We start from the raw sequence: 137,182 nt of genomic DNA, 5'->3' as shown, positions 1-137,182 counted from the left end.
CATTAATGCTTCAGTGGGTGGAATAAAAATATGGCAGGACTTTTACTTTCTGACCCCTGGACTTTCCACCTCTGGGAATGGAGATGTGAGGATTTGTGGAGATTTGAAGGTAACAGTGAATCCGGGCCTTTGTGTTGAACGTTACCCGATTCCACGAATAGAGGATTTATTCACATCATTAGCAGAGGGCCAACGCTTCACCAAACTGAACCTCTCCAGTGCATACTTACAAGTGCCCTTGACAGAAGATTCACACAAATGCCTCACTATCTCCACGTCAAAGAGGCTTTTCTGTTACAATCGATTATTTTTTGGTATTGCTTCTGACAACAATCTTCAGTCCAACAAAAGCCTTTCCATCCATGGCTGTGGCTCGGATGCAGAGAAAGACAAATACATAATTCACCTGTTAAAGTCACCATGAAATCAAAATTGACAATTCTTGTTTTTTGTTTTTTCTTCTCTTTTTTTTTTATGGAATATTGCAGTATTTATTATAGAAGGTTTATCAGTGTACATCATTATTTTTTTAATATTCAGCTAAGTCTTTAAAGTTCACACTTATATTTGATGTTGTGATTGACAGGATGAGATGAACGAGCTCCTCCTGAACCTTCATTTAGAGCCTCATTTAAATACAGAATGAGTTCATTTGCATATTGATCAGATGCTTCAGTGCTCTGAGAGTGTTTATAGTGCTGTGAGTTTAACACTTCATCACTGACACACACAACAATCTTCATCAACATGACCTTCATCATCATCTTCATCTGGACTCTCACAGCGTTTGCTCAAGGTTTGTGAAGCACAAGTTTGATATCAATTCATTTCTTCAAGTATATTGTCAAAGTTTTGAGTTGATTTTCTTCTTGTTGTGTGTTTCAGAGTGTAGAGGACAGATCACCGTCACTCAGAGTCCCTCAATGACAGCAGCTCAACCAGGACAAACTGTGAACATCAACTGTAAAACCAGCAGTAATGTGTACATTTCTACAGTATCAGGGTGGTTGGGGGGTGCTATAAGTAAAACTTACTATTTCAGCTGGTACTTACAGAAACCTGGAGAAGCTCTTCAACTGCTCATATCTCGAGCAACAGACCGCAATAATGGAACTGATTCTAGAGTCAGAGGCAGTAGTTCATCTGCAAGTGATTTCACTCTGACCATCAGTGGAGTCCAGACTGAAGATGCTGGACATTATTACTGTCAGAGTTATCACTACATCAACAGCGAAAATGTGTTCACACAGTGATAAAGAGTCGTACAAAAACCTCCGTCAGTCAGAGTCACAGTGACTGAACTGATACTGCAGCTGCTCACAGGAGGATCTGAAACAACATCGTCACACAAACATCTGAAATAAAATCATCTAAATTAATCTGCCACTCTTAATAATTATAGAGGTCAGAAAGAGATTTTGTGCTCTTATAGATCAGTCACACGTTTGAGATCTGAGTGATTTCAGTTGCCGCCTTTTATTAATAATAGATATTAATTTTCATAATTCTCCATGGTTATTTGATTTGAGTATCTCATCCTAACATGTCATTTGTACACTATACACTGTATTCATACTATATACTGCAGACAGTAAGAGTTTTATATCAGCTGCTGTTTTAATTGTAGTCCTGATCAACAGTTCAGTTCAGACACGCCTCTCCCTCCTCTGCACCAATCACAGCCTCCGATAAGAAAGAGCAAGATAAGAATATTAATTTGTGCTTTTAACTGAATTTTTATTGAACACTTGTTCACTAAACTATGAGAAGATACAAACTGGTATCTGATGATAACATGATCTGATAAACCTCAGCGTAACTGATGAATATGAACAAACCTCTGATCCAATGGAGAGAAACTGGAACAGGAGAAACTTCTTCAGCTGGTACTTACAGAAACCTGGAGAAGCTCCTGAACTCCTGATTTATTCCACAAACTGCCTCAACAGTGTCATTTACTGAAGTCAAACAGTGAATCTGAGCGAGTTAAACTCATATTTCATCATCAGGTGGAGTGATTGTGTTTCTCTCAGAATAGAGCAGATGTTCATCGTCCTCAGAGGAGATTGATGATCCTGTGACTCCAGAATCAAAATAACTATTGAGCAGAAAAACATGTAGAAAAGGGTTTTTTGCATTTTGAAATGTAGAATCTATAAAAACTCAATAATAGATTCTTGTTCATGAAACTGTTGTATAAAAGCAATATCACACTTGTAATCGTGATGTTGGTCTGATATTGGGATTAAACAGCGTTCCTGTTCATCTGATGTTGCTTCATCAATAAAGGATTATATTAACATGTGAAATGTTTTGTGAAATCTCAATGAAACCACATTAAACCATCTTAAACCTGTCACTGCTGAAGCGTTTGCATAGAGAGAGTGTTTTACATGAGCGACACACGCTTCAGTGCTCTGCATGTGTTTATAACTCTGTCAAACATCAAACATGATCAACAACTGTTTTTCACTAGAACTGAACCTACAACCAACAAAAATGACTTTCAGCACCATATTGATCTGGACGCTGGCAGTATTATGTCGAGGTTTGTGTCAGTAAAGATTACAGACATTATTTACTTGTTATTTTTATGTGTTGTGAAGATATATGGTTGTGAAAGTGTTTGTGATTTCTAATCTTTCTCTCTTGTCAGAATCTGTTGGTCAGGTGACAGTGACTCAAACTCCCTCAGAGCTGCTCTCTCAAACTGGACAATCAGTCACTGTGACCTGTAAAACTAGCAGTGATCCAGAATCCTGGTGTAGTGGACAGTGTCTTGCCTGGTACTTACAGAAACCTGGAGAAGCTCCTAAACTCCTGATTTATGGAACAAGCAGCCTCCAGTCAGGAACTTCATCTAGATTCAGTGGCAGTGGATCTAACAGTGATTTCACTCTGACCATCAGTGGAGTCCAGACTGAAGATGCTGGACATTATTACTGTCAGAGTTATCACTGGATCAACAGTAAACATGTGTTCACACAGTGATAAAGAGTCGTACAAAAACCTCCGTCAGTCAGAGTCACAGTGACTGAACTGATACTGCAGCTGCTCACACACTTTCACACACACTCAACAGTGAAGATTTTCATAAATATTAAATGAAATATAAAGCATTCATTAAGTTTTTTCACATGGTAAATACTTAATCTATAAAACTCTTTATCTTATTAAATGAATCTAACACTATATCTGTGAGGTTCATAATTTGGCCGCATGTTCTCGTTTCATCATGTATCTGCAGGTGTTTTCATGCTCCATTGAGTGAAGTTTATTTATAAAATATGAGCACTCCATCCACTCCTGCTGCTGCTCCAGCTGTACAGACCGTCCTTCTCCAGGAGCCCAGCGCTGCTCTCCTGAGACCTGCTGCTCCCGTCCACCTTCAGCTCAGGCTCCAGTCTGACGGGAAGCCCTTGTTGGCCACACACACCAGTGTCACTGTGTTCAGAGAGGAGATCTCTGCGCTGACACTCACAGAGAAATCACACTGACCAGTGGCTTTCCTTTAGGATTCAAGAGAAAACTGGGAGAAATTCTCCAACAGCAAGAGAAACAACATGAAGAAGAAAATCACATCATTATTAGATAAACAGATTAATGATCACAAACTCCTGTATAAATGAAAAGAGAAAACGTTCAGAATATGGTTCACATTCTGGTAAATTTGCTGATTGATTATGAAATAACTTAAAAAGGAAAATATCATTGAGTTTCAAACTGATACGTTTTTAAACTGTTCCTAAAATATGATACCATAATCACGTTTAAAGCAATAAAGTGTATTTAAGATGAATAAACCTTCATTTAACACAATTCTGCCACCATATTTTATTTTCACCTTGTGATATCTATATTTAATATACTTCACCCAGCTAATACATTTTTGTTCTGAGAACGTTTTCCTCCAACGTTATGAGAACATTTAAAACTCTTCTGCAAACAATGTATAAATAATGTTTTTGTGATAACCTTTTGAGAATTTTATTAAATACCAGATAACGTTGAACAAACACTCTATTAATGTTACAGGAAGAACGTTTGTTCGTAACTTTGAGAGAACATTGCCAGAACGTTAGCCAAAGTTACGAGAGCGTTGCCTGTTAGCTGTAGGAGCTTGTTCGAGTTCACTGAGAGAGCTCCACTGATCGGAGAAAGAGGTTTACCAAATCACCAAACAAATAACTAATCTAAGCACATATATGCAGTATAAAGCAGTAGTGCAGTTATAGTCCACAATAATCACAAGACTGGAATACTGTGTTTCACACTCACACACCCTTCTGATGAAACTGACCATCCTTTCCTCACTTTCTCCTCAACTGAAACTTTGTGCACAATGGTGCAAATACCAGTAAATTGACTAGCGCAAACCTTAGTAAATCACCTTGATTTAAATATTCTCCTCCCATAAATTTTGTGTCTGAAAGGGAAACTCCTACAAATACATGTGCAATAATGTCAGGTGCAGAAATAACTGCTCACGCTTTTCAGCGCTAATTTTCCTCTGCGTGTCTTTAGTAAATCCTGACAGTAGTGTTTAAACACCAAAAGAGGGTTTGCGCTTGCGCTGTTAGTAAATCTGACCCTTAGACTGTGATCTAATCTGTGACAGATGGGTTTGACTCAACTAGAATCAGAGAAAACTGAGAGAGTAAACTGATATCAGATCAAACAAACAATAATGGTGCCATACAGTAGATAGTTTTGTTTTTGTACATCAAACTCTGGACTGGTCTGAACCTTCTCTGTGACCTCTGTCATGGAAATTCTCAATACAAATCTGACTTCACCACTGACAATTTAAACAAATCCTAGTTGTTAATAAAATTCTACAGTATCTCGTGGTAATTCCCTGAATTCCTGAATACTTATACAATCCAATACTTCCCTGAAGTATGGTGATGGCGTCCCGTCAAGAAGCTATCACTACCTCAATCACACTTGGCTGTTACATTTGTTGTCTTTTGAGCTTATAGGATCTTCTATTTAGCTGCGCAGCATATACCTGACACGACTTCCAAGTTGCTCTTTGTAGAAATGAAGTTTTATTTACGGCCGGGAGATCACTGGTCACAACAACCAAGTGAGTCTCAATGAATAGAAAGATACATGCACATTTAAGTCTTACAGTTGAGTAAAAATCAATGTCTTCATCACTGTGATTTGTTCTGGTGATTGGTTTGTAATGATCTAAGCTAATCATGTGACTGGTCTTTGACCTGAGCATCCTTAATCTGCATTTTCTGTACATTTCATGTTGACATAAAATATTTCCATCACACCTCTGACCCCTCCAGCATCCAGCTCACCTGCGCCCCCTGCATGTAAGGGAATATGTGTGTGTTTTGGTTCAATGTTGTGATCACGTTATCTGACATGACACAGTTCAGAAAGTCTCAGAGAAGGTCTGATGATGTTCTTTCTGCAGAATAAACTCCACCTGTGTTCAACCCCTGATGTGTTTTATACACGTTTGTTTCTCACAGCTGTAGAAAGTGTTTCTGGATTGATGTTTCTGAGCTGTAAAGGATCCCAAAGACAATTCAAGCTACATGCTAAACCTATTATGTTAGGTGTTGTATACGTGCATTAAAGCTATCCAAAGACCAAGCGTTTGTCTTATGTTGGACATATAACCTGTTAAAGGTGCCCTAGAATGTTTTTTTCACAAGATGTAATATAAGTCTAAGGTGTCCCCTGAATGTGTCTGTGAAGTTTCAGCTCAAAATACCCCATAGATTTTTTTAATACATTTTTTTAACTGCCTATTTTGGGGCATCATTAGAAATGCGCCGATTCAGGCTGCGGCCCCTTTAAATCCTCGCGCTCCCTACCCCCCGAGCTCTCGACTCTATAATACATTGCATAAACAAAGTTCACAAAGCTAATATAAACCTCAAAATGGGTCTTTACAAAGTGTTTGTCATGCATGCATCGGATCATGTGAGTATAGTATTTATTTGGGTGTTTACATTATACAGACTGCAAGTGTTTAAAAATGAAAATAGCGACATCTCTCGTCTCTGTGAATACAGTAAGAAACGATGGTAACTTTAACCACATTTAACAGTACATTAGCAACATGCTAACGAAACATTTAGAAAGACAATTTACAAATATCACTAAAAATATCATGTTATCATGGATCATGTCAGTTATTATCGCTCCATCTGCCATTTTTCACTATTGTTCTTGCTTGCTTACCTAGTCTAATGATTCAGCTGTGCACAGATCCAGACGTTAATACTGGCTGCCCTTGTCTAATGCCTTGAACATGGGCTGGCATATGCAAATATTGAGGGCGTACATATTAATGATCCCGACTGTTACGTAACAGTCGGTGTTATGTTGAGATTCGCCTGTTCTTCAGAGGTCTTTTAAACAAATGAGATTTATATAAGAAGGAGGAAACAATGGAGTTTGAGACTCACTGTATGTCATTTCCATGTACTGAACTCTTGTTATTCAACTATGCCAAGATAAATTCAATTTTCCATTCTATGGCACCTTTAAAGGTCCCGTTTTTCGTGTTTTTTTGAAGCTTTGATTGTGTTTATAGTGTGCAATATAACATGTGTTCATGATTCGCGTGTAAAAAAAAAACAGTATTTTTCACGTAATTTACTTATCTGTATACCGCTGTTTCCACTGTCATAAAAACGGGCTGATGACTTCCTTGTTCTATGAAGTCCCTCCTTCAGAAATACGTAACGAGTTCTGATTGTGCCAGCGGTTCCTGTGTTGTGATTCGACAGCAGCTTAGCGAACCTTGCCCGGAAAGGTCACGCCTCTTACCATAACGTGGAGATGCACGCGCTCAGTGTTATTGTAAACATGTCTTTAATTTTACCCTATCAATTTGAGCCGGAATCAGACCCAGTGATTGGACTGCGGGATGAAAATAACAGCATTTCGACGACATGGCGACAAACACACTCTACAAACGCAACTCTTGTGTATTCCTGTGGGCGGAGGTTAGTCAAAAAACTGTTTTAGTGACGTCATTAAAGAAGGAAGTAGAGGGATGTAGTCCAAACTGGCCATTCGATGTAGGCGACTTCTGTTAAATAAAATATCTCGCTTGGCATTGAACTTTGAGCTTTAAAATTTTACAGATTTTTTTTATACTCTAACAACAACATTACACACTAACTAAAGTTTGAAACATGGGATCACAAAGAACGGGACCTTTAAGTAAACTTTGCAGGGCTTGTACCCTTTGGCTCAAACAATGACTTTAGGTCAGATTTCAGGCTGTGTGGCTTTAAGTCAGTTGTAGTTGTGTTTCATTTTCTGAGAGTGAAAACATTGATTCAATGCCATTACCATTAAGTTTTTGTTGAAATTTCAGCATTTTTTCAACATTAATTAAGGGTGCAAAAGTGATATTGATTCAATGAGGTTAACATTGACACATTAACATTTAACATTATTTCGATCATTGCTTGCTATCTGGGTGTGATCCTCTCAGAATAGAGCAGCTCCATCTCCAGTGACCATGTTCAAACCCCAAGAGCTTCATTTGACATTTCCTGCTAAATGCAGCTGTTCTCAACTATTACAATCAATCAAAATCATTTTCAGTGTCTAAGTCTTGGAGAAATAAGGCATTATTGTTTTTCAGCTGGGCTCAAAATAATGCAACAAGTCATCAGTGCCTTTTGCCTTCTAGCAAAGCTTTCACAAACAAAATGAAAAAACAGTGTTTCTGCTGTCTTCAGGTAAATGATCTGGAGTGTGTTTGCATATTGATCAGATGCTTCAGTGCTCTGAGAGTGTTTATAGTGCTGTGAGTTTAACACTTCATCACTGACACACACAACAATCTTCATCAACATGACCTTCATCATCATCTGGACGCTCTTATACTGCTTTATACTACAAGGTGAACAGTATTTATCTAATATAAATCATTTAAATTGTATAATTCTTACATATCTTAAAAATATATTAAATAATATATACTTTATGTATACATGATACTGTTTTTCAGGCTGTAGAGCTCAGATCACAGTGACTCAGACTCCTGTGAAAACTGCTGCACCAGGAGAAACTGTTGAGATGAGCTGTAAACTCAGTACTGCTACAACACACAGTGGTGGTAGATGCAGCCCACCCTGTGTGAGCTGGTATTTACAGAAACCTGGAGAAGCTCCTAAACTCCTGATTTATTTTACAAACCGCCTCCAGTCAGGAACTCCATCTAGATTCAGTGGCAGTGGATCTAACAGTGATTTCACTCTGACCATCAGTGGAGTCCAGACTGAAGATGCTGGACATTATTACTGTCAGAGTTTACACTACATCAACAGTAAAAATGTGTTCACACAGTGATAAAGAGTCGTACAAAAACCTCCGTCAGTCAGAGTCACAGTGACTGAACTGATACTGCAGCTGCTCACACACTTTCACACACACTCAACAGTGCAGAAACACAAATATGATCTTAATATCAGCTTTGTTGAGCTTCATCAGTATTTCTTCAGATAATTAGAAATTCTTTTGATGTTATCATCATTTTTAGATCATTTATGGTTTATTTATCCTCATTTCCACTCACTCAATATTTTAAAGTCATTGATATTTTTGATCATGAACTTTTATTATTTTTTTCTTCCTAATCTTAGTTATACAGTAAAGATCTGAGGAACTGAAGCTGTCGATCACACAGCGAGAGTTTATCTGGACACTTCCCAAAACTCCTGTTATAATCAGTGACGCTCTTACACTACACAATCAATCTCTGACTGGATTTACATCGTGTTTGCATTGTTAGTTATGGTGAAAGCATTTCTGGAGTGCAGAAATTTAGTTGTAATGACGAGATCACTGCATTCACACCATCAACAGACTGTCTGTCATCTGCTCAGTTTCTCATCACTGCAACCTTCCCTGTGATGAACAGATCGAAATATAAGACAATAATCAACACTTTTCACCATTCGTTCATTTAGACAGCTGTAATAGTAAAAATGTAGTGATAGTATTCGAGAAGGTTTCACATGTAAACTATCAGAGCGCTAAAATCAGAGTGGAAATAGCCATTTATTTCTAAATTATGACAATTATTTGATGTAAAAATCATATTAACATTATAAGTGCACCTCAGGAAACATTATAAATAATCATAAATCAGTTGGTGAAGCGACTCAGACGCCTGCAGTGAAATCTGTTCATCTAGGAAACACATTCACCATGTCCTGTAAAAGCAGTCCTGACGTCTATCAGAGTTGGGATCATCAACCTCTATCCTGGTTCAGTGATAAAGAGTCAAAAACCTCCGTCAGTCAGAGTCACAGTGATTTGTGCTAGAAACACTGAATAAGTTCATTCACAAATATGAGGGCTGCAGCAGATGAGAAGATTTGAAGTCAATAACACATTGGCGTCGGAAGCAAAAAAAATGTGGGTGGGTCCTCCCTCCAAATTTTTTTTAATGCAATTAGATAGATAGATAGATAGATAGATAGATAGATAGATAGATAGATAGATAGGGTGGATAGATAGATAGATAGATAGATAGATAGATAGATAGATAGATAGATAGATAGATAGATAGATAGATAGATAGAATGTCAAGATCAATTATTGATTTTTTTTTAATAGAACAACGAGACACAAACCTTTACATTCAATCGCGTTTTTGCTCCCATTTATTTTCACACATTGATCACACACAGTCAGAGCCGGATTAACGCAAAGGCAAACTAGGCACGTGCCTAGGGCCCGATTGGCGGGATGGGGCCCAGACAAAGGGACAAAAATAATAATAATAATAATAAATAATAATAAAATAAAAATAAAATAAAATGTACAAATGTCCTATCTACAATTTATTTCAATATTTATTAATTAACTAAAAATAGTGACGATGTTTATCTTAACCATAGACTGTTACATTACGTCACATTAACGCCAGCCCATGACTATTTATATAGAGGCGGCGGCGCCAGCCAGTTAAGTCCGAGGAGACGTCAGCGGCGGTCAGGTCAGAGCGGGACAACAAAGCTAGCAGGCAGGTGTGTTTTGAGTAGGCTAACATTCAAGATGCTTTTGGGTGCGGCAAAACGTAAAAAGAAAAAAAATGAAGAGGAACAAAAGAAGAGACAGCGGGGGGCTTTACAGAAGTTTCTGTCGGGCAGCCGTCCGACAGCTGTGAACCTGCTCGAGTCAGCAAAGCCAAAGGCCGAGCCAGGCCCGGAGACACGGCCCGAAGACGCGGTGGAAGATGCGGCGGGAAATGCGGCGGAAGACACTGTGGCGCCCGCGCCGTCAACATCAGCGCCGTCACAGAACGACAAACTGATGGAAGAACAGCAGCCAGCCAGAAGTGAGCCCAATATCGTTTTGCAGCAGGAGCCTCTAGACCCAGAAAGGGTATTAACAAGCTACCCATCTGATCCTGCAAAGTGGGACCAAATTGATGACAGGATGCGTGAGTACTTTGCACTAAACCATCCCTGTCAAAATATTGGAGATTTCTCTGCATCACAGAGGAAATATGGAGACATTAACCCATGGGCGTCGGAAGCAAAAAAAATGTGGGTGGGTCCTCCCTCCAATTGTTTTTTCATGCAATTATATATATATATATATATATATATATATATATATATATATATATATATATATATAGATAGATAGATAGATAGATAGATAGATAGATAGATAGATAAAAGGTCGTTATTGATTTTTTTGAATAGAACAACGAGACACAAACTAGAGGCTGACATTTTTTCGGGAATCCCACGGGTCACGGGATTCCCGTGGGATTCCTGCAGGATAGGAGTCATCTTTGCTATTAATCACGGGATTTGGACGGTACAGGATAAATGGTTAACGGGAGCAGACGGGAGCGGGAATCAACCAATAGCAAAGACGACAAAAAAAGAAAAAAGTAAATGCACCATTTTGTAGTTTCCTTTTAATACGCCTACAATGTAACGCAATTAAAAAATAACTACACGTCCCAGAAGCCATCAGTGCTTTTTGTCACGGCTTCCCGCCGGAATTCAAAGAGCAGTGATGGAGGGAGCTAACAGCCGCGGAGAAGTCGATGTGGCAAAAAATGATTTACAGCGCAAAGTCAGAAGTAATGACGTCTATTAGTTTCACAGAACTGGTCGGAAAGTCTGAAATATTAATTAAGTTTATGAGAGTAGAATGTGACGGTGATAGCACGATGTACGCTGCTTGTAAGACATGCTTAGTCTTAGTCAAGTACGCAACAATAAATGAGTAAAATCCAGCTTTATGTGCTGTTTGGGTTTATTAAACTATTGTAGACATGGTGTGAACTATGTACTGTTTTTCTTTTATTTGCTGTCTTCCATTTTCTGGAGAAAATCTAGAAACAGGGGCTCAGCAGCTGGTCTAAAACAGGATGGAGAGCAGATTAAATCAAATTCTATGTATTAACTAAACACTAATTGAAGAAAAAAATATATGGGAGTGGTACAGGAGCGGGAGTCAGTTTAAACAGGAGCGGGATGGGAGTGGGAGTCAATTTACCAGGAGCGGGATGGGATGGGATTATTTTTTAAACTTTGGTCTGGGAGTGGGACAGGACAAGATTTCTTTCTATGGGAGTGGGATGGGACAGGAGTGAAAATCCACTCCCGTGTCATCCTCTAACACAAACCTTTACATTCAATCGCGTTTTTGCTCCCATTTATTTTTCACACATCACACAGTGCATACAAAGTTTAGTCCCAAAGTGCGCACAACTGGAGAAATACACGATTATCTTTGATTTCGTTAGACAGAAAAGAAGCAGGACCGTACGCAGGGTTTTATATTTACCGAGGTCACAAAATGTATTATGCTAGGGGGGTTCGGGGGCATGCTCCCCCGAGAAAATTTTGATTTTCTTGGTGTACATATATGCATTTTAAGACGTTTTAAGGCCAACAAATTGGATAACAATAACTTTAAACCATGTCAACAAATACATACATGCATGCACAGTTTTGAGGCAGCTTTAATCGCACGTAATTCCATGACTTAATTTACCTCAGAATAATGATGGCGCATGCCCGTAGTTTCTTTAGCGCTTTAGTTAAAAAGTAATATGCAGCTCGCACCAGCGCATTTGCGCGAGCAATTCTTGAGTTCACGCTTCGAGCACAGTAGGCTATAGCCTAACGGCGGATTGGAGCTTTACTGATCTAGTCTGACAACATCTCATCTGACCGCAGTTCACTGTTGTTCAGCTGAAGCTACCTTTTCCGCGCTCGTTTGACCTGCGCCTGGCGCTGAGGCGAAGGTGGAATGCGCGTCTGAAAAGTGTCCCGTTTGCTGTGGTCGTAAAGAGACATTTCTTTATAAACGCAGCGTTTTACTTGGCGATGTTTTAAAAAATATTTTTATTTTTGGTATTTTTTATGCTCTGTTGGTGGTTTGTGGACTAGCATCACCTGGGGAAGTGAGTGGGTCCAATATCATTGGTCTTAAAAAGTGGGTGGGTCTTGTCCCACCCACATACAATGGTTCCGACGCCCATGCATTAACCGAAGCTTAACCAAGGAACATTTCTTTAGAAAAAAGCTAAATGGAGAAACCCTGTCAAGAAAATGGTTAGTGTACTCACCGTCTACTGGCACTGTATTCTGTTACTGCTGCAAGTTGTTCAGTATAAGAGACAATCAATTTGTCACTGGATTTAATGACTGGAAAAACTCTGCTAATCGCTTGCATGAACATGAGAGCCTTTCCAGTCCAATGCACTCTGAAAGTTCTTTTATCCATTGTTTTATAGAAGGTGCTTCCATGCTCTTCCAGTTCATAGCAATGGCTCTTCTGGCATGTAACAATCCAAAGTCCAATAGTCTAGTGTGTTTCTTTGTTTGTGAGAAACCTGTAGGATATATTCCCAGTACACAAAGTTTGGCACAATGTGGTATTTTAAGATTAAACCGTTCTGACAAACAGTTTATGACATCCTTCCAGAACGTCTGTATATCAGAACATTCCCATAGACAGTGAATTAGAGTTCCTTTATAATTTTGGCATTTTGTACATATATCAGGAATATTGCTAGACATATGATTGAGTTTTTCAGGTGTTATATAAACCCTTGTCAACCATTTATACTGTAATAATTTAAGCCGTGTGTTTATGATTTGTTTTTGCGCCTTTAAACATGCTTCAGTCCATTCAAATTCCTCTATTTCTTCTTGAATGTCTTTCCTCCATGCGTTTAATTTGTCTACAGCAGACTCTTTAGAGTTAGACATTATTAAATTATAATATTTTGACAATTGGCCCTTTTCACCTCTTTTTTCAATTATTTCCTCAATTAATGACAGTTTGGGAATGTACATAATATCTGTAGACCTGGAAGACATAAAACTTTTAAGCTGTGAATATTAAAAAAAAATGTTTTGAGGGAATCTGGTGTTTATCACACAATTCTTGAAATGTAAGAAGTATTCCATCCATATACAAGTCTTTAATAGTCTGAATACCTTTAGTTTTCCATAGTTTAAATCCTCCATCCTTATATTTATTATTATTTATTGTTAGACAGTTTCTAAATGGTCTTGATGAATGTGAAGGGGTCATGTTTGCCTTCTTGTTCTTAATTACAACATTTATAAATGTTGTAAGCTATTGCATTTTGCAGAAAATCTTAATTACAACATTTATAAATGTTGTAAGCTATTGCATTTTGCAGAAAATCTTAATTAAATGTGTTGATTAAACAGACATGGGGACTTGTGACTTGGTGACTTGGACTCAAGTCGACTCGAGTCGTTATTTTTATGACTTGTGACTTGACTTGACAAAAAATAAAATACTTGAGACTTGACTCGGACTTGGAAGTTAAAGACTCGGGACTTGACTTGACTTGAGACACGATGACTTGAATGACTTGAGTGTTAAATCACATCATGTTTTCAGTTTGAATATAAAATATATAAATTATTTTAAAAAAAATAAAGTATATACTGCATACAGGCATCCATACACTGGCAAGCGCTTTCTCTCTCTTCTCTCCAACAGCGAGTTCACACAGACACGCCTCCTGTCACTCACTCAGAGCAGCGGTCCGGTTGAAGGGTTTTTGTTATGATATGAAATGTTAATATCAATATTATAATACGCAGTGACGCAGCGACATCTCTGCATCGGGACCCCTCTCTCGTTACGCTGTTTATGCTTTTGCCGCCGCATTCAAACTGGCGCAGCGCTTACTTACATTAAAATGCCTAATTCAATTTATTAAACATGAAGAGGACATATACGTCTGGCAGGCAAAAGCGAAAAAGAAAGCATGAAGAAGCATAAAGATTAAACAAAGAGCGCCGTTTTTCTCCAAATATTATCATGGTTACACAAGTGATATTGATTTTATTCAGCGTACAGTTTAATGAACAAGAACTTAATCAAGTGACTTACATTTTAGACACCAAATCGTCTGTTTCGCTGTATTTCACCAACGAAAATAGTTCCAAAGTCCACAGAATTGTTTTGCGTCTCTGAGCAACACTTCCTGAGTGAATCAGCCGCTTGAATGAATCGGTTGAATCTCAATGATTCACTCATTAACAGTGATTCGCTGCCACCTACTGGCGGGTTTAATTTCACATTTGAAGTGTCTTAATTTTTTTTTTTAATAATTTCAAATAACAGTAGGCTATTTAACGTTTTATATTTTCAACATTAAAACATTTTTATGCATCTGTAACTGCTCTTGACCGATTAACTTTAATAAATCTTAATCTATTCTATAATTCTATAGTTATACATTAGATTACAATTTCTGTACCTGAAAATCTCCTGTTTAAACCTACATGAAAACTTGAAAAGCACCATTTATTTAATTTATATGTTTGTTCTGTTGTATTTATTTGTGCTATTACTCGTAATTTGATTATTTGTTACTCTTTTATTACTTACTGTTTATTTGTCTAACAATATTTATAATATAAATTAATCTAGTAGCTTTTGGTGCCATAACCCTATTTATTTAGGTTAAATGTAACAAAGACAACGGAAACAATAAATATGCTTATTTTATAGGCCCATTTTCTTGTCTTTTACTTTTATTAATTTTTTTGTTGTGGGGCCAGTAAAAAATTGAGCCCTGCCTAGTTTATCCAGCTCGCATTAATATAAATAAATATCAATACATTTATTTAGTTGACATTATTTAATTAGTAAGATTTGTTGACACATTTTGTAAATTAAAAACAATTTGTTCTGTTATGTGTTTTGACTGTGTTATATGTTGTATAATTACGTCACTAGGTAACAAAGATATTTTAACTATAAAATCTTTTAGAAGGGCCTCATTTATGAATTTTGCCTGGGGCCCCCACTTAGTGTCGGTGCGCCTCTGCAGCTGATATTACAACTTTAGCACATTTGTCAGCTAAGCATTCATTCAGTGTTTCCCAATGACCCTGTGCCGCCGCCACCGTTTCATCATAAACCGAAAATTTAAAACATAGGCCTACAAAGCTTAAATGGTCTCTAAGTTGTATTTTAACAACGAACTAAAATCGAAACCGTGATATGCCAAATACAGTGCCAAATAATGTACATTTTCTGAACAACACTACAACAAAAGCTCCTTTCATGTCAGTAAAGCTGTTGTGAGAGAGAGAGAGGAGAAATGTAACAAAGTTTAATGTTGTATGTAAACTGTGTTTGAGAGAGAGAAAGGGAGGTGTTCAGAGAGGAGTCTGTTGGATGTTAAGCCGTTATTTGTTTTATGGACTCAATGTTGACAATTTAAAACATTTCAAACACTGTTGGCAGAAGTGAAAAATAAATAATTTTATGAAGTTACAATTTTGTTTGATTCCATGATGTATTTTACTGAACATGAGTATTTACAATGCAAATCCAAATTATTGTAATTTACTGACAGTTAGGCTACTTATATCTTGTCTTTTCACTTTATTAAGATCAGATTCTGCAGGTAAAATTACAATAATAAGGTGACTTGACTTGGACTTGACTTGACCTACTACAGGACTTGACTTGACTTGACTTGACTTGACATAGCCTGTGACTTGACTTGACTTGACTTGCCCAAGAAAAAAATACTTGGGACTTACTTTAGACTTGAAGGTTAAGACTTGAGACTTACTTGAGACTTGCACATGTGTGACTTGGTCCCATCTCTGTGATTAAATGATAATATAGATAAACTTATTTGCTCTGTTTACATAGTTTACTGACACCTATTGGTTATTTACTGGTACTACTGCCTTAACAATGACACTCCCAATGGATGAGGATAATTTAATAGCATTTAATAGAGCCGTGTAATGACGTATATATAATGAATATAAAAAAATTGTCTGATAGACTGTTTAATATACAACACAACCAATTTGTAACCAAAGACTAGGCTATGTAAAATGTGAATTAACTTTTATTAGTAACTTTGGTAAGTTTCAGATTTCAATTCATAAATAACATCGATGGAGGGGGGCCCAAAAAATGCAGCCTGCCTAGTGTAGTCCATTTATTTAATCCGGCTCTGCACACAGTGCATATAAAGTTTAGTCCCAAAGTGCGCACAACTGGAAAAAACACGATTACCTTTGATTTCGTTAAGGCCCTTTCACACAGGACGCGGTATGCGCTGCGCTATGAAACCCATTTGTTTCAATGGCTTGTGCCGCGCGAGGACTGCGTCGACCAAAGCGCAGACGCTGCGGAGCGCAGCTTGCGCGCACGCCGCGGTCAAAGTTCAAAATAGTTCAACTTTTGCCGCTGCGCTCTGTGACGATTACCCGCGCGACCAATAGCAACGGGGCATCCAAACAATCGGAAAGCAAAATGGATGAACAGCTATTTACTGTGTTGTAATTTCCAGAGCTATACAAGTTTGCTGGTCGTATAGTGACATCGGGAGAAAAGCTGTGTCATGGAGACATGACAGACACTGTCAAGAGCTGCTCTCTTTCTTCTTATAAGCAGGGCTATTGTTATTGCTCACTTCTTAGCACGGCCCGGGACATATACTTTACTGCTGACCGAAAGGTGGAACAACAATCAAATGACTATGTATAAAACTCCTGCTACATGTTTGGAAAAATCCGCCTACTGTGTTCTGGCCAGTGCAGCGCAAATCGCTTTGTATCTGAAGGGCTGCGCTGAACCCAGCGGCGAGCGCAGCGCATGCCGCGTCCTGTGTGAAAGGGCCTTTAGACAGAAAAGAAGCAGGGTCGTACGCAGGGTTTTATATTTACCAAGGTGACAAAAAGTATTATGCTAGGCGGGTTCGGGGGCATGCTCCCCCGAGAAAATTTTGTTTTCCCTGGTGTACATATATGCATTTTAAGACGTTTTAAGGCCAACAAATTGGATAACAATAGCTTTAAAACCATGTTAACAAATACATACATGCACAGTTTTGAGGCAGCTTTAATCGCATGTTTGGTAATTTCATGATTTCATTTACAACAGAATAACGACGGTGCATGCCCGTAGTTTCTTTAGCGCTTTAGTTAAGCTATAATAAAGTAATATGCAGCGCGCGCCGGCGCATTTGCGCGAGCAATTCTTGAGTTCACGCTTCGAGCACAGTAGGCTATAGCCTAACGGATGACTGGAGTTTTACTGACATAGCCTGACAACATCTCATCTGACCGCAGTTCACTGTTGTTCAACTGAAGCTACCTTTTCCGCGCTCGTTTGACTTGCGCCTGGCGCTGAGGCGAAGGTGGAATGCGCGTCTGAAAAGTGTCCCGTTTGTTGTGGTCGTAAAGAGACAGTTCTATATAAACGCAGCGTTTTACTTTGCGATGTTTAAAAAATATATTTTTATTTTTGGTATTTTATATGCTCTGTTGGTGGTTTGTGGAGTAGATCACCTGAGGGGGATTAGACAAATGCTGAATTAGAGACGGTAAAAGTGAGTGGGTCCAATATCATTGGTCTTAAAAAGTGGGTGGGTCTTGGGTCTTGTGGGTGGTTCCAACGCCCATGCAATAACATCATTTTAGAGCTTCAGACGACTGAGAATATCGAGCACAGGTGAGATTATCAGAGATCCAAACACTGAAGGGTTCATCCTAGACCATTTGTCTATTTAACCCCAAATTTATCTGTGTATCATCTAGATACCCTGAAGACATCAAACAAGTGATCAACAGAATTTGGATTCATCAGATTGTTGAGAAGATATAGTTTTATAAGTGTATTGAGCCATGGCTAAATGAACTATCTTCTAAACGCTTTGACTAATTCAAATCCTTTTGATAACTTTTGTCATTAGTGTCTATAGATGACATGCAAAATTTCGTGTGAATCAGTCAAGTGGTTTAGGAGATCAAAAAAAAAGATTTAGCAACTCAAAATGGCCGACGGACTACAACATGTTGTACTAATGTTGTCCACTAGAGGGAACCACAGGATAAGAAATCTATTTTTCTATCAGTTTCCATCAGTTTGAATGTTTGAATCCAAAATTGACAGAACTTCATACACATGGACAACAAGACTTTCTGAGTAAACATGCCGAGTTTCAGGAACTTTTTTTTAAATCAGTCATTTATATGAATGGGATTCAGAGATGAAGGTCATAATACTAATGCTGTCCACCAGAGGGAGCCACAGGACAACAAATCCTTTCAGATCTCTTTATGAAAGTCTGTAAATGGTTCAATAGATTGACTTGTAGTATAAAAAATGCATATAGGTCTAAATTCATTATAGTTTCATAAAGTTTAATAAAGCCCAATATAATTAGATTGCAAAAAAAAAAAAAAAAAATCTCCAAAATACTTACAGATCATTCATTTATATAATAATATTAATTTTATACTATACTGTTGAAAACATATTTGTCAAGTTGCCAGACGTGACTGAATGTATTGCCGTTCAACTGAAGGAAAGAGACAATATTATCTGTCTATTTTAATATAGTACATAGAATAATACTTCCATAAAGAGATACTTAAAGACTCATTTTATTTGAAAAGACACATGGCCATTGCTGTACCGTCTACTACACGATTCAAAGTGTTTCTGGATTGAAGTTTCTGAGCTGTAAAAGATCCCAATAACAATTCAAGCTACAAGTTAATCCTATTATGCTAGAGGATGTTCATGTGCATTAAAGCTGTCTAAAGACCAAGAGTTTGTCTTACATTGGCCATATAACCTGTTACGGCCAATTTGTAGGTCACTATATTAGGCAGCTTGTATGTATCCTTTGGCTCAACCAATGACTTTAGGCCAGGACTACAGTACCTGTTTGTTACTTTGGGTGGCGCAATTGCATATAGTGCTATAATATATAAATATATAGACCCCTTAAAAGTTTGTAAACATTGCAACGTTTCCTGGTGGGCGGGGCTTAGCTGGAGGCAAAAAGAGACGCTGGACTCAATGTTGACAAGCGTAAGCTAGCATGTTTTAGGAGGGATTTATTAAACATAGATGCAGAAGAAGGTTCAGAACTGTCCGAATATGTACAGTCACTGACTCTGCGGGACCGTGACAGCTATTTTTGTAAATTAACTTAAGTTTTGGATATTTCCTAGACAACATATGAATTACTTTCGGGTGGTTCGGGGAATTTTTTCAAGGCTTATTGTTTAATGTAACCTAACGCTGGGCTAACTATGATTATGGCTAGCGGTGTGGATTATTTTAAGAGACCATTCAAAGGATGGCACACACATCTATCGCTGTATGTTTGTTTAACATTTAAGCTAGCTAGTGCGCTAAAAGTTGGCGACTTTTCACCTATAAAACAGAAACTTGCTGATTTGTACTAGATAAAAATCAACACACCATTATATATGCATCGATTATTTTACCTGATATGAAGTGTGCACTGCAAACACGAGTATTATTTATGATCGTCTCCGTCCAGTCTGTACGCCGTATATATACAACCACAATTATCTTTTTGATTTCTGTGAAGGAATGTCTGCCGGGATCTGGTAAAACTTTAGTTTTGAACCAAACGTCCTGTTCCTTCTATTCTGGCAGCCAAAAACACAACAAGACGACATTTTAAAGTCAAAACCTCAAACTTTTAGCGCGCCCGCTATGAGTTCTTATTTATGTTTTGCCTCCAGCTAGAGCGGTGACGTCACAGTGACGTAGGCGATTAAGGGGTCTATATAAGTCATAGAAGAAACTTCCTGTTCATCAGTGGTGTGTCTGTCTGTTCACACCGCCCTCTAGTGGCACAGTGATGTAGTGCAAGATAACATGAATTTAGAGCCTCATTTAAATACAGAATGAGTTCATTTGCATATTGATCAGATGCTTCAGTGCTCTGAGAGTGTTTATAGTGCTGTGAGTTTAACACTTCATCACTGACACACACAACAATCTTCATCAACATGACCTTCATCACCATCTTCATCTGGACTCTCACAGCGTTTGCTCAAGGTTTGTGGAGCACAAGTTTGAGATCAATTCATTTCTTCAAGTATATTGTCAAAGTTTTGAGTTGATTTTCTTCTTGTTGTGTGTTTCAGAGTGTAGAGGACAGATCACCGTCACTCAGAGTCCCTCAATGACAGCAGCTCAACCAGGACAAACTGTGAACATCAACTGTAAAACTAGCACAGATGTGCACAGATGGAATGATGGAGATGAAGGTTTATTCTGGTACTTACAGAAACCTGGAGAAGCTCCTAAACTCCTGATTTATTGGGCCAACACCCTCCAGTCAGGAACTCCATCTAGATTCAGTGGCAGTGGATCTAACAGTGATTTCACTCTGACCATCAGTGGAGTCCAGACTGAAGATGCTGGACATTATTACTGTCTGAGTCTTCATTGCAGAAAAGGTTCTGATGGTAATTGTGTGGGTGATGTAACATTCACACAGTGATAAAGAGTCGTACAAAAACCTCAGTCAGTCAGAGTCACAGTGACTGAACTGATACTGCAGCTGCACTGTAAAAAAACAAACGTTAAAAAGCAGTGAAATGTATGGCAGCACAGGGTGCCCAGCCTGATCTCATTGTAGGTATTAATACGTAACTTTCAAAGACACAAAACATACATTTTTGTATGTTTAGAAAGGTGCTGAAACGTACTATATTGACATATTTATAACACTAAAATGTAAAAATTTGTTTTTATATCAAAAAAACATTTTTGAATCTTTTATGTCATATATGTATAATTTTCCTTTTAACATTTTGCAGATACAGTATCTCACAGAAATGAGTACACCCCTCACATTTTTGTAAATATTTTATTATATCTTTTCATCTGACAACACTGAAGAAATGACACTTTGCTACAATGTAAAGTAGTGAGTGTTCAGCTTAACAGTGTAAATTTGCTGTCCTCTCAAAATAACTCAACAGCCATTAATGTTGAGTGATAACATTGTTAGAACATTATCTTCTAACGTTCTTATAAAGTGTTTAGAGGGAAGTTTCCCATCAGGCACTGGATGTGGTCTCCAACGTCACCCATAGACGTCAAATTTTGATTGAAAATAAAAATAACTATTATTTTTAATAAAACATCAACATCTAAACCTCTTTTCATTCTCTTTTGTAAACTACAGAAATAAAGTCAATCTGGTTTAAGTGAAGCTGGTAATGCAGTTTTTTGAGATGCTTAATAATGTTGAGCTTGATGTCAAACAAACGTTGGGTTTTCACTTTCAACCAAAATTTGAAGTCTAAGCAACATTTGAGTCCACATCCAGCAGCCAATGGAAAGCTTCTCACTAAACACTTCATAATAATGTTTAGGGGATAATGTTCTATCAATGTTATCACTAAACAATTTCAGAATGTTTTTAGAGAATGTTTTCCTACCTTTTAGCAGAAAGTTCTGGGAACAAAAATAAAACTTGCTGCTGAAAACATTCCCAGAACATTACAAATTTCTAGGTTCTTATTTGATTTGAGTATCTCATCCTAACATGTCATTTGTACACTATACACTGTATTCATACTATATACTGCAGACAGTAAGAGTTTTATATTAGCTGCTGTTTTAATTGCCGCATGTTCTTGTTTCATCATGTATCTGCAGGTGTTTTCATGCTCCATTGAGTGAAGTTTATTTATAAAATATGAGCTAAAACCCTGATCCAATGAAAGACCTGATACAGAAATGACACAAAAAAGGACACATTGACATAAAGCTACATTTGTTTTTTATTTATTTACTGAATTTTAATATAACAGTGACTGAATGATAAAGCACTGACAAATGCGAATGGACCACAACTATCAATCAGTTGTTAAAGGAATGGAGATGTGAGGATTTGTGGAGATTTGAAGGTAACAGTGACTCCGGGCCTTTGTGTTGAACGTTACCCGATTCCACGAATAGAGGATTTATTCACATCATTGGCAGAGGGTCAACGCTTCACCAAACTGAACCTCTCCAGTGCATACTTACAAGTGCCCTTGACAGAAGATTCACACAAATGCCTCACTATCACCACGTCAAAGAGGCTCTTTTGTTACAATCGATTACCATTTCACGAGTTCACACTTACAAATAATCAGATAGTAAATAGTATGCGTATTTGGCATGCTGTCCGAGGAGAGGGCTCTGAGCTCTGTATTTTGGCCCGAACCCAGAGTACTCCCCCCTATTCTGGTTAGGAAATCAGGCAGATGTGAGGAGACGGGGTGGTGGAGGGATGCTGTCAAACTGTCAAGGGATATGGGTGAGTCGACCGTGTCTTATATATATGCTTTCACTCATGCTGATTGGGTAGATATGTTGATTACTGTTTGCTGACAGCTGGATGAAATGACGTAATGATTAGTCAGATTATTTGAATGTTGCTCCTCCCGAATTTTGTTAACAAAACATCATGTGGTATTGCTTCGGCTCCTGCAATTTTTCCCAATGTTCATTGCTATCTAAACGATATATTAATGGATCAAATGACGAGCAACATCTCAAGAGTGTAGACACAGTCCTCAGTCGTCTGGATGAGTTTGGGCTGTGTGTCCAACACGAGAAATGTGAATTCTTTAAAGATTTGCTGCAGTATTTGGGCACATCATTCATGATCAGGGTCTTCATAAGACACCAGAAAAGGTCAGGATGATCGTGGATGCGAATAACGTCAGTCAACTTCGTTCATTTCTTGGACTATTACAGTCGATTTATCCCTAACCTTGCATCAGTGTTAGCAAGAAATTACACAAGAAAGTACTGAATTTCTACCAATATCTGAACAGGCGAAAGTTTACAACGCTTACAGACCACCGTCTGCTGACAACAATCTTTAGTCCAACAAAAGCCTTTCCATCCATGGCTGCAGCTCGGATGCAGAGAAAGAGGTCCTCCTGAACCTTCATTTAGAGCCTCATTTAAATACAGAATGAGTTCGTCAGAGGCGTCACCCGCCTCTGACGTCACGTTTCCTCATTGATTGGATACAGAGGTGCTTCACAAACACAAAATGCAGAGGTTTCCCATCACGTCATTCGACGTAGCGTCTCGTTCCCTTACTCAGGGAACAGGGGTTACATCTGTAACCCGAGACGTTCTTTGTTGTTCCTCTGTCCTTCAGTGATTCTGCTCGTTATCACCTAATTATCTCATTAACTCCTGCATGTTTCTGTGTTACATTTAACAGCCTGTAGTGTGCACACTGAGCAGTGTTCAGTTCATCTGGACTAACCCATGTGGGGCCTCCATGGAAACTGTGGACAAAATCGGCTGGGCCCCAGTTAGGCAGCCCAGGTGACACCCATCTGGACCCCACATATCTGTACTGGCTGGGAGAAACACTCAAAATAACTATAAATGTGTTTGTCATGCATGTGCACCTCAAAAAAAAATACATTCTTTTATCTATGAGGTTCATAATTTGGCCACATGTTCTTGTTTTTTCATCATGTATCTGCAGGTGTTTTCATGCTCCTGTAAGACTGATGCCAGAGTACCTGGACCAAGAAAGGGCCACTCTTTGAGAAAACAAAGGAAATTAACATTTGAACTCTCTCTTGCAAAATTAGCATCTCATTCGAGACGCAATCACACTGAGTCGATCACACCTCAGCAATGCCTTAATCTACATTTCCCTTCCTTCACCCCCTCTTCCCCCATCTCTTCTCTCTACATACGGAGATGACCTGAAATTCACCCAAAATCTATATGGTTCAATGTGAACAATACAATACTATACATGTTTGGTATCATTTGAAATGTCTCAGTGCGACTGGTACAAGGGTCTCATTCCCATAGAAGTAAACCAGAAGATAATAAAGGTTTAAAGATTTTAGAGATATTTTGCTCTCTGTAATGGGTGTGTCCCTAAAAGGTGTAAACTACTCAGTCTGGGACGTTGATTAATGCAAATTACCATTGTAAACTCATGTTTCCATTTGAAAGAAGTTTCTGTCTTGGTCTGAGTATTTAAAGAGATGTTGCAGGAGGCTTCAGACATTTTTCTAATGTCAGGTATTCATCTTTTACTCTGTTTCTGAGCATTTGATGTTTGTATTGATCATCTTTGAGATGATTATGTAATTGGCATGATACATTTACCTGACTAATAAATTGTTACATTTGACTTTATTCTGACTTACTCTGAAATTATTGACTCTAGTAGATTATAAATCCATAATCCCACAAATCTACGCTCAGGTTAGTAACGGACTAAAGTACAGTTTAGGTGGAGCAGTGGGGCACACCAGCTGATGTTTTAGAGCTCTGACTAGCACATTGGCATTAGTTAAGTATACTTAGACTGTGTAGGCTAATAATGGGTTTTTTCCTTTTAGAGCAACAGAGTGTTGCTAGATCAATCTAAACAGGATGGGCCTCAACCTCTGGTTATGGTGAGATTATTCTAAGTGTCTGTGGGTAAACCACTGCGTGATTATGTAAAGTTACCACTAGAGGAAGCTGATTTTATGGTAATGGTCATGGCCCCTAGTTAAAAGTAATCTTACCTTAATTCGGTGTGTTCAGATCTATGGGGACTAAATAAACGTATTCTAGAATGAGCAAAGTGGGTACGGCCTCTAGAATATTAGTCATCGCCTCTGTCTAATGACCAAGACTGACGAGATTGTGCGTATGAGATCGTATGCCCGGCCGGTGCGAGACTCAAAGCGTTATAGGAATCTGAGTACAAAAAAGAGTAAAGAGTTAAATAGAGTAATCAAATGTATAGCTAAATTGTTATACAAATGACCAATAATCAATTGACATTCTAAACTAAATTCAAGGTCATAATAAAATGGAGTCAGATAAAAGTTTACTTGGAATTAAACTACTTTGCCACACTGAAAAGACCGAATGCACAAGAAACCTTCCCCGCCCGGTGGAAAACGATTGGGCGGGCCTTACACTACATTTGAATTTAAACTTATTTTGCGATCATTAAAAAAGTATGTTTTATATGTGTAGTATGAATTGAATCCAGAAGTACTACATTCACCATGTTGTCATTATCATGTGACCTACCAGCGTCAGTTGCGTCATTTCACCTCCATTCATAAATCCTCTCCCGTGGCCTCATGGGATAGTAAAGTGTCCATCGAATGCACACCTCAGAATCTCGCTGGAAGTAGTAGGTCATCCAGGGACTTTTCGCCTAGAGTTTTTCAAATACTATGTATTCGGACATAACATGTTGGTGTACTGTTTTTCACCTACTATATAGGGAAGTATTCGATTTCACACGCAGAGCATCTTTGTATATTTCATTTCACAGGAAATGAAGGACGCATTTGAGTCTTCATCGCACAGCAGAGACGCAACTGACCTCTGAATGTGGCCTTTGAAGGATGCAGCCTCTGAATTGGGACACAGCCATAGGGTTCTTCTCATTTATTATTTTTGCATCCTCATTTCCTCCTCTAACTTCTTTTCCTCACGTCTTAGCTCCACCCCCTCAGGATGCGAGGGAAGGATACACCTGTGTATCTTCACTCATGACTCATCAGGAAGGTTCCTCGCTCCTTATTCCTCGCCTCCTTGAGGTGTTCGATCGGTTTCCGGGTCACGGGCTGGAGGATGGAGGAGTGAGGAAATGAGGAAGTATCAATTTTTAGTATTGAGAAGCACCTATTATGTCTTTGGGAACAAGCGACAGTCTTCATGGGTGAATAATTGATTCATTCACTCAAATGATTCATTCAAAGCACTATTTCATTCAGGAACTATTGTGAGTCGCACTGCGGTTTTTTTGCAAATATTTCAGTTGGCCGTACAAAAACAGACCAAGTAACTGTTAATATTGTGTCTAAATTTTAAGCTTCTTGTTTATTGAACTGTTGTACAGCAGCAAATTCACAATTAAAGTTGTGCAGATTTTCTGAAAAAAAGGGGGCTCTGGATTATTAACATGTTTCTGAAGTCTGAATGAAACAGAATATTAAACCATCTTAAACCTGTCACTCCTGAAGCGTTTGCATAGAGAGAGTGTTTTACATGAGCGACACACGCTTCAGTGCTCTGCATGTGTTTATAACTCTGTCAAACATCAAACATGATCAACAACTGTTTTTCACTAGAACTGAACCTACAACCAACAAAAATGACTTTCAGCACCATATTGATCTGGACGCTGGCAGTATTATGTCGAGGTTTGTGTCAGTAAAGATTACAGACATTATTTACTTGTTATTTTTATGTGTTGTGAAGATATATGGTTGTAAAAGTGTTTGTGATTTCTAATCTTTCTCTCTTGTCAGAATCTGTTGGTCAGGTGACAGTGACTCAAACTCCCTCAGAGCTGCTCTCTCAAACTGGACAATCAGTCACTGTGACCTGTAAAACTAGCAGTGATCCAGACTGCTGTTATAGTGGACAACCCGGTCTGAGCTGGTACTTACAGAAACCTGGAGAAGCTCCTAAACTCCTGATTTATGCAACAAACAACCTCCAGTCAGGAACTCCATCTAGATTCAGTGGCAGTGGATCTAACAGTGATTTCACTCTGACCATCAGTGGAGTCCAGACTGAAGATGCTGGACATTATTACTGTCAGAGTATACATGTCATCAACAGTAAATATGTGTTCACACAGTGATAAAGAGTCGTACAAAAACCTCCGTCAGTCAGAGTCACAGTGACTGAACTGATACTGCAGCTGCTCACACACTTTCACACACTACTGACACACAGAGGACAAACACAGGAACTACACATGTGCTCAAAACTGACTTATGACTGAAATCAGCTCTATTAGACTGTGATCTGTCCTGTGACAGACGGGTTTGACTCAAATATGCTCAGAATCAGAGAAAACAGAGAGTGTAAATTGATATGTAGATTCATATGTTGTTTTGTTTTTGTACATTAAACTACACTAAAGTCATGGTGTATCAGTAACATGCAGATGTTTTTCAAGCAGCTCCTTCATCTAAAGCTGTTTCTAAATGTATTACTCATAACTCATTTCTCATGAGCAGAAGTGAAAGTGTTCCAGTTGAGAGCGTTGAACCAATCAAAGAGTGAAACTGTGAGTTTGAGGTGAAAATCACATTTGCATTGGCAGGTTTAGTGATTGTGATCCTCTCAGAATAGAGCAGCTCCGTCTCCAGTGACCATGTTCAAACCCCAAGAGCTTCATTTGACATTTCCTGCTAAATGCAGCTGTTCTCAACTATTACAATCAATCAAAAGCAGCTGAAACTTTAGTGCAGGACTTTGAATGAACGACACACTGATCAATGATGCAGTCCGACACAAATGTAACGCGTTCAGAAGCTTTATTGAATGAACAGCAATGGCAGCACATTGAAAGACTGCTTCAGTATTGAGCTGTAAATCACGTGACTGCTGCGAATCCTGCCGGACGCTCAGATACGGCTCGTCTGGACCGGAGAAACATCAGCACTGGGAGCTCTTGAGGAACGAGGCCTCGTGATCAGCTCCGTCATGTCTTACTCTGCAGACGAAGCGATCCGCGCCTTCCCAGCGTGCTTTGCTGAGGCTCAGGACGCTGCTGCGGCTGTAGCGTCCGTCCCGCTCGCTCTCTGCGCTGGTCTGAACCCCCTCGGTGACCTCTGACCCGTCCAGCGTCCAGCTCACCGTCGCCCCCTGTGGAGAGTAAGAGCTGAGCAGGCAGAGCAGTGCGGCTGAGTCTCCAGAGATCTGCAGAGAAGAGGGCGGCAGCAGAGACACGGAGGGCTTCACTGCGGGACCAGCTGCACAAACACACACAAACAACACCAACGTCTTTAGATCATCAATTAGTCAGATGTCACACACAGTAATGGAGGAAAAATCACAATCATTTCATCTTTACAGAAATTCCACATCACTGCTTTCTTTCATAAACCACATAGTAATGATCCTGCATTTAAATTTCAATATTCTCAGTTCAAATAAAATATTCACTGCTACTAAATATATGAAGTATAAGATATATGAATAAATATAAATCAGTTCTCTGAAGCAGACATGATATACAGCAAATATTACAGTCATTTCATCTTTTCTGAATAAGGTTCAGTTTAATCTCAAACTGATTTTAAAAACATTGTCCAGAAACTGATGATTTATATGTAGAAAACAAAATTACATGATCATTTCATTATTAACTTAAGACACTCACAATCATAATTATCAGCAAATGTAAGATAAAATTATGAATTTTTCAAATCTTTCTCTTTGTCTGATGATGACGCCTACAAAATTATAATTATTTTGTCCGTATCATCAAACTTTTGTTTCATGCATTACAAAGTTTCTGAATTATTACATTTACCAAAAATTATGGACACAATTAAATAACTGAAAATGTCAGAAAATATCACAATCAATATATTAAAAAACAAACAATGTTAGTTATTATAATATCTGAAATTACTCTTGTAAAAAGAAAAAATATTTAAAAGCAACATAAAATATGCCTTGCAATGGAAAAATATAAATATCATGAAATATCACTGAATATAAAAATGTAATTGTGAAATAGTAGACAGATTATTATGAAACAAATTCACCATGAAATATTACAGTTAATATTTTTTATTTAAACTATTTTATAATAAAACCCTGTTGCAAAATGCTTGTTTGAATAATCTAAAAACAAAACAATTATATATAAAGATTTTTAGAGAATTTTAGAGACTTACTGATGGTCAGTTTAGTTCCTCCACCGAAAGTGTACCACAGTGCTTCATTCTAGTGAAAGCGTCGTACAAAAACCTCCGTCACACTCAAATGAACACAAACTCCAGCAGAGAAAGAGACGAACGACACTCACACACACTGATATGAGACTCAACAGCAGCTCTTCTCAACATTAACATGATTGAGCTGAAAACACACACTAAATATTCATCTTTAAAAGAAATACTTGTTATTGCATGAAGGATGAAATTTTATAATCAGTCAAAAACTGCATTCATCACATTTACAAAACATGTGTGATTTAAATTCTGCCAAATCTAATTAATGGCTTTATGATTAAATCTTCAGCCAGATTGAGATGGTCATTCTCTATTGGATGACCTTTGACCTGTTCTACAGTATCATGATGATATCAAATCTGCAGCACAGGTATTAAATGCTCTCAGCATCAAAGTCTGAATGAAACTGATCATTAAAACAGTGTTTAGAGGGAGAAGATCCACCCAAAATAACATGAAGTCAATCAGGAGTGTCTGTTTCTGAAAATGATCAATAGAAATTTATTAGCAAAGATACTTAATGACAAAACAGTGTTTCTGCTGTCTTCAGGTAAATGATCTGGAGTGTGTTTGCATATTGATCAGATGCTTCAGTGCTCTGAGAGTGTTTATAGTGCTGTGAGTTTAACACTTCATCACTGACACACACAACAATCTTCATCAACATGACCTTCATCATCATCTTCATCTGGACTCTCACAGCGTTTGCTCAAGGTTTGTGGAGCACAAGTTTGATATCAATTCATTTCTTCAAGTATATTGTCAAAGTTTTGAGTTGATTTTCTTCTTGTTGTGTGTTTCAGAGTGTAGAGGACAGATCACCATCACTCAGAGTCCCTCAATGACAGCAGCTCAACCAGGACAAACTGTGAACATCAACTGTAGAACCAGCAGTAATGTGCACAGATGGTTTGGGGATGATTGTTTAGCCTGGTACTTACAGAAACCTGGAGAAGCTCCTAAACTCCTGATTTATTGGGCAAGCACCCGTCAGTCAGGAACTCCATCTAGATTCAGTGGCAGTGGATCTAACAGTGATTTCACTCTGACCATCAGTGGAGTCCAGACTGAAGATGCTGGACATTATTACTGTCAGAGTTACCATGAAATCAACAGTCAATATGTGTTCACACTGTGATAAAGAGTCGTACAAAAACCTCCGTCAGTCAGAGTCACAGTGACTGAACTGATACTGCAGCTGCTCACACACTTTCACACACTTTCACACACACTCAACAGTGAAGATTTTCATAAATATTAAATTATATATAAAGCATTCAAGTTTTTTCTCATTGTACATATTTAAACTATAAAACTCTTTATCTTATTAAATTAATCTAACACTATATCTGTGAGGTTCATAATTTGTCCGCATGTTCTTGTTTCATCATGTATCTGCAGGTGTTTTCATGCTCCATTGAGTGAAGTTTATTTATGAAATATGAGCTAAAGCCCTGATCCAATGAAAGACCAGAAACAAAAATGACACAAAGAAGAGCTCAAAGACACAATTATTTTTCGTTTAATGACTGAAGTTTAATAAAATCACACATATAGTCTTGTGTGAAAGGCAGAAAGCAGATGAATCGACTGAAACTGATGGAGAATGAATGAGTCCCTCATGTGCTGCAGAGAAACACACTGTTGGTCTCCATGAGTGAGAAGAGCAGCAGATCTCCTCTGAACACTGCCGTCTCCTCACACAGGCCGGCCGCTCCGTGTGTCCTCACAGTGTCTCCATCCACTCCTGCTGCTGCTCCAGCTGTACAGACCGTCCTTCTCCAGGAGCCCAGCGCTGCTCTCCTGAGACCTGCTGCTCCCGTCCACCTTCAGCTCAGGCTCCAGTCTGACGGGAAGCCCTTGTTGGCCACACACACCAGTGTCACTGTGTTCAGAGAGGAGATCTCTGCGCTGACGCTCACAGAGAAATCACACTGACCAGCGGCTTTCCTTTAGGATTCGAGAGAAAACTGGGAGAAATTCTCCAACAGCGAGAGAAACAACATGAAGACGAAAATCACATCATTATTCCTTAAACACATTAATGCTCACAAACTCCTTCACATGAAAAGAGAAAATAACGTTCACATTATGGTAAATATTAATTATGATATAAAAAGAATCTATCATGGAGTTTTGAATCACCACAAAAAATGCAGGAATTCAAAATGACAGCATTTAAAATTGTGGGTAAAACTCTGTTTAAAATCAAAAAGGAAACATTGTGTGTCTCATCCATTATAACTTTAAAGTTAATTTCCTCAAATATGAACCTTTTTTTCTCTTGATGTATCCGACAGAGCCACTTCAATAAGAGAAATACAATAATGAACATAATTTGCAGTTTGGAAATATTGAAGTTCATTTAACAATCGACTATTAAAAAATCAATCAATTTGCAGCTTTAAAACAGCTTTAGTAAAAACATCAACACGCTAAAATTGACATTTTAAGTTTAATTGTTGTCAAGTGGTGCCAACATACCATAGTGTTATTCAGGGACGTGCACAGGGGGGTTGCTCAGGTTGCCCGGACAACTGCCCATATGCCCTTCTCGACTCACGTTGCCCTTCCGAGGTGGAAAAAAATAAATAAAAAAATCGTACAATGGATGCAGAATTTCACGTTGGCCTAGATAAAAAAAAATAAAAAAAAATCGCAAAGCCTCATTCACTTCCATATTCGGGCACCCGTCCGAAAGTGAAAGTCAGTAGGGGAAGGGCAAACTCTGTTTACGTGGCTGCAGCACTGCACGCGACCGGCACCTGAGCTGAGCCTGCATGAGCGGCACTAGAAGGAGATTGTCGCGGTTGTCGGGTGAGACGACTTAACGTTGTCGGGAAGGTGAGTAAGGTTATAATCGTTAACGAAAACGAACGAAAAACGAAAACTAGGTGGGAAAAAACATCGTCGTTAACTGAAATAAAAATAAAAACGAGGCATTTCATTTCCCTGCGTCTCTCACTCACGCGTCTCTCTCACATACTCGCGCGCGCACAGCCCCTCCCCTCCGTGCACACCGCGCTTCCATGAGAGCGAGTGTTGGAAGCAAGTTCGTGAAAGGTTGGTGTCTCGTGAAAACCTTTACACAATCACACATTATATATGGCATAAAAATATATAAAAATGGTATAAAAATATATTATTTTTGTTGGGGAGTGCCCTTTTTTTAGGTCAGAGCAACTGCCCCTCAAAATTCCTGTGCACGTCCCTGGTGTTATTTTCTTTCAGTTTTAACCATTTATAATTTTTGAATGATCTGTGAGGAAAAAAGAGCTGAAAATTCATAAAATCAAGTAGAAATGTCAGATGCTGCTCAAGAAACATTTAATGTGTACAATTGTACAAAATATTTGTGTACAATATTTTTTTTCAGGATTATTTGATGAATAGAAAGTTCAAAAGAACAGTGTTTATCTGAAATCTAATCTTTTGTAACATTATGAATGTCTTTACTGCCACTTTTGATTGATTTAATGCATCCTTGCTGAATAAAAGTATTCATTTCTTTAATTTCTTTTCAAAAAAATAAAAATAAAAATTCTTACTGACCCCAAACTTTTGAACGGTAGTGTATAATGCTACAGAAGCTTTGTATTTCAGATAAATGCTGTTCTTTTGAACTTTCTATTCATCAAGGAATCCTGAAAAAAAAGTACACAACTGTTTTCAACATTGAAAATAATCATAAATGTTTATTGAGCAGCAAATCATCATATTAGAATGATTTCTGAAGGATCATGTGACACTGAAGACTGGAGTAACGATGCTGAAAATTCAGCTTTGCATCACAGGAATAAATTACTTTGTCAAATATATTTAAATAGTACACAGTTATTTTAAATTGTAATAATATTTCACAATATTACTGTTTTTTACTGTATTTTTAATTAAATAAATGTAGCCTTGGTGAGCAGACGAAACTTCTTTTAAAAACATTAAAAATCTTAGTGGTTCCAAACTTTTGGACTGTACAGTAAGCTGCCGAAGGCTCCTGATGTCAGAGAAAAATGGATTCAGTTTATTTTAACGAACGTCCTATAGTCACACGCTGACTTGTTTGTATTGTACATTTTACCAGCGACTGTTGTGATTGATGGTAAAAATCAGTCTAAGAAGGACCAAACCAGTTCCTCAACACCAAAACAAAGAGACTTTCATGTGGGATCAAAGAAATCTCATGGAAAATACTGATAAACTAAGAAGCTTTGAGTGTGTTGACGTCCACACAAGAGAAAATACATCATTCACCTCTCTGTGTTTAAAGTCACTGAGAAATCAAAATGGACAATTATTGTTTTTCTGGAATGTTGCAGTATTTATTATAAATTATTTATCAATGCACATCATTATTTTTTTAATATTCAGCTAAGATTTTAAAGTTCACACTTATATTTGATGTTGTGATTGACAGGATGAGATGAACGAGCTCCTCCTGAACCTTCATTTAGAGCCTCATTTAAATACAGAATGAGTTCATTTGCATATTGATCAGATGCTTCAGTGCTCTGAGAGTGTTTATAGTGCTGTGAGTTTAACACTTCATCACTGACACACACAACAATCTTCATCAACATGACCTTCATCATCATCTTCATCTGGACTCTCACAGCGTTTGCTCAAGGTTTGTGGAGCACAAGTTTGAGATCAATTCATTTCTTCAAGTATATTGTCAAAGTTTTGAGTTGATTTTCTTCTTGTTGTGTGTTTCAGAGTGTAGAGGACAGATCACCGTCACTCAGAGTCCCTCAATGACAGCAGCTCAACCAGGACAAACTGTGAACATCAACTGTAGAACCAGCACAGATGTGCCCAATTGTAGTGGGAATGATAAATGTATATCCTGGTACTTACAGAAACCTGGAGAAGCTCCTAAACTCCTGATTTATTATACAAAAAGCCTCCAGTCAGGAACTCCATCTAGATTCAGTGGCAGTGGATCTAACAGTGATTTCACTCTGACCATCAGTGGAGTCCAGACTGAAGATGCTGGACATTATTACTGTCAGAGTTATCACTACATCAACAGTAAAAATGTGTTCACACAGTGATAAAGAGTCGTACAAAAACCTCCGTCAGTCAGAGTCACAGTGACTGAACTGATACTGCAGCTGCTCAAAGGAGGATCTGAAACAACATCGTCACACAAACATCTGAAATAAAATCATCTAAATTAATCTGCCACTCTTAATAATTATAGAGGTCAGAAAGAGATTTTGTGCTCTTATAGATCAGTCACACGTTTGAGATCTGAGTGATTTCAGTTGCTGCATTTTATTAATAATAGATGTTAATTTTCATAATTCTCCATGGTTATTTGATTTGAGTATCTCATCCTAACATGTCATTTGTTCACTATACACTGTATTCATACTATATACTGCAGACAGTAAGAGTTTTATATCAGCTGCTGTTTTAATTGTAGTCCTGATCAACAGTTCAGTTCAGACACGCCTCACTGAACGTTCTTATAACAAAAATCTGTTCGCTGGGAAAGATGTACCTTTTCACTTTACCGCCCCAGTGACAGAACTGTACCTTTTTTTTTCTGACAGTGTGTTCAAACACTTTCACACACACTCAACAACAGACACTCACACAACAAATACAAAGAGATTCTCTCAGAAAGCTTTCTTTAGATAACTGCAAATCAAAACATGATCACAAAATTTTAACAAATGAAGCTGTAAACAAAAGTTGGGTTGTGCATCCCTTACGAAAAACTAGTATACTTCAAGTTCATTTGATCAAGTATACTAAAGTAATGTTCAAGTATAATATCAATGTACTAGTAGTAAACTTGTAAGTGTACTATTTCAATACCGCTTGGGACTAAATTGGCCCAATTGAAGTATACGTTTAAGTGTACTATAAGTGTAACAGTAGTAAACTTTAACTAGTTCACAGCTACGTTTCTCATTTGTACTGCATCTGTACTAAAAGTGAACTTATACTAGTATACTAGTAGTTTACTATTTTAATACTACACAGCAAAAACTGCAGTGTTAAATTAACTCTCCAGGGAGTACATGTGAGACCATACTCAAGAGTGTTAAAGTTAATGAGATAATTAAGTGATTAATTGAGTGATGATTGAGCATTATTGAAGACACCTGATGATAACAAGCAGAATCACCAAAGGAGAAAATCACTATTTTTAAGCCACCATCGTGGAGATGAGGGTTTGCTTTAGTTGGGCTCTTGACCCTTGACTTTTTAAAATAAAATTTTGTTTGGGTTGTTTTAACTGAGTTATAACATCCAGACAAACAAGTGGAAAAAATGGTCAGGTGATGTTGGTTATGTTTTCACATGATCATTATTTGGTCTGAATATCTGAACTCATTTAGAGTCCAATCTCTGAGTTAGATTTGCATTATTGATTACAGCAGCACAAGATCCACTTTATCAACAAAATCTGAAGGATTTCACAAACAGTTGTTCTGAGCAAAAAAAAAAATATATATATATTTCTCTTAGGCACACACAGACATCAAGAATCAGCCTGTGAATCTCAATGACAGTGACAAGCAACATATTCTGATCAACAGATCAACTCTGAACATTAGAAAACAAGCTACTAAAAAGTCACATAAACGGAACAAAATAAAATATGAGAATAAAGAAAATTACTAAGACAATTAAGCTCATAATTTATTCATGCAGCAATGCATGATGGGAGCCATGGATGAATTTTGATTGGTGGCTCCCAGAATGCACTGCAACATGCTTTATTATTCTCACCATTGTTGAGATTGACAGGCTGATTCTTGATGTCTGTGTGTGCCTATCTTTTTTTTGCTCAGAACAACTGTTTGTGAAATCCTTCAGATTATATTGATAAAGCTGATCTTCTGCTGTAGAATCACAGTGCTGCTGTAATCAATAATGTAAATCTAACTCAGAGATTGGGCTCTAAATGAGTTCAGTGATTCAGATCAGATAATGATTATGTGAAAACATAACCAACATCACCTAATCATTTTTTCCATTTGTTTGTCTGGATGTTATAACTCAGTTAAAAAAACCCAAACAAAATTTTATTTTAAAAAGTCAAGGGTCAAGAGCTCCACTAAAGCAAACCCTCATCTCCACGATGGTGTCTTAAAAATTGTGATTTTCTCCTTTGGTGATTCTGCTTGTTATCATCAGGTGTCTTCAATAATGCTCAATCATCACTCAATTAATCACTTAATTATCTTATTAACTTTAACACTCTTGAGTATGGTCTCACATGTACTCCCTGGAGAGTTAATTTAACACTGCAGTTTTTGCTGTGTAGGAACATAGAAGTATGCTTAAAGTGCAAAAATAATATATAAAAAGTAAACTATAAGTGTGATGTCATGTTCACTTACAGAAAACTTAAAAGTATACTTGTGTAGCGTGTCTGGACCGGTCACTCTCACACTCACACAAGGACCACACGACCACTTGTTGAGATTCAGCACTGTAATTCTGTAATTAAGAGAAATAATCAGTGGAGCAACGGGGCAACAGCTTCTCCCACTCTGGTACACACAGAATATTGTTTGGGGAGAAGCGAAAATCACATGCGTCATCGGCTTCATACACAAGTAGACTGACGTTATACAATAATGGAAAAGAATTATATAAATGTAAATCAATTATACTGCTTATAAATATATAAATATCTTGTTTTTCTTATACATCAGATCAATATTCTTATTCTATTACAATAAATATATTACAGTAGTGTATAATATAAAATAATTAGTATATTACAATAGTATATTAAATACAATATCTATATTACATTATTAACATATACATTAACTCAAATATTTATACAATATAACTTCCTATAATAACATATAAACAATTATAATACCATTTGTATGTATAAACCCATATTTCACACATTAAATATCAAAAATGGAATAAAACATGAGATATAATCAGCACCGTACCATGTGCAGGCCGCACAAAGTGCGTCACAGACAGCATAAACAATTAAATCCGATTGTCTCTCCCGTAACACACTCTCTGTACAATATACATTCATTATCAGTCAACTAAATCTCTTTTCTTTCTGAAACAAAACTGATTGATCGAACATACCTGTAATTAAGAGAAATAATCAGTGGAGCAACGGGGCGACAGCTTCTCCCACTCTGGTACACACTAAGCATACAATGCTAATTAGTTAACGTCATGATATACATCATTTAAACCAAATAACACATTAAACGATACATTTTCATCATAGCTAACATAATCAAATGTTACTATAAGTCAATCACATTCTTCCAGCAACAAATATGCATTTTAAACAAGTAACATCATCATACCAGAATATTGTTTGGGGAGAAGCGAAAATCACATGCGTCATCGGCTTCATACACAAGTAGACTGACGCAATCGCTTGCCGTGCAAGAGGAAACCCCGCAGGTGCGTTCCACTGATAATGTTCCCTCCCCCAACAAATCCCCAAAGAAAAGTTCCGCTACTTTAGCGTTATTTTCACATAACTTGTGAACGATAATATAGAAACAAAATTTCGTGAAGTTCACTATACCAATTTTTACAAATGTAGAAAAATATAAGCATTTATAAACCAATTTAAGAGAAGAAAAAAGAAAAATAATACAAATACAGAAGGAAATAGACAAAACAAGTCAGATTAAATCAATACATTTTTCACACCAGTTACATTCTCCCCCCTGAACTTCACAAATTTTGACTATCACAGGGATAGTACAAACTGGAGCGATTAGACAATCTGTTACCCAGAATATTGTGCAACAAAATATGTTTCCCACTCACAGGGAAGGCGAGTACGGCAGGTTGATCAGGCCCACTGCAATCACCCGCAAAAGGTGCCTTAAACACTATTCATCACAGATGAAACTTCATCTCCGATCTGGAACAACAATGTACTGAGATACATTAACTCACAGATGTTTAATTGTACAACTCAAAATGATAGAAGAAAATAAAGTTCTAATGTACTGTACATTCTTATTTCAATAAAGATCTTACAACCCCACCAACTGGATTCAGAGATTTGATAGATTGAGTCATGTTCTCTATCAATCTGTTGACGGGTTTCACAATCCTACCCACTCTGGTCCGAACTCCCATTTCACCTTGACCAGGAGGTGGCTCAACAACTTCAGCAGGTGAAACATGACTATCATCATGGAGAACTGCCTCAGAAAGCAAACTGCAAGAATCACAACTTTCGTCTGGATTGACTACATTGCTGCTCTCCTCGGTACAATCATCTTTTGACACAGGTTGTTCCTGTCCCGATGACTCAAAGACTATGTCCAATGATGCAGCACTATCAGGACGGCAGGACGACCTCTGAGAATCCTCAGAAGCTGCAGTCTTTTCCACCCAACTGGCAACTCGATCAGACAAAGAACACAACTCGGATGCAGGACCAACATCATCCATGAACACACTTCTACTGCTAAGGACAGATTCACCACTATATTCGGATAATTCTCCCAACTCAAGTGGCAGGAAATTCGCTTGTAACAACAAATTGCGGTGAACAGTTTTCTCCTGACCCGTTCTGGTGCTACGTATGCGGTAAATGTGGCACTGGGGGTTCAACGCAACTACCCTATAAGGCGTGGACTCCCACCTGTCTGCCAGTTTTCTCTTCCCACGTTCACCTTTGTTGGCCAGCAGAACTTGATCACCCAACTCAATGTTACGACCCTTCGTCCTTTGGTTGTACAACTCTGTCTGACGTTGTTGACTGGAGTCTATGTTCTTCTGAGCAACAGTAAGTGCTTCTTTCAGGTCAGCTTTTAATCTCTTTACGTACTTGTCGTAATCAACAACGTCACAGTCTCTCTCAATGTTGCCGAACATTACATCTACAGGCAGCTTTGGGATCCTACCAAACATTAAGAAAAAGGGAGCATAGCCGGTGGACTCATGCGCGGTACAGTTATATGCAAAGGTTAGGGTCTGAAGCAACTGTGACCACTTTTCTTTGGACCTTGGCGGGAGTGCTCTGATCATGTTGCCCAAGGTTCTGTTGAACCGCTCAACGCTCCCATTTCCCATTGGATGATAGGCAGTTGTTCGTGACTTTTTTACTCCGGCAACCTGCAGCAACTCTCGAATCAGTTGGCTTTCAAAGTTGGCCCCCTGATCCGAGTGGATCCTGTCAGGAAAACCGTACACACAAAAATAACGATCCCACAATTGTTGTGCTACCTGCTTTGCGGACTGGTCACGGCAAAGGAAAGCATGAGACATCCGAGAAAAATGGTCAGTCACGACCAGCACGTCCACATTACGACCTTTTGAGCTTTCTGCTGTCCAAAAATCAATGCATACTAGCTCCATTGGACTTGATGTTTTCACGCTCTCTAAAGGGGCTCTGCCTTCGGGTTCGAGTGTTTTACTGACGACGCAGCGCTTACAACACTTAACGTACCTACGGACGTCTTGTTCCAACCCGACCCAAAAGAACCTTTGTCTGGCCAGGTGCATAGTTCTACCCTGGCCCTGGTGCCCTGCTTCATCGTGAACGCCTGTCATCACTTGCGTAATTAAAGAAGATGGGACAATGTACTGTAACCGTTTCTTTCCTGTCAAGTTATCTTTGCTTACGCGATACAGCACACCATCGAGTAACTTTAATTTGTCCCACTGTTTCAAGACTCTGAGCACCTTATATGTCTCACCAGCACGCTCGCGACGTGAGGCTCTCTTGCCCCTATTGACATAAAACAGGACCCTGGACAGACAAGGATCGTTTTGTTGTCTGTGTCGAAGCTCGTCTAACGAGAAGACTGGTAACGGGCACTGCCCAGGAGGCAATAAATGTTGGGTGTCTTGGGCAATCCAGGAGATTGCCCTTGACTCAACTCCTGCTTCCCAGTCATTGTGACCCTCCAACACCGCAGACACTTCAGCACTGGAGAGTGGACAACGACTTGGTGTTACACAAGGAGAAAATTCAGCACTCTGGATACCAGCACTAAGCCTGAATGCATCCTGCACTGTGTCTCTCTCAAATTGCTCTGCTTCATTAAGCAACGCGTTGTAAGGCTCATTCAGTAACCTCTGACTGACCCGGTTATGGACAAAGGGTTGACGACTTAAAGCATCGGCCACTACGTTCTTACTGCCAGGTATATACTTGATACTGAAACGATAGGGCGCCAACTTGGAAACCCATCTCTGCTCACACGCGTCGAGTTTAGGCTTTGTAAGGATGTAAGTTAAGGGATTGTTGTCCGTCCAGACAACAAATTCGTGGCCTTTCAGCCAGTGGCTGAATTTGTCGCAGACGGACCACTTCAAAGCCAAAAACTCTAAGCGGTGAGCAGGATACTTCGCCTGAGCGCGCGTAAGGGCTTTGCTTGCAAAAGCGATCGGACGAGCTCTAGTCTCACCCTCTGCAACCTGTGATAACACAGCACCCAAACCGTCCATGGACGCGTTAGTGGACAAAATAAACGGGCGACTGAAATCAGGATGCGTGAGTACTACAGAATTGATCAGAGCAGCTTTTAACTGCTGGAAGGCCCTACTGTGCTCTTCCTTCCAGTCACCAGGACTCAACTTTCTGAACGCAGCAGCACCCTTCCCCGGAGGCTTCTTGCCCCTTGGCGCAGCTGTCAAAGCAAAAAGAGGCTTCGCGATTGTGGAGCAATTTTGGATAAACCTCTGGTAATACAGCACCATACCAAGGAACGATTTGATCTTTCTTTGGGAGGGAGTTACCCCATCTTCCATCATTAAATCAGACTCTGTCACTGCTCCAATAGCGCTGACCTTATCTGGGTCAGTCGCTACCCCTGAACTGTCAATGACATGCCCTAAAAACCGCACGCTCCTCCGGAGGAAATGACACTTTTTGGGCGCTAACTTTAAACCATGCTCTCTGAGCCTACTGAACACTAACTCGAGCCTCTTAATGGCCTCGCTCTCGTCTGGGGCATACACGAGTAGGTCATCCAGATAGCAAAGCAACGTCAGGAAGTTTTGATCGCCGAAGATGTTAGTCATTAGGCGCATAAAACTGGCGGGGCTATTGCACAACCCTTGCGGTAACCGATTAAACTCAAACAGCCCCATCGGCGTTGTGAAGGCCGTAAGATTTTTGTCCTCCTCGGCCATTGCGATATTATAAAAGCCGGAGGTAAGATCCATCGCGCTAAAGATCGCGTTTCCGCCTAAGGCCGCCAAGCAGTCTGCTTGGTGAGGTAAAGGGTGAGCGTCTTTGATGGTCCGGGCATTAAGCCAGCGGTAATCAACGCAAACACGAAGATCACCACTTTTCTTCCATACCAGGACCAGCGGAGACGCCCATTCACTACAAGACTTTCGGATAATCTCTTGCTGTTCCATATCAGAGAGCACTTTTCTCAGTGTCTGATACTGAGCTGGAGGAACACGCCGATACGGAAGTCTAAACGGCCGGTTATCAGACAGGTGGATCCTATGGACAAATTCTTTGGCCTTACCACAGTCTAACTTATGTTTAGAAAACACATCTTGATGTTTCTGAATCAACTGCAGAAGCTGGTCTTTCCAATATGGAGTCACCTCGCAGGACTCAATGTCAAGATCACTAAGACCGAGCTTCTGCAGTGCTTCACGAATACCCAAGGAAGAACTCACCCCCGCGTCTGCGCTAGAGGAGACGGACTGGCTCTGCACGTTCACATTCTCCACATCACAGTGTTCGGGCTGCACGTCCAGGTCTTCAACTGCTAAAACAGGAGACACGTCTGCTATTTTAGTGTTACGTCTCAAAGTGACAGGTTTATCGGATGGGTTAATCAACTTAATCGGTACCCATCTGTCACCAGGCAATGTGGCTATAACACGCCCAACAAGAACACCTTTCTTCTGAGTTTGTGCCTTAGATGGCTCAACCAACACGGTACTACCCACAGAAATGACGGAACTGGCCGGGAGTCTACCCCACACAAGGTGCTCTTGTTGAGGTAAAAGTGTGATAGCTTGAGTGAGCTTAGCGGTACCGACAACGGTTGGGATGCTCCCACCTTCCCATCTGTCATGCCCAGACAGCATACTCAAAAACCGCTGAATTTCTGGTTCTCCTGTTGAGTTTGGCTGGTTCATAACGCGCCAATAGCTTTGGGACTGCTTAAGTTGACCGAGAACATACTTGATGACATTAGTACCAACAATTAATTGGTCTTTTTGCCCTGGTACAACCAAGGTAGGCACAATGACTGAGAATCCATACACACACATCTTTAGCTGATGGATACACTTGGGTTTGACCCGAACACCGCCACACCCTACAAGCAAAACATCGGCATGGGGCTGCCCAGACTCAAGAATCCCACATGTATCCAGCAACTTGCGCTCGATTTCCTCATTAATAGTACATGCCATAGAACCCGTGTCTAACAGGCCTTGGCAAGTGACTGTATCATTCACCAACACATCAGTATAAAACAAACTGTCAGCTTTTTCCAGCTTCGCGATGTTTTGGAACAAAATGATACTGCCATTTGACTCAACCTGACAAAGGTTGCTATATACGACCATCGGATCATCTTCGCTGGTGAGAGGCTGACTCTCAACACTCACACTGCCCTCTCCCCAGTGTGAGTGGTTTAGTTTCCCTGACCGTCGCTGGTCTGGGCTGCACCTTGGCCAACAACTCTGTGACACTGTTTACGCTGATGTCCGAACTCTAAACAATCAAGGCATCTTCTTTCTCTCATGCAGTGTGAACGGGTTGAATGAGATCGGTCTCCGCACACTGCACATGGGGATGCTCGATACCACGGTGACGTACGAGGCTTTGGTTCTGAAACAGGTTGAGTTGTGCGTTCCAACACCCTTTCTAGCATTTTCAGTACACGCTCTAAAGTGCCCAATTCTGCGGCTTCACTTGTTTTAGGGTGTGGGCTTGCAGTACACGCAGCAGGGTTTACACCTACACTTTCGCTTCCCACTGCTACCTGCATGCTGACTGGCTTTTCGGCAACAACAACCTGATTTACTGCAACTTTGGGCGCAGATGGAAGAGGCTTTCGTGACTTAAAGTCTCTCTCATGCTCGTCGATGGCTTCTTGGACCTCCTCAGCTGACCATTTGCTTATGGGCTTACACCTAAAGACATTGGAAAGATCAAGATTGGGACAGTTCCTGATAAACATCATTGCTATCTCTGAGCTCATATTTTCCATCTTGCTACCACATCTTTGCAGGTGAGCATCTGCTAGCTCAGCCGCCTCGTTCAACCTGACCCAATAGTCAACAGGGTGCTCGTTATGCTTCGGATGGGTTGCATAAAAATCGGCTAGCGGCTGGCACGAGCCAGGACTCTCACTGAAATAGCGCTGCAGTACTTCGTAGACAATTTCAGGGCTAAGTACAGCTACCGGGCTACTTTTTAGCTTAACCTTGACAATGCTCTTTGCACGGCCGCAGAGATGGTTCAGTATTTCCTCTACCCCGTCGACTTTGCTGCAGCCCTTTTTGGACAGATACACATTCATCTGTTCAATCCACTCTAAAATGGAACATTTGTCACTACCGTCCCCTCTGAACATTTGTGGTTCTTTAATGTCAGCTTTGACTATGAGGTTTAATTTAGAAAGATCAAGGCTCGTAGAAAGGGGCATTGTGCTAGAGGGTTGCTGCTCAAACAATGGAACGGAACCAGGTGATACTGAAGTCTGGTTTGTTAACAATCGTGTGACAATAGAGTCACCTATCTGGCTTCCGAGCTCACCAATGAGGTCACGTAGTTGCTGCGTGACATTGTCAGGACCAGCATTGGCAGGGGTGGAAGACTTCAGTTTACTCGATCCATTATTAAGCACAGTTGGATCAGTCGCAGAATCATAGACCAAGATGCGTGGTTTGCCAACTACAGGCTCGGATACCCCAAACAACCCACGCCCCCTGCCAATGTGTGGTGTCACTAAATCTTCATTCCATCCCCCTTCTGCCATATCGCAAATTTTAGATGATGGAAAACATACACAAGAAATTTTTTGCTATCTCACAATTACTGTATGCTCAAGCAGAAACAAGGAAAAAAAAGTAAAAAAAGTGGAAAACAGTTCAATGTGCGCAAAGTGTAAAGTCCGATGTGTGCGTAATGTGGAACGAGACCTCAGTTACTCAGTTCAGTTCAATGTCCAGACACCGCCACTAGAACGTCAACGACGAAGATCCTTCGTCCATCAGTTGCAGAAGCGTTGTGATCCAGCGTTGTCAAACCCCAGCGATCGGCTGCAGCAGATCTGCCGCATCCGGGTCACGGCACCAAATTATGTAGCGTGTCTGGACCGGTCACTCTCACACTCACACAAGGACCACACGACCACTTGTTGAGATTCAGCACTGTAATTCTGTAATTAAGAGAAATAATCAGTGGAGCAACGGGGCGACAGCTTCTCCCACTCTGGTACACACAGAATATTGTTTGGGGAGAAGCGAAAATCACATGCGTCATCGGCTTCATACACAAGTAGACTGACGTTATACAATAATGGAAAAGAATTATATAAATGTAAATCAATTATACTGCTTATAAATATATAAATATCTTGTTTTTCTTATACATCAGATCAATATTCTTATTCTATTACAATAAATATATTACAGTAGTGTATAATATAAAATAATTAGTATATTACAATAGTATATTAAATACAATATCTATATTACATTATTAACATATACATTAACTCAAATATTTATACAATATAACTTCCTATAATAACATATAAACAATTATAATACCATTTGTATGTATAAACCCATATTTCACACATTAAATATCAAAAATGGAATAAAACATGAGATATAATCAGCACCGTACCATGTGCAGGCCGCACAAAGTGCGTCACAGACAGCATAAACAATTAAATCCGATTGTCTCTCCCGTAACACACTCTCTGTACAATATACATTCATTATCAGTCAACTAAATCTCTTTTCTTTCTGAAACAAAACTGATTGATCGAACATACCTGTAATTAAGAGAAATAATCAGTGGAGCAACGGGGCGACAGCTTCTCCCACTCTGGTACACACTAAGCATACAATGCTAATTAGTTAGCGTCATGATATACATCATTTAAACCAAATAACACATTAAACGATACATTTTCATCATAGCTAACATAATCAAATGTTACTATAAGTCAATCACATTCTTCCAGCAACAAATATGCATTTTAAACAAGTAACATCATCATACCAGAATATTGTTTGGGGAGAAGCGAAAATCACATGCGTCATCGGCTTCATACACAAGTAGACTGACGCAATCGCTTGCCGTGCAAGAGGAAACCCCGCAGGTGCGTTCCACTGATAATGTTCCCTCCCCCAACAAATCCCCAAAGAAAAGTTCCGCTACTTTAGCGTTATTTTCACATAACTTGTGAACGATAATATAGAAACAAAATTTCGTGAAGTTCACTATACCAATTTTTACAAATGTAGAAAAATATAAGCATTTATAAACCAATTTAAGAGAAGAAAAAAAGAAAAATAATACAAATACAGAAGGAAATAGACAAAACAAGTCAGATTAAATCAATACATTTTTCACACCAGTTACACTTGCACTAAACTAGCAGTTTACCGAGAGTATATTTCAAAGTGTACTTTCGTATACTAAAAATGTAGCTACTACTAGTATTAAAATAGTAAACTACTAGTATACTAGTATAAGTTCACTTTTAGTACAGATGCAGTACAAATGTGAACTAGTTAAAGTTTACTACTGTTACACTTATAGTACACTTAAACGTATACTTCAATTGGGCCAATTTAGTCCCAAGCGGTATTAAAATAGTACACTTACAAGTTTACTACTAGTACATTGATATTATACTTACTACATAAAGTATACTTGAACATTACTTTAGTATACTTGATCAAATGAACTTGAAGTATACTATTTTTTCGTAAGGGAAGGCAAGGCAATTTTATTTGTATAGCACATTTCATACACAATGGTAATTAAAAAAAGTGCTTTACATAAAAAAGAATAATAAAAATAGAACATAAGGAATAGAAATAACAGTAAAAACAGAGAATTTTGCTATCTGGATGGAAGAGCTAGGAAGTCTCAGGGAGTTTGTTGTTGTTTTTGTTGTTGTTGTTGTCGTCCATCAGAGGATCTAAACGGATCTATCCATCAGAGCGGATCAGAATGGATCTTCCTCACACAACAGGACTGCTACCTGTTAAGGCACTTCAAACTGATAAACACAGTTTCAATCTCCCCTTTTGCCAAGACACCTCAAACTGCACCACACAGCCCTAATGCCCCTTCCGGAGATATCTTACCTATGCAATGCAGTTCAAATTTCCCCCTTTGGAAAGTGTCCTGACTGTAATCCAGAGATATCTTAACCATGCACTACAGCTCAAATTTCCCCATGGTTTGTCCCCTTATCCAATTTTACCAAATTTTAACCTAATCACTTTCTTCCTGATTCTCCCAGCTCTTTCAACCAGACAGCAATATTTAAAATGCATTAAAAGTCAGAATAACAAGATGATACATAAAAGATATAAAATACATTAAAAATGAAATAAAAACAGGAAAAGGAATTAAAAGAATAAAAAGATAATACATATAAAATAAAATGCAAACAGTTCGGACATAGCACAGTGCTCAATCAGCAAATGCATTGGTAAAAAGTTGTGTTTTGAGTCTGGATTTGAATGTGGCTACTGTTGGAGCACACCTGATCTCTTCTGGAAGCTGGTTCCAGTTGCGGCTGGCGTAACAGCTAAAAGCAGACTCTCCTTGCTTTGAGTGAACCCTTGGTATTTCTAAATGACTTGATCCTGATGATCTGAGTGATCTGTTAGGTTTATATTCTATGAGCATATCTGCAATGTATTGAGGTCCTAGGCCATTGAGTGATTTATAAACAAGTAACAATACTTTAAAATCAATTCTAAATGCAACTGGAAGCCAGTGCAAGGACCTGAGGATTGGTGTGATGTGTTCATGTTTGTGAACAAATCAAATGTGTTCAAATCAAACTTTATTTATAAAGCACTTAAAAACAACCAAAGTTGACCAAAGTGCTGTACAGAAAAATATATAAAACAGAAAATACTCAACTCATACAAGACATAAAAACAAAAACAAATTAAGAAACAAATGTCAAAATTAGTCAAAGGCCAAAGAGAAAAGGTGGGTCTTAAGAAGTGACTTAAAAGAAGACAATGAAGAGGCCCGTCTAACGGGCAGAGGCAGATCATTCCACAGTTTAGGAGCTGCTACAGCAAAGGCACGGATCCCTCTGAGCATCCGTTTGTTTTGGGCACATTCAGGAGCAGCTGATCAGCTGACCTGAGAGAACGGGTGGGTGTATAAGGGTGTAGCAGCTCAGAAACGTAGGGTGGAGCAAGACCATTTAGAGATTTAAAAACAAATAAGAAAATTTTAAAATGGATCCTAAAATGTATGGGCAGCCAGTGAAGTGAGGCTAAAATAGGGGAAATGTGCTCGTATTTGCGTTAACAGACGTGCTGCAGCGTTTTGAACCATCTGCAGACGAGCAACAGAAGACCCACTAACCCCCACATACAGTGCGTTACAGTAATCCAGCCGAGTGGTAATTACCACAGACAAGGTCACAGGCTCAAACCTGTCAAAAACAGCAGAACAGAGGACAGGGATTGAGGGGTCATAAGCAGAAGGTGAAATAAGAGCTCTAGTGGTAGTGACCTTATCAATAAAAAGTGCATCAATACAGACAGTTTCGCGGAGCATTAAGAACAGAATCAATAGTCTTAAACAAAACACGAGGCTTGTTACAGTTTGACAGAATAATTCCAGATAAATACTGTCTTTTAGCATCTTTCACAATTGTCTGATAATGACGCCAGCAGTCCCTTAGCATTTGAAGTGATACATGCAGTCTGTCCTTTTTCATTTGCGCTCAGCTCTACGGCACTCGCGTCTGACAGCACGAGCCGTGTCATTCAACCAAGGCTCAGATTTAGTTTTAGGTTGCCTAATTTTTTGCATTTTGAAATGTAGAATCTATAAATGTTCAATAATATAAAAGCAATATCACACTTGTAATCGTGATGTTGGTCTGATATTGGGATTAAACAGCGCTCCTGTTCATCTGATGTTGCTTTATCAATAAAGGATTATATTAACATGTGAAATGTTTTGTGAAATCTCAATGAAACCACATTAAACCATCTTAAACCTGTCACTCCTGAAGCGTTTGCATAGAGAGAGTGTTTTACATGAGCGACACACGCTTCAGTGCTCTGCATGTGTTTATAACTCTGTCAAACATCAAACATGATCAACAACTGTTTTTCACTAGAACTGAACCTACAACCAACAAAAATGACTTTCAGCACCATATTGATCTGGACGCTGGCAGTATTATGTCGAGGTTTGTGTCAGTAAAGATTACAGACATTATTTACTTGTTATTTTTATGTGTTGTGAAGATATATGGTTGTGAAAGTGTTTGTGATATTTCTAATCTTTCTCTCTTGTCAGAATCTGTTGGTCAGGTGACAGTGACTCAAACTCCCTCAGAGCTGCTCTCTCAAACTGGACAATCAGTCACTGTGACCTGTAAATTTAACAGTGATGCGAACTGCTGTCACAATGGACACCATTTTCTTAGCTGGTACTTAAAAAAACCTGGAGAAGCTCCTAAACTCCTGATTTATGGAGCAATCAGTCGGCAGTCGATAATTCCATCTAGATTCAGTGGCAGTAGATCATCTGGGAGAGATTTCACTCTGACCATCAGTGGAGTCCAGACTGAAGATGCTGGACATTATTACTGTATGAGTGAACACTACATCAGCAGTAAATATGTGTTCACACAGTGATAAAGAGTCGTACAAAAACCTCCGTCAGTCAGAGTCACAGTGACTGAACTGATACTGCAGCTGCTCACACACTTTCACACACTTTCACACACTACTGACACACAGAGGACAAACACAGGAACTACACATGTGCTCAAAACTGACTTATGACTGAAATCAGCTCTATTAGACTGTGATCTGTCCTGTGACAGACGGGTTTGACTCAAATATGCTCAGAATTGTTTGTAAAATTATATGAAAACAAACAATAATGTCATCATATGTTGTTGTTTTTTTACATTAAACTTCACAGTTCTTGAGCAGTTTTTCAAGTAGCTGCTTCATCTCAAGCTAATAATGAATTTATTATTTGTGATATATGACCTTAATGTTTCTGTGCACCAGAGGGCGCTCTAGTTCACTGCTTTGTTTGTTGTGTTGAAGTAACAAAAGAAGACTGAGTTCCCAGTAAACAAAAGTGAATTAACACGGCACTCGTCTCAGCATAACGTTCATGTTATATAAAAGGATAAATATATAACATATTGGCGAACTCATGATTTAATGCAAAGATGGAGAACTGGCTACTGAATACGGCAGATCTGATGAATGTAGTGAACACATGGAACAACAACCCAATGAAATGGCTGTTTATTGGTCATATGGATGCCTTTGATGAGTAAGCTGAACACAGAGCTACCTACATAGAAAGGTTTGAACAGTTTGTTTCTGCAAATGACATTGCAAATGAGAAACGAGTTGCTGTGTTGATGAGTGTAATGGGTTCATCTACATAAGGACGGCTGTGAAGCTTAATTGCTCTGGATAACTGTTTTGAAAGAACATTTCTCTCAGAAACTGATCATGATTGCAGAAAGATTTAGGTGTCATAACCACAGTCAACCGCAGCTGATCGAGCCAGTTGTTAACCCTCTGGAGTCTGAGGCTGATTTGGGGCCTGGAGAACTTTTGACATGCCCTGACATTTGTGCTTTTTTCAGTTGTTCATAAACATATTAATGGAAAAAGTGTCATTACACTGTATTCAGCACAAACTAGGCTACAATAATATGTGAGGAACATGTATGTACATGTTTGTGTTTTTGAAGGAATAACATTTATGCGTGGTTGTTGAAAAAACAAAAAACTTAAGTCACTGAAATAAGGCCAAAAAAAGTATAATAAATCTGTGTTCATAAGACTTTAGGGTATTGGAGGTTGTAGACTAGAGTTTTTGCTTCAAAATTATGTAAAAATTATGCTGCCTACTCCTTCATATTTAACAATATATTGATTTAGTTTTTGTAAGACACTTTTTGCCAAGAAACACAGTATGCAAGGAGGCGTGAATCACCACTGAAAATGGGCCATTCTCACCTGAGAAGACAAAAGAATTGGATAGTAATGAGCTGAAATGACTTGCATATTAATGAGGCATTTCAGTCAGGTAGGCTGTGAAAAAAAACCTTCTGTGATGTCTCAAGCTCATTATGATATATGAAACATACAGAAAAATATTATTACAATATAAAGTAATGGTTTTATATTATACTTTAAAATATAATGTATTTCTGTGATGCAAAGAGTCTGAATATAGGCTTTTAGTTTAAAAGCATGCACATTTGGAGAAATATTGGATTCTCATATGCTTATGTCAATTTTCTATACAGAGGAGTTATTTTTATTTAATATTCACTGTCATTACTATGAGCGCTGGTGTTTTCAATTCATCCTTGAAGTCGGAGGGCGCTCTGTGCATTTTAGTCCACAAATTCATCTAAAAGAAGAAGAGGCTATTCCATGAATGGAGTTTCCAATACATACAGCAGCAGGAGGGCGCTAAAGAAACAAAAACTCATCTAAACTTCATCTGTAGAAGACAAGTAAACAGGAAGTAACTGCATGTCTTCTAGAGATCGCTAACCATGACTTTTACATCCAGATAAACACTTTTCAAGACAATAAATACACGATTGAGATAATAAATGCATGTATTGACTGAATTAGCGTCTGAATAGCGCTGGCTCCGTGGGCGTGGCCGCATTAGCAGATAATGAGCTGAATCACGGACTTCTGACATGGCTCTCTTTTCAGACAGATTACATAAACAAAGAAGGTTTGTTTTCGATTTGACTTACATGATTTAAAACCTGACATCTTAACGTTTTTTTAGACATAAGTGTAATTTTTTTGTCATTAGTATTCACTAAGTTACAGTTCATTTTCTGAGAACTATCAGATTGGAGTTCGTTCAGAGGGAGAGGAGAAATCACGCATCATGTTAGTTTTCTTTATTTTACAAAAAGCACAAAATTCTGTTTTTACTCTGAGTGTACACAAATGAAAGAAGATATTCCACAGATTAAAATGGTGTATAACTCTTTATTGTATGTGCAACATTGACGGAGTATTTTGAGTCTCTTTCACACTGATAAGAAAAAAACCACGGTGGTATCGCCGGCGATACCGTCAGACCTCAGAATGGAGATGTGAGGATTTGTGGAGATTTTAAAGTTAACAGTGAATCCGGGCCTTTGTGTTGAACGTTACCCAATTCCACGAATAGAGGATTTATTCACATCATTGGCAGGGGCCAACGCTTCACCAAACTGAACCTCTCCAGTGCATACTTACAAGTGCCCTTGACAGAAAAATTCACACAAATGCCTCACTATCACCACGTCAAAGAGGCTCTTCTGTTACAATCGATTACCATTTGGTATTGCTTCAGCTCCTGCAATTTTTCAAAGGGTCATGGATCAGATTTTACAAGGCCTTCCCAATGTTCATTGCTATCTAGTGACATCTAAAGAGTGTAGACGCAGTCCTCGGTCGACTGGATGAGTTTGGGCTGTGTGTCCAACACGAGAAATGTGAACTCTTTAAAGATTTGCTGGAGTATTTGGGGCACATCATACATGCTCAGGGTCTTCATAAGATACCAGAAAAGGTCAGGACAATCGTGGATGCTTCTGCACTGAAGGACGTCAGTCAACTTTATTCATTTCTGGGACTTTTAAACTATAACAGTCGATTTATTCCTAACCTTGCATCAGTGTTAGCAAGAAATTACACAAGAAAGTACTGAATTTCTACCAATATCTGTACAGGTGAAAGTTTACAACGCTTACAGACCACCGTCTGCTGACAACAATCTTCAGTCCAACAAAAGCCATTCAGATACAGAGAAAGACAAATACATAATTCACCTCTCTGTGTTTAAAGTCACCATGAAATCAAAATGGACAATTCTTGTTTTGTTATGAAATGTTGCAGTATTTATTATAAATGATTTATCAATGCACATCATTAATGCACTTATATTTGATGTTGTGATTGACAGGATGAGATGAACGAGCTCCTCCTGAACCTTCATTTAGAGCCTCATTTAAATACAGAATGAGTTCATTTGCATATTGATCAGATGCTTCAGTGCTCTGAGAGTGTTTATAGTGCTGTGAGTTTAACACTTCATCACTGACACACACAACAATCTTCATCAACATGACCTTCATCATCATCTGGACGCTCTTATACTGCTTTATACTACAAGGTGAACAGCATGTATTTGAAATATTTAATTTAAAAAATATAGTTTTTGCACAGCTTAAAAATGTCAAATAATACTTTATGGACTCATAAATTATTTGTTTTTCAGGATGTAGAGCTCAGATCACAGTGACTCAGACTCCTGCAGTGAAAACTGTTAAACCAGGAGAAAATGTTGAAATGAGCTGTAAACTCAGTACTGCTGCTACATACTGTAGCCCACCATGTGTGTCCTGGTACTTACAGAAACCTGGAGAAGCTCCTAAACTCCTGATTTATCAAACAAGATACCTCCAGTCAGGAACTCCATCTAGATTCAGTGGCAGTGGATCTAACAGTGATTTCACTCTGACCATCAGTGGAGTCCAGACTGAAGATGCTGGACATTATTACTGTCAGAGTTTCCACGTCATCAACAGTATAAATGTGTTCACACAGTGATAAAGAGTCGTACAAAAACCTCCGTCAGTCAGAGTCACAGTGACTGAACTGATACTGCAGCTGCTCAAAGGAGGATCTGAAACAACATTGTCACACATTCATTAGAAATAACATCATCAAAATTAAGCTTTTTTATAAATTATTGAGGTCAGAATTCAAAGCATTAGCTGAGAGAAACAACTAGACAAAGTCCATCAGTGTCACTGTTAAATTTCCTCATATTCATACCCTCTTTAGACTAAAAATGTTGTGGAAAATGTATATCTGCCTTGAGATTTTGTGCTCTTCTAGATCAGTGACATGATTGAGATCTACATGTGAGTCGTCCACCATATTGGATCAGTCAGATCTGGTCCGTGAACACTGGAGAGCAAGTGAACTACTGACTGCATCTGCAACCTCTGTAATAAAGTTTCATGAGAACTAGTTAAATAGTAAAATCACTAAAAAACTCTGTCCGTCTGGAGTTTAAAGCTCAGTGGTTTATATGCTGCACAATGCTGTGATATTTTTGATGAAAGTCATTGATTTGTAAGTGTGAGTGATGAACAGCGTCATGTTGACCGTTGTGTCGATGTGTCCGGAGCGGTCGAATGGGCCTCTATGACACCACCTTATGTTTAACATCATTTTTAAATTCAGTGTGTGTCTTCCAGTATGATCCGCTTACACTTATTTTTAGATGTATAAAACAGCTCATTGTGCTGCTTGATATTGAAAACTGACATATTATTTTAATGTATTGTCTTCATTATAAACACACTGGTCTGTAGTGTGAATAGTTTCACTGTTTACTGCACTTTATTATTCTTCTCGTTATTTCACTAATAAATCTGAAATCTTGTTCATTCACAGAAAACAGTCTATATCTGCACTGAAAAATAAGAAGGATACATATCTAAGCCTCTGGAATAATTACTTTATTTGTTTATGTATGCATGCATTCATATTTATGCAATTATTCATGCATAACTCTATTAATTAAAAATATAAATGCATCATTTATGGACTTAACAACACATGTATTTATTTAAGCATGTATTTTGTGTTTTATTTAACTTACTGACACCAAGTTTTAACTGATGAGCAAGATAAGAATTTATTTTACACTTTTAACTGAATTTATGTTTCAGATGTAAACTAATGAATATAACAAACCTCGTCTCTCTGTTAGTCAAACTCAACTGTCTCAAAGTTTGATGATCCTGTGACACCAGAAACACTCAAAATAACTATAAATGTGTTTGTCATGCATGTGTACCTAAAAAAAAATACATTTATATATTCTTTTATCTGTGAGATTTATAATTTGTCCGTATGTTCTCGTTTCATCATGTATCTGCAGGTGTTTTCATGCTCCATTGAGTGAAGTTTATTTATCAAATGAAGGTGGCTTTAAAATAATAAATGTAATCGTGAGAGTCAAAATAAAGACAATTATTTCTAAACATCCAGTTTTCTGCAGCAGTGTTTGATGAGGGAAATTTAATTTCTTCACATTTCTGCTCTGCTGTCAGTGTCTGAGACACATTTGAGAGGAAACGCTTTGAATTTGTGTCCCACCCCTGTGATTGGAGCTCAATATCAGAGCGTCTGTCAGTCCGACTGTAAATCCAACATCACTGTCCTTCAGTTTCACTCATTCCCAGTAAAGATGAGGACACACGCTCTGATCATCTGCTCTCTGCTGCTGCTGCTCAACGGTGACACTCACTTTACTGCATTTACTACATTTACTACAGTACATGAACTTGTTCTGGTAAAGATCATTAATGTCTTCTGCTGATTTTCTTCTTGTTGTGTGTTTCAGAGTGTAGAGGACAGATCACCGTCACTCAGAGTTCCTCAATGACAGCAGCTCAACCAGGACAAACTGTGAACATCAACTGTAAAACCAGCACAGATGTGCGCAATGGAGATAATTTATACTGGTACTTACAGAAACCTGGAGAAGCTCCTAAACTCCTGATTTATTGGGCCAACCGCCGTCAGTCAGGAACTCCATCTAGATTCAGTGGCAGTGGATCTAACAGTGATTTCACTCTGACCATCAGTGGAGTCCAGACTGAAGATGCTGGACATTATTACTGTCAGAGTTTACACTATCCAAACAGTAAATATGTGTTCACACAGTGATAAAGAGTCGTACAAAAACCTCCGTCAGTCAGAGTCACAGTGACTGAACTGATACTGCAGCTGCTCACACACTTTCACACACTTTCACACACTTTCACACACAGAGGACAAACACAGGAACTACACATGTGCTCAAAACTGACTTATGACTGAAATCAGCGCTATTAGACTGTGATCTGTCCTGTGACAGACGGGTTTGACTCAAATATGCTCAGAATCAGAGAAAACAGAGTGTGTAAATTGATATGTAGATTCATATGTTGTTTTGTTTTTGTACATTAAACTACACTAAAGTCATGGTGTATCAGTAACATGCAGATGTTTTTCAAGCAGCTCCTTCATCTAAAGCTGTTTCTAAATGTATTACTCATAACTCATTTCTCATGAGCAGAAGTGAAAGTGTTCCAGTTGAGAGCGTTGAACCAATCAAAGAGTGAAACTGTGAGTTTGAGGTGAAAATCACATTTGCATTGGCAGGTTTAGTGATTGTGATCCTCTCAGAATAGAGCAGCTCCGTCTCCAGTGACCATGTTCAAACCCCAAGAGCTTCATTTGACATTTCCTGCTAAATGCAGCTGTTCTCAACTATTACAATCAATCAAAAGCAGCTGAAACTTTAGTGCAGGACTTTGAATGAACGACACACTGATCAATGATGCAGTCCGACACAAATGTAACGCGTTCAGAAGCTTTATTGAATGAACAGCAATGGCAGCACATTGAAAGACTGCTTCAGTATTGAGCTGTAAATCACGTGACTGCTGCGAATCCTGCCGGACGCTCAGATACGGCTCGTCTGGACCGGAGAAACATCAGCACTGGGAGCTCTTGAGGAACGAGGCCTCGTGATCAGCTCCGTCATGTCTTACTCTGCAGACGAAGCGATCCGCGCCTTCCCAGCGTGCTTTGCTGAGGCTCAGGACGCTGCTGCGGCTGTAGCGTCCGTCCCGCTCGCTCTCTGCGCTGGTCTGAACCCCCTCGGTGACCTCTGACCCGTCCAGCGTCCAGCTCACCGTCGCCCCCTGTGGAGAGTAAGAGCTGAGCAGGCAGAGCAGTGCGGCTGAGTCTCCAGAGATCTGCAGAGAAGAGGGCGGCAGCAGAGACACGGAGGGCTTCACTGCGGGACCAGCTGCACAAACACACACAAACAACACCAACGTCTTTAGATCATCAATTAGTCAGATGTCACACACAGTAATGGAGGAAAAATCACAATCATTTCATCTTTACAGAAATTCCACATCACTGCTTTCTTTCATAAACCACATAGTAATGATCCTGCATTTAAATTTCAATATTCTCAGTTCAAATAAAATATTCACTGCTACTAAATATATGAAGTATAAGATATATGAATAAATATAAATCAGTTCTCTGAAGCAGACATGATATACAGCAAATATTACAGTCATTTCATCTTTTCTGAATAAGGTTCAGTTTAATCTCAAACTCATTTTAAAAACATTGTCCAGAAACTGATGATTTATATGAAGAAAACAAATTTAAATGATCATTTCATTATTAACTTAAGACACTCACAATCATAATTATCAGCAAATGTAAGATAAAATTATGATTTTTTTCAAATCTTTCTCTTTGTCTGATGATGACGCCTACATCAGACGACTTTTGTTTCATGCATTACAAAATTTCTGAATTATTAAATTTACCAAAAATTATGGACACAATTATGTATTTTAAGAAATAATTGAAAATGTCAGAAAATATTGCAATCAATATATTAAAAAACAAACAATGTTAGTTATTATAATATCTGAAAATACACATGTAAAAAGAAATAAATATATAAAAGCGACATAAAATATGCCTTGCAGTGAGAAAAGATAAATATCATGAAATATCACTGAATATAAACATGTATTTGTGAAACAGCAGACAAATTTAAAGAAACTATGAAACAATTAAATTTACTATGAAATATTGCAGTTAATTTTTTTTTCAAACTCTTTTATAATTTTTAAAACCTTGTTGCAAAATGCTTGTTTGAATAATCTAAAAACAAAACAATTAAATATGAACATTTTTAGAGAATTTTAGAGACTTACTGATGGTCAGTTCAGTTCCTCCACCGAAAGTGTACCACAGTGCTTCATTCTAGTGAAAGCGTCGTACAAAAACCTCCGTCACACTCAAATGAACACAAACTCCAGCAGAGAAAGAGACGAACGACACTCACACACACTGATATGAGACTCAACAGCAGCTCTTCTCAACATCAACATGATTGAGCTGAAAACACACACTAAATATTCATCTTTAAAAGAAATACTTGTTATTGCATGAAGGAGGAAATTTTTTAATCAGTAAAAAACTACATTTATCACATTTACAAACACATGTGATTTAAACTCCACTAATTCTATTAAACTGCTTCATAATGAAATCTTCAGCCAGATTGAGATGGTCATTCTCTATTGGATGACCTTTGACCTGTTCTACAGTATCATGATGATATCAAATCTGCAGCACAGGTATTAAATGCTCTCAGCATCAAAGTCTGAATGAAACTGATCATTAAAACAGTGTTTAGAGGGAGAAGATCCACCCAAAATAACATGAAGTAAATCAGGAGTGTCTGTTTCTGAAAATGATCAATAGAAATTTATTAGCAAAGATACTAAATGACAAAACAGTGTTTCTGCTGTCTTCAGGTAAATGATCTGGAGTGTGTTTGCATATTGATCAGATGCTTCAGTGCTCTGAGAGTGTTTATAGTGCTGTGAGTTTAACACTTCATCACTGACACACACAACAATCTTCATCAACATGACCTTCATCATCATCTTCATCTGGACTCTCACAGCGTTTGCTCAAGGTTTGTGGAGCACAAGTTTGATATCAATTCATTTCTTCAAGTATATTGTCAAAGTTTTGAGTTGATTTTCTTCTTGTTGTGTGTTTCAGAGTGTAGAGGACAGATCACCGTCACTCAGATTCCCTCAATGACAGCAGCTCAACCAGGACAAACTGTGAACATCAACTGTAGAACCAGCAGTAATGTGTACAAGGATAGTTGGGGGGACGAATATTTAGCCTGGTACTTACAGAAACCTGGAGAAGCTCCTAATCTCCTGATTTATGAAGCAAAAAAACTCCAGTCAGGAACTCCATCTAGATTCAGTGGCAGTGGATCTAACAGTGATTTCACTCTGACCATCAGTGGAGTCCAGACTGAAGATGCTGGACATTATTACTGTCAGAGTGCACACTATATCAACAGTAAATATGTGTTCACACAGTGATAAAGAGTCGTACAAAAACCTCCGTCAGTCAGAGTCACAGTGACTGAACTGATACTGCAGCTGCTCACACACTTTCACACACTTTCACACACACTCAACAACAGACACTAAATCATAAAGAGATTCTCTCAGAAAGGTTTCTTTAGATCACTGTAAACTGAACACAATCACAAACTTCAGCAAATGTAGTTGTAAACAGAAGCATGTATGTTCATTCATCTTCAGCTGTCAATCATAACACAAGAGCAGCATATATAAACAGCAGCTTACGTCACTCCAGTGAGAATATTCTTCCTGCGTCCCTCCATCACTCCATCTCCACCTTTATGTCCATTTTAATTCATTTCAGAAGTCCTGATGTTCATAGTCGAGTCTTGTGACAGAAACAGATCCTCCATCATGGACACGACAGATGTGTTTACCTGCAGCATTAGTGCTGGTGATTTACAGACTCTTTCTGCAAGTTACATCGTTACGCCAGTAGATGGAGACAAGAGACTGACTTTATGAATGAATCAATGAATCATTAATCAACTGATTTGTTCAAAACACTGAATCATTCAGGAAAGAAACAAGCATATTTGATGGCTCTGTCCCAATGAAGAGGCTGCATGTTCGTTCTGAAGATCAACCAATGAAATGATCCTTCACAGCCGCACTGAAATGTTATTGGTTCACGCTATAGTCAGTCTCTGAAGGCAGGAAATCAACTCCTTTATTTCCCTTATTAATTTAATTATTGCTACAATCCTCTGACATCATATCATTTTATTTTCTTTCATATATATATGGCTCAGAATATCAAGTCAAACAGTGAAACTGAGTGGAGTTAAACTCATTTGCATCACATTTGTGATTGTGTTCCTCTGAGAATTGAGCAGATCTCGTTTCATCATGTATCTGCAGGTGTTTTCATGCTCCATACAGTGAAGTTTATTTATAAAATATGAGCTAAAGCCCTGATCCAATGAAAGAGCTGAAACAAAAATGACCCAAAAAAGGACATAATGTTACAATTATGTTTTATTGACTGAATTGTAATAAAGTCAAGACTGAAAAAGCACACATATAGTCAGCAGATCTACTCTGAACACTGCTGTCTCCTCACAGTGTCTCCAGTGGACGCAGACTGGCCGCTCCGTGTGGCCTCACAGCTCACCGAGACGCTCTTCATCCACTCCTCCTCAGAGAGAGTCAGGCTGCTGCTCCAGCTGTACAGACCGTCCTTCTCCAGGAGCCCAGCGCTGCTCTCCTGAGACCTGCTGCTCCCGTCCACCTTCAGCTCAGGCTCCAGTCTGACGGGAAGCCCTTGTTGGCCACACACACCAGTGTCGCTGTGTTCAGAGAGGAGATCTCTGCGCTGGAGGACGGCAGGACGCTCACTTTAGGAGGAGTGACGCCTGAGAGAAGCACAGAGAAATCAGTTACCAGTGGCTTTCCATTAGGATTCAAGAGAAAACTAGGAGAAATTCTCCAACAGTGAGAGAAACAACATGAAGAAAACAGTCAAAGAAAATCCCATCATTATTCCTTTAACACATTAATGCTCACAAACTCCTACACATGAAAAGAGAAAATGTTCAGAATTCATTTCACATTCTGGTAAATATGCTGATTCATTATTAAAGCTGCAGTCTGTAAGTTTGCCTCTTTGTCTCCATCTCTGTTTGAAACCTGCAATTGCAGTTATTTGTGGAATGATCTTCCTCACATGGGTTGTGCGTCGGCACGGCTCCTCAGCGCGGACGAATCTAATGTTTTGAGGTGTTTGTGTGGCTGTCAGTCACCGCACCAGTGTGGATCTTCACTTACTTCAAAATAAGAAGTTTCACCGGAAAATGTCATCTGAACAAGTATGTAACATGTCTGCCACTTTTGTTCTGAACGAAAAGTTTTACAATAAATCGCACTACCAACCTTCTTTATGAATACAGACGTGACGTAATGACGCAAACTCCAATTTCCCACAGAAACTGACCCGAACCTCAAATCACAAAACATTATTACAATCTTACCGTTGTGAATCGAGCTAATGTAAGAATAGTTCCCTTTCGAAGGGAACTTCTACTCTGCGTTCGATGACGCAATGGGGGAACGTCCACGTGGCCCAGTGTTTCGAAACCTCACTACCAAAAACTCCAATCCTATTGGCCAGCGACAGTCATATGGCGCGACCCGGAAGTATAAAGGCGCGCCTATGGAAGCAGTCAGTATTCATCTTCTTTTTGGGACTGTTGTATCGACCTTCTGCTGTGTATTCTTTATTAAGAATTCCTTCCAATCCAAGATAATGTCTGAGAAAGGTAAGAACTTTAGGAAGTGTGCTGATCCGTGTCCGAGATTCTTGACACCGGAATACATGCACACCCTATGTGTTCATATGCCTTACAAATGTTCAAGAGAGTGTGTGTATCTGTGTCCCCGTGTTTGACACTTGATATACACATTTTTCCGGGCATTTTTTTCTGTCTGGAGAGGAGCGCGCATAGACAGTGTTTGAGGGCACTGTCTGTGTTGTTTACTGTGATCGTCACCCTGTGGACGCTCCGTTCTTGTTTGACACTCTTCTCAAGGGAAGGGGTGTCTACATCTGTGCCTGGTGGTTCTGGCCGGGTTATGCCGAGGCAAAACCGTGTCTACAATCATAGGGCTCGCAGATGAGCTCGTTGGGAGTTGTGAGGGAATTGTATTCTCTCTCTATCAACTTCCTCGGGGTTGGCAGGAACGAGTGAATGACGCTGACGTTAGTTTTTGACGTCATCGCGTCTGATAAGCGCTCCTCTGGCTTGTGCATGCGAGCCGCTGTGTGTTTGGGACGCACCTCTCGGCGGGCTGCAGCTGCCGTGAGAGCGCGTTAAGAAAGGGGCCGCGCGTGCGGACGGCTCGACAAGCGGTTCCTTTCTGTCCATATATGCGGTGGCTTCCATGACTTTCCATTCCTTTCTGAACTCCGCGTCTGAGTTCGGGGGGCATGGAAAATCCCCTAGTCATTTCAGATTTAGATCTTAATCCAGACAGATGGGAAGAGGAAGAAGTGAGAGTGAGATGGGTGATCGATTGTAAACAACGCTGCGTTTGTTATCGATTCCCCAGCTTCAAAAATAGGGCGATTTTTATCTACCCTCTCTCCCTTTTCTTCCACCTTCCTGTATATATGTATATTTATATGCATGTGTATATATATATATATATATATATGTGTGTATATATATATATATGTATAAATATATCATGCTCAGATGCTGCTTATGATCAGACTAATAGCTGAGCCCATAGTTTTTATTGGCCCACTGTTTTGTTTGATAGTAAGAGGATCTTTTAGGCTTAAAAGAACAGTAGATTCCACCCTTTCATGAGAGAAGGAGCGTTAGGAGTCTTTGGTCATTAAGCCGCAGGGAGTGGTCCTTGTTTTCCTGTATAGTTTTCTGAGCATGTAGTAAAAAATTAAGGGGTTTTTCTGGGCAAAACTGAAGTTGTTAGGTGGCTAACATATGTTGTGCTGGCCACAAAATGGCCGCCTCTTAGCCACCTGCTTAGTAGCGTCTCATCTGCTGTTTCTAGAGTAGTTTGAGTTGGCACTCGTCACTTCAGTTTATACAATGTCAGCGGCTTTGATCGGCCGCCTGACATTTTTGTGCTTGGGTATGCTGCTTTCCTCTCTTTTTATAGGAATTGAAAGCGATATTTAAAACAGGCTTTGTTTGCTGTTTTTCTTTGCCCACAAGCTTAGCGGCTAGGCTAGAGCTAGGAGGGTTATTTGCGAATAACTTTATTTATATTATCCTCATTGGATACATATTCCTAGTTTTGGCCTCCTCCCGAGGGAGTTGTTAGGCCGCGTGCCCACTATCCCCTATTTATGTAGGCGCATGGGTTGAGTTGACAGCTAGGTTGTAAAACTATTGTGGTACTTCCTGTTCTGTTATCTCAGGTGGATTAGGCCCTTATCTTGTTGAGGCAGATAAGTTATGCAGGTTTTTGCTAGGCCCCACGTTCTAGAACGCTATGTCAATAAGGAAAATGTTTTCTCTTCTAGGCCACTTGTTGTATACTACAATCAAGTTGAGTGGATATTACTATCATTTACTTTTTGTCCTCTATGGCTTAGCACAGATCTGAGATCATTTTATGCTCACATTACTTGCACAGCCACAGGTTGTGCCACGTGTTTGTTTGAAGCGTAGGCCCTATTGGCCTCCTTTAGACCATGTTGGCTGTGTTGGTTCCCTTTAGCCAATTGTACTTCATTGCCTATTGGAATGTGTATTAGCGGTAGCTCAGGATTATCTCCCCATAGGTTTTGGGCTTAGGCTGTTTTCCTGTAGCTTGGTTCCCTATTAGATCACGAGCTGTTGCCACATGTCTCTTAGTGTTCCAATTGGGCTGCTGCCTCTTGTCTCTGATTTGGTAGGCTCAGAGGAGCTTCCTTCTCAGTTCACTTGCTGGCACAGTCTGGTATACCTTACAGTTGCTGTAAGCCACCTGTTACTAAGATCGTTGGCCCTCCTTAGGCCTTCCTTTTTAGTTGACTGGGTGGCTGGTTGATAGTAGGCCCTAGGGGCCTCTTTCTTGGCTGACCTGCTGTGCGGGGTGCTTAGAATCTGACCACTTCAGGAGCACGCTTGACCTGAGCGAACAGGCCACTTCAGGCCCGTTTGCGTCAGGAAGCAGCGTTTGTGTATCTCTTCTGAGGAAGTTTTGATGCACTGCTCTTTGGTGGTCCAGATTTGGCAGCCACGTGCTGTCTGCGAGCTGTTGCCACATGCGGCGTGAATGGGTAGGCCCTCTTCAGCCTCCTTTCTTGTCCCCGTGATGGCACGGTGTGTGTTTCTAGTGTTACAATCGGGCTGCTGACTCTTGTTTCTGATTTGGTCGGCTCAGAGGAGCTTCCTTTATCAGTTTACTTATTGGCACAGTCTGGTATACAATACAGTTGCTGTAAAGCCACCTGTTACTGAGATCGTTGGCCCTCCTGAGGCCTTCCTTTTTTAGTTGACTGGTTGGCTCAGTTTGCAACCACTTTAAGAGCACGCCTGACCTGAGCGAACAGGCCACTTCAGGCCTGTTTTGCATCAGGAAGCGGCGTCTGTGTATCTCTTCTGAGGAAGTCTTATACACTGCTCTTTGGTGGTCTAGATGTGGCAGCCACTTGCTGATGCCAGATGTATACTAAGGTAGGCCTCCTTCTCGGCCTCTGGTGTAGCATTTGGAGTTCAGCTAGAGCACTCTTCTTGCTGTAGGATGGTGTGGGGTTTGAGTACTCTGAGTGGTTAGCCCCTCAGTAGACTGTAGTGAACCTTACTGAGGTTTGGTTTTTCTTACTACATCTGTCTCACTGAGCCTATGAGAGATGCTAGTTGAGCTCCAGCCACCTAGATGTCTAAGGTGGATCTTTTTATGCTTAGCATTCCTGTAGAACTGTATGGGCGTTGTCTCAGCCATTCTAATTGGCATGCACTCCCCTAAGCATGGAGGCGTGGGTATATCGTTCCCCATTGTGCCATCCAACGCAGAGTAGAAGTACCCTTCGAAAGGGAATGTCTCAGGTTACGTATGTAACCATAGTTCCCTGAGAACAGGGAACAAGACTCTGCGTTTCCTTACCATACTTGGGGCTGCCTGTGGAACAGTCCCTCAAAGAAGATGAATACTGACTGCTTCCATAGGCGCGCCTTTATACTTCCGGGTGGTGCCATATGACTGTCGCTGGCCAATAGGATTGGAGTTTTTGGTAGTGAGGTTTCGAAACACCGGATATTAAAGAGATATTAAAGACTCATATTTTATTTGAAAAGACACATGACCATTGCTGTACCATCTACTACACGATTCAAAGTGTTTCTGGATTGAAGTTTCTGAGCTGTAAAAGATCCCAATAACAATTCAAGCTACAAGTTAATCCTATTATGCTAGAGGATGTTCATGTGCATTAAAGCTGTCTAAAGACCAAGAGTTTGTCTTACATTGGCCATATAACCTGTTACGGCCAGGACTACAGTATCTGTTTGTTACTTTGGGTGGTGCAATTGCATATAGTGCTATAATATATAGTGTTTAACCGTTTAAATACACACTGGAGCCCCATCGAATAAATTCATCACTGCATTAACTCATTATTATTCACCTCGTCCGTTCCTGTTCATCAGTGGTGTGTCTGTCTGTTCACACCGCCCTCTAGTGGCACAGTGATGTAGTGCAAGATAACTTGAAATTTTATGCTACATTTTTAAAGTTCACAGTATATTGATGATTTCATGATACATATTTGATGTTGTGATTGACAGGATGAGATGAACGAGCTCCTCCTGAACCTTCATTTAGAGCCTCATTTAAATACAGAATGAGTTCATTTGCATATTGATCAGATGCTTCAGTGCTCTGAGAGTGTTTATAGTGCTGTGAGTTTAACACTTCATCACTGACACACACAACAATCTTCATCAACATGACCTTCATCATCATCTGGACGCTCTTATACTGCTTTATACTACAAGGTGCAGTTTATTTTTTATATAAATCAATTAAAATATAGAATTTATCAGTGCTTAAATATATTGCTATTAATATATACTTCATTGATTCATAGATTATTTGTTTTTCAGGCTGTAGAGCTCAGATCACAGCAACTCAGACTCCTGCAGTGAAAACTGCCACACCAGGAGAAAATGTTGAGATTAGCTGTAAATTCAGTAGTGATGATACAGCCTGCAACCCACCCTGTATAGCCTGGTACTTACAGAAACCTGGAGAAGCTCCTAAACTCCTGATTTATAAAACAAGCACCCGCCAGTCAGGAACTCCATCTAGATTCAGTGGCAGCAATAGATCTAGCAAAGATTTTAGTCTGACCATCAGTGGAGTCCAGACTGAAGATGCTGGACATTATTACTGTCTGAGTAGCCACCGTGGTCCAGTGTTCACACAGTGATAAAGAGTCGTACAAAAACCTCCGTCAGTCAGAGTCACAGTGACTGAACTGATACTGCAGCTGCTCACACACTTTCACACACTTTCACACACTACTGACACACAGAGGACAAACACAGGAACTACACATGTGCTCAAAACTGACTTATGTGTGCACAGTCCAGCACAAATAAATAAAATAAAAATGTGATAAGTTTTTTCTTTTATCTTGCTCAGTGACAAGTTGAGAAAGGAAATGATTGTAGTAGGAACTAAACCTGTAATGAGGTTATTTAAATCGATACACTACCCGGCCAACATGTATATGTGTTCCCCACATGGTCTAAGCTTGGGCTACATGGGTACCAAGTGGGGATGGTCCTGAAATGGGCATCTTATCTGGAGCCCACTTGAGTCAACTGTTTTTGGTCAACCCAAATGGGGCCCAGAGAAATCTGTCCATCGGCTACACAAGGGCCCTGTGTATGTTAGTCTATAGGGCACATGATGGGTCCATAGTGGCCCATTTAGATGTTTAATATATGGGCTCACTTGGGTCTCAAATGGCTGCTAATAATGGGACCACACAAAAACCTTATGGGACCACATGGGTGATCACACTGGAGCCACAAATGGCCCTATATTATGTTCTTTATCATACATTTGTAAATTAGGCACCATTTATTAATTTCAAAATTCACTGTCAAACCACTCAAGCTCTGCTATAATGTTTTTATTTACCTGTACCTGACCAAGCACCAACAAAAAAAGTTAATTTGCAGGTTCCACTTTTATATATAAAGATTAAAGAATGAAAAGACATAGAAAATGCAACTTACAGTATATGGTAGAAAGAAAGAAAGAAAGAAAGAAAGCCATGAGTTGTTTCTAAGAGCAGTTTTCATGTTCTCAGCGTGGGTTTCCTCAAGGTCCTCTGGATTCCCCCACAGTCCAAAGACATTCAGGTTAGGAGGACTGGATATGAGAGTGAGTGTCAAGAGGAGCTTCCAGTGTGAAACCTGTACAGGCCGAATCAAATGTGAGTGTGCAGAAGTGGACCTTAGATGAGCGTTTTTTGGTCAGTTACAGGTTTATAAAAACATCCTAACAGAGTTTGAGTGGTTCGAAAGTGAATTTTGCATATAGTTGCTCATTATTTGACCCATGTGAATCTTTAAGGAAATTAATAAACAGGGCCCAATTTTCACTCAATGAGGACCTACGAAAAACCATATTAGGGCCATTTATTGGTCTAGTGTGATCACCCATGTGTAGCCCAACTTGACCCTGTTATTATCAGAACCCCTTTGGGCCAAATATGGGAACATAAACCTGTCAGTCCTGAAGCGTTTGCATAGAGAGAGTGTTTTACATGAGCGACACACGCTTCAGTGCTCTGCATGTGTTTATAACTCTGTCAAACATCAAACATGATCAACAACTGTTTTTCACTAGAACTGAACCTACAACCAACAAAAATGACTTTCAGCACCATATTGATCTGGACGCTGGCAGTATTATGTCGAGGTTTGTGTCAGTAAAGATTACAGACATTATTTACTTGTTATTTTTATGTGTTGTGAAGATATATGGTTGTAAAAGTGTTTGTGATTTCTAATCTTTCTCTCTTGTCAGAATCTGTTGGCTGGGTGACAGTGACTCAAACTCCCTCAGAGCTGCTCTCTCAAACTGGACAATCAGTCACTGTGACCTGTAAATTTAACAGTAATCCAGCCACTCTTAGCTGGTACTTACAGAAACCTGGAGAAGCTCCTAAACTCCTGATTTATGAAACAGGCACCCTCCAGTCAGGAACTCCATCTAGATTCAGTGGCAGTGAATCTAACAGAGATTTCACTCTGACCATCAGTGGAGTCCAGACTGAAGATGCTGGACATTATTACTGTCAGAGTTTCTACTACAACTACATCAACAGTGAATATGTGTTCACACAGTGATAAAGAGTCGTACAAAAACCTCCGTCAGTCAGAGTCACAGTGACTGAACTGATACTGCAGCTGCTCACACACTTTCACACACACAGATCTAAGTCTAGTCAACAGACCAAATACATCTGAAACCAGACAAAATGGACCTGATGGACGTATTTCTGTTTATGATAATAATTTATCTTTGGCCACATTATGATTTCCACATTTGGCATATGACAAAGATTGGGTACGTCAACATGTTCAGAGATTCAGACTATAGGAAATAGAAATATTTAATTAACTTCATTCAAATAAACAAAATGACTGAACATAATTTGTTCATGTTCAGTAAAATGCCTATAACACACATCAGGAAAACAGATTGAGAAAGTGAACAATCTAATCAAATAATCTGGAAATAATTAAATCCACTATCTCTTTTATGGCTTAATTAAAAAATATCACAGATGAGGTTGTGTGAAAATAACAACGTCACATACTATCTTTACATAGATTACTTTTAGATTTATATTTCATATTATTCAGTAGGTTCTCCTCATCTTTTGATCAATGAATTTCCATGATTTTTCTGGTCATCTGTCATTTGTTTTATATTAACATACTTTTATCTTCTCTGTTCCCGATTATTGGTTTTTGCTGCCCCCTGTTGGTCATTGGTCCCATGTGCACCATGTATTCACAATGCTCGCATTCAAACAAAAATGAAGACATTTTTCAAAATGATGCAGTAGAAATGAAAATCATACAGGTTTGGATCATGCATATGAGGGAGAGTAACAGATTTTTAGGTTAAATATATCTTCAAGACGCTGAGAAGAAGCTCTTCTCTGTTCGAAATCGCTCTTGACTATTGTTTCATGTGACGTCACTGTATTCTATCGCCGCCATATTTGTGTCCGGTCACAGCTGCGCGCCCTGTTAAAGTCTATGGTGACAGCAGCTACAACTACCAGAGGAAGGCCAACAAAACGCTCTCAGAAGGTTCACAACAAGTTTATAATATATCTTGGATATGTGGTGCTGTTAACCGTTTCAACAGTCGTCAGAACTACAAATTTATTTGATCCCAAAGTAGTTAGATCGGCTGAATTATTGACTTCATTAAGAAGGGACCACACCACTGGCAGCCAAACAGCAACGCACAACATTAATAACTGCTGGGACTGTCATTTACATAACATTATAACGAGAACAATATTGTAATAAAATGTGAATTCTCTGTGTTGTTGTGGTAAGAGCGCGTCGACTGAGATAAACATTGATTACATAACTTGTTCAAATGTGCATTCGCGTCATTTTGTACAGATAAAACTTTAATTTTATGAAGTATAAATATCTGATTATTCTCATAAAGGATGTGTTTCGTTGAGGTAAATAACCCACAGAGCTGATGATCTATAGGTTCAGCGCGAGCGCTCAAAAAGTAAGACAAAACATTATTGGGACTGTCTTCTTCTTATACATGATATTATAATCGTATTTATTTGTAAAATGACGTTGTGAATTATTTGGGCTTATTTGCTGTGTTTCGGAGTTTCAATGACGTTACTTCAAGTTCATCTGTGCGTGATTTTATGCAAATACTAGTTGTAATATTATTTTTATTTTGTGTTAATATCTGGATTATTTTATATAGGATGTGTTCCGTTGAGTTAATTAACTTTCAGTTTATGGGGTTTTTTTATTCTCTTCAGCTTCAGCGTGCGCAGCTCAAACAGCAATGATTAAGTCATTAAAATGTTTAACGTTACTACACAGTAATATTAAAACTTTAATATTTCTTTTAGAAAATGAATGCATTATTTTTAATAACTAGCTCTTATATTGTTCTAGTATTATTTTCATCAACACATAGTGTGATTAATAATAAGGATCATGAACAATAACAGATTTTTTTTCTCAAATCATCTCATTTTGATAACAGTATTATTTGAGCTGCGCGCGCTGAATGAACACCTAAACTGAAGCGCTTTGCTAGAAGGTTAATTAACTCAACGGGACACATCCTATATAGGGTAATTCATAGATATTTATACAAGATACATAAAATTACAACTTATATTTGCACAAAATCATGCACGCATGTACTTGAACTAAGTAATGTAGTCAGCTGGTGTCGTGAATTTGTTCATCCTGTAACAACACGCCGAAACACAGCAACTAGAATTCACAATATTTTCAAATAAATCAAATAAATTTGTAGTTCTGACGACTGTTGAAACGGCTAACAGCACCACATATCCCAGATATATTGTAAACTTGTTGTGAACCTTCTGAGAGCGTTTTGTTGGCCTTCCTCTAGTAGTTGTAGCTGCTGTCACCATAGACTTAAACAGAGCGCGCAGCTGTGACCGGTCACAAATATGGCGGCGGGCATAGCGGAAGTGACGTCTTTGAAACTATAGAGGGTATGCACGTGACGTCACCGTCGATCGTTACGACTGTGGTCACGCCCACTGAGTGGCAAAAAGACTGCGAGGGGCTCGCAAACCAGACGCGAAGCTCAGCGCCCCGACACGTCTTAAATTCGAACGCATTGTTTTCTGGGCGCCGAATGTCGCCGCCGGTGTGCGTACACTCATAGAAAACAATGCGTTCGAATTTTAAAGACGTATGGTGGCGCTGTGCGGCGCTGAGCTTCACGTCAGGTGTGCGAGCCCCAAGCAGCAGCATTGGTTTTCAGCGTGAATGTCGCGAAAAACACACAAAACACATCCAAACCGAGAAAGAGCTTTGTGATTGACTGTACAAATAGCTTTGACACAAACCCTGAGGTATATATTTAAAAACTGCAGAAAGCAACAGGGAAAAAAGCAAATGGATCACTGCAATTCACAGAAACAGCTCGACTCCAGGCAGAGAAACATGGATTTGCAGTTATCATTTTGTGTCAAATTGTTGGATTTTAAGGTAAAATCATACCGTATATATTGCATTGTTATATATTATGTTGACAACTCATCAATTAAATATTTTCCATCTTATATTCTTCTGCATAATTTGGTGTTTTTCAATAAACAACACTGACAAAAACTATAAAACTAGGGCTGGACAATATGACGATATAGCATTGATATAAGTGATTATGCAGATTTAAACCTACCTTGTAGTTATATAAAATAGTCACAGGCAGATTTGCTTCATGTGTCTCCCCGCCGTCGAAATCAGGCATAAATGTCAGGAAACATGACTCCAGGCTACATGTCAATATCCATGGATTAGGTTTATTTGACAAGTTGTAAGGAACACATTCAATTCCAACTTTTAGTGTAATTCGTTAGTTTTACTGGCGTTTTCGCAGTTTCCTCTATTAAATCCAGTCAAGCAGCAGGTTCTTTTGCCACTCAGTCCAGCTGAGGGAGCGCGCTTTCGGCGGGAAAGTGATGTCGATGCATACCCTACATTGCACAAGTCCTGAAAAGTGAAGCCAAAGTGTCTCGATCGCCCCCAGGTGGCTGGATGCAGTATAGATCATAAACCCCACCCTCTCCATGTAATCAAATGAGACGTGAGACAAACTAAACAATGAAATTACACCTCAAATACATTTTTTTCAAAGATGGTTTCTGTCATTTTATATAGCATAATGGGTTGTTCTGCAGTAAAGGAGGACAAAACAGGACAAACAAAAACAGTGAAAATACTGCAGACCTCAAAACAAGCAGCCATCTTGATACCAACTCTCTGCAGGATCACTTCTGCATTTTGTCTCAGCTCAGTAACATCTGGCACAGCGTCAGAAGCCATTTTCACTAGTGGTTAATTGTGGATACATCACAGAAGAATATGATATTTTACACTCACTGTTTAAAGGGGTCATGACATGAGAAATTATTCTTGGTCTTTTGCCATATAAGAGGTCTTTGTATCATTATTACATCCTGCAAGTTCCATAACTTAAAACGTCCTCATCGTCAATAAAAATCATTTATATAATCAAGCTGTAAAAAAGCTTCGTTTGGAACAGAGGTGCGTGTGACGTCACATGGGCACAATCATTTGCATATGACTTTTACATCATCACATCATTGGCCCCGCCCACTGGTGTTCAGCCGATCAGCAGCGAGTGGATCTAAAGTAGGCCGAGATGTTTACGATAAGATTGTGATAATAACAAGATTGAGATGTCACACAGATGTTGTGCTGTTCCTGTCTGTGGAAAAACATCATCTTTACATAAGCTGCCGAAGAATCCTGATGTCAGAGAAAAATGAATTCAGTTTATTTTAACGAACGTCCTAGAGTCACATTAGCATACATTTTACCAGCGACTGTTGTGATTGATGGTAAAAATCAGCCTAAGAAGGACCAAACCAGTTCCTCAACACCAAAACAAAGAGACTTTCATGTGGAATCAAAGAAATCTCATGGAAAATACTAATAAACTAAGAGGCGTTAAGTGTGTTGACGTCCACACAAGAGAAAATACATCATTCACCTCTCTGTGTTTAAAGTCACTGAGAAAACAAAATGGACAATTATTGTTTTTTCTGGAATGTTGCAGTATTTATTATAAATGATTTATCAATGCACATCATTATTTTTTAATATTCAGCTAAGTTTTTAAAGTTCACACTTATATTTGATGTTGTGATTGACAGGATGAGATGAACGAGCTCCTCCTGAACCTTCATTTAGAGCCTCATTTAAATACAGAATGAGTTCATTTGCATATTGATCAGATGCTTCAGTGCTCTGAGAGTGTTTATAGTGCTGTGAGTTTAACACTTCATCACTGACACACACAACAATCTTCATCAACATGACCTTCATCATCATCTTCATCTGGACTCTCACAGCGTTTGCTCAAGGTTTGTGGAGCACAAGTTTGATATCAATTCATTTCTTCAAGTATATTGTCAAAGTTTTGAGTTGATTTTCTTCTTGTTGTGTGTTTCAGAGTGTAGAGGACAGATCACCGTCACTCAGAGTCCCTCAATGACAGCAGCTCAACCAGGACAAACTGTGAACATCAACTGTAAAACCAGCACAGATGTGCGCAGATGGAGTGATGGGAATGAAGCTTTAGCCTGGTACTTACAGAAACCTGGAGAAGCTCCTAAACTCCTGATTTATTTGGTAAAAAAACTCTACACAGGAACTCCATCTAGATTCAGTGGCAGTGGATCTAACAGTGATTTCACTCTGACCATCAGTGGAGTCCAGACTGAAGATGCTGGACATTATTACTGTCAGAGTTATCACTACATCAACAGTAAAGCAGTGTTCACACAGTGATAAAGAGTCGTACAAAAACCTCCGTCAGTCAGAGTCACAGTGACTGAACTGATACTGCAGCTGCTCACACACTTTCACACACTTTCACACACACTCAACAGTGCAGAAACACAAATATGATCTTAATATCAGTTTTGTTAAGATTCATCAGTATTGCTTAAGATAATTATGAATTTTATCAATTTTTATCAATTTTATCATAATTTTTTAGATCATTTAAGGTTTATTTATCCTCATTTCCACTCACGCAATATTTTAATTTGAGTGAAAATCAGAGTGAAAATGGCCATTTATTTCTAAATTATGACAATTATTTGATGTAAAAATCATATTAACATTATAAGTGCACCTCAGGAAACATTATAAATAATAATAAATCAGTTGGTGAAGCGACTCAGACGCCTGCAGTGAAATCTGTTCATCTAGGAAACACATTCACCATGTCCTGTAAAAGCAGTCCTGACGTCTATCAGAGTTGGGATCATCAACCTCTATCCTGGTTCAGTGATAAAGAGTCAAAAACCTCCGTCAGTCAGAGTCACAGTGATTTGTGCTAGAAACACTGAATAAGTTCATTCACAAATATGAGGGCTGCAGCAGATGAGAAGATTTGAAGTCAATAACATCATTTTAGAGCTTCAGACGACTGAGAATATCGAGCACAGGTGAGATTATCAGAGATCCAAACACTGAAGGGTTCATCCTAGACCATTTGTCTATTTAACCCCAAATTTATCTGTGTATCATCTAGATACCCTGAAGACATCAAACAAGTGATCAACAGAATTTGGATTCATCAGATTGTTGAGAAGATATAGTTTTATAAGTGTATTGAGCCATGGCTAAATGAACTATCTTCTAAACGCTTTGACTAATTAAAATCCTTTTGATAACTTTTGTCATTAGTGTCTATAGATGACATGCAAAATTTCGTGTGAATCAGTCAAGTGGTTTAGGAGATCGAAAAAAAAGTTTTTAGCAACTCAAAATGGCTGACGGACTACAACATGTTGTACTAATGTTGTCCACTAGAGGGAACCACAGGAGAAGAAATCTATTTTTCTATCAGTTTCCATCAGTTTGAATGTTTGAATCCAAGATTCACAGAATTTCATACACATGGACAACAAGACTTTCTGAGTAAACATGCCGAGTTTTTAGGAACTTTTTTTAAATCAGTCATTTATATGAATGGGATTCAGAGATGAAGGTCATAATACTAATGCTGTCCACCAGAGGGAGCCACAGGACAACAAATCCTTTCAGATCTCTTTATGAAAGTCTGTAAATGGTTCAATAGATTGATTTGTAGTATAAAAATGCATATAGGCCTAAATTCATTATAGTTTCATAAAGTTTAATAAAGCCCAATATAATTAGTTTTTGCAAAAAAACTGTAATCTCCAAAATACCTACAGATCATTCATTTTTATATTAATATTAATTTTATAATATACTATTGAAAACATATTTGTTGTTGCCAGACGTGACTGAATGTATTGCCATCCAATTAAAGGAAAGAGACAATATTATCTGTCTATTTTAATATAGTACATAGAATAATACTTCCATAAAGAGATACTTAAAGACTCATATTTTATTTGGAAAGTGTTTCTGGATTGAAGTTTCTGAACTGTAAAAGATCCCAATAACAATTCAAGCTACAAGTTAATCCTATTATGCTAGAGGATGTTCATGTGCATTAAAGCTGTCTAAAGACCAAGAGTTTGTCTTACATTGGCCATATAACCTGTTACGGCCAGGACTACAGTACCTGTTTGTCACTTTGGGTGGCGCAATTGCATATAGTGCTATAATATATAGTGTTTAACCGTTTAAATACACACTGGAGCCCCATCGAATAAATTCAACACTGCATTAACTCATTATTATTCACCTCGACCGTTCCTGTTCATCAGTGTGTCTGTCTGTTCACACCGCCCTCTAGTGGCACAGTGATGTAGTGCAAGATAACATGAATAAAACTGTTGAAGGGTTTCTGTCATCAGTACAGCTGTGATCACCTGCGGTCTCGTACCTGCAGCCAGGGGCGATTCTAGGATTTTGATTTTAGGGGGGCTCAGCCCCCAATAAGGGTATGATTAAAAAAATATTATTTGACTGACTGTTGCTCATTTGCAGACCTACTCCCGCACCACAAGAAAAAATGTCGTATATCCATCTACAATGAAATATAAATTATTTTAGTTTTTTAGCTTTTTAGCCTTTATAATCAACAATACGGTTGGATATTCATAAAGTCACCCCATGAAAATTGATGTCATTTTAAGTATTTTAACTAACCAGCTAATATTCATTAAGAATATAGACAAACCATGTATTAATGTAATTGTCTATTGGCAATATGATTACTGTTCTATATTTATTTCTATTTATTAAAAATAACAACATGAATTATCAATTTGCCACTTCTATAAATCAAGTACAAATCTAGTATAAATAGTATAAATCAAGAAAATCAAAAATCCCTTTACTCTACGTTTTGTCTAATTTATGTATCATGACACTCCTCCTGATTCATTACTTAATACAAAACTATATTTAATAATACAAAACAAAATAACTCCACATTCTCTCTCTGGGCCATCTAGTGCTTTCAGACAATGATGTGTGTCATTTCTGTGCATGGCTGCATAATGCAATGTCAAAATACATTATAATATGTCTGTAATTGTAAAAAGTAAATTAAAATAAATCATGATCGTTTTCTGAATCTAAAGTATGTTTTCATGGGTGTTAATCACTTCATTTTTGTAGGAATAAAAAACAACTATCACACAAGGGCTGAAGGTGAACGCAGCGAAACGTATTGGTATTGGATGAGAAACCGAGCCGTCCCGTGTGCTCCCAATGCTCCAGTAACATTACATTATGTAAACTGCAATGCATTTATGACAAAGAACTGCACCGATGCAGATGTAATATCATAGCATTAGCAATCTATCAATAAATGCACGCACACACGACACACACCTTGTGCTCTTTGATGTTCGCTCTGCTCGGCGCCCCTGCAGATTGAAAAATGCGCTAAATCCAAGCAGACTCAGATAAGGGGAGGAGCCGAAACTTGACGCAGCTTGCCGCCGTTTCAAATGAGTTTTTTTTAAAGGGGACTGAAGCGATCAAAAGTTTATTAATCAAATATTTTTTTAGGGGGGCTGGGCAGAAGTTTAGGGGGGCTGAAGCCCCCCTAAAAAGGGCCTAGTGACGCCCCTGCCTGCAGCCGAATTACAGTCGAGCTGATGATCACTAAAGCACTTTTGCTCATGTGATTTTGCTTAGATGATGATAAGTTTCATCTACATTTCATTTTCACTGTTTTTTAACATGTGGTTTGAATTGTTCTAAATTTTATGCTACATTTTTAAAGTTCACAGTATATTGATGATTACATGATTCATATTTGATGTTGTGATTGACAGGATGAGATGAACGAGCTCCTGAGTCCTGAACCTTCATTTAGAGCCTCATTTAAATACAGAATGAGTTCATTTGCATATTGATCAGATGCTTCAGTGCTCTGAGAGTGTTTATAGTGCTGTGAGTTTAACACTTCATCACTGACACACACAACAATCTTCATCAACATGACCTTCATCATCATCTTCATCTGGACTCTCACAGCGTTTGCTCAAGGTTTGTGGAGCACAAGTTTGATATCAATTCATTTCTTCAAGTATATTGTCAAAATTTTGAGTTGATTTTCTTCTTGTTGTGTGTTTCAGAGTGTAGAGGACAGATCACCGTCACTCAGAGTCCCTCAATGACAGCAGCTCAACCAGGACAAACTGTGAACATCAACTGTAAAACCAGCACAGATGTGTATTATTATAGTTCTAATGGACATTATTTAGCCTGGTACTTACAGAAACCTGGAGAAACTCCTAAACTCCTGATGTATTATACAAACAAACTCCAGTCAGGAACTCCATCTAGATTCAGTGGCAGTGGATCTAACAGTGATTTCACTCTGACCATCAGTGGAGTCCAGACTGAAGATGCTGGACATTATTACTGTCAGAGTGTACACTATCCAAACAGTAAATGGGTGTTCACACAGTGATAAAGAGTCGTACAAAAACCTCCGTCAGTCAGAGTCACAGTGACTGAACTGATACTGCAGCTGCTCACACACTTTCACACACTTTCACACACTACTGACACACAGAGGACAAACACAGGAACTACACATGTGCTCAAAACTGACTTATGACTGAAATCAGCTCTATTAGACTGTGATCTGTCCTGTGACAGACGGGTTTGACTCAAATATGCTCAGAAATGTTTGTAAAATGATATGAAAACAAACAAACAATAATGTCATCATATGTTGTTTTGTTTTTGTACATTAAACTTCACAGTAAAGTAATTATGTATCACCAGCAACATAAAGATGTTCTTGAGCAGTTTTTCAAGTAGCTGCTTCATCTCAAGCTAATAATGAATTTATTATTTGTGATATATGACCTTAATGTTTCTGTGCACCAGAGGGCGCTCTAGTTCACTGCTTTGTTTGTTGTGTTGAAGTAACAAAAGAAGACTGAGTTCCCAGTAAACAAAAGTGAATTAACACGGCACTCGTTTCAGCGTAATGTTCATGTTATATAAAAGGATAAATATATAACATATTGGCGAACTCTGAATACTGGCTACTGAATGCAGCAGGTCTGATGAATGTAGTTCTGGAACAACAACCCAATGAAATTGCAGTTTATTGGTCATATGGATGCCTTTGATGAGTAAACTGAACACAGAGCTACCTACATAGAAAGGTTTGAACAGTTTGTTTCTGCAAATGACATTGCAAATGAGAAACGAGTTGCGGTGTTGATGAGTGTAATGGGTTCATCTACATAAGGACTGCTGCGAAGCTTAATTGCTCCAGATAAGTCGGGTGTGAAGTCATACGAAGACATTATAACTGTTTTGAAAGAACATTTCTCTCAGAAACTGATCATGATTGCAGAAAGATTTAGGTGTCATAACTGCAGTCAGCCGCAGCCGATCGAGCCAGTTGTTAAAGGTGCCCTAGAACTTTTTTTAAATGATGTAATATAAGTCTAAGGTGTCCCCTGAATGTGTCTGTGAAGTTTCAGCTCAAAATACCCCATAGATTTTTTTAAATTAATTTTTCTAACTGCCTATTTTGGGGCATAATTAGAAATGAGCCGATTCAGGGTGTGTGGCCCTTTAAATCTGGTGCTCCCCCTCCCCAAGAGCTCGCGCTTGCCTTAAACAACATAAAAAAAAGTTCAGCTAATATAACCCTCAAAATGGATCTTTACAAAGTGTTCGTCATGCAGCATGTCTAATCGCGTAAGTACAGTGTTTATTTTGATGTTTACATTTGATTCTGAATGAGTTTGAGGCTATGCTCCGTGGCTAACGGCTAATGCTACACTGTTGGAGAGATTTATAAAGAATGAAGTTGTGTTTATGCATTATACAGACTGCAAGTGTTTAATAATGAAAATAGCGACGGCTCTTGTCTCCGTGAATACAGTAAGAAACGATGGTAACTTTAACCACATTTAACAGTACATTAGCAACATGCTAATGAAACATTTAGAAAGAGAATTTACAAATATCACTAAAAATATCATGATATCATGGATCATGTCAGTTATTATCGCTCCATCTGCCATTTTTCGCTATTGTTCTTGCTTGCTTACCTAGTCTGTTGATTCATTGACACATCCAGACGTTCTGCCCTTGTCTAATGCCTTTCATCCAGACATTAATACTGGCTGCCCTTGTGTAATGCATCAATCATGGGCTGGCATATGCAAATATTGGGGGCGTACACCCCGACTGTTACGTAACAGTGTTATGTTGAGATTCGCCTGTTTTTCGGAGGTCTTTTAAACAAATGAGATTTATATAAGAAGGAGGAAACAATGGAGTTTGAGACTCACTGTATGTCATTTCCATGTACTGAACTCTTGTTATTTGACTATGCCAAGATAAATTCAATTTTTGAATCTAGGGCACCTTTAAAGGAATGGAGATGTGAGGATTTGTGGAGATTTGAAGGTAACAGTGAATCCAGGCTTTTGTGTTGAACGTTACCCGATTCCACGAATAGAGGATTTATTCACATCATTGGCAGAGGGTCAACGCTTCACCAAACTGAACCTCTCCAATGCAGACTTACAAGTGCCCTTGACAGAAGATTCACACAAATGCCTCACTATCTCCACGGGGACAGGGGCTCTTCTGTTAAAATCGATTACCACTTGGTATTGCTTCAGCTCCTGAAATGGATCCCATTTTACATGGATCAGATTTTACAAGGCCTTCCCAATGTTCATTGCTATCTAGTGACATCTCAAGAATGTAGACGCAGTCGTCAGTCGTCTGGATGAGTTTGGGCTGTGTGTTCAACACGAGAAATGTGAATTCTTTAAAGATTTGCTGCAGTATTTGGAGCACATCATTCATGCTCAGGGTCTTCATAAGATACCAGAAAAGATCAGGACAATCATGGATGTGTCTGCACCGAATAACGTCAGTCAACTTTGTTCATTTCTGGGACTTTTAAACTATTACAGTCGCATCAGTGTTAGCAAGAAATTACTCAAGAAAGTACGTAATTTATACCAGTATCTGTACGGGCGAAAGTTTACACTGCTTACAGACCATGCACCGTCTGCTGACAACAATCTTCAGTCCAACAAAAGATATTCAAATACAGAGAAAGACAAATACATCATTCACCTCTCTGTGTTTAAAGTCACCATGAAATCAAAACTGACAATTCGTGTTTTGTTTTTTTTATGGAATTTTGCAGTATTTATTATAAATGATTTTTTAATGCACATCATTATTTGTTAATATTCAGCTAATATTCAGTTTTTAAAGTTCACACTTATATTTGATGTTGTGATTGACAGGATGAGATGAACGAGCTCCTCCTGAACCTTCATTTAGAGCCTCATTTAAATACAGAATGAGTTCATTTGCATATTGATCAGATGCTTCAGTGCTCTGAGAGTGTTTATAGTGCTGTGAGTTTAACACTTCATCACTGACACACACAACAATCTTCATCAACATGACCTTCATCATCATCTTCATCTGGACTCTCACAGCGTTTGCTCAAGGTTTGTGGAGCACAAGTTTGATATCAATTCATTTCTTCAAGTATATTGTCAAAGTTTTGAGTTGATTTTCTTCTTGTTGTGTGTTTCAGAGTGTAGAGGACAGATCACCGTCACTCAGAGTCCCTCAATGACAGCAGCTCAACCAGGACAAACTGTGAACATTAACTGTAGAACCAGCAGTAGAGTGTATAATGGTAATTGTTTAGCCTGGTACTTACAGAAACCTGGAGAAGCTCCTAAACTCCTGATTTATGGAGCAAGCAGCCTCCAGTCAGGAACTCCATCTAGATTCAGAGGCAGTGGATCTAACAGTGATTTCACTCTGACCATCAGTGGAGTCCAGACTGAAGATGCTGGACATTATTACTGTCAGAGTTTCTACTACAACTACTTCAACAGTAAAAATGTGTTCACACAGTGATAAAGAGTCGTACAAAAACCTCTGTCAGTCAGAGTCACAGTGACTGAACTGATACTGCAGCTGCTCAAAGGAGGATCTGAAACAACATCGTCACACAAACATCAGAAATAAAATCATCTAAATTAATCTTTTTTATAAATTATTGAGGTCAGAATTCAAAGCATTAGCTGAGAGAAACAGACAAAGTCCATCAGTGTCACTGTTAAATTTCCTCATATTCATACCCTCTTTAGACTAAAAATGTTGTGGAAAATGTATATCTGCCTTGAGATTTTGTGCTCTTATAGATCAGTGACATGATTGAGATCTACATGTGAGTCGTCCACCATATTGGATCAGTCAGATCTGGTCCATGAACACTGGAGAGCAAGTGAACTCCTGACTGCATCTGCAACCTCTGTAATAAAGTTTCATGAGAACTAGTTAAATAGTAAAATCACTGTGGGGCATCGATTATAAAACACAAAGTTCCATTAGTTGCTTTTATTTGAGATATGGATCAACATGTGGATCAAGGTGTGGTTATTATACAAAAGAACAACAATACTGACATAAATCACAAGTATAAAAACATCAAACACTCATAAATAGTTGCAGAAACCTCAAGCAGCAAAACAATCAAATCAACTTCCACTTGATGAACACACACAGTCCTCTATCAGAACACAGTCCAAACCTCAACTCTCATTCTAGTGATTTCCAGCATGTCCACGAGCTCCAAGAGGAAGATGTGTGGCAGATATTTAAGGAATAATCAGTATCGCCCTCTACTGCCTCATTCCCTTCATAACCTCATTCACATGTGAATATCTATATATGCAATAGACATTAGCTGCTATTTTCACGGCATTTAGTTGATCATTAATGTGATTTTACATATTGAGTTATACAAAAACACAAACCAGCACATCCTCACCTCTGAAAGCTTTTCCTCTGTCCGTCTGGAGTTTAAAGCTCAGTGGTTTATGTGCTGCACAATGCTGTGATATTTTTGATGAAAGTCATTGATTTGTAAGTGTGAGTGATGAACAGCGTCATGTTGACCGTTGTGTCGATGTGTCCGGAGCGGTCGAATGGGCCTCTATGACACCACCTTATGTTTAACATCATTTTTAAATTCAGTGTGTGTCTTCCAGTATGATCCGCTTACACTTATTTTTAGATGTATAAAACAGCTCATTGTGCTGCTTGATATTGCAAACTGCCATATTATTTTAATGTATTGTCTTCATTATAAACACACTGGTCTGTAGTGTGAATAGTTTCACTGTTTGCTGCACTTTATTATTCTTCTCGTTATTTCACTAATGAATCTGAAATCTTGTACATTCACAGAAAACAGTCTATATCTGCACTGAAAAATAAGAAGGATACATATCTAAGCCTCTGGAACAATTACTTTATTTGTTTATGTATGCATGCATTCATATTTATGCAATTATTTATGCATAACTCTATAAATTAAAAATATAAATGCATTATTTATGGATTTTACTAAACATGAATTTATTTAAGCATGAATTTTGTGTTTTATTTACTTACTGACACCAAGTTTTTAACTGATGAGCAAGATAAGAATTGTAATTTACACTTTTAACTGAATTTATGTTTCAGATGTAAACTAATGAATATGAACAAACCTCGTCTCTCTGTTAGTCAAACTCAACTGTCTCAAAGTTTGATGATCCTGTGACACCAGAAACACTCAAAATAACTATAAATGTGTTTGTCATGCATGTGCACCTCAAAAAAAAAAATACATTTATATATTCTTTTATCTATGAGGTTCATAATTTGGCCACATGTTCTTGTTTTTTCATCATGTATCTGCAGGTGTTTTCATGCTCCTGTAAGACTGATGCCATGATGGACCAAGAAAGGGCCACTCTTTGAGAAAACAAAGGAAATTAACATTTGAACTCTCTCTTGCAAAATTAGCATCCCCATTCGAGACGCAATCACACCTCAGCAATGCCTTAATCTACATTTCCCTTCCTTCACCCCCTCTTCCCCCATCTCTTCTCTCTACATACGGAGATGACCTGAAATTCACCCAAAATCTATATGGCTCAATGTGAACAGTTATCACACAATACTATACATGTTTGGTATCATTTGAAATGTCTCAGTGCGACTGGTACAAGGGTCTCATTCCCATAGAAGTAAACCAGAAAGTAATAAAGGTTTAAAGATTTTAGAGATATTTTGCTCTCTGTAATGGGTGTGTCCACCTTCACCGGGTCTTTCATACAAATGGACTTCTGTCCCTAAAAGGTGTAAACTACTCAGTCTGGGACCCTGATTAATGCAAATTACCATTGTAAACTCATGTTTCCATTTGAAAGAAGTTTCTGTCTTGGTCAGAGTATTTAAAGAGATGTTACTCTGTACTGTGTGGTAGCTAAACCCAACAGTTTAATTAAGCTTTCTAAGTAAACTCAACTAATTAAATTTTTTCACCTACTATATAGGGAAGTATTCGATTTCAGACGCAGAGCATCTTTGTATATTTCATTTCACAGGAAATGAAGGACGCATTTGAAGGAGCCTTCGTCGCACAGCAGAGACGCAACTGACCTCTGAATGTGGCCTTTGAAGGATGCAGCCTCTGAATTGGGACACAGCCATAGGGTTCTTCTCATTTATTATTTTTGAATCCTCATTTCCTCCTCTCACTTCTTTTCCTTGCGTCTTAGCTCCACCCCCTCAGGATGCGAGGGAAGGATACACCTGTGTATCTTCACTCATGACTCCTCAGGAAGGTTCCTCGCTCCTTATTCCTCGCCTCCTTGAGGTGTTCGATCGGTTTCCGGGTCACGGGCTGGAGGATGGAGGAGTGAGGAAATGAGGAAGCATCAATTTTTAGTATTGAGAAGCACCCATTATGTCTTTGGGAACAAGGAACAGTCTGCATGAGTGAATAACTGATTCATTCAAATGATTCATTCAAAACACTATTTCATTCAGGAACTATTGTGAGTCGCACTGTGGTTTTTTTGCAAATATTTCAGTTGGCCGAACAAAAACAGACCAAGTAACTGTTAATATTGTGTCTAAATTTTAAGCTTCTTGTTTATTGAACTGTTGTACAGCAGCAAATTCACAATTAAAGTTGTGCAGATTTTCTGAAAAAAAAAAAGGGGCTCTGGATTATTAACATGTTTCTGAAGTCTGAATGAAACAGAATATTAAACCAGCTTAAACTTGCCCACAATCTCCTGAAGCGTTTGCATAGAGAGAGTGTTTTACATGAGCGACACACGCTTCAGTGCTCTGCATGTGTTTATAACTCTGTCAAACATCAAACATGATCAACAACTGTTTTTCACTAGAACTGAACCTACAACCAACAAAAATGACTTTCAGCACCATATTGATCTGGACGCTGGCAGTATTATGTCGAGGTTTGTGTCAGTAAAGATTACAGACATTATTTACTTGTTATTTTTATGTGTTGTGAAGATATATGGTTGTAAACGTGTTTGTGATTTCTAATCTTTCTCTCTTGTCAGAATCTGTTGGTCAGGTGACAGTGACTCAAACTCCCTCAGAGCTGCTCTCTCAAACTGGACAATCAGTCACTGTGACCTGTAAAACTAGCAGTGATCCAGACTGCTGTATTAATAGAAATCATCTTCTTAGCTGGTACTTACAGAAACCTGACGCTACCAAACTTCTGGTTTATGCATCAAACCAACTCCAGTCAGGAACTCCATCTAGATTCAGTGGCAGTAGATCATCTGGGAGAGATTTCACTCTGACCATCAGTGGAGTCCAGACTGAAGATGCTGGACATTATTACTGTCAGAGTTACCATTGCAGAACAAGTGGTCTTTATTGTGCGAGTGACTATGTGTTCACACAGTGATAAAGAGTCGTACAAAAACCTCCGTCAGTCAGAGTCACAGTGACTGAACTGATACTGCAGCTGCTCACACACTTTCACACACTTTCACACACTACTGACACACAGAGGACAAACACAGGAACTACACATGTGCTCAAAACTGACTTATGACTGAAATCAGCTCTATTAGACTGTGATCTGTCCTGTGACAGACGGGTTTGACTCAATTATGCTCAGAATCAGAGAAAACAGAGTGTGTAAATTAATATGTAGATTCATATGTTGTTTTGTTTTTGTACATTAAACTACACTAAAGTCATGGTGTATCAGTAACATGCAGATGTTTTTCAAGCAGCTCCTTCATCTAAAGCTGTTTCTAAATGTATTACTCATAACTCATTTCTCATGAGCAGAAGTGAAAGTGTTCCAGTTGAGAGCGTTGAACCAATCAAAGAGTGAAACTGTGAGTTTGAGGTGAAAATCACATTTGCATTGGCAGGTTTAGTGATTGTGATCCTCTCAGAATAGAGCAGCTCCGTCTCCAGTGACCATGTTCAAACCCCAAGAGCTTCATTTGACATTTCCTGCTAAATGCAGCTGTTCTCAACTATTACAATCAATCAAAAGCAGCTGAAACTTTAGTGCAGGACTTTGAATGAACGACACACTGATCAATGATGCAGTCCGACACAAATGTAACGCGTTCAGAAGCTTTATTGAATGAACAGCAATGGCAGCACATTGAAAGACTGCTTCAGTATTGAGCTGTAAATCACGTGACTGCTGTGAATCCTGCCGGACGCTCGGATACGGCTCGTCTGGACCGGAGAAACATCAGCACTGGGAGCTCTTGAGGAACGAGGCCTCGTGATCAGCTCCGTCATGTCTTACTCTGCAGACGAAGCGATCCGCGCCTTCCCAGCGTGCTTTGCTGAGGCTCAGGACGCTGCTGCGGCTGTAGCGTCCGTCCCGCTCGCTCTCTGCGCTGGTCTGAACCCCCTCGGTGACCTCTGACCCGTCCAGCGTCCAGCTCACCGTCGCCCCCTGTGGAGAGTAAGAGCTGAGCAGGCAGAGCAGTGCGGCTGAGTCTCCAGAGATCTGCAGAGAAGAGGGCGGCAGCAGAGACACGGAGGGCTTCACTGCGGGACCAGCTGCACAAACACACACAAACAACACCAACGTCTTTAGATCATCAATTAGTCAGATGTCACACACAGTAATGGAGGAAAAATCACAATCATTTCATCTTTACAGAAATTCCACATCACTGCTTTCTTTCATAAACCACATAGTAATGATCCTGCATTTACATTTCAATATTCTCAGTTCAAATAAAATATTCACTGCTACTAAATATATGAAGTATAAGATATATGAATAAATATAAATCAGTTCTCTGAAGCAGACATGATATACAGCAAATATTACAGTCATTTCATCTTTTCTGAATAAGGTTCAGTTTAATCTCAAACTCATTTTAAAAACATTGTCCACAAACTGATGATTTATATGTAGAAAACAAATTTAAATGATCATTTCATTATTAACTTAAGACACTCACAATCATAATTATCAGCAAATGTAAGATAAAATTATGAATTTTTCAAATCTTTCTCTTTGTCTGATGAAGACGTCTACAAAATTATAATTATTTTGTCCGATTCATCAAACTTTTGTTTCACGCATTACAACATTTCTGAATTATTAAATTTACCAAGAATTATGGACACAATTATGTATTTTGAGAAATAATTGAAAATATCAGAAAATATTGCAATCAATATATTAAAATACAAACAATGTCAGTTAATATAATATCTAAAATTACTCTTGTTAAAAGAAATAAATATATAAAAGCAACATAAAATATGCCATGCAATGAAAAAAGATAAATATCATGAAATATCACTGAATATAAATATGTATTTGTAAAAAAACAGACAGATTTAAAGAAATTAGGAAACAATTAAATTCACCGTAAAATATTGCAGTTTTTTTTATTTAAACAATTTTCTAATTTTTAAAACCTTTTTGCAAAATGCTTGTTTGAATAATCTAAAAACAAAACAATTAAATATGAACATTTTTAGAGAATTTTAGAGACTTACTGATGGTCAGTTTAGTTCCTCCACCGAAAGTGTACCACAGTGCTTCATTCTAGTGAAAGCGTCGTACAAAAACCTCCGTCACACTCAAATGAACACAAACTCCAGCAGAGAAAGAGACGAACGACACTCACACACACTGATATGAGACTCAACAGCAGCTCTTCTCAACATCAACATGATTGAGCTGAAAACACACACTAAATATTCATCTTTAAATGAAATACTTGTTATTGCATGAAGGAGGAAATTTTATAATTAGTCAAAAACTACATTTATCAAATTTACAAACACATGTGATTTAAACTCTGCTAATTATAATTACCTGCTTTATAATGAAATCTTTAGCCAGATTTAGATGGTCATTCTCTATTGGATGACCTTTGACCTGTTCTACAGTATCATGATGATATCAAATCTGCAGCACAGGTATTAAATGCTCTCAGCATCAAAGTCTGAATGAAACTGATCATTAAAACAGTGTTTAGAGGGAGAAGATCCACCCAAAATAACATGAAGTCAATCAGGAGTGTCTGTTTCTGAAAATGATCAATAGAAATTTATTAGCAAAGATACTTAATGACAAAACAGTGTTTCTGCTGTCTTCAGGTAAATGATCTGGAGTGTGTTTGCATATTGATCAGATGCTTCAGTGCTCTGAGAGTGTTTATAGTGCTGTGAGTTTAACACTTCATCACTGACACACACAACAATCTTCATCAACATGACCTTCATCATCATCTTCATCTGGACTCTCACAGCGTTTGCTCAAGGTTTGTGGAGCACAAGTTTGATATCAATTCATTTCTTCAAGTATATTGTCAAAGTTTTGAGTTGATTTTCTTCTTGTTGTGTGTTTCAGAGTGTAGAGGACAGATCACCGTCACTCAGAGTCCCTCAATGACAGCAGCTCAACCAGGACAAACTGTGAACATCAACTGTAAAACCAGCAGAAATGTGTACAGTCTTTTGGGGATATACTGTTTCAGCTGGTACTTACAGAAACCTGGAGAAGCTCCTAAACTCCTGATTTATTTAGCAAGCACCCTCCAGTCAGGAACTCCATCTAGATTCAGTGGCAGTGGATCTAACAGTGATTTCACTCTGACCATCAGTGGAGTCCAGACTGAAGATGCTGGACATTATTACTGTCAGAGTTACCATGAAATCAACAGTAAAGATGTGTTCACACAGTGATAAAGAGTCGTACAAAAACCTCCGTCAGTCAGAGTCACAGTGACTGAACTGATACTGCAGCTGCTCACACACTTTCACACACTTTCACACACACTCAACAACAGACACTAAATCATAAAGAGATTCTCTCAGAAAGGTTTCTTTAGATCACTGTAAACTGAACACAATCACAAACTTCAGCAAATGTAGTTGTAAACAGAAGCATGTATGTTCATTCATCTTCAGCTGTCAATCATAACACAAGAGCAGCATATATAAACAGCAGCTTACGTCACTCCAGTGAGAATATTCTTCCTGCGTCCCTCCATCACTCCATCTCCACCTTTATGTCCATTTTAATTAACTTCAGAAGTCCTGATGTTCATAGTCGAGTCTTGTGACAGAAACAGATCCTCCATCATGGACACGACAGATGTGTTTACCTGCAGCATTAGTGCTGGTGATTTACAGACTCTTTCTGCAAGTTACATCGTTACGCCAGTAGATGGAGACAAGAGACTGACTTTATGAGTGAATCAATGAATCATTAATCAACTGATTTGTTCAAAACACTGAATCATTCAGGAAAGAAACAAGCATATTTGATGGCTCTGTCCCAATGAAGAGGCTGCATGTTCGTTCTGAAGATCAACCAATGAAATGATCCTTCACAGCCGCACTGAAATGTTATTGGTTCACGCTATAGTCAGTCTCTGAAGGCAGGAAATCAACTCCTTTTTTCCCTTATTAATTTAATTATTGCCTCCAATCCTCTTGACATCATATAATTTTATTTTATTTCATATATATATGGCTCAGAATATCAAGTCAAACAGTGAAACTGAGTGGAGTTAAACTCATTTGCGTCACATTTGTGATTGTGTTCCTCTGAGAATTGAGCAGATCTCGTTTCATCATGTATCTGCAGGTGTTTTCATGCTCCATTGAGTGAAGTTTAGTTATAAAATATGAGCTAAAGCCCTGATCCAATGAAAGACATGAAACAAAAATGACACAAAAAAGGACATAATGTTACAATTATGTTTTATTGACTGAATTGTAATAAAATCAAGACTGTAAAAGCACACATATAGTCAGCAGATCTACTCTGAACACTGCTGTCTCCTCACAGTGTCTCCAGTGGACGCAGACTGGCCGCTCCGTGTGGCCTCACAGCTCACCGAGACGCTCTTCATCCACTCCTCCTCAGAGAGAGTCAGGCTGCTGCTCCAGCTGTACAGACCGTCCTTCTCCAGGAGCCCAGCGCTGCTCTCCTGAGACCTGCTGCTCCCGTCCACCTTCAGCTCAGGCTCCAGTCTGACGGGAAGCCCTTGTTGGCCACACACACCAGTGTCGCTGTGTTCAGAGAGGAGATCTCTGCGCTGGAGGGCGGCAGGACGCTCACTTTAGGAGGAGTGACGCCTGAGAGAAGCACAGAGAAATCAGTTACCAGTGGCTTTCCATTAGGATTCAAGAGAAAACTAGGAGAAATTCTCCAACAGCGAGAGAAACAACATGAAGAAGAAAATCACATCATTATTCCTTTAACACATTAATGCTCACAAACTCCTACACATGAAAAGAGAAAATGTTCAGAATTCATTTCACATTCTGGTAAATATGCTGATTAATTATTAAAGCTGCAGTCTGTAAGTTTGTCTCTTTGTCTCCATCTCTGTTTGAAACCTGCAATTGCAGTTATTTGTGGAATGATCTTCCTCACATGGGTTGTGCGTCGGCACGGCTCCTCAGCGTGGACGAATCTAATGTTTTGAGGTGTTTGTGTGGCTGTCAGTCACCGCACCAGTGTGGATCTTCACTTACTTCACAATTACAGATTCACGTCTTGGAAGTTTGTTCAAAATAAGAAGTTTCAGTGGAAAATGTCATCTGAACAAGTACGTAACATGTCTGCCACTTTTGTTCTGAACGACTGAGGAAAAGTTTTACAATAAATCGCACTACCAACCTTCTTTATGAATGCAGACGTGACGTAATGACGCAAACTCCAATTTCCCACAGAAACTGACCCGAACCTCAAATCACAAAACATTATTACAATCTTACCGTTGTGAATCGAGCTAATGTAAGAATAGTTTTCAACACTGATTGGTTATGTACTTGCTCAGTAATTGATTTGGGATCAATTTTAACCAAAAAAAGTTCTGAATCTTAAAAGAAACGCATAATTTTTAGAGTGAAAAAGACAAATAAGAGGCCAAACGAAACAACAAATTAGAAACAGAAGTACTATTATTTCTCTATAATGTTTGTACTTGATTCACTTTATCAGCATTAAACTTTCAATAAGTTGATCTGAATGTTTTTAGAGAAGAATTTTTACAAAGCGATGAAAGTCATTTTCATGATCAACTTCAATGAAACTCGCTTTGGTTAAAAGAGTCAAAGATCAGATGTGAAGAAACACAAGAACTGCAGGAATTCACTACAATTTAAGATGGACAAAGAAATCATGAAGGAAACATTGTGTGTCTCGTCCACTAGAACTTTAAACTTCATTTCCACAAATATAAACCTTTTCACTCCTCAGTCAGAGACGCTTTATTAAGAGAAAATACAGTCAAGAGTTTGGAAATATTGAGTTTAACCATTTATAACTGAATTATCTGTGAGGAAAACAAAGATCCAATGACTATAAACCATCTTTACAATCATTCAATGTGAACTAACTGCACAAAATAATATTAAAAATATGCTAAAAAGCGCATCCTTTCTATAAAGTGCTACAAAGTATTTAACAGTCAGCTGTTGTATTAAAAATATTAATATGTGATGATTTACTTACTGCCAACATCCAGTTTGGTTTCTAAATATCTCACAGCAGATATTCAGATTAATATACTGAAGTTGGTCTTGATGATTCAGAAATAAACTGAATGATTTTTGTTAACAGTTTGTCTATTAGAAAATTGAATGACATGAAAAAGACTGATTTTTACTTGATGTTCAGTTCAGTAATTGTATTTTGTGTCTGTTAATGAGTGACTGTCTTCAGGTAAATGATCTGGAGTGTGTTTGCATATTGATCAGATGCTTCAGTGCTCTGAGAGTGTTTATAGTGCTGTGAGTTTAACACTTCATCACTGACACACACAACAATCTTCATCAACATGACCTTCATCGTCATCTGGACGCTCTTATACTGCTTTATACTACAAGGTGAACAGCATGTATTTGGAACAAGTTAAATTATATAATTTTAACATATCTTTAAAATAAGTCAAATAATATATACTTTATGGACTAATAAATGATTTGTTTTTCAGGCTGTAGAGCTCAGATCACAGTGACTCAGACTCCTGCAGTGAAAACTGTTAAACCAGGAGAAAATGTTGAGATGAGCTGTAAACTCAGTAGAGCTACTACAAGCTGTAGCCCAGCCTGTGTGTCCTGGTACTTACAGAAACCTGGAGAAGCTCCTAAACTCCTGATTCGTCTTGTAAGCAGCCTCCAGTCAGGAACTCCATCTAGATTCAGTGGCAGTGGATCTAACAGTGATTTCACTCTGACCATCAGTGGAGTCCAGACTGAAGATGCTGGACATTATTACTGTCAGAGTTATCACTGGATCAACAGTAAAGCAGTGTTCACACAGTGATAAAGAGTCGTACAAAAACCTCCATCAGTCAGAGTCACAGTGACTGAACTGATACTGCAGCTGCTCACACACTTTCACACACTTTCACACACTACTGACACACAGAGGACAAACACAGGAACTACACATGTGCTCAAAACTGACTTATGACTGAAATCAGCTCTATTAGACTGTGATCTGTCCTGTGACAGACGGGTTTGACTCAAATATGCTCAGATTCAGAGAAAACAGAGTGTGTAAATTGATATGTAGATTCATATGTTGTTTTGTTTTTGTACATTAATCTACACTATAGTCATGGTGTATCAGTAACATGCAGATGTTTTTCAAGCAGCTCCTTCATCTAAAGCTGTTTCTAAATGTATTACTCATAACTCATTTCTCATGAGCAGAAGTGAAAGTGTTCCAGTTGAGAGCGTTGAACCAATCAAAGAGTGAAACTGTGAGTTTGAGGTGAAAATCACATTTGCATTGGCAGGTTTAGTGATTGTGATCCTCTCAGAATAGAGCAGCTCCGTCTCCAGTGACCATGTTCAAACCCCAAGAGCTTCATTTGACATTTCCTGCTAAATGCAGCTGTTCTCAACTATTACAATCAATCAAAAGCAGCTGAAACTTTAGTGCAGGACTTTGAATGAACGACACACTGATCAATGATGCAGTCCGACACAAATGTAACGCGTTCAGAAGCTTTATTGAATGAACAGCAATGGCAGCACATTGAAAGACTGCTTCAGTATTGAGCTGTAAATCACGTGACTGCTGCGAATCCTGCCGGACGCTCAGATACGGCTCGTCTGGACCGGAGAAACATCAGCACTGGGAGCTCTTGAGGAACGAGGCCTCGTGATCAGCTCCGTCATGTCTTACTCTGCAGACGAAGCGATCCGCGCCTTCCCAGCGTGCTTTGCTGAGGCTCAGGACGCTGCTGCGGCTGTAGCGTCCGTCCCGCTCGCTCTCTGCGCTGGTCTGAACCCCCTCGGTGACCTCTGACCCGTCCAGCGTCCAGCTCACCGTCGCCCCCTGTGGAGAGTAAGAGCTGAGCAGGCAGAGCAGTGCGGCTGAGTCTCCAGAGATCTGCAGAGAAGAGGGCGGCAGCAGAGACACGGAGGGCTTCACTGCGGGACCAGCTGCACAAACACACACACACATCAGATTCAAATTTGATATTTAAATAGTTTAAATGACAAATTTTCAAAATGCTCTTCAACTAAGTTTCTTTTTGTCTGATGACCCCAACAAAATTATATTTTGTCCATATAATACGTTTGTTTAATATATACTTATAAACGTTTGTTTAATGCATTTAAAAAACTCTTAATTGCTAATTTACCAAGAATTACAAAATTATTGTATCAGAAATAACTGAATAGATTTTAAAGTACAGTGAATACATGAAATGAATGAAATGTTAGCAATAATAAGATTTTAAATTATTTATGTAAAATTAAATATTATATTTAGAAAAATTATAAAATTTAAATAAATAATGAAATTAATGAAAAAATAATTAATTGTCCACATGAAAAATGATTAATATATTGTGATTTCTTCATAAGATTTGAAGAAACTAATTTACATAATTTTAGTATTATATATATTTTTAAAATTCTTCATATTTTGATACAATCAATCATAATTTTCAGCAGTTTCAATTATACATTTTTTAAATATTCTGTTAAAACACTATCATAATCATCATTAAACTTAATAGTTTAAACAATTGATTTTTAAAATGCTCATTAACTAAATTTGTCTTTGTCTGATAATGACGCTTACACAATTATTAAACTTGGATGGCATGACTTTAAAAAAACACTTAATTATAACCCTTATACCATTAATTCATATAAAATGAAAAATGACATAAATTATATAATAATTCAATATTGCAATTATTAAGGAAACTTTTCAAAAAACATTTTTTTTCTAATAAATGAATAATATTTTTAACAAATGTTTTCTGAAATAATCGAAAAACAAAATAAAACTAATTAATTAAAATATCATACATTTTTAGATAATTTAAGAAAGACTTACTTCTGATCACCAGTTCAGTTCCTCCACCGAAAGTGTACCACAGTGCTTCATTCTAGTGAAAGCGTCGTACAAAAACCTCCGTCACACTCAAATGAACACAAACTCCAGCAGAGAAAGAGACGAACGACACTCACACACACTGATATGAGACTCAACAGCAGCTCTTCTCAACATCAACATGATTGAGCTGAAAACACACACTAAATATTCATCTTTTAAAGAAAAACTGCTTTATAATGAAATCTTCAGCCAGATTGAGATGGTCATTCTCTATCGGATGACCTTTGACCTGTTCTACAGTATCATGATGATATCAAATCTGCAGCACAGGTATTAAATGCTCTCAGCATCAAAGTCTGAATGAAACTGATCATTAAAACAGTGTTTAGAGGGAGAAGATCCACCCAAAATAACATGAAGTAAATCAGGAGTGTCTGTTTCTGAAAATGATCAATAGAAATTTATTAGCAAAGATACTTAATGACAAAACAGTGTTTCTGCTGTCTTCAGGTAAATGATCTGGAGTGTGTTTGCATATTGATCAGATGCTTCAGTGCTCTGAGAGTGTTTATAGTGCTGTGAGTTTAACACTTCATCACTGACACACACAACAATCTTCATCAACATGACCTTCATCATCATCTTCATCTGGACTCTCACAGCGTTTGCTCAAGGTTTGTGGAGCACAAGTTTGATATCAATTCATTTCTTCAAGTATATTGTCAAAGTTTTGAGTTGATTTTCTTCTTGTTGTGTGTTTCAGAGTGTAGAGGACAGATCACCGTCACTCAGAGTCCCTCAATGACAGCAGCTCAACCAGGACAAACTGTGAACATCAACTGTAAAACCAGCACAGATGTGGCCAGTTATTCCGGAACATACTTTTTCAGCTGGTACTTACAGAAACCTGGAGAAGCTCCTAAACTCTGGATTTATGGAACAAACACCCTCCAGTCAGGAACTCCATCTAGATTCAGTGGCAGTGGATCTAACAGTGATTTCACTCTGACCATCAGTGGAGTCCAGACTGAAGATGCTGGACATTATTACTGTCAGAGTGTACACTGTCCAAGTAGTTGTGTGTTCACACAGTGATAAAGAGTCGTACAAAAACCTCCGTCAGTCAGAGTCACAGTGACTGAACTGATACTGCAGCTGCTCACACACTTTCACACACTTTCACACACACTCAACAGCAGAAGGTTTTCAAACACACAGATCTAAACATTCTTCTACAAACGTTTTCTCTCTCATAAACTTTCATCAAGTCAAGTCAGCAGACCAAACACATCTGAAACCAGACAAAATGGACCTGATGGACTCATTTCTGTTTCTAATCATTTATCTTTGGCCACATTTAGCATATGACAAAGATTGGGTATGTGAATGTGTTCAGAGATTTTGACTATAGGAAAAAGAAATATTGAATTGAACTCTATTCAAATAAACAAAATGAACAAAATGACTGAACATAATCTGTTCATGTTCAGTAAAAAGCCTGTACCACACATCAGGAAAACAGATTGAGAAAGTGAACAATCTAATCAAATGATCTTGAAGTAATTAAATCCACAATTTCTTTTATGGCTTAATTTAAACATTTCAGATGAGGTCATGTGAAAACAACAACGTCACATACTATCGTTTGCAAAGATTACTTTCAGGTTTATACTTCGTAGTATTCAGTAGGTTCTCCACATCTTTTGATCAATGAATTTCCATGACTTTTCCAGTCATCTGTCATCATGAAAATCATATTTGCACTCATTCATTCACATAAAGCAAATTCTAACCACTAAAATATTTAGAGCTCAGCCTTTGGCTTTGTTTTACATTTACAAACTTCTATCTTCTCTGTTCTTGATGGATGTTTTTGCTGCCCCCTGTTGGTCATTGGTCCCATGTGCACCATGTATTCACAATGCATGCATTCAAACAAAAATTAAGACATTTTTCAAAATTATGCAGTAGAAATGAAAATCATACAGGTTTTGATCATGCATATGAAGGAGAATAAGAGATTTTTAGGTTAAATATCCCTTCAAGAGAAGAACCTCTTCTCTGTTTGAACCCTTCACTATTCCCTACATTACTCCACCCAAATGTGCAGCACAAGTCCTGAAAAGTGAAGCCAAAGCATCTCGATGGATGGATGCAGTATAGATCATAAACCCCGCCCTCTCCATGTAATCAAATGAGACGTGAGACAAACTAAACAATGAAATTACACTTCAAATAATTTTTTCCAAAGATGGTTTCTGTCATTTTATGTAGGCATAATGGGTTGTTCTGCAGTAAAGGAGGACAAAACAGGACAAACAAAAACAGTGAAAATACTGCAGAGCTCAAAACAGAAGCAGTCATCTTGATACCAACTCTCTGCAGGATCACTTCTGCATTTTGTCTCAGCTCAGTAACATCTGACACAGCGCTGGAAGCCATTTTCACTAGTGGTTAATTGCGGATACATCACAGAAGAATATGATATTTTACACTCGCTGTTTTAAGGGGTCATGACATTAGAAATTATTCTTGGTCTTTTGGCATATAAGAGGTCTTTGTATCATTATTACATCCTGCAAGTTCCATAACTTAAAACGTCCTCATCGTCAATAAAAATCATTTATATAATCAAGCTGTAAAAATGCTTCATTTGGAACAGAGGTGCGTGTGACGTCACATGGGCACAATCATTTGCATACGACTTTTACATCATCACATCATTGGCCCCGCCCACTGGTGTTCAGTCGATCAGCAGCGAGTGGATCTAAAGTAGGCCGAGATGTTTATGATAAGATTGTGATAATAACAAGATTGTGATGCCACACACATGTTGTGCTGTTCCTGTCTGTGGAAAAACATCATCTTTGCATAAGCTGCTGAAGGGTCCTGATGTCAGAGAAAAATGGATTCAGTTTATTTTAACGAACGTCCTAGAGTCACATCAGCGCTGACTTGTTTGTATTGTACATTTTACCAGCGACTGTTGTGATTGATGGTAAAAATCAGTCTAAGATTTCAGACAAATAATCAGACAAAGAGACTTCCATGTGGGATCAAAGAAATCTCATGGAAAATACTGATAAACTAAGAGGCGTTAAGTGTGTTGACGTCCACACAAGAGAAAATACATCATTCACCTCTCTGTGTTTAAAGTCACTGAGAAATCAAAATGGACAATTATTGTTTTTATGGAATGTTGCAATATTTATTATACATGATTTATCAATGCACATCATTATTTTTTAATATTCAGCTAAGATTTTAAAGTTCACACTTATATTTGATGTTGTGATTGACAGGATGAGATGAACGAGCTCCTCCTGAACCTTCATTTAGAGCCTCATTTAAATACAGAATGAGTTCATTTGCATATTGATCAGATGCTTCAGTGCTCTGAGAGTGTTTATAGTGCTGTGAGTTTAACACTTCATCACTGACACACACAACAATCTTCATCAACATGACCTTCATCATCATCTGGACGCTCTTATACTGCTTTATACTACAAGGTGAAATAAATCATTTATTGATTATTGATACATTATTGTATAATTTTAACACAGCTTAAAAATATACTGAACAATATATATATTTTATGGACTAATAAATGATTTATTTTTCAGGCTGTAGAGCTCAGATCACAGTGACTCAGACTCCTGTGAAAACTGCTGCATCAGGAGAAACTGTTGAGATGAGCTGTAAACTCAGTACTGCTTCAACCTGCGGTACACCCTGTGTGTCCTGGTACTTACAGAAACCTGGAGAAGCTCCTAAACTCCTGATTTATTATACAAGCAGCCTCCAGTCAGGAACTCCATCTAGATTCAGTGGCAGTGGATCTAACAGTGATTTCACTCTGACCATCAGTGGAGTCCAGACTGAAGATGCTGGACATTATTACTGTCAGAGTTATCACTACATCAACAGTAAATATGTGTTCACACAGTGATAAAGAGTCGTACAAAAACCTCCGTCAGTCAGAGTCACAGTGACTGAACTGATACTGCAGCTGCTCACACACTTTCACACACTTTCACACACACTCAACAGTGCAGAAACACAAATATGATCTTAATATCAGCTTTGTTGAGCTTCATCAGTATTTCTTCAGATAATTAGAAATTCTTTTGATTAATCATCGTTATCATCATTTTTAGATCATTTATGCTTTATTTATCCTCATTTCCACTCACTCAATATTTTAAATTTTTTGATCATGTTCTTTTATTATTTTTTCTTCCTAATCTTAGTTATACAGTAAAGATCTGAGGAACTGAAGCTGTCGATCACACAGCGAGAGTTTATCTGGACACTTCCCAAAACTCCTGTTATAATCAGTGACGCTCTTACACTACACAATCAATCTCTGACTGTATTTACATCGTGTTTGCATTGTTAGTTATGGTGAAAGCATTTCTGGAGTGCAGAAATTTAGTTGTAATGACGAGATCACTGCATTCACACCATCAACAGACTGTCTGTCATCTGCTCAGTTTCTCATCACTGCAACCTTCCCTGTGATGAACAGATCTAAATATAAGACAATAATCAACACTTTTCACCATTCGTTCATTTAGACAGCTGTAATAGTAAAAACGTCTTGGGTTACATCTGTAACCCTGGTTCCCTGAATAAGGGAACGAGACGCTGCGTAGTCGCTTTGGGAACGCCTCTGCGTGATTATGTCTTGAAGCACTCGTGAAATCAAACCAATAGTGTAGCGGGACGTCAGAGCGGGTAACGTCACGGACCAGGAAACTATAAAGCACCCCTGAGAACAAAGAACGCCAGCTTCTGATATGGATGAAGCAGACGCTCACAGGCGTGCAGGGAGTATGGCTAAGCTACGCAGCGTCTCGTTCCCTTATTCAGGGAACCAGGGTTACAGACGTAACCCGAGACGTTCCCTTTCATGGGAACATCAACGCTGCGTAGTCGCTTTGGGAACGTTATTCCAACTAGGCCATAAGACCAAATGCCTGTTGTGTTATTATTTCAGGACGACAGGACTGAGGACCCTGGAGTGGAGCCCAAATCAAGGTTATAAAACCTAACAAAAGTAAGCTGAGAAGACCACCCAGCAGCATCACATATGTCTTGGAGGGGAACCCTCGACATTAAAGCCTTTGAGGCAGCCATACCCCTGGTAGAATGTGCCCAGACCGCTAAAGGAGGGGGCTGTCCGGCCGATTTGTAAGCAAGAGAGATGGCCTCGACCACCCACTTACTCATTCTCTGCTTAGACGCAGGACCTCCCTTATTAGGAGAACCGTAACACACAAACAGTTGTTCAGTCTTTCGCCACAGGGCAGCTCTGTGGACATACGCGTCTAAAGCCCTCACCGGGCAGAGCAGATTTAGTTTTTCCTGATCCGGATTCGTAAAAGGTGGAGGACAGAAGGCCTGCAGCACAATAGGCCCTGGAACATTAGTAGGGACCTTAGGAACATATCCAGGTCTAGGATGTAAAAAAGCTTTGACCATTCCAGGTGCAAAGTCCAAACATGAAGGAGCAACCAATAGCGCTTGTAAGTCCCCGATTCTTTTGAGGGATGGTATGGCCAGAAGAAATAAGGTTTTGAGAGTAAGGAACTTCTCAGATGCTTCCTCTAGAGGTTCAAAGGGAGCCGCAGCTAACCCTTCCAACACAATGGCTAAGTCCCAGGAAGGCATTTTTGTGCGTACAACAGGCCTCAGCCTCTGAGTACCACGGAGAAAACGTACAACTAAAGGGTTTTTACCAACCGAAAGACCTTCTATTTTTGCGTGATAAGCGGAAATAGCGGCAATATAAACCTTCAATGTAGAAGGAGTTAAACCCTCCGAGAACTTCTCTTGGAGAAATTGCAGTACTTGACTGATAGAAGAGTGGAACGGATCCACCTGAAAGTGGCTACACCAAGTAGCAAACAGTTTCCACTTATACGCGTACAGTTTTCTCGTGGTCAGAGCTCTGGAGTGGAGAATGGTCTCTACAACCTCAGTTGAGAGACCAGATTCTACGAGCTCTGCCCCCTCAGGGGCCAAGCCCACAGTTTCCATATTTCCGGGCGTGGGTGAACTATTGCACCACCCAACTGAGACAAGAGGTCTTGTCTGACAGGAATCTCCATGGGGGAATCTTCTAAGAGGGATACTAGATCCGTGAACCATACTCGGGCCGGCCAGAACGGGGCTACCAATATTAGATGGACCCCGTCCCGGCGAACCCTCTCCAGAACTCCGGGGAGCAGAGCGATCGGGGGAAATGCGTACAGACGCAGCCTCAGCCACGTCTGTACCATAGCATCCAACCCCAGAGGGGCTGGATGGGTCAGAGAAAACCACAACGGGCAGTGAGACGTCTCTTTCGAGGCAAATAGGTCGACTTGTGCACGACCAAACTTTTCCCAAATCAGCTCCACCACTTCGGGATGGAGCCTCCATTCCCCGGGCCTCGGCCCCTGCCTCGACAGGATGTCTGCTCCCACGTTTTGATGTCCCGGGATATAAGCTGCTCTCAGAGAGAGAAGCTTGCCCTGGGACCACAGGAGGATCTGATGAGCTAACTTGCACAATTGGCGAGACCTCAGACCCCCCTGACGGTTGATATAAGAGACCACCGACATGTTGTCTGACTGAACTAACACGTGATGGCCCCTCAGGTCTGGGAGGAAGTATCTGAGTGCTCGAAAAACCGCCACCATCTCCAGCTGATTTATATGCCGAGATTGATGATGGCCCTCCCAAAGACCTTGAGCTGAGCGACCACTCATGATCGCTCCCCAGCCTGTGAGAGAAGCATCCGTCGTTAGCATTTTGCGACGACAAGGAGCTCCTAGCACCAGACCTTGGGATAGAAACCAGGGCTTCTTCCACACCGCCAAAGCACGAAGGCATCGCTGCGTGACCTTGATTGTGCGAAAAGGATTTCCCCTCGGAGAAAACCCCCTGGTTCTGAGCCACCACTGTAGGGGTCTCATGTGTAGCAGGCCAAAAGGTATCACGTTGGACGCAGCTGCCATCAGACCCAACATTCTCTGAAATTGCTTCACAGTAAGTGACTGGCCTAATTTCACCCCTTTCACGGTTGAGAGAATGGAATTCACCCGAGCAGGGGACAAATGTGCCTGCATCGAAGTGGAATCCCAAACTACCCCTAGGTAATTGGTAGTCTGAGCCGGTAAAAGCACACTTTTCTTGGCATTGAGTCTCAACCCTAACCTCTTCATATGGGACAGAACTACATCTCGATGTTGAACTGCCTGTTGCTCTGATTGAGCTAGAATCAACCAATCGTCGATATAATTCAGCACGCGGATGCCCTGGAGTCTCAGAGGAGCCAGCGCTGCATCCACGCACTTCGTGAAGGTGCGGGGTGAAAGGGATAGGCCAAACGGAAGAACCCTGTATTGGTAAGCTTCGCCCCCGAAAGCAAACCTGAGGAACTTCCAATGCGAAGGATGGATTGATACATGGAAGTACGCGTCTTTCAGATCTATTGTCACAAACCAGTCCTCGGACCGGATCTGTGTAGTGATCTGTTTGAGTGTTAGCATCTTGAACTTGAGCCTTTGCACTGAATGATTTAACATGCGTAAATCTAGAATAGGACGCAACCCTCCATCCTTCTTCGGAACTATGAAGTATCGGCTGTAAAACCCTGACTGTATGCTGGCGGGAGGAACCCTCTCTATAGCCCCCTTTTGCAAAAGTGTCACTACTTCTTGTTCCATGACCAGAGACTGCTGGGGGTCCACTACTTTAGCGAGGACCCCGTTGAACTGGGGCGGGCGAAACCCGAATTGTATTTTGTACCCCTTTTCTATCATTTGCAGCACCCATTGAGAAATATTGGGAAGACTTTTCCATTCTTCTAAATATTCTACTAAGGGAACCAGTCTCTCGTGACTGGTCTCTGGTGTTTTTTGAGCACTTGGCTCGACGCCCTGAAGCGGCGCACCGGCAGGGAACAGTCGAATCAGGTGCTGGCCGACCCTCCTCAGAGGATCGGGGGGGCTTCCGTGCCCCGAGACACACGAGGTGGCGGGGTTGACAGAACGGCCCCCTGAGGGCACCGAAGACGGGTCAACTTTATGGATTTTAATTTTTCTGGACCCTCTCCGGAGGGGGCTGCCCTCGGAAGTCCTGGACCCCTCGTGTCAGGACTTTTTCGCAGCCTTCCTGGCAATAATAACAGCCCGCAGATCTGTTTTACCCCGGGAAGGCTTCACTTGTGCTGTCTTACCCGGTCCCCAAGATCTTTTCGGGGGAGCATGGGTGGCAACACTTTGTTTTTGCTGCGCTCTATGCGCAGATGAGGAGCTTGTAGATGGCTGAGGCTGCTCCCGCTCAGCAGCCTCAGCAGAGCGGCAAGGGAAAAACTTTTGAAAGGCTGCAGACTGACGTTTTGCCTCCTGGAACCTCTCGACGACCGATGTTACGGAGTCGCCGAAGAGGCCCTGAACAGACACTGGCGCATCAAGAAGCACTGCCTTATCGCGTTCTTTGATATCCGATAAGTTCAGCCATAAATGCCTCTCTGTGGCCCGGAGAGCTAAGTCAGTCGCCTTTCTCAATTCTTGAATGCATTCAAAAGACGCCTCGCCACTCTGATCTATTTCCCCCAGCAGGTCAGCTTGGTATGCCTGGAGGACCGACATAGTATGGAGACATGCTGCCGCCTGACCCACTGAGGTGTAAGCCCTGCCCACCAACGCTGATGTTGTACGCAGGGGTCTGGTGGGCAAAGTCGGGGATTTTAACGACGATGCTGACTCAGGCGAGAGATAGCTCGCAAGCGTCTCTTCGACCTGAGGCATCGCCGTATAACCGTGTTCTTTCCCTCCCATGATGTTACTATACAGAGATGTTGTTGGGTTATGAACACGGAAATGTGCCGGACTCTGCCACGATCTCGACACCTCGGTGTGGAGATCTGGAAAGAACAGCAATCCCCGGGGCTGAGGTTGTGCTCGGGCAGGGAGAAATCGCTCATCTAATTTGCTTTTAACTCGCGCTTCAGGGGCCGTATTCACAAAACATCTTAAGGCTAAAAGTAGCTCCTAACTTGCCGATTTAGGAGAAACTCTTAAAAATAATGGGCGTGTCAGTCCTAATTTTAGGACTCCTAAATTTTTGCTCTAAGAGTATTTCACAAAGCATTTTAGCGCTAAAACTAGCTCCTAAATCTGTGAAACGTTAGGAGTAGTCAAGAGGACTCCTAAGTCACTACCCCGCTAGAAATTTTACATTCCCAGAACATTCTCAGAACGTCCCCACTGGTGTTGAGTAACGTTCCCATTATGTTCACAGACGGTCACAATGTGGAGTTGTTTTAAGGTTTGGGGGCGTTATTTGGTGGACCTTCAGGGAACATTCAAGACATTCTCTGAACGTTTAGGGAACCATACTTTATTTGGAAATGTTCTCAGAACGTCCCCGCTGCCCTTGTCAAAAACTTGAGTAATAAAAGTGGCTGTTCAAACAAAAACTATTTTCACTTAAAGCTCTTTACAGGTATTTCCTGGATTAATATTATGAAACCTTTTCTTTAAATTGCAAATCTCTTGCATTAAGTCATTAGCTGACAAAAACACACACATGAGCTAATGTAACTGCTGTATCACTGCATCAGTAACTACACAGTTACTGTCTTTAAATAAAGCAACATGCAGCAGAACATCAGTGTTTCTGGATCATCACTGACTGAAGCACAGGAGCTACCCTTCAGCACAATGGTGACACATAAAACTCAGATAACACAAACAACATTAAACAATATCAGGGGCTGTATTCACAAAACATTTTATCTTACCACTAAGAGTTCTCCTAAATAGCAGTAAAAGTTCTTAGCTAAGAGTTTTCTCTTAAAACCTATTCACAAAGCTGCTGAGACAAACTTTTACTAAGGAATAGACTGAAGTCTTAAGCTAAGAGTAAGGGCGGGGTTGACCTCGTTGCTATGGAGTAAACACACAGTGATTGGCTGATGGGGAGGAGTCAGCGATTTAATCAAAGAAATATTGTAGAATGAGGTGTCATGTTTTCATATTAAAATAAAGGTTTTAAAATACAAATGTTGTCATATTCAAATAAATGTTTTTTTTTAATAAAAATGTTCCCACAGTCAAAATAAAATGTTGACATATTGTTGCCATAAAGGTTTTAAAATGTAGGTGTAAGTGTCACTAATTAAACTATACAGTTAATTGTCCACCTCTTGGATGTCTGCATCTCAAAAGAATGCAGAATTCAACCGACAAATTATGTTTTATATACTATGTTTGGGAGAAACACATTCAAACGGTCTTTCTAATCAGCATGAGAAGAGGAATAAATACACAGACGAGACATATATATATATATATATATATATATATATATATATATATATATATATATATATATTTTTTTTTTTTTTTTTACTCTATTAAATTATTTGTAAGTGTGAACCCATGAAAACCACTGCCACAGGTAATCAGACAATATTTATTTATTTGTTAAAGATTAATTTTTGGCGTCTCATCATAGATTCAAATCTATAAATCAAATTTTTTTTATTGCATTGCATTTTATTGCATTTATGAAGAAAAGCTTCAGCACCCAAGGCTCTATCACTATTGTCTCATGGTGTTCAGTGTCTTTGGGTGGATGAGGACTGTTTGTGATTTTGTCTTAGTGACTTAGGAGTCCTCTTGACTACTCCTAACGTTTCACAGGTTTAGGAGCTAGTTTTAGCGCTAAAATGCTTTGTGAAATACTCTTAGAGCAAAAATTTAGGAGTCCTAAAATTAGGACTGACACGCCCATTATTTTTAAGAGTTTCTCCTAAATCGGCAAGTTAGGAGCTACTTTTAGCCTTAAGATGTTTTGTGAATACGGCCCCAGATCTCTCTAGATATCTGCATCTTCACTTATTACAAACCACTCTGACTTTGTTTCTTTCATACAAATCTTCTTAATGAGGTGTTGATGTTTTATCAAAATTTATAGATATCACCGTTACGGAGGTAAGCGCTTGCTTTAGTTGGGCTCCTGACCCTTGACAATTTGACTTTATTTTTTCTCCAATTGTTGTAACTGTGTTTTTCTAAAGCATTTGTTACAATAAAAAATAGTGAGAAAATAAATATGATTAATTGGGTTTGGATGCTTAGTCATTGATGTTGATTTGATCATCATACAGTGACCTTATTCAATGATCTTCAAGTATTGTGTTTTCTTTTATGTATACATATGATAATGCATAAGATCCTGTCCTTCTTTGAAAGTTTTTATCCTTATGCAGAAATTATTCAGACAGCTTTATGTACATTCACACAGACATCAAGATTCTGCGTATGATCCTCAACAATGGTGACAAAATTTTCAGATAAACAGATTAACTCTGAACATCACAAAACAAGCTACTAAAGTCACACAAAAAAAGATTTTTTTAGTGTCACCATTGTTGAGGATCATATGCTGATTCATGATGTCTGTGTGAGTCTGAAAGACACTGCTCAAAACTCTGTATAAAGCATTTAAAAAAAAAATAATAATAAAAGAGGAAAAAAAAGTTGATGCAAAACTGACATTTAACACACTCATAGTTTAGACTCTGGAGAAGACCAGTGACTCATCAGCACTAAACAACCAAATTCATCTGATCAGACTTTCTCCTGCATCTTTTGCTATAACAAACGTGTTTTGAAAAGTTAAAGCAGCCAAAGAAAATCTAATGATTAAACAGCAAAAATCAAGATCCCATCTAAAGCAAACGCTCTCCTCTATAACGGTGACTTCAAACTTTATTATTTTCTATAAAACACACACACAGAAGGCGAAGTTCTTGTGCAACTTTGTCTAAAAGTGACGAAAATTATGAAATTTTACAGAACATTTGGGACATAAAACGTCCTCTTTTGGTAATGAAAGTGCTGCAGTTCAAGGTTCATTATATGATTTTAGGGGGACGTTCCAATTTGGTTTATTTTATGGTCACATAAGAACGTTACAATGAGGATATTTAGGACATTAAACTGAACGTTGCTACATGGTCTTCTGTTGGTCATCTAATAACGTTCCCGATATGAGTTTAGGGGAACGTTCTATTTTGGTTATTTTATGGTCGCGCAAGAACGTTACAAAGAGGACGTTTGGGAAGTTATCAGATCGTCCTATAGTGATAGTCCCCTAAACATTCCCAGAATGTCCTGAATGTTCCCTGAAGATCCACCAAATAGCATTCCCCAAACCTTAAAAGAACTCCACATCGTGACCGTCTCTGAACGTTCTGGGAACGTTACTAGACAACGTTCTTAATACCAGTGGACGTTCTGAGAATGTTCTGGGAACGTAAAATTTTTAGCAGGACAACCTGTCACCTAGTAACGTTCCCAGAACGTTCAGAGACGGTCACGATGTGGAGTTCTTTTAAGGTTTGGGGAACGTTATTTGGTGGACCTTCAGGGAACATTCAGGACGTTCTGGGAATGTTGAGGGTACTATTACTATAGGTTTTGATAACTTCCCAAATGTCCTCTTTGTAACATTCATGCATGACCATAAAATAACCAAAATGGAAAGTTCCCCTAAACTCATATCGGGAACATTATTAAATTATCATCAGAGGACCGTGTGGGAGCGTTCTGTTAATGTCCCAAATGTCCTCTTTGTAACGTTCTTTTTTTGACCATAAAATAACCAAAATGGAACGTCCCCCTAAAGTCATATAAGGAACCTTGAACTGCAGCACTTTCATTACCAAAAGAGGACGTTTTAGGAACGTCCCGAATGTTCTGCAAAGGTTCAGAAATTTCATCACCTTTTGAGAACTTTTAGGGAATGTTGTGTAAGGTCCTGAGAACGTTGCCTTCTACGTGGGTAAGACCAAATCACAAACAGTCCTAATCCACCCAAAGACACTGAACACCATTGAGGGAATAGCGACAGAGTCTTAGGTGCTGAACCTTTTCTTCCTAAATGCAATACATTTTGATTTATAGATTTGAATCTACGATGAGACGGCAAAAAAAATCTTTAACAAATAAATAAAGATTGTCTGTGCCAGTGGTTTTCATTAGTTCACACTTACAAATGATCGAATAGAGTAAAAAAAAAAAACACACACACATACACACACACACACATATATATATATATATATATATATATATTAACTGTATATACTAGTTTAATTAGTGACACTTAGCCTATATTTTAAAACCTTTATGGCAACAATATGGCAACATTTTATTTTGAATAGGGCAACATTTGTATTTTTAAACCTTTATTTTAATATGGAAACATGACACCTCATTCTACAATATTTCTGTGATTAAATCACTGACTCCTCCCCCATCAGCCAATCACTGTGTGTTTACTCCATAGCAACGAGGTCAACCCCGCCCTTACTCTTAGTTTAAGACTTCAAGTTGGTCTCAGCAGGTTTGTGAACAGGTTTTAAGAGAAAACTCTTAGCTAAGAACTTTTACTGCTATTTAGGAGAACTCTTAGTAGTAAGATAAAATGTTTTGGGAATACGGCCCCAGGTCTTTCCTCTGGCCATTCGATTTTTAATTTAGCCACTGCCCGAGTCAATACCTCAAAGAGCTCCTCATATGCTGGAGATGCGGGTGGCGGGCCCTCATCTCCAGCACCGGCGCACGCTACATCCATCTCCTCGGAGACAGATAAGCGAAGCTCCGGTGCCTCCACTCTGGGGGAAGAAACCGCTACGCGTGCTTCCGCGGCCAGAGAAGAGGCAGCAGACCTGGCAGGTGAGGGTCGAGATAGGGCAGAACCCGTCTCTAACCCCTCCACCAGATCCATTTGTGAACCCCAGGAACGAAGTCTACGCTGTGCCTCGGCAGCAGCGGGACCCGTGCCCTGGGGAACACTCGCCGCGGCGTCCTCCTTTTTATCAAAGAACGCGTGGCGTGATTGGAGTACACAGAGCGTTAACTTCTCACAATGCACGCAGACAGCTCCCTCGAGAGCTGCCTGTGCATGCTCCACTCCCATACAAGCAACACACATATCATGTGTATCCCCGCACGTGATGAAACGAGGGCAGGGAGGAGCACATCTAGTGAACTGTTGCTTGTCTTTCTCCGCCATAATCGTGTCTTTGCAATATATATATAAATAGTACTAATATATATGCTTGGTGACTAAAATACTCTTGTCCTCGGACGAAGAGATATTTTGTTTGCTGTAGATAATGACAGACAACACCAAATAAGACACACAATACACAGAGCGCTTGCTGAAGACACAGAAGCTGGCGTTCTTTGTTCTCAGGGGTGCTTTATAGTTTCCTGGTCCGTGACGTCACCCGCTCTGACGTCCTGCTACACTATTGGTTTGATTTCACGAGTGCTTCAAGACGTAATCACGCAGAGGCGTTCCCAAAGCGACTACGCAGCGTCGATGTTCCCATGAAAGGGAACGTAGTGATAGTATTCGAGAAGGTTTCACATGTAAACTATCAGAGCGCTAAAATCAGAGTGGAAATAGCCATTTATTTCTACATTTTGACAATTATTTGATGTAAAAATCATATTAACATTATAAGTGCACCTCAGGAAACATTATAAATAATCATAAATCAGTTGGTGAAGCGACTCAGACGCCTGCAGTGAAATCTGTTCATCTAGGAAACACATTCACCATGTCCTGTAAAAGCAGTCCTGACGTCTATCAGAGTTGGGATCATCAACCTCTATCCTGGTTCAGTGATAAAGAGTCAAAAACCTCCGTCAGTCAGAGTCACAGTGATTTGTGCTAGAAACACTGAATAAGTTCATTCACAAATATGAGGGCTGCAGCAGATGAGAAGATTTGAAGTCAATAACATCATTTTAGAGCTTCAGACGACTGAGAATATCGAGCACAGGTGAGATTATCAGAGATCCAAACACTGAAGGGTTCATCCTAGACCATTTGTCTATTTAACCCCAAATTTATCTGTGTATCATCTAGATACCCTGAAGACATCAAACAAGTGATCAACAGAATTTGGATTCATCAGATTGTTGAGAAGATATAGTTTTATAAGTGTATTGAGCCATGGCTAAATGAACTATCTTCTAAACGCTTTGACTAATTAAAATCCTTTTGATAACTTTTGTCATTAGTGTCTATAGATGACGTGCAAAATTTCGTGTGAATCAGTCAAGTGGTTTAGGAGACCGAAAAAAAAAGTTTTTAGCAACTCAAAATGGCTGACGGACTACAACATGTTGTACTAATGTTGTCCACTAGAGAGAACCACAGGAGAAGAAATCTATTTTTCTATCAGTTTCCATCAGTTTGAATGTTTGAATCCAAAATTCACAGAACTTCATACACATGGACAACAAGACTTTCTGAGTAAACATGCCGAGTTTCAGGAACTTTTTTTTTTAAATCAGTCATTTATATGAATGGGATTCAGAGATGAAGGTCATAATACTAATGCTGTCCACCAGAGGGAGCCACAGGACAACAAATCCTTTCAGATCTCTTTATGAAAGTCTGTAAATGGTTCAATAGATTGACTTGTAGTATAAAAAATGCATACAGGCCTAAATTCATTATAGTTTCATAAAGTTTAATAAAGCCCAATATAATTAGATTGCAAAAAAATATCTCCAAAATACTTACAGATCATTCATTTTCATATTAATATTCATTTTATACTATACTATTGAAAACATATTTGTTGTTGCCAGATGTGACAATATTATATGTCTATTTTAATATAGTACACAGAATAATACTTCCATAAAGAGATATTAAAGACTCATATTTTATTTGAAAAGACACATGGCCATTGCTGTACCGTCTACTACATGATTCAAAGTGTTTCTGGATTGAAGTTTCTGAGCTGTAAAAGATCCCAATAACAATTCAAGCTACAAGTTAATCCTATTATGCTAGAGGATGTTCATGTGCATTAAAACTGTCTAAAGACCAAGAGTTTGTCTTACATTGGCCATATAACCTGTTACGGCCAATTTGTAGGTCACTATATTAGACAGCCTGTATGTATCCTTTGGCTCAACCAATGATTTTAGGCCAGGACTACAGTACCTGTTTGTCACTTTGGGTGGCGCAATTACATATAGTGCTATAATATATAGTGTTTAACCATTTAAATACACACTGGAGCCCCATCGAATAAATTCATCACTGCATTAACTCATTATTATTTACCTCGTCCTTTCCTGTTCATCAGTGTCTGTCTGTTCACACCGCCCTCTAGTGGCACAGTGATGTAGTGCAAGATAACATGAAATTTTATGCTACATTTTTAAAGTTCACAGTATATTCAGAGCCGGCCCGTTATATAGGCAGTATAGGCAAATGCTAAGGGCGCAATCTCGCTAGGGGGCGCCAAAGAGGCCGGATGCGTGGACAGGGGTGGCACGGGGTGGCATCTGCCACCCTAATAAAAAGCTTTGCCACCCCAAAATTATCACAGAATAAAATATGTAAGCAGTGTTTCAAGTACTGCTTTTCAGGAGCGGCGCTTCAATATGATGACTAAAAAAAATTGCGCAACGCAAAGTAATGGCAAGAAAACTTTCAATAAACTGTGCATGATGGTTGCACGCAGCGCGCCCAGTGTGCTTCATTAACAAATGACTCTTATGAACCGGTTCTTTGAGAGTCAAAAAACACAGCGCAGCCAAGTTCACTTACGATTTTTTCCCATATTTGTACGTGAATCGGAAAATTGCTGCTTCCCGGCTAACTCAGAAGTCCTGTGAGAAATGTCCCATCCGAATATGTCTGAAATTTTAGTAATTTTTTGGCGAGCTGATTCAGCGACCCCCCGCTCCACTTTCATCATGGATAAAGGTATTTTTGCCATCCGACGAACCAATAACATGAAATCAATACGGAGATCCCGATCACAGAAACTAATAGCAGAGTTGGGGTAAGAATCTAAACGTATTTTAGCTTTTCTCGATTGCTAACACATTATACATTTCTCAAAACATTTAAAATGACAACATTAGGTAGCAAAACTGATGACACACCAGTCAAAATCTGAGAGAGAGCTGAATGAATAATTTACAGGGGTTTTAAACTTACACAGTACCAGTATGCTACTTTAGATGAGGGAAATTTCACGTTGTACACCCTCAATGTTGTGATTGTCAACTCTCTTTGTAGCCATTTGTTATACGTAGGCTGTAGCTACTGTATTTTTTGCAGCTTTGAGAAATGATTTCCAAGGGATATAGTCTGTGTCAGAAGACCAATACACTGCTATACTGTATACTGTAATAAAATTTAGCCAAATGTGCAGAGGATGCTGAATTTACTTTTACTGCAATTGATAGTATACTGTATTGTGGTGCATACCAAGTTCATACTTATTTTTCTCATGCTTTTCATCTACTGCAAGATCAATTTATAATAGTAAAATGAAATAGAGGTATTTTTGTTGCCGTGTTATATGAATTGATCTCACTAGTGTTCACTGAGCAGTGCAGTAGTCTGTGTATTTGTTATGTTTTGTGTGTCATCTGATGCCAAAGTTTGATTTTGTCAGACAAGAATAAGTTTTTGACTAGAACATTTTATTTTGACCTGGACATTTGAGGTTTGTGCAAGTTGGTGTATAGTTTTGATATTGTGTTTAGTTGTGAGAAAATATTGAATTGTTTCATGAATTGTGCATTAGCAATCAAGAAAAACAATAGAGACTGAAAAGTTTGAAGGACAAATTTATGTTGGCTTGTCATAAACCCAACTTCAAGTCTTGTTTAAAAAATGTAAGAACTTTGGTCAGTTAGTCCAGAATATAGATGTTCTGGGTGATTGCTAAAGTGTTGCTAGGTGGTTGCTAGGTGATTCTGGGTGGTTGCTCTTGCTATGCAGTTGCTGATGTTTTGCTAGAGTATGTGGTTGATAGGGTGTTCTGGGTGAACACACACATTCCCACCTCTGTTAATAACAAAAACTCAAAAATTGTTTTGTTGCTCTTTAACTTGCACTAAAATGTGATATACCATTGAAGTAGCCTGTGTAATATTAATAAAACTGCTCATCTCCTTTAGTGATACAAGCTCAGACTCATTTAGAAGTTTTTCATATAGTGTATTTACTTGGTGCCATGATGGATATTGAAATTCTTTTATTTATTAATTTTAAACAGTATATAGATAATTTCTGGTAATGCAATGTTTGTGAACACAATTGTGTATGTCAGGCTATAAATCTCCAAAAACTATGCATGAGCGCTTGCTTTGGTGTTGCCACCCCTCATAGACCTCATGCCACCCCTTTGCCACCCTAGAAATAATTTTCTAGATTCGCCCCTTTAGTTAAATCGCAATATAAGGGGGCGCCAAAAAAAAATCTTGCCTAGGGCACCAAAGAGGCTAGGGCCGGCACTGGCGGCGAAGGAGCATAGTGCGCAAGAAGTCTCTATCAGCAGGAACTGTTTCCATTCGACGTGTTTTCATTTCATCTCACAGATAAGCGCTTGAGATCTCATTACACTTGAAATATATATATATATATATATATAAGTGTTTTAAAGTGAAGTGATTTAGCGCTTGGGATATTTTTTTTTGTGTGTGTTATTACTCCTCCTTGGGAAAGTTCCTAGGCACTTGCACTTAATTATAGTTCATTGTAGTGTGAGGTGTGCAGAAGTTTACAGACATGTGAAATGTTTTGTGAAATCTCAATGAAACCACATTAAACCATCTTAAACCTGTCACTGCTGAAGCGTTTGCATAGAGAGAGTGTTTTACATGAGCGACACACGCTTCAGTGCTCTGCATGTGTTTATAACTCTGTCAAACATCAAACATGATCAACAACTGTTTTTCACTAGAACTGAACCTACAACCAACAAAAATGACTTTCAGCACCATATTGATCTGGACGCTGGCAGTATTATGTCGAGGTTTGTGTCAGTAAAGATTACAGACATTATTTACTTGTTATTTTTATGTGTTGTGAAGATATATGGTTGTAAAAGTGTTTGTTTGTGATTTCTAATCTTTCTCTCTTGTCAGAATCTGTTGGTCAGGTGACAGTGACTCAAACTCCCTCAGAGCTGCTCTCTCAAACTGGACAATCAGTCACTGTGACCTGTAAATTCAACAAAGATCCAACCTGTTGTTGTAGTGGCAAACAGTGTTTTAGCTGGTACTTACAGAAACCTGGAGAAGCTCCTAAACTCCTGATTTATGCAACAAACCTCCTCCAGTCAGGAATTTCATCTAGATTCAGTGGCAGTAAATCATCTAACAGAGATTTCACTCTGACCATCAGTGGAGTCCAGACTGAAGATGCTGGACATTATTACTGTATGAGTGACCACTGGATTGACAGTAATCATGTGTTCACACAGTGATAAAGAGTCGTACAAAAACCTCCGTCAGTCAGAGTCACAGTGACTGAACTGATACTGCAGCTGCTCACACACTTTCACACACTTTCACACACTACTGACACACAGAGGACAAACACAGGAACTACACATGTGCTCAAAACTGACTTATGACTGAAATCAGCTCTATTAGACTGTGATCTGTCCTGTGACAGACGGGTTTGACTCAAATATGCTCAGAGTCTGAGAAAACAGAGTGTGTAAATTAATATGTAGATTCATATGTTGTTTTGTTTTTGTACATTAAACTACACTAAAGTCATGGTGTATCAGTAACATGCAGATGTTTTTCAAGCAGCTCCTTCATCTAAAGCTGTTTCTAAATGTATTACTCATAACTCATTTCTCATGAGCAGAAGTGAAAGTGTTCCAGTTGAGAGCGTTGAACCAATCAAAGAGTGAAACTGTGAGTTTGAGGTGAAAATCACATTTGCATTGGCAGGTTTAGTGATTGTGATCCTCTCAGAATAGAGCAGCTCCGTCTCCAGTGACCATGTTCAAACCCCAAGAGCTTCATTTGACATTTCCTGCTAAATGCAGCTGTTCTCAACTATTACAATCAATCAAAAGCAGCTGAAACTTTAGTGCAGGACTTTGAATGAACGACACACTGATCAATGATGCAGTCGGACACAAATGTAACGCGTTCAGAAGCTTTATTGAATGAACAGCAATGGCAGCACATTGAAAGACTGCTTCAGTATTGAGCTGTAAATCACGTGACTGCTGCGAATCCTGCCGGACGCTCAGATACGGCTCGTCTGGACCGGAGAAACATCAGCACTGGGAGCTCTTGAGGAACGAGGCCTCGTGATCAGCTCCGTCATGTCTTACTCTGCAGACGAAGCGATCCGCGCCTTCCCAGCGTGCTTTGCTGAGGCTCAGGACGCTGCTGCGGCTGTAGCGTCCGTCCCGCTCGCTCTCTGCACTGGTCTGAACCCCCTCGGTGACCTCTGACCCGTCCAGCGTCCAGCTCACCGTCGCCCCCTGTGGAGAGTAAGAGCTGAGCAGGCAGAGCAGTGCGGCTGAGTCTCCAGAGATCTGCAGAGAAGAGGGCGGCAGCAGAGACACGGAGGGCTTCACTGCGGGACCAGCTGCACAAACACACACAAACACAAAAAGTTACATTTTAAATGATCCCCAGAATGATTTTGAAAAACAATGTCCAAGTAAATTAATATTTAAATTGTCATGTCATTATAAGAAAACAAATTTAAATGATCATTTCAATATTAATTGTATTTTAAATAATATTCTGCTATTCAAACATCAGATTCAAATTTGATATTTTAAATAGTTTAAAAGACAAATTTTCAAAATGCTCTTCAACTAAATTTCTTTTTGTCTGATGACCCCAGCAAAATTATATTTTGTCCATATTATAAAACGTTTGTTTCATGCATTTAAAAAACCCTTAATTGTTAAATTTACCAAGAATTACAGACAAAATTATGTATAAATCAAGAAATAATTGAATAATTTTAAAGTACTGTGAATACATGAAATGAACGAAATGTTAGCAATATGTTAAATTATTCATGTAAAATGAAAAAACTATATTCATTTGATTTTTTTCAGAAGTTACAGAACATTTTAATCTCAATCTATTTTTTTTTTAAATTGTCCACATGAAAAATCATTAATATATTGTGATTTCTTCATAAGATTTAGAAAAAAAATTCAGTATTAATTATATTTTTTAAAATATTCTTCATATTTTGATACAATCATAATTTTCAGCAGTTTCAATTATACATTTTCAAAAAATTCTTCTGTTAAGACCATAATCATCATTAAACTTAATAGTTTAAATAATTAATTTTTAAAATGTTCATTAACTAAATTTGTCTTTGTCTGATGATGACGCACAATTAGATTTATTTTGTCTGTATTATTGAACTTTGGTGTCATGACTTTAAAAAACCCTTTATTGTTAAACTTACCATTAATTATGGACAATAATTATCAATAATAATTGAATATATCAAAAAATACTGCCATCCACACATTAAAATAAAATGTCACCAGTAAGTTAAATTATTCATGTAAAATGAAAAATGACGTGAATGATGAAAAAAATAAATATTGCAATTATAAAACTTTTTAAAAACCCATTTTTTTGTAATAAATAAATAAATAATCTTGTTAACGAAAAATAAAATAAAACTAAATCATTAAAATATCATACATTTTTTTAGATAATTTAAGAAAGACTTACTTCTGATCACCAGTTTAGTTCCTCCACCGAAAGTGTACCACAGTGCTTCATTCTAGTGAAAGCGTCGTACAAAAACCTCCGTCACACTCAAATGAACACAAACTCCAGCAGAGAAAGAGACGAACGACACTCACACACACTGATATGAGACTCAACAGCAGCTCTTCTCAACATTAAATAATGATTATTGGACTGAAGTGACTTTCACAGAAACAGCCTCATCATCTCTAAATGTCTCTTGATGCATGAAAACTATTAAATCTGAATAAATAATATAATCAGAAAGACTCTGTACTGATCATCACACATCTGAACTGTGAGTTTCTAAATGATCATGTATTTCTCAAAGCATTTTAATAAGTTTTGTTGACCTGTGACCTCTGGAATGACCTTTGACCTCTCATGGAGTTCACAGTGAAATACTTGTTTCTTTAGAGATTCAACTCTGTCATTTGATTCATCAGAAACCTGTAGTCTGAACCAGAGACTGAATGAAAAAGAAATGATTTATGAAAACACTCGTCTGTTGGATCATGAGAATAAAACACATTTAAAGCCTCAAAACTGATCAGTTTCATCTGCATGTGCTCATTTTCACGTGTGTTTTACTCCAGCAGGGTTTTTGCTCAGAGAGTCACTTTGCATCGGCTCATGCTTCAGCGCTCCGAGTGTTTATAGCGTTCAGACTCAAACACTTTATAACACACTGCTGTTTACCACGGTACAAACCCAACAAACACCATGAATCTCTTCAGCAGCTTCATCTGGATTCTGGCAGCTTTTATTCCAGGTAACAGACGTGAAAGCTCGTCATTTTTGAGTCTTTAATGTTCATTTCATCTGATTAAACACATTAATGTTGTTGTCGACAGCATCCAGAGGAATCACTGTGACTCAGCCTGAAGCTGTGACTGTTTCTGAAGGACAAAACGCCAAAATAGAGTGTAAAACTGATCCTGGGATAAATGGCTGGGGTTTAGCTTGGTATCAGCAGAAACATGGAGAAGCTCCTAAACTCATCATTACTGGTGTAAATGATCGCTATGGTACCATTTCCAGTCGATTCAGTGGGAATGGAGCACGAGGTGGGACTGATTTCACTCTGACCATCAGTGGAGTCCAGACTGAAGATGCTGGACATTATTACTGTCAGAGTTATCACAGTGGTTATGTGATCACACAGTGATAAAGAGTCATACAAAAACCTCCGTCAGTCAGAGTCACAGTGACTGAACTGATACTGCAGCTGCTCACACACTTTCACACACTTTCACACACACTCAACAGTGAAGATTTTCATGGATATTAAATATAAAGCTTTCATTAAGTTTTTCACATGGTAAATACTTAAACTATAACTCTCTTTATCTTATTAAATGAATCTAACACTATATCTGTGAGGTTCATAATTTGGCCGCATGTTCTTGTTTCATCATGTATCTGCAGGTGTTTTCATGCTCCACTGAGTGAAGTTTATTTATAAAATATGAGCTAAAGCCCTGATCCAATGAAAGACCTGAAACAAAAATGACACAAAGAAGAGCTCAAAGACACAATTATATTTTATTTAATGACTGAAGTTTAATAAAATCACACATATAGTCTTGTATAAAGGCAGAAAGCAGATGCAGATGCAGATGAAGCGACTGAAGCTGATGGAGAATGAACGAGTCCCTCATGTGCTGCAGAGAAACACACTGTTGGTCTCCATGAGTGAGAAGAGCAGCAGATCTCCTCTGAACACTGCCGTCTCCTCACACAGGCCGGCCGCTCCGTGTGTCCTCACAGTGTCTCCATCCACTCCTGCTGCTGCTCCAGCTGTACAGACCGTCCTTCTCCAGGAGCCCAGCGCTGCTCTCCTGAGACCTGCTGCTCCCGTCCACCTTCAGCTCAGGCTCCAGTCTGACGGGAAGCCCTTGTTGGCCACACACACCAGTGTCGCTGTGTTCAGAGAGGAGATCTCTGCGCTGACGCTCACAGAGAAATCACACTGACCAGTGGCTTTCCTTTAGGATTCAACAGAAAACTGGGAGAAATTCTCCAACAGCGAGAGAAACAACATGAAGAAGGAAATTACATTATTCCATAAACACATTAATGATCACAAACTCCTATATAAATGAAAAGAGAAAACGTTCAGAATATGGTTCACATTCTGGTAAATTTGCTGATTGATTATGAAATCACTTAAAAAGAAAATATAATTGAGTTTCAAACTGATACTTGAGATGTTGTACTGTTCCTAAAATACGATGCAATAATCACATGTTTAAAGCAATAAAAGTGTATTTAAGATTAATAAACCTTCATTTAACACAATTCTGCCACCATATTTTATTTTCTCCTTTCATATCTTCTATTTAATATACTTCACCAGCTAACACATTTTTGTTCTGAGAACATTTTCCTTCAACGTTATGAGAACATTTAAAACTCTTCTGCAAACAATGTATAAATAATGTTTTTGTGCTAACCTTTTGAGAACATTATTAAAGACCAGATAACATTGAACAAACACTCTATTAATGTTACTGGAAGAACGTTTGTTCGTAACTTTGAGAGAACATTGCCAAAACGTTAGCTAAAGTTACGAGCGCGTTGCCTGTTAGCTGTAGGAGCTTGTTCGAGTTCACTGAGAGAGCTCCACTGATCGGAGAAAGAGGTTTACCAAATCACCAAACAAATAACTAATCTAAGCACATATATGCAGTATAAAGCAGTAGTGCAGTTATAGTCCACAATAATCAGCAAGACTGGAATACTGTGTTTCACACTCACACACCCTTCTGATGAAACTGACCATCCTTTCCTCAGTTTCTCCTCAACTGAAACTTTGTGCACAATGGTGCAAATACCAGTAAGTTGACTAGCACAAACCTTAGTAAATCACCTTGCGTGATTCATTTAAATATTCTCCTCTCATAAATGTTGTGTCTGAAAGGGAAACTCCTACAAATGCATGTTCAATAATGTCAGGTGCAGAAATAACTGCTCACGCTTTTCAGCTCTAATTTTTCACTGCGTGTCTTTAGTAAATCCTGACAGTAGTGTTTAAACACCAAAAGAGGGTTTGCGCTTGTGCTAGCTGTTAGTAAATCTGACCCTTAGACTGTGATCTGATCTGTGACAGACGGGTTTGACTCAACTACCCTAGTGAAAAAAAAGTATACTTTATTGTATTTTAAATATATTCCCTTTTTCTATAGTACACTGCAAATATACTAACAAAAAATGTACTATCATTAAATATATAAAAAGTATATTAGTATCATATTTTCACAATGCAACTTTTAACACACTTTAAAATAATTGTACTTTAGTATATTTTCAAAAAATATATATTTTAGAAAAATATACTTGAAGTGTAAGTTCAGTTTATTTTTTAAAAGTGTATTTATTTGCACTTTATAAAAATATATTTGAGGTATATTTTAACAGTGTGCTGAAAATGATCATTGTAACAATGCACTGAAAGTATATTTAAAAAATACATTATTTAATATCCTGGAGTTGTAGTGTATCTAATGTTAAATTTGAGTATATTTTTTAAGTTTACTTCTTCATCCTTGGAATTCATTATATTACTTGTGCTATTTATTTCAGTATGAATGCATTACAAGCCCATTTAGTATATGCAGTGTAGCCTATACAATTTCCAAATATGTGTAAATGTTTATTAAGTTTACACTGGCAGAATCATTTTACAATCGTACACACAAATCTATATTAAACAACACACCAGCAGCACAAGTAATGTGAAAAAATATGTCGAGTGGTTAAAGGTGGTACAGAGGATGTTTTGTTTTATACATTTTTGCAATATTACTTGAAACTGTCTTTACTAAGTGATAAAAGACTATTTATTAGGTGCACTGAAAGTAATATTAATATACATCATCTGTGCATGAGGTAGGGCCTTAAAAACATCAGCCAATCGTTTACGCGATCATCGCGTAAACGATTGGCCCTCTGGCTTGTCAATCACTGCCATGACGTTCCTTGTGAGAGACGCGCGGCTGCGCACTCTAATAACTTTCCACACTCCGCATGCAATGTTTTTGTCTGGAGACAGGAGTAACAACTGCAGATTATGAGTCACCTGCGGTGAGTCCGACATAATGAATCCACGGCTTTAAGCCGCGCACACACTTAACAATTGTAAGGCCGATTATGAATGTAAATTGATACTTATGACTGATCGCGCTCAAACGCGTCCAGTCAGAGCCAGTTGCGTTCAGTCTGCGATTACAGTCGGTGTTCAAATTCCTTGTGTAAGTATATAAATCTGCTTCAGGAGCAGGAAACAATCGCTGTATGTTGAGCTCAGTCTTAGAATGTTTTAGCTAGTCGTTAAATGTGTGCCCGGCTTAATAACACAGCGAATGCCAGTGGTAAACAAACACTGAAGGAGGGGGGTTGTTCTTCCGCATGCGCTCATTTCAAAAATTCAGTCGACGAAAACATCCCCTGTACCACCTTTAAACTTATCGGAATTCAAATGTCTCTTCAACTTGGTCTGTGACCAATCAGATTTTGTTGCTCACTGCCTTCAGCCAATCAGAGCTGCTGACGTCACGGTCGTCGTCTGAATCCTCTCGCTCAGTCACTCAGGTGAAGTATAATGTCGCAATGTATAATTTATTTAATAAAACACCGAAAGCGCAATACATCGCTCAATCTTGGGGATTCTGACCAGTTCAATCAAGTGACATCGCAGCCTGACCGTGATGGCGACGACAACCGGCTAATCTAATGGCCTACGCGATCCTGAAAGAACCGGAGAAAAGTGCTGCTATTGGGAGGTGAGTTGTAGTCTACCAGTTAACAAACTTTATTTTATTTTCTTTAACAAACGGAGAGCGATATTTCGGCTTGATATCTCCTTTTTGAGTTTTTGTGTGGTGGTTTATGGCACATGTTTGTATGCAGCACCAAAACATTCATATGATTGGTCAAATCTGCCTGTATTCTGTACGATATTAATTCATAAAGTGTTTTATGCTTGACCATATACCGAAAACAACATCGACATGCCATTCTGATACAGTTCCCTGCTGCTAATCCTCATTTACTGTTCAAAAATAGTATTGGTTCAATGTAGGATTCAGACAGACTATTGTAAACGTGAATAAAGAACTTCGGTAAAGTTGGTTTTATATTCGCACATTCGGACTTCTGATAAATTCAGACTTTCCAATAAATGTGCAATAAATTAATGTTTGCGAATTTTAAGCAGCGACATGATATTGACAACCAACGATTGTCAACTTACAACATTTTTCACAGTCGATCAAAATAGGCAAGTATTGTTTTAATGGCATATTTACTTGTGAATGTCCACTGAATGTCCAATGTAGTGTGATTAACAAGGCTATTGAATACGGATGTCCGAATGTGCGAATATAAAACCAACTTTACCGAAGTGAATAAAGAGTTGAACATGCTGTCTTATATCTGGTATATTCTGTCAACAGATGCTGTTCTTCACGAGTCTCTGCGGTCATCATTGTGCCATCAGACACAATGAGAAGCTCATCAGAAAATGGAATATAATGTGTCATTTGTATTTGTGTTTAGAGGGTCACCATGGTCCAATATTTTTTTTTTTTCTTTAATGAAAAACATGGTAAGTTTTGCTGAATCTAAGTTTAAATAAAAACTATTGGATTTGTCAATGAAAAATGTCTCTTCATTAGTGATGTTGTTACATTTTATTTATTTTAATGGCCTTAAAAACAAATGCATTCAACTTTGGGAAAATGTGTTAAACTGTATTTAAATAGTAGCACAGCTGTATTGTGTGAGATTATGTAATTCAAAGTACAGTAGTCAACATTTGAAGTGGATCAAAAAAGTTAGGACAACTTTGATTAAAGGTTTTGATCCGCTTCAAATGTTGACTATATTATACAAAGTATAAGTAATAACAAAGTGTATTGTTATGGACTGCAAAGTGTGTAATGTTTAATATTTGGAATAAGCCAAAGGTACTGAGCATACAGTATATACTATTACCTGTAAAATAATATATTCAGTGTATATTGCTTGTGTTTTCTGAAGACACTCGTAATTATTTTGTAATGTACTTAAATCACAAATAAAGTGTACTTATAACACAAAGTGTACTCATAACAGAAATAAAGTATACTTATAACACAAATAAAAGTATACTTATAACAGAAATAAAGTATACTTATAATACAACGTATATTATAACAAAAAAATACTTTTAACACAAATAAAGTATACCTATAACACAAATAAAAGTATACTTATAACAGAAATAAAGTATACTTAATACAACATATATTATAACAAAAAATATACTTTTAACACAAATAAAGTATACTTATAACACAAATTAAGTACACTTTAATATCACTAATCAAGCATGTAATTAGGCCCAACACAGACATATACTTAAAGTGTACTAAGTATACTTGAAGTTGTTCCAATTTAGCACACATAAGTATACTAAATATAGTATATAGTTGTAAATATAAATATAAATATAGTTGTATTTTAATACTACTTAATTTCTACTTAAATATACTTAGTACAAAATTAGTTGTTTCAAAATAGCACACTTTAAATGAACTAATCATTAACACACTTGAAATATACTAATAATTAGTCTTGCTGCAAGTATACTTAGTATACTTTTTTTTCACTAGGGATAGAATCAGAGAAACTGAGAGAGTAAACTGATATCAAATCAAACAAACAATCATGGTGCCATACAGTAGTTTTTGTTTTTGTACATTAAACTCTGCACTGGTCTGAACTTTCTCTGTGACCTCTGACCCCTCCAGCGTCCAGCTCACCTGCGCCCCCTGCATGTAAGGGAATATATGTATGTTTTGGTTCAATGTTGTGATCACGTTATCTGACATGACACAGTTCAGAAAGACTCAGAGAAGGTCTGATGATGTTCTTTCTGCAGAATAAACTCCACCTGTATTCAACCCCTGATGTGTTTTATACACGTTTGTTTCTCACAGCTATAGAAAGTGTTTCTGGATTGATGTTTCTGAGCTGTAAAGGATCCCAAAGACAATTGCATGCTAAACTTATTATGTTAACTTATTATGTGCATTGAAGCTATCCAAAGGCCGTGTTTGTCTTATGTTGGCCATATACCCTGTTAAGTTGGCCAGAACTAAAGTACTGTTTGGATCAAATTTATTCATCACTGTATAAACTGTACTTGTTAATCTCTGTCCGATCCTGTTCATCAGTGTCTGTCTGTTCTCACCGCCCTCTAGAGTCACAGTGATGTAGTGCAAAATAATAGGAATGAAACTGTTGACACTGTTTTCTCTCACTCCAGTTTTGCTCTGAAGGGTTTCTGTTGTCAGTACAGCTGTGATCACCTGCGGTCTCGTACCTGCAGCTGAATTAGAGTTGAGATAATGATAATATAGTTTTGAAACATTTCATCTTCACAATTTAAATTGGTCCTAAATTGTATGCTATATTTAGAGCCTCATTTAAATACAGAATGAGTTCATTTGCATATTGATCAGATGCTTCAGTGCTCTGAGAGTGTTTATAGTGCTGTGAGTTTAACACTTCATCACTGACACACACAACAATCTTCATCAACATGACCTTCATCATCATCTTCATCTGGACTCTCACAGCGTTTGCTCAAGGTTTGTGGAGCACAAGTTTGATATCAATTCATTTCTTCAAGTATATTGTCAAAGTTTTGAGTTGATTTTCTTCTTGTTGTGTGTTTCAGAGTGTAGAGGACAGATCACCGTCACTCAGAGTCCCTCAATGACAGCAGCTCAACCAGGACAAACTGTGAACATCAACTGTAAAACCAGCAGTGATGTGTATTATCATAGTTCTTATGGACATTATTTAGCCTGGTACTTACAGAAACCTGGAGAAGCTCCTAAACTCCTGATTTATTATGCAAAAAAACTCCAGTCAGGAACTCCACCTAGATTCAGTGGCAGTGGATCTAACAGTGATTTCACTCTGACCATCAGTGGAGTCCAGACTGAAGATGCTGGACATTATTACTGTCAGAGTTATCACAGTGGTAATGTGTTCACACAGTGATAAAGAGTCGTACAAAAACCTCCGTCAGTCAGAGTCACAGTGACTGAACTGATACTGCAGCTGCTCAAAGGAGGATCTGAAACAACATCGTCACACAAACATCTGAAATAAAATCATCTAAATTAATCTGCCACTCTTAATAATTATAGAGGTCAGAAAGAGATTTTGTGCTCTTATAGATCAGTCACACGATTGAGATCTGAGTGATTTCAGTTGCCGCATTTTATTAATAATAGATGTTAATTTTCATAATTCTCCATGGTTATTTGATTTGAGTATCTCATCCTAACATGTCATTTGTTCACTATACACTGTATTCATACTATATACTGCAGACAGTAAGAGTTTTATATCAGCTGCTGTTTTAATTGTAGTCCTGATCAACAGTTCAGTTCAGACACGCCTCTCCCTCCTCTGCACCAATCACAGCCTCTGATCAGAAAGAGCAAGATAAGAATATTAATTTGTGCTTTTAACTGAATTTTTATTGAAAACATATTCACAAAACTATGAGAAGATACAAACTGGTATCTGATGATAACATGAGCTGATAAACCTCAGTGTAACTGATGAATATGAACAAACCTCTGATCCAATGGAGAGAAACTGGAACAGGAGAAACTTCTTCAGCTGGTACTTACAGAAACCTGGAGAAGCTCCTGAACTCCTGATTTATTCCACAAACTGCCTCAACAGTGTCATTTACTGAAGTCAAACAGTGAATCTGAGCGAGTTAAACTCATATTTCTTCATCAGGTGGAGTGATTGTGTTTCTCTCAGAATAGAGCAGATGTTCATCGTCCTCAGAGGAGTGAAGAGGCCCGTCTAACGGGCAGAGGCAGATCATTCCACAGTTTAGGAGCTGCTGCAGCAAAGGCACGGTCCCCTCTGAGCATCCGTTTGTTTTGGGCACATTCAGGAGCAGCTGATCAGCTGACCTGAGAGAACGGGTGGGTGTATAAGGGTGTAGCAGCTCAGAAACGTAGGGTGGAGCAAGACCATTTAGAGATTTAAAAACAAATAAGAGAATTTTAAAATGGATCCTAAAATGTATGGGCAGCCAGTGAAGTGAGGCTAAAATAGGGTAAATGTGCTCGTATTTGCGTTAACAGACGTGCTGCAGCGTTTTGAACCATCTGCAGACGAGCAACAGAAGACCCACTAACCCCCACATACAGTGTGTTACAGTAATCCAGCCGAGTGGTAACAAAGGCGTGGATTACTGTCTCAAAGTGTTGCCTCGAAAGAAATGGCTTTACTTTGGCCAGCTGCCTCAATTGAAAAAAGCTTGATTTAACGACTGCCCTGATCTGACTGTCAAGCTTGAGGTCAGCGTCGATTTTAACCCCTAGGTTAGTGATTGTTTGCTTGTTGTACTGGGCCAAGGCCCCCAAATCAACAGAAGGGGTCCCAATGGTGCCACCAAAAACCATCACCTCTGTCTTTTTTACATTAAAACTTAAAAAAGTAAGAGACATCCAGGCCTGTATATCAGCAAGACACTCGAGTAACGGTCCGACAGTGTCGTTCTTTTTAATAGGCACATAAATCATCTGCGTAAAAGTGGAAAGACATGCCATGCTTCCTGATTATTGAACCTAGTGGGAGCAAATACAAAGAGAAGTGGGCCTAAAACTGAGCCCTGTGGGACCCCACAAGAGAGAGGAGCAGAGGAGGACTCAGAGTCACCACAACTGACACAGAAAGTCCAACCATCCAGGTAGGACCTAAACCATTCAAGTGCTAATGCTTGATGCCCACCCACTGCTCCAAACGTGAGATCAGGATTTCATGGTCCAGTAGTTAAATCAAGAAGCACAAGAATAACACAATCACCAGAGTCAGCAGCTAAAAATATATCATTAAAAACTTTTAAAAGAGCAGATTCTGTGCTGTGCAAAGTTTTAAAACCGGACTGGAACATTATTATGGGCTTTCAAAAAGGCCATTAATTGACTGCAGACTATCTTTTCAAGGATTTTTGAAAGAAAAGGTAGTTTGCAAGATCTACAGGATCCAGACCAGGTTTTTTAATCAGAGGTTGCACTACTGCATGTTTAAAATTTTTAGGAACCACACCTGAAGACAGACTGCTATTAACAACTGCAAGAACATATGGCCCTACAGTAGGAAAGACCTCTTTAAAAAAGCCGAGGAGGAACAGCATCATGTGGAGAACCTGAGGGCTTCAAATGATCAACAGTCTCCTGAAACACAGACAAGGTCACAGGCTCAAACCTGTCAAAAACAGCAGAACAGAGGACAGGGATTGAGGGGTCATAAGCAGAAGGTGAAATAAGAGCTCTAGTGGTAGTGACCTTATCAATAAAAAGTGCATCAATACAGACAGTTTGCGGAGCATTAAGAACAGAATCAATAGTCTTTAAACAAAACACGAGGCTTGTTACAGTTTGACAGAATAATTCCAGATAAATACTGTCTTTTAGCATCTTTCACAATTGTCTGATAATGACGCCAGCAGTCCCTTAGCATTTGAAGTGATACATGCAGTCTGTCCTTTTTCATTTGCGCTCAGCTCTACGGCACTCGCGTCTGACAGCACGAGCCGTGTCATTCAACCAAGGCTCAGATTTAGTTTTAGGTTGCCTAATTTTTTGCATTTTGAAATGTAGAATCTATAAATGTTCAATAATATAAAAGCAATATCACACTTGTAATCGTGATGTTGGTCTGATATTCGGATTAAACAGCGCTCCTGTTCATCTGATGTTGCTTTATCAATAAAGGATTATATTAACATGAACTTGAAATCTCAATGAAACCACATTAAACCATCTTAAACCTGTCACTCCTGAAGCGTTTGCATAGAGAGAGTGTTTTACATGAGCGACACACGCTTCAGTGCTCTGCATGTGTTTATAACTCTGTCAAACATCAAACATGATCAACAACTGTTTTTCACTAGAACTGAACCTACAACCAACAAAAATGACTTTCAGCACCATATTGATCTGGACGCTGGCAGTATTATGTCGAGGTTTGTGTCAGTAAAGATTACAGACATTATTTACTTGTTATTTTTATGTGTTGTGAAGATATATGGTTGTAAAAGTGTTTGTGATTTCTAATCTTTCTCTCTTGTCAGAATCTGTTGGTCAGGTGACAGTGACTCAAACTCCCTCAGAGCTGCTCTCTCAAACTGGACAATCAGTCACTGTGACCTGTAAAACTAGCAGCGATCCAGTCTCCTGGTGTGATGGCAAACACTGTCTTGCCTGGTACTTACAAAAACCTGGAGAAGCTCCTAAACTCCTGATTTATTATATAAACAGCCTCCAGTCAGGAACTCCATCTAGATTCAGTGGCAGTGGATCTAACAGTGATTTCACTCTGACCATCAGTGGAGTCCAGACTGAAGATGCTGGACATTATTACTGTCAGAGTTATCACTACATCAACAGTAAATCTGTGATCACACAGTGATAAAGAGTCGTACAAAAACCTCCGTCTGTCAGAGTCACAGTGACTGAACTGATACTGCAGCTGTTGTGTCGTCAGTGCAGCACAAAAACAACCAAACGTGATAATATTGAGCACAATTATCAGAATTATCAAAAATCAATATATGAAAGTGAAGAGATTGTAATTTTTCATGTTCAGTGACAAGTTTAGAAATTATAATGATTTTAGGAGGAACTGAACAACCTTTCTATGAATGAGATAAACCATCCACTATAGGGAAATAACAAGAAGAATATCAAAGTACAGTAAACTTTAAAACTATTTGCGCTACAAACCAGTGTGTGTATAATTAAGACAATACATTAAAATAATATGGTAAAAAATACCAGTTTGCAATATCAAGCAGCATAACAAGCTGGGCTGTGTTTCCTAAAAGCATCGTAGGCCTAAATAGATCGTAGAGCCTTTGCCACCAATGATCTCTACAATCAACTTAATTCTTAGATGCTTTTGGGAAACACAGCCCTGTTTTATACAGCTAAAAATAACTGGAAGCAAATGACACTGGAAGCCAGAAATAAAAACATATAGAAGAAAATAGAAAAATCACTTTCAGTGTCAGTGTCAGCAATATAATGAATCTATATTGCATTCAAATAATTATTTGATCACAACACATCACATAAACATCTTCACACAGAGATTGATGAAGAATAAAATCTAAAGATTTCCAAACTTCTAAACAAGTGAGAAACAATTAACGACCACAAATATCAGTTTTCATCTGTACATGGACATTTTCATTTCTGAGTGATAAATTTCAACAAACAGAAACAAACAGATCATGCAGACGACAAGTTCAACATCTAAACTGCTGCACATTTACTGAATGTTCAGACTTGAACTGCTGGTCAACAGTCTGACAGCTTATAAAAGCTCAAAATGACTGTTTAATACTCTCAACATCACAAAACACCTGCAGTCCAGTGATTCTCAGATCGAGTTTTTGTGCGTTTGTGTTTTTCTCTGTATAATGTGTTGATGACGAGAGAAATAAACCGATGGAGGGTTTTTGCTCAGAGAGTCACTTTGCATCGGCTCATGCTTCAGCGCTCCGAGTGTTTATAGCGTTCAGACTCAAACACTTTATAACACACTGCTGTTTACCACGGTACAAACCCAACAAACACCATGAATCTCTTCAGCAGCTTCATCTGGATTCTGGCAGCTTTTATTCCAGGTAACAGACGTGAAAGCTCGTCATTTTTGAGTCTTTAATGTTCATTTCATCTGATTAAACACATTAATGTTGTTGTCGACAGCATCCAGAGGAATCACTGTGACTCAGCCTGAAGCTGTGACTGTTTCTGAAGGACAAAACGCCAAAATAGGGCGTCATGGAGACCAACACACTGTTGGTCTCCATGAGTGAGAAGAGCAGCAGATCTCCTCTGAACACTGCCGTCTCCTCACACAGGCCGGCCGCTCCGTGTCCTCACAGTGTCTCCATCCACTCCTGCTGCTGCTCCAGCTGTACAGACCGTCCTTCTCCAGGAGCCCAGCGCTGCTCTCCTGAGACCTGCTGCTCCCGTCCACCTTCAGCTCAGGCTCCAGTCTGACGGGAAGCCCTTGTTGGCCACACACACCAGTGTCGCTGTGTTCAGAGAGGAGATCTCTGCACTGACGCTCACAGAGAAATCACACTGACCAGCGGCTTTCCTTTAGGATTCGAGAGAAAACTGGGAGAAATTCTCCAACAGCGAGAGAAACAACATGAAGAAGAAAATCACATCATTATTCCATAAACGCATTAATGATCACAAACTCCTATATATATGAAAAGAGAAAATATTCAGAATATGGTTCATATTCTGGTAAATTTGCTGATTGATTATGAAATAACTTAAAAAGGAAATATAATTGAGTTTCAAACTGATACTTGAGATGTTAAACTGTTCCTAAAATATGATACAATAATCACGTTTAAAGCAATAAAGTGTATTTAAGATGAATAAACCTTCATTTAACACAATTCTGCCACCATATTTTATTTTCACCTTGTGATATCTATATTTAATATACTTCACCAGCTAACACATTTTTGTTCTGAGAACGTTTTCCTCCAACGTTATGAGAACATTTAAAACTCTTCTACAAACAATGTATAAATAATGTTTTTGTGCTAACTTTTTGAGAACTTTATTAAAGACCAGATAACGTTGAACAAACACTCTATTAATGTTACTGGAAGAACGTTTGATCGTAACTTTGAGAGAACATTGCCAGAACGTTAGCCAAAGTTACGAGAGCGTTGCCTGTTAGCTGTAGGAGCTTGTTCGAGTTCACTGAGAGAGCTCCACTGATCGGAGAAAGAGCTTTACCAAATCACCAAACAAATAACTAATCTAAGCACATATATGCAGTATAAAGCAGTAGTGCAGTTATAGTCCACAATAATCACAAGACTGGAATACTGTGTTTCACACTCACACACCCTTCTGATGAAACTGACCATCCTTTCCTCACTTTCTCCTCAACTGAAACTTTGTGCACAATGGTGCAAATACCAGTAAATTGACTAGCACAAACATTAGTAAATCACCTTGCGTGATTCATTTAAATATTCTCCTCCCATAAATGTCTGAAAGGGAAACTCCTACAAATGCATGTGCAATAATGTCAGGTACAAAAATAACTGTCCTCACGCTTTTCAGCGCTAATTTTTCCACTGCGTGTCTTTAGTAAATCCTGACAGTAGTGTTTTAACACCAAAAGAGGGTTTGTGCTTGTGCTAGCTGTTAGTAAATTTGACCCTTAGACTGTGATCTGATCTGTGACAGACGGGTTTGACTCAACTAGAATCAGAGAAAACTGAGAGAGTAAACTGATATCAGATCAAACAAACAATCATACAGTAGGTTGTTTTGTTTTTGTACATCAAACTCTGCACTGATCTGAACCTTCTCTGTGACCTCTGACCCCTCCAGCGTCCAGCTCACCTGCATGTAAGAGAATATGTGTGTGTTTTGGTTCAATGTTGTGATCACGTTATCTGACATGACACAGTTCAGAAAGTCTCAGAGAAGGTCTGATGATGTTCTTTCTACAGAATAAACTCCACCTGTATTCAACCCCTGATGTGTTTTATACACGTTTGTTTCTCACAGCTATAGAAAGTGTTTCTGGATTGATGTTTCTGAGCTGTAAAGGATCCCAAAGACAATTCAACATGCTAAACCTATTATGTTAGGTGGTGTACATGTGCATTAAAGCTATCCAAAGGCTTCGTCTTATGTTGGCCATATACCCTGTTAAGTAAACTTTGCAGGGCTTGTACCCTTTGGCTTAAACAATGACTTTAGGCCAGAACTAAAATACTGTTTGTCACTTTTGCAACCTTTACAGTTACACACACAGGAGCCCCATTGAATAATTCATCACTGTATTAACTGTCCTTGTTAATCTCTGTCCGATCCTGTTCATCAGTGGTGTGTCTGTCTGTTCACACCGCCCTCTAGTGGCACAGTGATGTAGTGCAAGATAACAGGAATGAAACTTGGTGAAGGGTTTCTGTCATCAGTACAGCTGTGATCACCTGCGGTCTCGTACCTGCAGCCGAATTACAGTCGAGCTGATGATGATTAGATAATGATAATATCATTTTGAAACATTTATCAAAAAGTAAAATTGGTCATACATTGTATGCTACATTTAGAGCCTCATTTAAATACAGAATGAGTTCATTTGCATATTGATCAGATGCTTCAGTGCTCTGAGAGTGTTTATAGTGCTGTGAGTTTAACACTTCATCACTGACACACACAACAATCTTCATCAACATGACCTTCATCATCATCTTCATCTGGACTCTCACAGCGTTTGCTCAAGGTTTGTGGAGCACAAGTTTGATATCGATTAATTTCTTCAAGTATATTGTCAAAGTTTTGAGTTGATTTTCTTCTTGTTGTGTGTTTCAGAGTGTAGAGGACAGATCACCGTCACTCAGAGTCCCTCAATGACAGCAGCTCAACCAGGACAAACTGTGAACATCAACTGTAAAACCAGCAGTGATGTGTATTATCATAGTTCTGATGGACATTATTTAGCCTGGTACTTACAGAAACCTGGAGAAGCTCCTAAACTCCTGATTTATTTAGCAAACCGCCTCCAGTCAGGAACTCCATCTAGATTCAGTGGCAGTGGATCTAACAGTGATTTCACTCTGACCATCAGTGGAGTCCAGACTGAAGATGCTGGACATTATTACTGTCAGAGTTTCCATTGCAGAACAAGTGGTATTTATTGTGCGGGTGACTATGTGTTCACACAGTGATAAAGAGTCGTACAAAAACCTCCGTCAGTCAGAGTCACAGTGACTGAACTGATACTGCAGCTGCTCAAAGGAGGATCTGAAACAACATCGTCACACAAACATCTGAAATAAAATCATCTAAATTAAGCTTTTTTATAAATTATTGAGGTCAGAATCAGCTGAGACAAACAACTAGACAAAGTCCATCAGTGTCAATGTTAAATTTCCTCATATTCATACCCTCTTTAGACTAAAAATGTTGTGGAAAATGTATATCTGCCTTGAGATTTTGTGCTCTTCTAGATCAGTGACATGATTGAGATCTACATGTGAGTCGTCCACCATATTGGATCAGTCAGATCTGGTCCGTGAACACTGGAGAGCAAGTGAACTCCTGACTGCATCTGCAACCTCTGTAATAAAGTTTCATGAGAACTAGTTAAATAGTAAAATCACTGTGGGGCATCGATTATAAAACACAAAGTTCATTAGTTGCTTTTATTTGAGATATGGATCAACATGTGGATCAAGGTGTGGTTATTATACAAAAGAACAACAATACTGACATAAATCACAAGTATAAAAACATCAAACACTCATAAATAGTTGCAGAAACCTCAAGCAGCAAAACAATCAAATCAACTTCCACTTGATGAACACACACAGTCCTCTATCAGAACACAGTCCAGACCTCAACTCTCATTCTAGTGATTTCCAGCATGTCCACGAGCTCCAAGAGGAAGATGTGTGGCAGATATTTGAGGAATAATCAGTATCGCCCTCTACTGCCTCATTCCCTTCATAACCTCATTCACATATGAATATCTATATATGCAATAGACATTAGCTGCTATTTTCACGGCATTTAGTTGATCATTAATGTGATTTTACATATTGAGTTATACAAAAACACAAACCAGCACATCCTCACCTCTGAAAGGTTTTCCTCTGTCCGTCTGGAGTTTAAAGCTCAGTGGTTTATATGCTGCACAATGCTGTGATATTTTTGATGAAAGTCATTGATTTGTAAGTGTGAGTGATGAACAGCGTCATGTTGACCGTTGTGTCGATGTGTCCGGAGCGGTCGAATGAGCCTCTATGACACCACCTTATGTTTAACATCATTTTTAAATTCAGTGTGTGTCTTCCGGTATGATCCGCTTACACTTATTTTTAGATGTATAAAACAGCTCATTGTGCTGCTTGATATTGCAAACTGCTGTATTATTTTAATGTATTGTCTTCATTATAAACACACTGGTCTGTAGTGTGAATAGTTTCACTGTTTACTGCACTTTATTATTCTTCTCGTTATTTCACTAATGAATCTGAAATCTTGTACATTCACAGAAAACAGTCTATATCTGCACTGAAAAATAAGAAGGATATATATCTAAGCCTCTGGAATAATTACTTTATTTGTTTATGTATGCATGCATTCATATTTATGCAATTATTTATGCATAACTCTACAAATTAAAAATATAAATGCATTATTTATGGACTAAACTACACATGTATTTATTTAATCATGTATTTTGGGTTTTATTTACTTACTGACACCAAGTTTTAACTGATAAGCAAGATACGAATTTATTTTAAACTTTTAACTGAATTTATGTTTCAGATGTAAACTAATGAATATGAACAAACCTCGTCTCTCTGTTAGTCAAACTCAACTGTCTCAAAGTTTGATGATCCTGATGACACCAGCCCAGCCAACACAGCATGGTGGGGCCCAAATGGGTGTTACCTGGGCTGCCTAACTGGGGCCCAGCCGATTTTGTCTGGGCCTCGATCTGGAAACCTCAATAACAACTTTTGTAGATGTGTGTCAGAAATAAAGTCAGTCTGGTTAGTAATAAGTGAAGCTGCAATGCTGTTTGTGGAGATGTTTAATCAGATCTTCAGTGATTTAATGTCTTTTATCTTCAGTTGATTTCATCGAAGGCTGTGGCTGAAGTCGTAGTTCTTGTTGTTTCTCTGTCCTTCAGTGATTCTGCTCGTTATCACCTAATTATCTCATTAACTCCAGCATGTTTCTGTGTTACATTTAACAGCCTGTAGTGTGCACACTGAGCAGTGTTCAGTTCATCTGGACTAACCCATGTGGGGCCTCCATGGAAACTGTGGACAAAATCGGCTGGGCCCCAGTTAGGCAGCCCAGGTGACACCCATCTGGGCCCCACATATCTGTACTGGCTGGGAGAAACACTCAAAATAACTATAAATGTGTTTGTCATGCATGTGCACCTCAAAAAAAATACATTTATATATTCTTTTATCTATGAGGTTCATAATTTGGCCACATGTTCTTGTTTTTTCATCATGTATCTGCAGGTGTTTTCATGCTCCTGTAAGACTGATGCCATGATGGACCAAGAAAGGGCCACTCTTTGAGAAAACAAAGGAAATTAACATTTGAACTCTCTCTTGCAAAATTAGCGTCCCCATTCGAGACGCAATCACACTGAGTCAATCACACCTCAGCAATGCCTTAATCTACATTTCCCTTCCTTCACCCCCTCTTCCCCCATCTCTTCTCTCTACATACGGAGATGACCTGAAATTCACCCAAAATCTATATGGTTCAATGTGAACAATACAATACTATACATGTTTGGTATCATTTGAAATGTCTCAGTGCGACTGGTACAAGGGTCTCATTCCCATAGAAGTAAACCAGAAGGTAATAAAGGTTTAAAGATTTTAGAGATATTTTGCTCTCTGTAATGGGTGTGTCCACCTTCACCGGGTCTTTCATGCAAATGGACTTCTGTCCCTAAAAGGTGTAAACTACTCAGTCTGGGACCCTGATTAATGCAAATTACCATTGTAAACTCATGTTTCCATTTGAAAGAAGTTTCTGTCTTGGTCTGAGTATTTAAAGAGATGTTGCAGGAGGCTCAGGACTCGATCCTGTGCAGATGAGCCCACATTGCTGAGTGTCCTTCAGGTATTCATCTCTTACTCTGTTTCTGAGCATTTGATGTTTGTATTGATCATCTTTGAGATGATTATGTAATTGGCATGATACATTTACCTGACTAATAAATTGTTACATTTGACTTTATTCTGACTTACTCTGAAATTATTGACTCTAGTAGATTATAAATCCATAATCCCACAAATCTACGCTCAGGTTAGTAACGGACTAAAGTACAGTTTAGGTGGAGCAGTGGGGCACACCAGCTGATGTTTTAGAGCTCTGACTAGCACATTGGCATTAGTTAAGTATACTTAGACTGTGTAGGCTAATAATGGGTTTTTTCCTTTTAGAGCAACAGAGTGTTGCTAGATCAATCTAAACAGGGTGGGCCTCAACCTCTGGTTATGGTGAGATTATTCTAAGTGTCTGTGGGTAAACCACTGCGTGATTATGTAAAGTTACCACTAGAGGAAGCTAAATTGGTCAGCCTGATTTTATGGTAATGGTCATGGCCCCTAGTTAAAGTAATATTACCTTAATTCGGTGTGTTCAGATCTATGGGGACTAAATAAACGTATTCTAGAATGAGCAAAGTGGGTACGGCCTCTAGAATATTAGTCATCGCCTCTGTCTAATGACCAAGACTGACGAGATTGTGCGTATGAGATCGTATGCCCGGCCGGTGCGAGACTCAAAGCGTTATAGGAATCCGAATGAACGAGTACAAAAAAGAGTAAAGAGTTAAATAGAGTAATCAAATGTATAGCTAAATTGTTATACAAATGACCAATAATCAATTGACATTCTAAACTAAATTCGAGGTCATAATAAAATGGAGTCAGATAAAAGTTTACTTGGAATTAAACTACTTTGCCACACTGAAAAGACCGAATGCACAAGAAACCTTCCCCGCCCGGTGGAAAACGATTGGGCGGGCCTTACACTACATTTGAATTTAAACTTATTTTGCGATCATTAAAAAAGTATGTTTTATATGTGTAGTATGAATTTAATCCAGAAGTACTACATTCGCCATGTTGTCATTATCATGTGACCTACCAGCGTCAGTTGCGTCACTTCACCTCCATTCATAAATCCTCTCCCGTGGCCTCATGGGATAGTAAAGTGTCCATCGAATGCACACCGCAGAATCTCCTGGAAGTAGTAGGTCATCCAGGGACTTTTCGCCTAGAGTTTTTCAAATACTATGTATTCGGACATAACATGTTGGTGTACTGTTTTTCACCTACTATATAGGGAAGTATTCGATTTCAGACGCAGAGCATCTTTGTATATTTCATTTCACAGGAAATGAAGGACGCATTTGAAGGAGCCTTCGTCGCACAGCAGAGACGCAACTGACCTCTGAATGTGGCCTTTGAAGGATGCAGCCTCTGAATTGGGACACAGCCATAGGGTTCTTCTCATTTATTATTTTTGCATCCTCATTTCCTCCTCTCACTTCTTTTCCTCGCGTCTTAGCTCCACCCCCTCAGGATGCGAGGGAAGGATACACCTGTGTATCTTCACTCATGACTCCTCAGGAAGGTTCCTCGCTCCTTATTCCTCGCCTCCTTGAGCTGTTTGATCGGTTTCCGTGTCACGGGCTGGAGGATGGAGGAGTGAGGAAATGAGGAAGCATCAATTTTTAGTATTGAGAAGCACCCATTATGTCTTTGGGAACAAGGGACAGTCTTCATGGGTGAATAATTGATTCATTCACTCAAATGATTCATTCAAAACACTATTTCATTCAGGAACTATTGTGAGTCGCACTGCGGTTTATTTGCAAATATTTCAGTTGGCCGTACAAAAACAGACCAAGTAACTGTTAATATTGAGTCTAAATATTAAGCTTCTTGTTTATTGAACTGTTTTACAGCAGCAAATTCACAATTAAATTTGTGCAGATTTTCTGAAAAAAAAAAGGGGTTCTGGATTATTAACATGTTTCTGAAGTCTGAATGAAACAGAATATTAAACCAGCTTAAACTTGCCCACAATCTCCTTCAGTGCTCTGCATGTGTTTATAACTCTGTCAAACATCAAACATGATCAACAACTGTTTTTCACTAGAACTGAACCTACAACCAACAAAAATGACTTTCAGCACCATATTGATCTGGACGCTGGCAGTATTATGTCGAGGTTTGTGTCAGTCAAGATTACAAACATTATTTACTTGTTATTTTTATGTGTTGTGAAGATATATGGTTGAAAAAGTGTTTGTGATTTCTAATCTTTCTCTCTTGTCAGAATCTGTTGGTCAGGTGACAGTGACTCAAACTCCCTCAGAGCTGCTCTCTCAAACTGGACAATCAGTCACTGTGACCTGTAAAACTAGCAGTAATCCAGCCTGCTGTTATGGAGATGGAAAACCCGCTCTGAGCTGGTACTTACAGAAACTTGGAGAAGCTCCTAAACTCCTGATTTATTACACAAACCTCCTCCAGTCAGGAACTCCATCTAGATTCAGTGGCAGTGGATCTAACAGTGATTTCACTCTGACCATCAGTGGAGTCCAGACTGAAGATGCTGCAGTTCTCTGAAGCAGACATGATATACAGCAAATATTACAGTCATTTCATCTTTTCTGAATAAGGTTCAGTTTAATCTCAAACTGATTTTAAAAACATTGTCCACAAACTGATGATTTATATGTAGAAAACAAATTTAAATGATCATTATTAATGTTAATCATAATCATAATTATCAGCAAATGTAAGTTCAAATTATGAATTTTTCAAATCTTTCTCCTTGTCTGATGATGACTACAAAATTAGAATTATTTTGTCCATATCATCAAACTTTTAATATTTCAATTTACCAAAGAATTATGGACACAATTATGTATTATAAGAAATAATTGAAAATGTCAGAAAATATTGCAATCAATATATTAAAAAACAATGAATGTTAGCAAATTAAAAAAAAACAAAAAAAAAAAAAAACAAAGAAAAATCCTATTATATGTTCTTGAAGTTTTTCAAGTAGTGACTTCACCCCCCCCCCCCCTCCAAGTTTATCAAGTTAATAATGAATATATTATTCATAGGATAACATTATCAGAACTACTGGCTCAGAAAAGCTATCATGCAGTTATCAATACATTGTTAGATTTTAATAGATTCTGATGACCTGTGACCTCTGGAGTGACCTTTGCCCTCTAATGAAGTTCACAGTGACATACTTGTTTCTCTTAGTAATGCAACTCTGTCATTTGAATCACCAGAAAGCCTGAATCTTCAGACAATTGAATCGATGTTTCTGACTCATAACATGAGAAAAGATCCTAAACACTGTGATGTTTTATGTGCCTCATCTGTCTAAACCATTTCCCAGATTTACATAGAGATTATTTGCATCGCAGCACAAGCTTCAGGAGGTTTTAAAGCTCTGTGAGTTTGAACAATGAGAATCTGAACCAACAGCAACCATGAGCTTCATCACCATCTTCATCTGGATGTTCACTAGCTACTGTTTCACAGGTGAGGAAATCTGAAGTTAAACAAACTCTAATCTTCAGTGCTTGAAATATTGTCTTTCAGTAAATACTGAATTCTGAATGTTTATTCATTTTTCATGATGTAGAATCAGCTGGTGAAGTGACAGCCACTCAGACGCCTGCAGTGAAATCTGTTCGTCCAGGAGACTCAGTTACTGTATCCTGTAAAACCAGTACTGAAGTTTACCAGGGTTGGGGTAATCAGCCTTTGGCCTGGTACTTACAGAAACCTGGAGAAGCTCCTAAACTCCTGATTTATTATGCAAACACCCTCCAGTCAGGAACTCCATCTAGATTCAGTGGCAGTGGATCTAACAGTGATTTCACTCTGACCATCAGTGGAGTCCAGACTGAAGATGCTGGACATTATTACTGTCAGAGTTTACACTATCCAAACAGTAAATGGGTGTTCACACAGTGATAAAGAGTCGTACAAAAACCTCCGTCAGTCAGAGTCACAGAGACTGAACTGATACTGCAGCTGCTCACACACTTTCACACACTTTCACACACTACTGACACACAGAGGACAAACACAGGAACTACACATGTGCTCAAAACTGACTTATGACTGAAATCAGCTCTATTAGACTGTGATCTGTCCTGTGACAGACGGGTTTGACTCAAATATGCTCAGAATCAGAGAAAACAG

General features: G+C 38.8%; 1 protein-coding gene, 1 long non-coding RNA gene, 1 pseudogene and 14 gene segments (V, D, J or C); 15 read left to right on the top strand and 2 right to left on the bottom strand.

Moving 5' to 3' along the window:
• The first annotated feature begins 747 nt into the window (after positions 1-747).
• On the top strand, positions 748-1,253 carry LOC137013725 (Ig kappa chain V region K-25-like). The segment is given in 2 exon segments: positions 748-796; positions 886-1,253. Coding segments are annotated over 2 exon segments (417 nt in total).
• A 1,087-nt stretch (positions 1,254-2,340) lies between these two features.
• On the top strand, positions 2,341-3,072 carry LOC137014277 (immunoglobulin kappa variable 1-8-like). The segment is given in 2 exon segments: positions 2,341-2,548; positions 2,657-3,072. Coding segments are annotated over 2 exon segments (432 nt in total).
• Positions 3,073-20,316: 17,244 nt separating this feature from the next.
• On the top strand, positions 20,317-20,824 carry LOC137013724 (immunoglobulin kappa variable 4-1-like). The segment is given in 2 exon segments: positions 20,317-20,376; positions 20,466-20,824. Coding segments are annotated over 2 exon segments (408 nt in total).
• Positions 20,825-26,349: 5,525 nt separating this feature from the next.
• LOC137013504 (Ig kappa chain V-III region PC 7183-like) lies at positions 26,350-26,981 on the top strand. The segment is given in 2 exon segments: positions 26,350-26,522; positions 26,631-26,981. Coding segments are annotated over 2 exon segments (435 nt in total).
• A 2,391-nt stretch (positions 26,982-29,372) lies between these two features.
• LOC137013507 (Ig kappa chain V region 3374-like) lies at positions 29,373-30,332 on the top strand. The segment is given in 2 exon segments: positions 29,373-29,792; positions 29,882-30,332. Coding segments are annotated over 2 exon segments (384 nt in total).
• A 3,321-nt stretch (positions 30,333-33,653) lies between these two features.
• Positions 33,654-34,129, top strand: LOC137013723 (Ig kappa chain V region 3547-like). The segment is given in 2 exon segments: positions 33,654-33,702; positions 33,792-34,129. Coding segments are annotated over 2 exon segments (387 nt in total).
• Positions 34,130-54,521: 20,392 nt separating this feature from the next.
• Positions 54,522-72,379, top strand: LOC137013506 (Ig kappa chain V region 3547-like). The segment is given in 2 exon segments: positions 54,522-54,580; positions 72,035-72,379. Coding segments are annotated over 2 exon segments (387 nt in total).
• On the top strand, positions 57,409-58,540 carry LOC137013999 (Ig kappa chain V region 3547-like). The segment is given in 2 exon segments: positions 57,409-57,849; positions 57,939-58,540. Coding segments are annotated over 2 exon segments (387 nt in total).
• A 3,601-nt stretch (positions 72,380-75,980) lies between the features above and the next one.
• Positions 75,981-76,474, top strand: LOC137013509 (immunoglobulin kappa variable 4-1-like). The segment is given in 2 exon segments: positions 75,981-76,029; positions 76,119-76,474. Coding segments are annotated over 2 exon segments (387 nt in total).
• A 2,958-nt stretch (positions 76,475-79,432) lies between these two features.
• Positions 79,433-79,917, top strand: LOC137013721 (Ig kappa chain V region K29-213-like). The segment is given in 2 exon segments: positions 79,433-79,496; positions 79,586-79,917. Coding segments are annotated over 2 exon segments (381 nt in total).
• An 8,230-nt stretch (positions 79,918-88,147) lies between these two features.
• LOC137013720 (Ig lambda chain C region-like) lies at positions 88,148-90,178 on the bottom strand (annotated as a pseudogene).
• On the top strand, positions 90,027-90,807 carry LOC137013508 (Ig kappa chain V region S211-like). The segment is given in 2 exon segments: positions 90,027-90,225; positions 90,333-90,807. Coding segments are annotated over 2 exon segments (381 nt in total).
• Positions 90,808-93,329: 2,522 nt separating this feature from the next.
• On the top strand, positions 93,330-93,799 carry LOC137013719 (Ig kappa chain V region 3547-like). The segment is given in 2 exon segments: positions 93,330-93,378; positions 93,468-93,799. Coding segments are annotated over 2 exon segments (381 nt in total).
• A 4,907-nt stretch (positions 93,800-98,706) lies between these two features.
• On the bottom strand, positions 98,707-101,508 carry LOC137013718 (uncharacterized). The gene is made up of 2 exons (XM_067377670.1): positions 100,935-101,508; positions 98,707-100,754 (listed from the first exon to the last, which is right to left on the bottom strand). The coding sequence occupies exons 1-2, from the start codon at positions 101,506-101,508 to the stop codon at positions 98,707-98,709; spliced, it is 2,622 nt and encodes an 873-aa protein (XP_067233771.1).
• Positions 101,509-111,532: 10,024 nt separating this feature from the next.
• On the top strand, positions 111,533-112,034 carry LOC137013717 (immunoglobulin kappa variable 1-39-like). The segment is given in 2 exon segments: positions 111,533-111,581; positions 111,694-112,034. Coding segments are annotated over 2 exon segments (390 nt in total).
• Positions 112,035-114,364: 2,330 nt separating this feature from the next.
• LOC137014111 (uncharacterized) lies at positions 114,365-116,529 on the top strand. Of its 2 annotated transcripts, none has more exons than XR_010893801.1 (3): positions 114,365-114,604; positions 114,906-115,078; positions 115,161-116,529. It is a non-coding gene; the product is annotated as an uncharacterized lncRNA (long non-coding RNA). The 2 variants fall into 2 exon arrangements; XR_010893800.1 differs by having other exon boundaries at positions 114,368-114,604; positions 114,903-115,078.
• Positions 116,530-136,461: 19,932 nt separating this feature from the next.
• On the top strand, positions 136,462-136,951 carry LOC137013716 (Ig kappa chain V region K29-213-like). The segment is given in 2 exon segments: positions 136,462-136,513; positions 136,617-136,951. Coding segments are annotated over 2 exon segments (387 nt in total).
• Positions 136,952-137,182: the final 231 nt, after the last annotated feature.

Source organism: Chanodichthys erythropterus, chromosome 23 (genome assembly GCF_024489055.1).
Source record: "Chanodichthys erythropterus isolate Z2021 chromosome 23, ASM2448905v1, whole genome shotgun sequence".
Classification (NCBI taxonomy): Eukaryota; Metazoa; Chordata; class Actinopteri; order Cypriniformes; family Xenocyprididae; genus Chanodichthys; species Chanodichthys erythropterus.
This window is presented reverse-complemented; position numbering and strand designations above follow the sequence as displayed.

Bases quoted from the DNA above. Each gene is read 5' to 3' on its own strand.
- LOC137013718 (XM_067377670.1), bottom strand. From the start codon at position 101,508: ATGCCTCAGGTCGAAGAGACGCTTGCGAGCTATCTCTCGCCTGAGTCA. The intron at 100,755-100,934 runs GTAAGACAGCAC...CGGTGCCCTCAG, and splicing joins GAAAAGATCTTGGGGACCGG to GGGGCCGTTCTGTCAACCCC.